The 144,179-nt window shown below is 32.5% G+C and overlaps 11 protein-coding genes and 2 pseudogenes across 18 annotated transcripts; 6 read left to right on the forward strand and 7 right to left on the reverse strand.

The window, feature by feature from the left end:
* Positions 1-3,804: 3,804 nt before the first annotated feature.
* PAA1 (P-type ATP-ase 1) lies at positions 3,805-31,923 on the forward strand. 2 transcript variants are annotated; one of them, XM_085671176.1, is made up of 17 exons: positions 3,805-4,377; positions 4,458-4,511; positions 4,896-5,043; positions 6,960-7,034; positions 7,171-7,448; positions 8,779-9,012; positions 9,416-9,514; positions 10,529-10,678; positions 13,325-13,471; positions 16,260-16,310; positions 16,400-16,572; positions 24,804-24,936; positions 25,243-25,340; positions 25,731-25,971; positions 29,450-29,653; positions 30,142-30,222; positions 31,379-31,923. In XM_085671176.1, exons 1-17 carry the CDS (start codon positions 3,958-3,960, stop codon positions 31,601-31,603), a joined length of 2,811 nt encoding a protein of 936 aa, XP_085527302.1. In that variant the 5' UTR covers positions 3,805-3,957; the 3' UTR covers positions 31,604-31,923. The 2 variants fall into 2 exon arrangements, with proteins under 2 accessions (XP_085527302.1, XP_027918994.1); XM_028063193.2 differs by having other exon boundaries at positions 3,807-4,377; positions 4,890-5,043.
* LOC146887478 (uncharacterized) lies at positions 27,898-28,991 on the reverse strand (annotated as a pseudogene).
* A 337-nt stretch (positions 31,924-32,260) lies between the features above and the next one.
* Positions 32,261-40,617, reverse strand: LOC114177717 (potassium transporter 7-like). Its single transcript, XM_028063194.2, has 10 exons — positions 40,113-40,617; positions 39,762-39,990; positions 39,401-39,649; positions 39,105-39,155; positions 38,435-38,695; positions 35,442-35,494; positions 35,221-35,335; positions 34,861-35,115; positions 33,589-34,111; positions 32,261-33,243 (listed from the first exon to the last, which is right to left on the reverse strand). The coding sequence occupies exons 1-10, from the start codon at positions 40,374-40,376 to the stop codon at positions 32,706-32,708; spliced, it is 2,538 nt and encodes an 845-aa protein (XP_027918995.1). The 5' UTR covers positions 40,377-40,617; the 3' UTR covers positions 32,261-32,705.
* A 9,475-nt stretch (positions 40,618-50,092) lies between these two features.
* Positions 50,093-54,215, forward strand: SC35 (serine/arginine-rich splicing factor-like protein, putative). Of its 6 annotated transcripts, none has more exons than XR_003603303.2 (11): positions 50,093-50,320; positions 50,407-50,485; positions 50,591-50,670; positions 50,757-50,823; positions 51,407-51,478; positions 52,192-52,398; positions 52,491-52,719; positions 52,817-52,950; positions 53,213-53,414; positions 53,529-53,696; positions 53,790-54,215. XR_003603303.2 is itself a non-coding variant. In XM_028063955.1 (8 exons), the coding sequence occupies exons 1-8, from the start codon at positions 50,245-50,247 to the stop codon at positions 52,820-52,822; spliced, it is 816 nt and encodes a 271-aa protein (XP_027919756.1). In that variant the 5' UTR covers positions 50,093-50,244; the 3' UTR covers positions 52,823-53,090. The 6 variants fall into 6 exon arrangements, 1 of the variants encoding a protein (XP_027919756.1); XR_003603304.2 differs by having other exon boundaries at positions 53,809-54,215; XR_003603302.2 differs by having other exon boundaries at positions 53,529-54,215.
* Positions 54,216-56,148: 1,933 nt separating this feature from the next.
* Positions 56,149-57,574, reverse strand: LOC114179344 (heavy metal-associated isoprenylated plant protein 45-like). Its single transcript, XM_028065664.2, has 3 exons — positions 57,262-57,574; positions 56,677-56,749; positions 56,149-56,586 (listed from the first exon to the last, which is right to left on the reverse strand). The coding sequence occupies exons 1-3, from the start codon at positions 57,265-57,267 to the stop codon at positions 56,390-56,392; spliced, it is 276 nt and encodes a 91-aa protein (XP_027921465.1). The 5' UTR covers positions 57,268-57,574; the 3' UTR covers positions 56,149-56,389.
* Positions 57,575-60,577: 3,003 nt separating this feature from the next.
* Positions 60,578-61,718, reverse strand: LOC114176114 (tropomyosin). Of its 2 annotated transcripts, XR_003602967.2 has the most exons (3): positions 61,295-61,718; positions 60,976-61,168; positions 60,578-60,865 (listed from the first exon to the last, which is right to left on the reverse strand). XR_003602967.2 is itself a non-coding variant. In XM_028061047.2 (2 exons), the coding sequence occupies exons 1-2, from the start codon at positions 61,671-61,673 to the stop codon at positions 61,035-61,037; spliced, it is 513 nt and encodes a 170-aa protein (XP_027916848.1). In that variant the 5' UTR covers positions 61,674-61,712; the 3' UTR covers positions 60,578-61,034. The 2 variants fall into 2 exon arrangements, 1 of the variants encoding a protein (XP_027916848.1); XM_028061047.2 differs by having other exon boundaries at positions 60,578-61,168; positions 61,295-61,712.
* Positions 61,719-64,990: 3,272 nt separating this feature from the next.
* Positions 64,991-68,032, reverse strand: LOC114176103 (Pentatricopeptide repeat (PPR) superfamily protein). Its single transcript, XM_028061035.2, has 2 exons — positions 66,338-68,032; positions 64,991-65,356 (listed from the first exon to the last, which is right to left on the reverse strand). Exon 1 carries the CDS (start codon positions 67,767-67,769, stop codon positions 66,423-66,425), a length of 1,347 nt encoding a protein of 448 aa, XP_027916836.2. The 5' UTR covers positions 67,770-68,032; the 3' UTR covers positions 64,991-65,356; positions 66,338-66,422.
* A 1,498-nt stretch (positions 68,033-69,530) lies between these two features.
* Positions 69,531-72,383, reverse strand: LOC114176585 (uncharacterized). The gene is made up of 4 exons (XM_028061667.2): positions 72,170-72,383; positions 71,773-71,996; positions 71,486-71,559; positions 69,531-69,979 (listed from the first exon to the last, which is right to left on the reverse strand). The coding sequence occupies exons 2-4, from the start codon at positions 71,992-71,994 to the stop codon at positions 69,886-69,888; spliced, it is 390 nt and encodes a 129-aa protein (XP_027917468.1). The 5' UTR covers positions 71,995-71,996; positions 72,170-72,383; the 3' UTR covers positions 69,531-69,885.
* A 14,915-nt stretch (positions 72,384-87,298) lies between these two features.
* Positions 87,299-88,383, forward strand: LOC114175033 (uncharacterized; annotated as a pseudogene).
* A 4,477-nt stretch (positions 88,384-92,860) lies between these two features.
* LOC114176368 (uncharacterized) lies at positions 92,861-97,532 on the forward strand. The gene is made up of 5 exons (XM_028061401.2): positions 92,861-94,869; positions 94,961-95,123; positions 95,938-96,101; positions 96,594-96,852; positions 97,083-97,532. The coding sequence occupies exons 1-5, from the start codon at positions 93,275-93,277 to the stop codon at positions 97,188-97,190; spliced, it is 2,289 nt and encodes a 762-aa protein (XP_027917202.1). The 5' UTR covers positions 92,861-93,274; the 3' UTR covers positions 97,191-97,532.
* Positions 97,533-99,555: 2,023 nt separating this feature from the next.
* On the forward strand, positions 99,556-101,033 carry LOC114175034 (uncharacterized). The gene is made up of 2 exons (XM_028059791.2): positions 99,556-100,756; positions 100,999-101,033. Exons 1-2 carry the CDS (start codon positions 99,556-99,558, stop codon positions 101,031-101,033), a joined length of 1,236 nt encoding a protein of 411 aa, XP_027915592.2.
* Positions 101,034-108,581: 7,548 nt separating this feature from the next.
* Positions 108,582-112,213, reverse strand: LOC114176395 (plant/protein). Its single transcript, XM_028061437.2, has 4 exons — positions 111,869-112,213; positions 111,634-111,766; positions 109,662-109,836; positions 108,582-109,035 (listed from the first exon to the last, which is right to left on the reverse strand). The coding sequence occupies exons 1-4, from the start codon at positions 112,082-112,084 to the stop codon at positions 108,816-108,818; spliced, it is 744 nt and encodes a 247-aa protein (XP_027917238.1). The 5' UTR covers positions 112,085-112,213; the 3' UTR covers positions 108,582-108,815.
* Positions 112,214-126,834: 14,621 nt separating this feature from the next.
* LOC114179190 (uncharacterized) lies at positions 126,835-136,665 on the forward strand. Its single transcript, XM_028065432.2, has 13 exons — positions 126,835-127,144; positions 127,889-127,962; positions 128,214-128,297; positions 128,455-128,535; positions 130,395-130,475; positions 131,895-131,987; positions 132,333-132,512; positions 132,644-132,711; positions 133,762-133,813; positions 134,119-134,172; positions 134,260-134,346; positions 135,756-135,822; positions 136,173-136,665. Exons 1-13 carry the CDS (start codon positions 127,003-127,005, stop codon positions 136,262-136,264), a joined length of 1,155 nt encoding a protein of 384 aa, XP_027921233.1. The 5' UTR covers positions 126,835-127,002; the 3' UTR covers positions 136,265-136,665.
* Positions 136,666-144,179: the final 7,514 nt, after the last annotated feature.

Below are 144,179 nucleotides of genomic sequence, written 5' to 3' on the forward strand. Positions count from 1 at the left end.
TTAGGGAGAAGATTTTGGTTTTGTTGATGAAGGGTGTTAGTCTCTCTCGTAGAGCAGGAAATGATGTTTGCTGCGAAAGGGAGTTCCATTACAGTTTCTTCAATCAGTGAGGTGAAACAGCTCCTCCATTGGGTTTGGGGTGTTCGACCATTATTTTCGAAGGTTGCAACTCTTAGAACGATGGTAGTTGTACGAGATTGGAGGTATGGCGAATTTTTTTCTATTTATTGTGTTAGAGTGTGTTTTAGTGTTTGAAAGACCCAAAGATTTTATTTTTTCCATTTGAAATAGATGATTGTTGATTCTAGGATTTTCGTTTGTTATGTTTGTGTCAATATGCTTCTGTGATGGAGTTTATTAGGTTTACTTTGGATGTGAAATTAGTCGAAGTTGAAGTTGCTTTTTAATAAACCAAATACTTTGATAGGTGCATGAATACTAGTTTTCTGAATAGGTTGATTAAAATTGTTTGATTTTTTAGTGATGACTTGTGTGCCAACAAATGATGACCTCTATTGCATATTTTGCAAGCATGTGGTATCACTCAATTTTTTGAACTTTCATGTTATAATAGTGAGAACTTGTTAATGAGATGATTAACTTTGGCGCATGTGTTTGTAAATATGTATTTCATGTGGTTGCATACCCAAGTTGATTAAACATGTCTGATTTTTTCCTTACTGTTCAAACATTGTTATACAAGTTTTTATGACATAATTTTAGTTAATTAAAATCACATAATTTCCAGCTTTAGTTGACGATGGAGACATTAAAAATATAAGGTTTAATTACTCGTATAGTACCCAATTTATAGTTGACCTGTGTGCACACAAGTGATGACCTTTGTTGCTTTTTTTTTGCAAGCATGTGGTATGACTCAATTTTTTTGGAACTTTCATGTTATAGTAGTGACAATTTGTTAATGTGGTGATTAACTTTGGATAATCTGTGTTGATTTTTAAATATGTCTTTCATGTGGTTGCATACCCAAGTTGATTAAACATATCTGATTTGTTGGTGTTGACCTGTGTGCACACAAGTGATGACCTCTACTGCATTTTTTGCAAGCATGTGGTATCACTCAATTTTTTTGAACTTTCATGTTATAGTCGTGAAAACTTGTTAATAGGGTGGTTAACTTTGGCATATGTGTGTTGATTTATAAATATGTCTTTCATGTGGTTGCATACCCAAGTTGAATAAAATTGTCTGATTTTCTGTTGATGACCTTTGTGCACACAAGTGATGACCTCTGCTGCATTTTTTGCAAGCATGTGGTATGACTCAATTTTTTGAACTTTCATTTTATAATAGTGACAACTTGTTAATGGGGTGTTTAACTTTGGTGCATCTAAACAATTTACTGTTATATGTGTTCCTTTGTAGATATGTGTTTGATGAATTTCAATGAACTTGGTCTGTTTTTTCTGTCTTTCATGTTAGATATTTTGTGCAAAAGAGGAAACCACAGTTGGTTGAGAAAATGGATACTTAAGAGGCTCTTGCTGTTGATGATTTTGTTTTGAAAGAATTTTTAGAACGGTACAATGCCAACACCATTTTCATCCCTGGCCTTGCTGGACATGGCCATGCTGTTTTACTCAACAGAAAGTTAAATAAAACACACAATACACAAGAGTTTTTGAATAACATGGTTGTTGTCAGTCATGCACGAGATTTCTATATTGATGGATGGACATGGGCAGAAAAACTCATCAAACACCACAATTAGCATTTTTTTCCTTACTGTTCAAACATTGTTATACAAGTTTTTATGACATAATTTTAGTTAATTAAAATCACATAATTTCCAGCTTTAGTTGAGGATGGAGACATTAAAAATATAAGGTTTAATTACTCGTATAGTACCCAATTTGGGACTAGTGTGTCAAATAGATATCCGGTTTTAAAAAAGTATTAATTACATCCCAACTTTTGAAAATTGCTTCAATTAGGTCCCTTTCAGACATAGTTGACTAACACCGTTAGTCAACGTGCCACGTGTCAATCTGTGGTTTTTTTATTTTTTTTTTTAAATTTTTATTTTTTTTTTAATTTTAAAAAAAATAAAAATGCCACGTGTCAAGTCCCTGTGTGTGACACATGGCATTGTTAGTGCCACGTGGCATTGTAATACCACGTGTCAGTGTCACTATCAAATGTCATTGTGTTGATTTCGATTTAGTCCTCATATATGTCTTTTTGTTTCAATTTTGTACCTAAGTATGTGTATCTGATTCAATTTTGTCTCAATTTTTGTTTAATAATTAAAATATTTTTGTAATCCATCTTTTATAAGATTAGAAATAATTAAGTATAAATATTTTTACAAAATTAAGTACTAATATTTATAATGTTTCTCTCAATTTCAGACCAAATTTATTATTTGTATAAATGTTATACTAATATTTTTTATTAAAAACGACTTTTTAACATATTACTTTATTAATTACTTTTTTATTAAGTACTCATGTTTTGTTAATTTTTCTTTTTTTTTTAAAATAGAACAATATTGTGTCTTACTAATTTTAAATCAAAATTTCTATTGGTATGAATGTTATACTAATTTTTTTTTTATATTAAAAATGACTTAATAAAATGACTTTTACCACAAAATTTTAATATAAATATCAAATACTTGATTTTTGTAAACCTTTTATACTTAATTACTTTTCATTTTATAAAAAAATATTTTAATTATTAAAAAATATTAGGTCAATATTGAATCAAATACACATAAGTAGGCACTAAATTGAAACGAAAAAACATAAATGAGGATTAAATCGAAATCAACACAATGACATCTGATAGTGATACTGACACGTGGCATTGCAATACCACGTGACACTGACAATGCCACGTGTCACACACAAGAACTTGACACGTGACATTTTTAATTTTTTTTTTAAAAAAATTTAAAAAAAATTAAAAATTAAAAAAAAAGTTAAAATTTTTTAAAAAAAATCAAAAAAACCACATATTGACACGTGGCACGTTGACTAACGGCGTTAGTCAACTCTGTCTGAAAGGGACCTAATTGAAGCAATTTTCAAAAGTTGGGATGCAATTGACATTTTTTTAAAACTGGGTACCTATTTGACACACTAGTCCCAAACTAGATACTATACGAGTAATTAAACCAAAATATAACTTCATTATCAAAGAGGAAATCAATGAATAAAATGGATTTTGTAGCTTGTGTTGTCAAAGAGTGCAAACCAAACAACTTTGGGAAAATGCTTATCACTATTAAGGTTAATTTTGATTGAGTGATTATGTTGCAGTTCATTATTTACTTATCGCTTATATGAGAAATGACTCTGTCACAACCTAACTGATACAGCCAAGGGAAGCCTACATAATAAAGTTCTGTCAAATCGTGAGTTTGGTTGTAACATTGGTGTTGACTCTGTATTACTGTTGAAAGAAGTAATTAAACTCTTAAATTATGTCTCTTTATTGTTTTTTCTCTTTTTCTACAATTACTCATACAAGTTTATGTATTTTTATTGAATAGATTGTCATATCAGGTACCTCAACATTACACTTAAAAACATTGTTAAAACAAATAATTAATCTTCACATAAATATATTTTTTCATTATTTAAAAACATCTCTTTAAATTGATAATTTATAACATGAATAAGTTTTCAAATATAACATAAGTCATCAAATCGAAGAAGTTAAGACTTCTAAGTTAAGACTTCTATTATACCTATGGTGTGATTTAACTATATTGTCACGTTCACATGCCACCTCATCATGAAATAATGAAAGTGTTCAAAATAATGAGTTTCCAGGATGTGAAAATCGTGTTGTCTATAGATAATTTTGGATTGTTTAACATTCGGATAACCAGTGAAGTCAAGACCCACCATAGCGTGGACGACTGCACTCTAAGAACTAAACTACAACGCTTGACGACGTCTTCTCTTCTCAATTTTTCTACCCAATCCAATGGATTCTGCGTTCTCCGTTACCACGACGGCGCACATGGCGCTTTTCAGAGCGCTCCACCGTCATTTTGCCGGCGCTCCTCAACGCGCCTTCGTCCGCCGCAACCTCAGATGCCTCGTTGCTTCCTACAACAACCGCTGCCGCATTCCATGTTCTTTCACTTCCGCGCCGTCGCCGTCCTCGCTCCGCTGCTTCCGCGGATTGCTCCCACGAACGCCGTGCCGACTCCGCTGCATTTCGAGCTCTGCCGCTTCCTGTGCTTCTTCCACAGGCGGTGGAAATGACGGCGGTGGAATCGGTGACAGCGGCGGTTCTGGCGGTTCTGGCGGTGAGTCTGGTGATGCTAATCTCCAATTGGTTGGTGACGCGTCACAGGAGCTTTCGGCACTTTCGCCTGACGTTATCATCCTCGATGTTTCAGTGTGAACTCTTCTCTCTGTGTAGAATTTTTCGTGTTAGTTTTATTTTTAGTATTTCACTTTTGTTTGTGCGTGTGATAGGGAATGGTGTGCGGGGGATGTGCGGCGACTGTGAAAAGGATACTGGAAAATCGAGTAAGCATTTCAAATTTGTATTTGGGATGGTTTACAACATAAAGTTTAGATGCTTCAATTATTGTATTTGTAAGATGATTGGTATACTGGTTCTGTTGTTGGGGGCTTTCTGCTAGGTTTACTATGAGCGTGCAATATTTTTTATTTCGTAAGTCTGTGGATGTCGTGGGAGATGATTGACCTTAATGCCGAAAAATCATGTTCAACAGTTTCAAAAGAACGCAGTAGTTTAGTAATTGGTGTCTAAATCCTAAAGGTGATTTTGATTGTTTGAGTGTAGAAGTTTTTGTGCCAACAGTGCATAGTTGATAAACCCTCTCTATAATTTTTTACAGTAATCTAAATACAGTTTCTTTACTTTTTATGAACATTGGGTAGCCACAGGTGTCATCAGCTAGTGTAAATTTAACAACTGAGACAGCAATCGTTTGGCCTATATCTGAAGCAAAGAATGTACCAAATTGGCAAAAGCAATTAGGGGAGGCACTTGCAGAGCATTTAACCAGCTGTGGTTACAATTCTAGCCTCCGAGGTATCATTCATTCCTACCAGTTGAGCCAGTCATTATTGAGTCAATTCAGCGTCTTTTTATCTTTTTATAGTTGGTATATGCTTATTTTTCATAAAATCACATGCATGGTTGGTTATACTACTTTTACCTCATTTAATTATACTATTTTTCACACATGCCCATCCAATCTTATTTACGTCCTTTGGCATGTCTGTTAACTTACTCAAAGTCATGTCTGTTACTTCTTTGAATTGTTAGAGTTGATTGCTTGGTTCTTGGAATCTTTGTCATAATGGAAGTGTACTAGCATAATTTCTTTGAAATATTTGGCTTGATTGGTATTAAACTGTTTCAGCTTTCTAGATATTTTCTATTGGCAATAGAAATTGCTTTTTAAAGTTACGAAAATATTATGAACTGTATGTGTGTATTTATATAATAATGTTATTAGTACAATTGGCTTGCTATTTTTTGTCTGTGTCCTTGGGATTGGGGTAAATAATAATTCATAAAGCTGCGAATATTTGTAATACCTATATTAGTTTGTCCATTCATTGTAATACAATGAGCTTGCTAGCTTTTGGTCACATGGATTTAATAGACACAACATGTAATAGTGGTCACATGACTCCTATAGTCCTCTGGCTGTCCACTTACCAGTCACTACTTCATATGAGATTAAATCTTACCGCATGTCATAGAATTTCATTTCATTTACATAAAATTGGCGGGTTAAGTGGCAGGTGAAGAAGCTAGCAACTGAAGGAGTTGTTTCACCATATAAATGCAAAAGTGGTTTTCTGGAGTCAATGGTATGCCATCAATTCATGGGGTTCTAAGTTTTAACGCATTACCTTCTGAATGAGTAAATTGTTTTCAAATATTATATCCACCCTACTACTTAGATATATAGGATATTTTAAAAACCATTATTCATGTTATACTTTCTCCCTTCAGAAGGTGAATCTCCGTGGCTTCTTGTGATGGGTATTGGAGAGCCATGTCTGTGTTCTGGAGCCCCTGCACGGTGAAGAATTTTGCTGATGTTGAATTTGAAACTAGCGATCCTTTAGTTATAATGAATTTTAGGGACTCTTATTCATGTGCAATTGGTTTATTTTGTTTTGTGCGTATGATTGATGGGAATATATATATATATATATTTGTGTACCCAATTAATGTATAATGCTGCTGTATTTTATTTTTACATGCTCCAGTATAATAAACCCCTAACACCTTTATATAATGCTGCATTATATATGTGTAGTGTATATGTTTCTTTGCTGTTCTTGCACGCAAGGATTCCATTACACATGACTCTACCATTTCTCTCTACTCTAACTAAATAGGAAACAAATCATGAGATAAGGAAACACGGTAAGTTGATGAGCAATCCTAAGAGGTATTCAGGGAATTGGAAAACTAATTGTTAAAGATAATCTAGTATAATCTAAGATACGATCAAGATAGTATTGGGCATTACATAAATTGTGACATTTTCCACTGAGTTTTGTTCCTGCACAGGCTCGATTGGAATGATTACTTATTCTGCTACTTAATTGAATAAAATATTGATTAAATTACAAAAAAGATACAGGATTTCTTGACAAATATTTCCAGTGAAGGAATAATTAACCACTAAGTGATTAATTAGGTGAGGTCAGTAGGTGGTTGCTTATTAATCACTAGCCAGATGTGTGGTTTATGTTCCCAAATTTTAAATATTTTTATCAAGAATTTTCCTAAACTCTCCCTGTGAATAGTTGTAACAATCAGATGCTAGTCATTTATAAATTTTGATCTTGGTTCAAATTATAATTGTCAGAGGGATTAATTTCTTTTTGGAGTTAAAGCTTAAGGCTTGTATGTAGTTTAAATGGAACAGATTTCTCCACTGGTGTGGTTGATTGCTGACCATTTTGATCCTGAAAGTGCAGATTCTACAAGAGACAATTTCCTCCAAATTTTTGAAAGGAAGATGGAGGAAAGACATAGACAATTAAGAGAAAGTGGTAAGCACTAACTAAATCTACACTAGTAGTGCAACAAGAGCCCACTTATGCTATTTCTGAGTGGTTCTCTGATGATTCAACTGCTTTAACTTCTGGGACTAATTGGTGATCTTTCTTTTCTATGTGCTGTTTAAAGGTCGTGAGCTAGCCGTTTCTTGGGCTCTATGTGCTGTCTGTCTTGTTGGCCATTTCTCTCATTTCTTTGCAGCGAAGGCACCGTGGATCCATGTCTTTCATTCCATTGGGTTTCATCTATCGTTATCTTTGTTTACATTGCTTGGTCCTGGCCGCCAACTTATCCTTGATGGTTTAAAAAGCCTTCTTAAAACAACACCAAACATGAACACCTTAGTTGGTCTTGGGGCTTTGTCTTCATTTACTGTCAGCTCATTTGCTGCCTTAGTTCCAAAATTGGTAAAATGTCTTTCTGAAGTTTGTTATCTCTAATCTGTAACTTTGATTCAATTAGTTGCTTGCAGCATTTAGTAAAAGCTATTTTCAAATCATTATAGAAAATAGAAAACTCAAATTTCTTTTGTTGCTGACTGTCAAGTTTATGATTGCTATATAGGTATAGTTTACAAGATGGCTAATTACTAGTAGCTCAGATTATAATATGTAAATTCTCTTCCGGTTTGTTTTTTCTGGATTCGGCTAAATACCCTCATTGATCTCTTTTATAAAACCATTGATACACGTGTGTGCACATTTTGGTCCCCACACTTTTATGCAAGCATTACTCATGCACAAGTAGGTTGGTAGAGTCAATTATATTGATCCAACAGACAGTATTTTTTTAGCTATTATTAAGAAATAGTAGCATACATGTTCCTCGACAGTCCGCGTTCATGATCATAGTTTGGTTTGATTTTTTAGCTCATGCTTATGTTCATCTACATTACAAAGCTATAGTTTTTGCTTGTCTTTTTCATTTTGGTAAATATGGTGGATGTGTTAGGCAGGGGAGTACTGAGATGGGCTGAAAAATTATATTAGAGGAAGAAGTTAAAAAAATAAGGTGGTTAGCCGTTATAAGAGGGTGAGACTTATGTTAGACAAAAGTCCATATATTCATATCATCCAGACTGTGGGAGGTAGGGAGAAAAAGATAGTTGTGAACAGGGAATGCCCTGTGTGGAAGGAATAAATTCCTTTGTATTCTTTGTACCTGTTTTTCCTTGCAGATTAATTTTGAATAATAGGAGGGTGGACTCTTTTTCTTCTAATTTATATCCTTGTTTTGTTACCTTGAACGAAGGCTCATTACAGGTTGTGACTTAGGCTGATTCTTATTTATCTAGTTTTGTTGAATAGTGCTCTATTCATCTCATCTCATCTCATATAGGAAAAATAATAACTTATACTCATCACATATATTACACCAGTCAAAACCAGCTGTTGGTTAGACTTAGATGCTCAACATGTGCTTGCTTATATTTATTAATTAGAAGGTAGAAAGTATATTTTCTTTGTGAAATAATGGAATTGGATTTGTAATTATGTGTATAGAATTGTATATGTTCTGAATGTATTGTGTGTATAATGCAGACCACACAATATATATTTATACTATTGAATAAAATCAATTACAATAAAGATATCTAATAATTAGGAATCAATCACCTTAATTTACGAGATTATGTAATAGTTGATTTTTTATAAATCTGTAACAACCGATTATATTCTAACAATGTGTAAAGATAAATTTAATTGTGCTAAATGATATTTTTTAATTTTTATGCAGGGTTGGAAGGCTTTCTTTGAGGAGCCAATTATGCTAATTGCATTTGTGTTGCTAGGAAGGAATCTCGAACAGAGAGCTAAAATTAAAGCAACCAGTGATATGGCAGGACTTCTTAGTTTGTTGCCACCAAAAGCTCGCCTTCTAGTTAACAATGGGGAAACAGATGCTGGCTCTGTTGTTGAAGTTCCTTCCGAAAGTCTTTCTGTTGGAGACCAAATTATTGTGTTGCCTGGAGTGAGTAATATCAGAATCTACATATTATCGGATACAACCCTGTAACTCCTTCACCCCTTTTATGGTACCGGAAGAAGCTTCAGTTTTGTATTCTCTCCAAATGGATGTTTTTTAGTTGTGTAATTTCAGTTCAAAATGTGTAAGTTGAACTGTTGAAAAGAAAACTGCTAATAACGATACACATGTTGTCCACTAGTTGGGAAGGAGGAGAGGAGGGTGGGCATTACGCCTATAATCACTGTTTTCAAATTCGTCATATGTGATGATGCTTGTGCTACAAAACCATTGCTAATATCATTTCGAAGTTTGAATTCTTCTGCTTAGATTTTGACTAGTAATATGCATAAATTACTTGTCAAAGCTGCTTGGTTTATGCTTTTAACCCATATATCCTTTTGTCTAGGACCGTATTCCAGCTGATGGAGTTGTGAGAGCTGGTAGAAGCACTGTAGATGAATCAAGTTTCACTGGTGAACCACTGCCTGTAACAAAATTACCGGGGGTACATTCTTCCTTGACATATTTTATGATAATTTGATATTTATTTGGCTTTTGACACAAATTGTTACTTCTATTGGTTCCTTTGAGCACCTGTGGATGTTGTGACTGATACAACACCAATTGATGAAGTAATTAAATATAATATAAAACACTTATTGTCCCAGTGGCAAATGTCTCCGTCACATACAATACAGCAATACCCCTTACTGGCCTACTGGCAAAAGTCTTCTATCAACTGTATTCTCTGTTCTCAAATTGCAAATAGCTTCTCAACGTCCAAATACACAGCCTTTTATCATATATGTTGTTAGGAGTCCCTCATCGAGTGGGCTAAACTACATATTTTCAATTTTCTAATTATAATGATTATTTTTAGAAAGGGGCTGGCTCATAAGCCTGGGACAGATTGATCGAAAAGCTCATCTGGGCCACAAGCTGAGCAAAAATTGGTTTGCTTCAATTTAGGCTAAATTTTTTCCGTCTGACCCAACCCATTTTACAAACTATTCTTGAAATCGGGCTGATTTTGCAAGCTCTACCTAGAAGTTTCTCCTATCTAATGGACTAGCCTTTTAGATTGGACCATTAGGTAGGATAAACTTCTTGATGTCGTTCTTAAGCCTTGAGTTGGACTCTCCTCTTCTGCTTAAGTACTCCTAATACATAACTACCTGCTGTTATTTTCTACAACTAACTGTCATCCTGCAGTTTCTAATATAAAACTAACTACAACAAATATAGAACTGTTTTCTAAAGCAGTGCGTTGAGTGCAAACATAACTGTCATAACTACCCTGAACTGAGTTTCCATCGTTTTATTTAATCAGCAAATTTCTATAATGTGATCATTGAGTGCAATTTATCAATAGAACAGAAAAACCATTTGGTTATGTCATAACTGATAAAAAGCAGACTTAATTTTCTGTGTATGTATGATTGACCCCTTCACGTTTCTATAGTTGTGAAGTGCTGAACAGTTGATTTTAGTGACTGATTGATGGATTTTATGTCTGTAGAGTGAGGTAGCAGCTGGTAGTATAAATCTTAACGGAACTCTTACAATGGAAGTGCAACGACCAGGTGGCGAAACTTCTATGGCAAACATTGTTCGTCTCGTTGAAGAGGCACAAAGTAGGGAAGCTCCTGTACAACGATTGGCTGACAAGGTTCTACTCAATCTGTAATAATTCTGTAGCAAGTTTTGGTTTGTTTCTACACCAAGCTGTTTTGCTAGTTGCTAACGTTATGAGGACAAGTAGTTTTGTGCAACACAATGAGATGCCATAAATGTCTGAAACTGAGTAGATAGATACTCACATGCAAAGTATGAATCAAGATACTAAATTGATTTTTGTTTTCATGCAAAAAGGATTGAAAAATAGAAAAAGGTTTTGAACGATCCATCATTGAATACAACAAAGTACAAAAGGGAAAAAAATCTTCTATGATAGTAACAAAATATCTTGACCCTAACGTAGATGAAGTAAGGCTCTGAAACATTTGGACGAACCCCAACTAATAATGTGGCTAGAAAAAAAACTACAAATATGTTTACCTAATTGACATGACTCACAAGGTGAAGATTCTAACTAATTGTTTCAACTTTTCAACATTGAGATGCCCTTACCGAGCATGGATCAGGAGTGGGGAAGTTGTCGTGGATCCAACAAGAGAAGACTTGTTTAGATGATAGAAGCCATGAAACTCACATCTCAAGCGAATTGTTTGTGGGCCCTCTAGTCCTCCAAGGAAACAAACCTTTAGGAAAGGAAATGCCACATTCAAGAGAGCTTGTAAGTTTATTGATGGACAAAAGATTTAAAGGAGCCAAAGAAACATAAGAACATTACAAATAGTAAGAGAGCAAAGAGGATGGACAATATCAACACCTCAGGTCTGTGTTAGAGAACCATTTCTCTAGTTGACATAAAGTAAGTAACCAAAAGTAGAAAGAGAGGAAATAGAGTATTTATCACCAATATTATATGATTGGGGGCCCCAAATCAAGGACCTAGGAGCCCAAAGGAGGAGAGATGCCAACTAAGGAATTACCATAATGCTCAATAAAAGCAATGGAACTATACGCTTGACAGTCCAATTACCATCAAAGAAAATCTTTAAAGATTATTGGAGGTATATTGTGAGTGGAAACAAATTCTGCAGAACTATGTAGGAGAAGAGTTTATCACAATAACTATTTTAGGGTCTGACCATGTTTTGGGCAATGGTCACACTTGAATCGTGAACGATCACCATTATTTTTGCAAGAGGAACACCAGTCACCGCCCTTTGAAGAGTCAATGGGGCTAGATGGCACATGGGCTGGACTAATTGCTGAGTCAGTGGTTGCTTTAGCAAGAATGTGAAGCAAAGAGGAGCAAGCAATAGTCATAGTGCGTGCAGAAGGATGTCCTAAAATTTGGTCCCAAACCTAAGATTACTATAAGTAAGCCATACAAAGCTAGTGACATGAAGAAGGTCGAACAATTGTCCAATTCATTGGTAGGGGTTGCAGTAGGAAGCAAAAGTTCATTAAAATCATGAAGACCTCTTATTTGACCCAAATAGGTTGACATAGTTCTATCAAGTTTTTGTGCCGCAATCACATCCATGTTTTATTTGTATGTCATTAGTGTAAACTGACTTGTCCTGTGCCAAATAGATTCACATGTGTCATAGTATGAAAGAATGAATAATAGACTTGATGACCCCACAAATTTGAGCATCAATTTTACTCCATTTTGGTCAATCAAATTCAGCCACAGTTTCTTCTTTAGTAGTGAGATGGTCAAGATAACCTTGATTCTTGAACCAAAGTTTGACATTTGTGGCCCAAAAAACATAATTATTGTCATCCATGTTGTCAATATAGCAGGGCAATTAAAGAGTCATTGGAAACAGGCACATCAAATTTTGAAGTCATAATGAATCAGTTCCAAATAAGCATGCCAGGCATCTCTGGACTATGACATCTCAGCTATGTTGACACCCCAAAGCCCAACAATATCTATTACATGAAAATTTTATTTATAAAAATAAAAATAAAAGGAAATGAGAACAAAATATGGGGGGACCACAACAAACTCATGATATAAAAATACACCTCACAAAACAGGCAAATAAGACCTATTTTGAAAAATATTCTAAAGAAATACATGAAAACCAGTTATACGGTTCCCTATGAATAAAAGCCAAGATGACTAACTTATTCGCATAATGATTTCCTTCACAAAGAATATGAGAAACTTTGAACTCTATATGTCACTCATTAGTAGCACCATAAACATGAGCAACCTGTAATTTAACACCCTTGACCACAAATATTATGTTTCATACCAAAGATTTGAACGATGAAGCTAAATTATCAAACTCAACCTTTTACAAGTATGGAGACAAGAAGGATTGAACTCTAGTAGTGGAGACTCTAATTTGATATCAGGAAGGGACACAGCCCAACTCTACTTGAAATACTAGCTCTAGGGAAGAGGATTCCCATGTCTTATAAGAAGTACATTTGTTTGTATTGGTAGTAGAAATGGAACATTTGAGCATTAGCCATGGATGTCTTTATATATGTGAAAATCTATTTGTAGGCCTGTTTCATTTGTATTACCTTCTTTGTTGAAGCATGTGTTTCCTGTGATGAAAAAATCACAAGTCTTCCAATATTGCAATAACAAGCATTGTCATTCTGATATCCTCGTGATTGAAATGGTCTTATTCCTTGGGTCTTCCTTTGTTCTACATCATTAGTAACTGAGTATTTCTCTTGCATCTTTTATTGAATTGACTGACATTTTGTTTATATCCAGGTGGCTGGACACTTCACTTATGGAGTGATGGCAGCCTCTGCTGCCACTTTCATATTCTGGAGTCTGTATGGGGCACACATTTTGCCTCCTGCTTTATATCAAGGAAGCTCAGTTTCACTGGCTTTGCAGCTTGCTTGCAGTGTTCTGGTATTTTTCAATTCAAATGCTTTCCATGAATCACACTTTCCAATGCGTATGATGATGATTGGGCTCTAGGCAGCTTGAGTGTATTTTTCCTTCATCTTAATGATTTTAGATCAGACTTATAAAGTCTGTTTTGTTACTCTTGCTTGATGGCTTGGCCATTGCTAAATATTTTTTGACACTGTATTAGAAACAATATTAATAATTCTTTAAACTTAAACTATGCAGAGATTCAAGAAATGATTTTATTGGTGATCTCACCAATTACATTCTTAGCTCCTCTGTTTGTAACAAACAATCTCTCTAAAATAAGAAAACAAAATATGGTGAAATAAAAATATTATAAAAAATATTCTATCTTAATCAATATGGATATTCTGTAGATATTTTTGTCGCTATAAAACACTATTTTATTTGAATCAATACTCGTGTCCCGATGTATGCTTCCTTTATTGTCTATGTATATACTACTATTCCATATTTTGTTTTTTGAATGTAGCATGCTAGTTTTGTTTGGGAATAATTAAAGAAAAAGTAATTGCAATTGCAATAGCTTAAGTAAATAATGAAGTTTAAGAGTTTTCCTTTCGTGCAGGTACTTTCTCCTGTCTGAGAAACACTGTTGTAAATATGTTTAACATTTGTTATGTTTTCTAATTAGGATCCGAATTAATGGGTAATGATTAGAAGGAATCCAGTTTTCCTTATTTATTCTGTTTTGCTGGGGAATTGTTTTGGCTGATTAGCAGCACTTTTATTTTTTCATCTCTGCTGTCTTCTAAATAGGGATCAATAAAGTGTACAGAAAAATATACAACAAATACAGAGCACATTATGATTTATGATATCCTAAATGATGTCAGACACCTCTAACCTTTTTCCAATACCCAACAAATGGGCCACGGATAACTTGAATAGCCCTATGTGTGGTGAGTTCGGTTCTAAAATTTCAAGCCCAGTAGTAATTTGGCCACTGACCGGCCCATAATGGGCAGAACCATATTTTCTTTATTTTTATAGTTAGATAGTTAGACATGAACCATTATATATTTGGACTAAGTTTTTTATATTGGGGTTAGATTTCCATGTTAAAAGGAATTAACAAAGAGATTAAGGGTAAAAGTTATTTCTGATAACCTTCAAGTTTTAGATAATATATAATAATTTAATAAATATAAAATTTCGAAACATAATATGTTGGAGTATGATAGAAAATTAGCGTTTTTATATAGATGTCATATACCTCTTAATTATTATATCATTGACGTGTTTATGAAGTATTTTTTATTAAAAAGTAAATAGTAGACCATTGGGATAGCCCACTTAGTGGCTGCTCAGTGTCGGGCTGCCCTAGCGAATTGTTACCCTGCAACTTAATTGGTGCAGCTCAGCCAGAAAATGTGTTTGGTCGCTGCAGTCCTGCCTGATGGATCAAACCAGCCAAAATATGTAGTACCAGTCTAAAAAGATTATTATTTTATTGCTACTAGTTGTTGAAAATGGTTTTGAATGGCCTATCACTATGGGTGCTAGTGAATTGATAAGTCATCCTCTAGGGATTCTTTACATAGTTTCTTTTCTTTAGGGATTCTTTACTTAGTCTGTGGATTTTCCAGGTTTTGTACCTCTACTCTATTTTAAATCACAAACAATATAATGCACTGAATAACATACAAGAGATATTGACTATATTCAGATTTTGCACTAGCACTTTGTTCTTTAGTTAATATAGGAACAGAATTAGCTCTTAGATCGCATTTAGGTCACCTTTTTTGGGTTTTTCTGCTCCTTAAAAGGAACAGTGGGTAAACACGATTTAAGAAGCTCTAAAAATAGGAGTTTCCACAAAAGCTGATTGGAAGAGTATATGTACCTCTATTTCAAAAGGTTCTACTCCCTCAGTGACACCCTTTATTTTCTTCAACAGTGCAAAGTGTGCGCCATAATTTACAATGATTTTGGTGCTATCAATTTTATCAAAATGTTTTAGGTGTTTTGTATACGCTCTGTGATGTTTGTTTTCTTTTTGATAGAATGCTATGATAGTTGTTGAAGCACTAAGGGTTGTAGGTGCCTAGTTAGCATTTGACCTAACTAACCGCTGTCAGTTATCCTGAGCTGTCAGTTAGTTACATTTTTAGTCTAATTAGAAAAAGGTGTAACTAACTAACTGAAGTCAGTATGCTGAGATGATAGTTTTTTAGCTCTATACTCTTGTCAGCAAAGCTTGAGCATATACTCTTCAAACAAGAAATGCTATAAATCACTTTCAGTTTATCCAAATTCTGTTCCCTTCTTTTCTCAGTACTGCATTACTTCCTTCACTTTTGTTAATGAGAGAAGGGAGGGGATAAAGAGTTGATCAACCATTTTTCGTATGCAAGCAGCTAGGATGTCGGAGATTTAGGTAGAGAGCAAATTAGTATAAGAGTGCAAGGGATGTCGGATATTTAGGTCTGTGTGCATTGGTGTATGGGTTTGTTGTGCATGCCAAGTGTTTGATGAAATTGTTTGTGGTATAGAAGTTTCAGTTAAGCTGTAAAAACATAAAATCACCAAACAATTTTAGTTTTAATTTCGAAAGTATTGTTTTTAAACTTAAATTCCGAAGTAACTTTTTAATTGAAAAAGAAAAAGAAAGGGCACGCCAAATGCTATATTATTCCATGGAATTGATTTCTTCCGTAAATTTAGGGCTTCAGAAGACATTGTTCTTCTATTTTTATTTTTCCCTTGATAGAAAACAGAAAATAAGCTTATTTTAAACCTTTAATATTGTTTATTGGTGCAGGTGGTTGCTTGTCCATGTGCACTTGGGTTAGCCACACCTACTGCAGTGCTGGTAAAGTCTTCGTGAAGACTATATCTATCATCATTAGTTATAATTATGTTTGAACTAAGCCATATTGTACAATTTTTGTGGATAAAAAGGTTGGAACGTCTTTGGGGGCTAAAAGAGGTTTACTTCTACGTGGTGGAAACATTCTAGAGAAGTTTGCAATGGTAAACACTGTTGTGTTTGACAAAACAGGGACCCTCACAGTTGGTAGACCTGTTGTGACAAACATTGTCACTTCGCCATGCATGAAAAATGCTATTTCAAGGTAGTGTAGGGATTTTTTTATGTTCATTTATTATAATCACTTCATATGGAAAAATTCTATGGTAAAGATGTGAACTTTGCCTAGTTTTTCATCTACCCAACATATCCATTTTACTACAAGTATAGAATCAACCCTAGGTTTGAAGGAACTAAATGGGTTAGAGGAAAACTCTTATGACATTACAAGACTTAAACTTTGGTACATAGGAAAGGCTTAGAGGAAAGAATGACATGGGCATTATTATGCTTAAAGATTGGAAGGAGGCTGTGGTGGATATAAAATGAACACGGAACATAATTTTATGTGTAAAATAATATTATCAATGCTTAGACATCACAAGTAGAATCGGAAGTGATCTTGAAAAAAAAAAATGGGAAGAATTGGAGGGGCTGGTGCTAGGCTTTCCAAAGAAGAAAAGACTATCATTCATTGGAGGGGATCTAAATAGACTTGCTGGTAGTGAGACAAGACAATTTATATGAACTTGTGGTCGTGCTGGTTTTGTTTTGGATATCTGAGTGAGGGAGAAATCTGCGATAACAATGTTGTCCACATATACAATGAGGTAGGTACATCCTTGAAGAAAGCAACAGTAAAATAGAAAATGATTAGCATCACCTTTTATTATTCCAAATTGAGTAATGAGAGATAGGAACCACCCAAACATTTCATAAAGTGATTGCTTGAGACCGTATAATGACATGCAAAGATGAAATACTATAACACATCTCCCCTTGAGCAATATGTCTAGGAGGTTGTTCTATGAAGACTTCCTCGTTAAAATTACTATGTAGAAATGCATTCTTGACGTTGAAATGAAACAAAGTCTAGTAATGAATAGTTGCAATTCAGAAGAGAAGAAAAAATAGGTGTTGTTTTGACAATAGAAGAGAAATTTTCAATATCGTGGATATGTGTGTTAGCTTCGGTAACCAAATGAGTTTTATAGCAATCAATTTTATCATCAAAACTTATTTTAAGAGTGAATAACCACCAATACCCAAAATTGATTTGCCATCTAGAAAAGAAATCAAATAACAAGTGCCATTACTTTGGAGGCAGACATCTCATCAATCATCATTTGTTGTCACTTACGTTGAGATAAAGCGTCGTATGAAGACTTAAGAAAAGGAATGAAAGATAACAACGACAAAGAAGTATAATATGTGGTGGAAAGTCGATCCTAGCTGAGGTTGGTATGGTAGGGAGAAGGGTTGCAAATAGAAAGTATACCTTTTCTAATAATGGAAATAGACCAGTCATTTTTAGAGAAGACTATATTCGATTGGGAGACAGTGTTGGTGAAAGATTAGGAATGACCTCCACTGGATCATTGTGCATTGGAGATCGGTCTTGCACTAGATGTTAATGGACCATGAGCATTGTTAATATACTGAAAGAGGTGTTGAGAAGCATCCAGAGTTATGACACAATTATTTGGTGGTGGTGAAAACAGTATAGAAAGAGGTTTCAACGAAGACAAAAAGGCCAAGATCGTGAGAACAACATCAATACCCATTTTGTGAATGATGATATTCCAAGGAGACACATTTGAAAGACTATGGAGAAAGTTTGTCTTGAGTAAGTGCAAGGTTATATACAAAACATAGTACCAAAAATATGAGATAGACTACGTAGAGGAGAAGGAGTAAAAAGCACAAAATGTGTTGTTGATCATTAAGGACCAATGATGACATTTGGTTAAGGAGATAACATATTGTTAGGACAACATTTCCCAAAAAATAGTAAGATAACCGTGAAGAAGTGATTGAATAGTTTCAATGAGATGTCTATTTTTGCATACTACATTTTGTTGAGGACTGTAATTGTCACTACAAAAAGCACATGGATATACCAAATTATGTTTTGATTTTGTTAGAAAAAGTTTTAAATATAGAAAACATTTATAATTAATTCTTCATAAACCAAGTCCATGTACATCTAGAAAAGTCATCAATAAAGGTAAGATAATATTAAAAACCAGAAGGAATAACATTACGATTACGAGAAGGATACCAAATATCACAGTGAGCTAAAGAAAAAGAAGACATGCTCCTTTATTATAATTATCAAAAAGAAGACTGATGAGTATGAATTCCTAGCTGAAATGACTTGCAATTTAAACTGGATTTATGAGTTAAACTTGACTCCATCTTCTACAATTTTGTCTACCCAGGATGTCCTAATTGTGTATAGTTCATCATTGGATAGACTACAAATGTATATATCAATGGTGTTGGAGATAGTAAAGGCCAAGTGATTAATATGCGATGCTAATAATCATGTTTGATATTCAATCATGCTAGATAACATTATCTTTAGTGAAACCGAAGATATACTAACATGGGATTGGGTTAATCAGGTAATAGACAATTAATGAAGGGGGTTCTTAGGGTCATAGAAAACAAAGTCAATAGTAAGAGATGAGAGGGATTAGGTAGTGCAATGTCACAAACTTGTTTTTGGAATCATGAGCAATGATAAAAAGATAATTGTCAGTAGTAGTAAAGAAAGAGAAAAGGTTGTAGTGGTAAAAGGATAATTGGCATCAACAATATAGTGAGAAAACATAACAATTACTAGATATATGATCAACTAACTAGAGTCACTGACTAGGCCAAGAGAAGAAGATTGATAGAGACAAACAAATGAGTATCCAATGTGTACTGCTAAGGCAACATTACTAGTAGATTGGCATGTCTCATGGCATTTGATAAAGTCTTCATATGTTGTCAGGGTCATAAGATAGATCAGCTTCCTACACTTATCAATGGTATGTCCAATGCGGTGGCATTGTTTGTGTAACACCCCATTTTTTTTGCTTCCTAAAATCTATAAAATTAACACGAAGTACATAATTTAAAATAAAACTTCATTCCTATTTTATTGAAAATCTCACTAAACAAAAAAAAAAACATTGTTTTACAAAAAAAAGAAAAATTTATTGAAAAGGAAAAACATAACACTAAAAGATGATTCCAAATATCTCATGATATTAACCACTCTCTCTATTGCTATGCATATTTCTCAAAACATGTACGATCGTATGCTCCTGTCTAAAATACGATCATTGAAGGAGGAAACCACAGGTGGGTGAGATAACGTGAACAATAGTCTTCATCACATTATAAGTTTAAGTATATTTTCAATAAAAAATCACAAACTCAAATAACATATCATACAAACACATGTGTTGTCTACAATGCAAAGATCTCAGTCTAGAGGTTCCCAACTGCAAATCATGCATGTAGCTTACCAGCCATTTGCTCACCACAAGAGCTAGAACTCCTCAATGTTCCCAAAGTCTTATGGATGAAGTTCACTCTCTACTACTCCCTCGAAGAGGTTAATGGGTGAAGTTCACCAACTATACCACCAAGCAGAGTTACCAAGAACCCAAGACATCACCTCTTGCTGAGAGACACACACCAAACATGTCAACAATCATCGTCTGCACATACAAGGTTTCTCACACAACATCAATACACCAACAAAACTTGTTATATATTCAAAAATTCACAAATAAGATACAAAAACAAGGTAAAACATGTTAAAATAATTAAAATAGCTAAAACAGTTAAACCGTGTACTCTTAACTTCTTCCTTCCTCCCCATAAAAACTCAACCTTTAAAACATTCTCCCTTCTTTCATGACTTATCACCGTTTCTATTAAAATTCTCCTGCTAAACCTTGTCCTCTCATATATTTATAAGTTTAATATCTTTAAGGGAAATACAATATTTTATTCTCACTTATTAATATCGAACAATATAATAATATCTCATAATATCTAAAAATATCTTGGATATCTTTTAATTTCTAACAATATCTCATATATAACAATATCCAAGAATATCTCATAAAGTCTAACAATATATAAGAATATCTTTTTAATTGAATAATTTGTTTACCATCAAGTCAATATACTTGTTTGAAGACTGTTAGATATTGTTTGATATTATTAAGATATTGTTAGATATTGATAACCACAATATCAAACAATATCTTCTATTTAATCTTTTTATTTTCAGTTACTCTTTTTACTTGTACCTCTCTCTATTATAAATAGATTACCCTATGTATGGTTTATACACAAGGGAGATTAATCTCAATCCTTATTTTCTTTATTCTCAACATGGTATCTAGAGCTTAAGGTTTTTTTTTTCGCTACCGCTTCCTCCGCCTCTGCCGCCACCGCCGCTGCTGCCACCGGAGCCGCCGGCGCCGTCGCCGGAGCCGCTACCAGAGCCGCTGCCGGAGCCGCCACCACCGTCGCCACCGAGTCGTCGTCGCCGGAGTGTTAGTTTCGACCGACAACCATACAGTTCTGATCGTCCCTCACACGCCATTCGAAGCCGCGTCTCTTCCAATTCCTCCATGGCGTCTTCCGCTGCCTCTTTCAGTTCTGAAATCTCTTGTGTTTCATCCGATATACTTGTTATGTTCAACAAATTTCTCAAATGGTATAAGGATCAACAGTTTTCTAGTTCTACTGCATCTATTGCTCACACAGGTACATCTTTTGTTGGTTTGACTCAATCTTCTTCTCCTGGTCCTTGGGTTTTTGATTAAGGAGCCACTGATCATATTACTGGTAACAAATCTTTGTTCTCTTCTTTATCCTCTACTAATCCTTTACCTTCTGTTACACTGGCTGATGGTTCTAGAGTCTCATCTCATGGTGTTGGCACTGTTAAACTTTTTCCTTCTTTAACCATTGATAATGTTCTTTATGTCCCTGGGTCTCCTTTTAACCTGTTGTCCATCAGTCGCCTAACTCGTTCTCTTGATTGTGTTGTTTCTTTTACCAACAATTCTGTCTGTTTTCAAAACCGGAGTTCGACACAAGTGATTGGCACAGGATATGAGTTTCATGGTCTTTATCATCTCCGTCCTTCTACACACGTTGGTGCAGTTATGGAGTCTCCCTCTCTTATTCATGCTCAGTTAGGTCATCCAAGCCTTGCCAAGTTACAACAGCTTGTCCCTGCCTTGTCCAAATTGTCTCGTTTTGATTGTGAGTCGTGTCAATTAGGCAAGCATACTCGTACTTCTTTTCCTCGTAGTGTCACACGTGATGCTTCGTCCCCTTTTGCCTTGGTTCACTCTGACATTTGGAGTCCTAGCCGCGTTAAGTCTACTTTAGGTTTTCAATACTTTGTTACTTTCATTGATGATTATTCCAGATACACTTGATTATTTTTAATGAAACATCGTTCGGAATTATTTCATATCTTTCAATCTTTTTTTAATGAAATTAAAACTCAATTCGGTGTTTCTATTAGAGTTTTGCGTAGTGATAATGGTCGTGAATATCTTTCTCATTCTTTCAAACAATTTATGGCTTCTCACGGTATTCTGAATCAAACTTCTTGTACTTATACCCCTCAACAAAATGGTGTAGCTGAACGTAAAAATAGACATCTTATGGAAATCACTCGCACTTTTTTAATTCATGGTGAGGTTCCTGAACATTTCTGGGGTGATGCCATTCTTACTGCCTGTTATCTTATTAATCGTATGCCTTCTTCGGTTTTAACGAATAACATACCTCATTCCATTTTATTCCCTCATGAACCTCTTCATCCCTTACCTTTAAGAGTTTTCGGATCTACATGTTTTGTTCATAATTTTAGTCCTAGTCTTGACAAGCTTTCTCCTAGATCACATAAGTGTGTTTTCTTAGGGTTTACAAGATCACAAAGAGGATACAAATGTTTTTCTCCTTTTCTTAACCGTTATTTTGTGTCTGCAGATGTCACCTTTAATGAGTTCTCCCTTTATTTTAAAAGTCAATCTTCACCTCTGACTCCATCCAATCCTGACAACTCTTCTAATACCTTTAATGTTCCTATTGTTTGTGACCCTCTTACTGTGTCTTCTTCACCCTCGGTTCCTGCTCCACAGTCACCTGCTCCTCCACCACCTCTTCCCGTAATCGATCACAACCACCACCATGTGACTCCACTCCAGTGCCAACTACTCTATCTCCTCCGGCTCTAACACTTGAGTCTGACCTTCCCATTGCCCTCCGAAAAGGTATGCGTTCTACCCATAATCTCTCTCCCCATTATATTGCTTTAAGTTATTATCGATTGTCATTACCTTTTTATACATGTCTTTCCTCTCTTTCTTCTGTGACCATTCCAAAAACTGTCCGTGATGCTTTAGCCCATCCTGGTTGGCGTCAGGCCATGGCAGATGAATTAAGTGCTCTTCATAATAGTGGAACTTGGGAACTGGTCCCGTTGCCGTCTGGAAAATCTGTTGTTGGTTGCAGGTGGGTGTTTGCTATCAAAGTTGGACCTGATGGTACTATTGATCGCCTCAAAGCTCGTCTTGTGGGCAAAGGTTATACTCAAATTTTTGGGTTGGATTATGGAGATACTTTTTCCCCCGTGGCAAAGATGACTTCTATTCGTTTATTTATCGCCATGGCTACTCTTCAACAATGGCCTATTTATCAACTAGATGTTAAAAATGCTTTCCTCAATGGTGATTTGCAAGAAGAAATCTATATGGAGCAACCTCCTGGATTTGTTGCTCAGGGGGAGTCTTCTGGGATGGTATGTCGTCTTTGCAAATCCCTATATGGCCTAAAAAAATCTCCTCGGGCTTGGTTTGGAAAGTTTAGCAATGTTGTTCAGCAATTTGGTATGACTAGGTGTGAAGCAGATCATTCTGTCTTTTATCAACACTCGAGTGCTGGATGTGTTTACTTGATAGTATATGTTAATGACATCGCTCTTACAGGGAGTAACAACCATGGCATCTCTCAATTGAAACAACATATCTGTCACCATTTTCAGACCAAAGATCTTGGCAAACTCAGATATTTCTTGGGTATTGAGGTGACACAGTCTAATGATGGTATTGTTATATCTCAGAGAAAGTATGCCATGGATATTTTGGAAGAAACTGGGTTGATGAGTTCAAAGTCTGTTGATACACCCATGGATCCCAATACTAAATTTCTACCAAATCAGGGGGAGCCTATATCTGATCCTGAGCAGTATAGACGATTGGTTGGGAATTGAATTATCTTACCGTTACTCGTCCTGACATTTCCTTTGCAGTCAGTGTAGTAAGCCAATTTCTTAATTCTCCATGTGAAGATCATTGGAATGCAGTCATTCGCATCTTGAAGTATATTAAAAAATCTCTTGGAAAAGGATTGTTATATGGTTCTAATAACCATACAAAAGTTGTTTGCTATTCAGATGCTGATTAGGCAGGATCTCCTTCTGATAGAAGGTCTACATCTGGGTATTGTGTCTCCATTGGTGGTAACTTGATCTCGTGGAAAAGTAAGAAACAGAGTGTTGTAGCAAGATCCAGTGCAGAAGTAGAACATAGAGCTGTGGCCTCAGCTGCCTGTGAACTTGTTTGGCTCAAGCAATTGCTTCAAGAGTTACAATTTGGAGATGTTACTCAAATGACACTTGTGTGTGACAATCAGGTTGCTCTTCATATTAGCTCTAATCCTGTCTTTCATGAGAGGACCAAACACATTGAGATTGATTGTCATTTCGTTCGGGAAAAGTTTATGTCTGGAGACATCAAGACTGAGTTTGTTAACTCAAGTGATCAGTTAGTAGATATTTTTACTAAGTTTTTACGGGGGCCTAGAACTAATTATATTTGTAACAAGCTTGGCACATACGATTTGTATGCTCCAGCTTGAGGGGGAGTGTTAGATATTGTTTAACCACAATATCAAACAATATCTTCTATTTAATCTTTTTATTTTCAGTTACTCTTTTTACTTGTACCTCTCTCTATTATAAATAGATTACCATATGTGTGGTTTATACACAAGGGAGATTAATCTCAATCCCTATTTTCTTTATTCTCAACAAAGACAACATAGGATACTTGAAGAATAATATTAAATGAAACACAAAGTATTAAGTATTCAAATCTTAATACAGCTCTAACATCATCTACGTGTCTTGACGAAACTTCTTTTGGGTAATGTTCAAATGACACTTGGTCTATTGTTCTCAAACATGCTTATTTGTTTTGGTAACACTAAAAATAAGGGTTTATAGGCTGCTTTGGTCCAACAACTTTAAGAACAAAGAAGAAATGTAGATTATTTTGGGAAACATAGATATAGTGAGAAATCATATCTTTAGATTTAGCGCCTATACTCTGAATTCCGATTTTTTTTTTTTTTTTGTTGCTTTATGCAACTAAGAGGTTATATAACCATATCTTTCTAATGCAGCCAAACTGAAGAAAATGTTTTGTCTGATATAGAAGTTCTAAGGCTAGCAGCTGCCGTAGAATCGAATTCCATACATCCAGTTGGGAAAGCGATTGTGGATGCTGCTGTGGCTGTTAATTGTCATAATGCTAAGGTTCCTCATCTTATTTCTTGTTAATGTTCTCTGTATTTGGGGTTATCTTATTGCCTTATTCAAGCATTTATCATTTCCCTGTTGAGATGAACATGACATGACCTGTTTAGCAACTTATCTTTGTCTACAGTTTGGTTACTATTTTACAGTCAGTATTTTAGTTGTCAGACTGACTAACAAGTATTGTAGAATTGAAACAGTGGAGTTATAAAGTATGCCTTTTATATTTCAAGTACACATTAGCTTCTTGTAGTGAAAGTTGTGAAGTTAAAACTGTCAGCTTATGCCTTACAGCAAATTTTACAGGTAATAGATGGAACATTCCTGGAAGAACCTGGGTCTGGTGCAGTGGCGACAATTGATAACAAAACGGTTTCTGTTGGTACATTGGAATGGATCACCAGGTAACTGGTTATTTGTCCAAGCATACACAATATATGATGTTCCTCAATTTCTTTAATATTTCTTATTTATTAGATTGAACACCTATCACTAATAATTGATAATTATGGTGCAATTCTTTCTACTTAATGATAACTCCAAATTTCACTATTCGATTATAACTTGATCCACCTAGTCTATTCCACGAGACAATTAAGACACCTTGCAACATTACTTTTTTTTTTATTATAGTAGATAATTCCTTCAAACAATTGCAGCATACCGGTGTTTACTTGCTTTAGACTTAGTTCTTTTCTCTAAGAGGCCAATAGCCTTCGCTGTATCTAACAAACATATTTATTATTTTTTCTTTATAAATTTCAAACCTTCAGCTGCTGATTTACTTTGTGCAGGCATGGAGTTATTGACAGTTTAGATCAAGAAGTGGAGAAATGTAATAATCAATCCTTTGTCTATGTTGGAATTGATGATACTTTAGCTGGCCTAATTTATTTTGAAGATGAGATAAGGGAAGATGCAAGAGACGTTGTTGACAGATTGACAAAGCAAAATCTAGGTGTATACATGCTATCAGGAGACAAGAGGAATGCTGCTGAGCATGTTGCTTCTCTTGTTGGAATTCCCAAAGATAAGGTGAAAGCCTTTCAACTATGATATAATTTATAATAAGATCACATGTATGGCTGAGATTTTAGTACAATATTGTTTAGATATGACTGTTGGAGTGCCAGTCTACACTTGGTCAATGCCAGATTGAAGATTACTCCATTGAAAAGAGGCTGAGAACTAAATATTGCTTTGTTTTATACAACCAAATCTCCCCACTATAAATGATCTTCAGCAGCTTTGAATCATCAATTGCTTAATAATCAGAAATTTTTACTTGTTCACTTTAGATGATAAGATACAAGGGTGGGTGGAGCTACACATGATGTATTATGCATAACCTCCCATGCTCAAACATGTGAAGTTTTATTTTCCTTCCATCGTAAGCTTACAATCATTGAAAAATCTATTTAAAAGTTATTCTACAAGGCTTGAGTTAAATGTGCCACCTATTATAGTTTGGTAGCAATAAAGCTTTAACACTGCAATTTTTCCCTCTCAATACAATGAGTAAATTCTCAATAACACTTACCTTCTCACTGTTGACTTTAACGATCCTTACATCCAAGTCAAAAAACTATTCTTGCTTGGGAGCCAAAGTGAGTTGTCTCCTTTGATAATTTTTGCAAAGAATGTGTCTTCTTCCTCTTTCCTCTCAATGTGGGTTGGAACTATCCCATCTATGGTCGCTTCATCTTGCAAAGACAGATATGGTAGACAGGAAGGAAAGGTCCTCCTCTTTAAGAGTTCTCTCCCACTGCAGAAGAATGGCTAACATAAAACGAATATGTTCATGATAAAAACATGACTCTGAGGAGGAGGATAACATTAATGCCTTTTTTGTTGGAAAGATAACCAATGAAGATTCATTTAAAAGGTCTAGGGTCTAATCTTGTACAATTAGGATTATGAGGCTGAACAAAAATAGCTCATTAGAAAACCCAATTAGGTAGACTTGACTCTAAGAGAAAAACAAAAAAAATTGACAATATGGACTAGGTAGGACTAAGGTCGTTTCAGGGAATAGACATCTTGAAAGGAAGGGCTCTAGCTACTTCTAGTAGATGATAGTTTTTTCTTTCTACAACTCTGATTTGTTGTGGAGTATTTCACATGTTCGGTTATGAACAATTATTAGGAGACAAATTTGAAGAATTCATGATTCACATATTCACTACCATTATCAAATCTCTTTCTTTTGATGCCTTTTCCAAATTGGTTCTGGATCAAGCAAAAGAAATTAATAGAGATTTGAAAGACCTCAAATTTACTTTTAATAACATGTCCATGTGACACAAGTGCAATCGTCAATAAAAATAACGAACTATTTTTCTCCAAAAATACATTATAATCAAGCCCCAAATATTGGAGTGAATTACATCAAATAAGAAATTACAAAGGGGATAGGATGCACAATGATACTTTAAAACAAATAGTTCATTTGAAAGACTCGATAGGCTCTATGGAAAACAAATGAGGAGACAAGGATTTGATAAGGTTGAATGATGGATGTCCAAGTCTTCTATCATGAAGCCATATTTGGGAACTTGCCCATGTTTATGGTGTTGCTTGTTGGCTTATGATCTTTGTTTTGTTTTGGTCCTCTGACTCAAACACATAATCCATCTTCCTCGTATCAAGGTTTTGAAATACGCAATAAGAACAAAAAGTTATTGAACTATTCAAATCTTCTATAATGTATGAACATAAGATTATTGGTCAGTCTAAAGTTATGTTCTTGGATCCATATATGGATACACTATCACCATTTGCAATTTTAATGAGTTGTTCTCCAATCCTTTTGACATATGAATTGAAGAGCATAGGAAGTGGAGTCACGTGATGAGTTGCTCCAAAATCAATAATCCAAATACTATGAGACATAGGACCAACAATTTCGAATGAACTCTTACCTTTTATGACTAAAGTAAATGGTCTAGAGAACTTGAGCATTCATATAATCGGTGCTCTCAAATGATCAATTTTCTTCTTATAGACTTTTATATCAACATCTAGTTGAGGTGAAGCAATGGGTTGATCTATTTCTTCATGTTCTAAGGTTGTATCACTTGCCCATCTCTGAGGTTCCTTTGTTGCCTCCCTTGCGCTCCAAGACTTTTTCTCTTCCGTGGAGTTTTGAAGCATGTCTCTTTAGTATGATTTGATTTTCTACAATGTAAACAATATTATCCATGATTGCCTTTTGCAAAGGATTTCCCTCCGTTGTTTGATCCCTTGAGGACTCCTTTTTTTCCTATTTTCATGGTAGAACCGGTGTTGGAGATTCCTCTATTAAGCATTACAACTCAAAGTTTCTTCCCCCCTTACAATAAAACATACTTTTGACAGAGGAGGTAATTTTTCTTTCCCTAATTAGGTCATATTCATGGTCCAAGACACGTAGGAATTTAAAGATTTTTTTTCTCTTTCCACCGCTTTAGCATGGGCAGCGGCATCTGTTTTGTGCATCTTCAAATTTTGGCACTGGTCTAGTTCAATCCACAACTCATTCAAATTTGTGATATCCTAATATAGAGAGGGAATCCTTTTTAGTATTAAACATTGTTCTCATTATCATAATAGACAGCAAAATCTTTCTTAAAAGAATGTGTTATTATGTCATCCCACATTTCTTTAGTAAAAGAATAAAACATATAGTTTTGACTTGACTCAGGAACCATGGAATATCACATTCATGTTATGATCAGTGAATCTTCATTATGCCCAATCACAAAATTAGACTATTTGATCCTGGTTATGCACCACCAATGTAATATAAGCGCGATTGTCCCTTGAGAAACCTTTGAATGTATTAGTTCCACTGCAAATAATTTTGCCCATGAAACTAGTACGAACCTACCACACTGAAGAATTTCACCTCAGATATTGAAAAAAATCACAAAACAAAGACATGACAAAGAACCTGTTTAGTAAAAGAAACGAGATAACTACTCAAATTGGAGCCAAATGGGATGTCTATACCCCTAGGAATGGGCTCAAAAGGTCCTGACAACCCTATCCATGGGGAGGCGAAGAGTGGACTTCATCAGCTCTAGCGCATGGGCTGCACATGCTGGTCTTAGAGAGAAATGAACATGAACTGAATATTTTTATTATTGTATCACACTTAGAACCATGGGTACAAGGATGCAGTTTACTACTAGCTGTTGTACAAAGGAGTAGAACAGTTTACAGGTAAACCTACAACCGTACAAAGAAAATAAGTTGTACAATACGTCTGTAAACTATACAAGTTAACTATAGCGTGTATACTAACAGCTGGTACTGGTGGCACGTGGCAACTCTACTGGGGTGCACCTTTCTAGCCCACTATTGACCTCAACAGTAGTGGCGATAGAGCAACAGCAGTAGCAGCTGTTTACTTGGCAGTGGAAATAGAGTTTCCGAGTTCAAGATCTCTAACCAACTTGAACTATACAAGGAAACGAAGAATTAATAAACGGGAAAAAAAAATTGTTTATTCAATGTCTGTTGCCATTTGCAGGTGCTATCTGAAGTGAAACCAGATGAGAAAAAGAAGTTTATAAATGAACTACAGAAAGATAAGAACATTGTGGCTATGGTTGGTGATGGAATTAACGATGCAGCTGCCCTGGCTTCTTCAAATGTTGCTATTGCATTAGGTGGAGGTGTCGGGGCTGCTAGTGAGGTGTCTTCTATTGTATTAATGCGCAACCAGCTGTCACAGGTCATTGTTATTTAATTAAGTTTTTTCTTACTTAAAACATTCTTATATTTGTAAGAAGTTATGTTCTATTCTATTCATTTGTTTTTGAAATATTTTATTATTTGACTTCATCTCTCAATCTCTTTTTATACTTGGGAAACAGCCGGTTTGATGGTCCTGTTGCCCTTGTCAATGAGCCTCTTAGCTTATAATCATTTTTGAAAGTTTAGAAGACCAACTTGTTGGAATGCTACACTAATAAAATCACTTTCGCATTTTTCTTCTAGTGCACTTAATATTCTAGGAAACATCTGGGTGTGGATTGAAAGTAGTTGATTTGCATGAAATACGTATTTTTACTTCAATTACCAAGGAATGATTAGGTTATGTTTTCAATGCCTTTATTTCTGCTAAGACACTGTATTATGCGCACCCAGAATACTTCTTGGATGTGGTTGATTTAGGCAATCGAATGTTAGTAGATAATTAATCTTTTTATTTAATTGCAGCTACTTGATGCCTTGGAGCTTAGCAGGCTAACAATGAATACTGTAAAACAGAATCTTTGGTGGGCTTTCGTCTATAACATTGTAAGTTCTTGTACCACCCAAACATAGAAATTGATCAGCGTGTATATCTAAGAATTTTCGACGTGCTTAATTCATTTTCATTACAATTTTTTTGTTCAATTTTTTTGTTTCGCATAGAAAAGTTGCTTGTTGAAATGTAGCAAATGTTCTTAGCATTTTCTATTTTGGTTACCAGCAAAAAACATTCCGGTGAAGGAATATGATTATAGATTGAAACAAGTTTAGTTATTAATGAACTATTAATTTACTACTATTAATTAAACGCGGTAAAACTTAACTTTAGGATATATATATATATACACACACACGTCAAAGTCAAAGCTTTTAGAGGTATGACATTAAAAAGTTGAGTAGTTCATGCGTGCCTACACACATATATATAACAAATAAAAGAAAATATTTTATATAAGAAAAGAAATATACTTTATATCAAGAATTCCTCTTTACATCCGTTTTATGTTTATGTACTGTGTTGTTCTCTTTATCTTCTTACTTTTGTGTCATTTTAACATTTAGAATGTCTAATAAATACTAAACTTAAAAAACACGATGAATATTGGAAACGAAACTGCCAACCTCACCGTACCGAGAAGTGTGGGATACAAATTGCATATAAGGGATATTGGTGTTATAGAAATCAATTAAGGTAATTAGGACAAAGACAAAGAAATTAAAGAAATTAGAGAAAATTATTAAAAGGGATCTCACCGAGTAATATCTCTCAAAAGTTTGGGGTTTAACCATGCGTAGTGATATATGACCCAAATAGTTTACTTCACCTAGTAGGGTAAGCTCTTGCTGGTAGTAGTTGTATGAATGAGACAAATCAAAGTCATGCTTCAAATTAAATCTAAGCTTTAAATATAGCAACTACTTATTCTGTCTGAGACAGCTTGAGTTTTAAGTGTTCGGCTTCGTTCATTTACAGTTAAGTACAACACTCCACATAAAAATCAAAATGCAAATACAATCGGGGTTTGAATTAATTTTGTTAACATGCAGTATCACTATAGATAATCTCCACCTGCTTCATGTACCAATTCAACTGAATATAGGACTGATACTTTTGTTGTTTTGATGTTTCTGTTGTTTGCGATTTTAAAATATCTGAAAAAATATTGTTCTATATTGTTATTGAACCTCTATCTTTATACAGGTAGGAATTCCAATTGCAGCTGGAGCGTTATTTCCCATAAATGGAACTATTCTGACTCCATCAATTGCAGGGGCTCTCATGGGGCTGAGTTCCATTGGTGTAATGACCAACTCGTTACTTTTGAGATTCAAATTTTCCTCAAAGCAGTCACAAATATATAGTACATCGCCAAATACCAAAATCCATGTGCCACAACAAAACCAGAAAACACGCCGACCTTACTAGATGTTGGATACACGCAGTACAACAACAGAATCTCCTCACGTCAGCTCGGTGTGTATACTGCCAACCTTTGATTTATGGTGTGGATGAAAGGAAACGGTGCAGATGAGAATTCAGATGTACAGAATTGAAAGATTCACGCCTTCGGGAAACAGCAAAAACTAATAAAGGAAAGAACAAATTGCACCAATTATTTTACTGGGTGGTACTTCTATTTATGAGCTCTCTAGCTCTAATGACAGGTTCATTATTCCGTGGTCTTTTGTTGTTTATAATAAGATCTTAAGTCTTCATCTCAAGAAAATGTGTTTTTAATCCACGAATCTTGGAGTTTGAAATCCATTTAAAATCCACGAACTGCAGTAAAATCCATTTATATTTCTGCATCTTAAAATATCTGCCAAGTGTAGTCAGAAAGCCTTTTAGAAAACAACTATAATTTCAAATAACACTTCAAAACGCGTAGTTGGGGTGAAAGTATTGGTTCCTCAGTTTTTTCAGTGTCCAACTATTAACTAGCGTCAATATCCAGAGCGTAATGGTCATGTACTTTATGTAAAAGAAATAAAAATCAATGACTTTTAAAATAGTTATTATCAGTTTTTTTTTTATCATAAGCTATTTTCTCATCAAAAACTAAGAAATCCACAACATAAAATCTTCCAGGGCAATAATCTCTTGTTCAATCAATTACTTGTAAGATGACATCAGGTAAACAGCTAACGCAAACTACAGAAATTTGTCTTTAAATAGTACAAAACTCGTGTTCGAGTGGAATTTGGCACATCCACAATATGTGTACATAACAGCCTACAGTTTCTTTTTGTAATGACAATTCTACATTTATCTTCTTTTTCTTTTCCTTTTTTTTTTTTCTCAAAGCTATGTCATTTCCATATATCTACAACCCAAGCTCACAACCATAAAAAAACATTGGAACAGGATCCAGATTATGAGCTAGAAAGATATATAGCAATTTGAGGACCCAAAAAAGTGACGATCATGCAAATAGAACTGCAAAATGAGACCTTTCCAAGACCAACTCACTGCTACCAAATTATAATTTGAAAATACCTGTCAAATGTTGGGGTCGGAAAATTGATGGTTAAACCATGTAAGTCATGCCAACCTGCATCAAATGTGAATGGGGTACACTTAAATTTGTGATCCCCCTTCGGCAGTTCTTTCTCAGAAAAGAATAAAAATAATTTATAATTAGCTTCTTGATAAACCATGAGTCTTTCCTAGCCCTTATATCCCCATGACCAAGAAGGTAAACCACTCCAGATTCTTTAGCCTTGCGTATAAAAGATAACTCTCTCTCAAGACTCTGCTCAGCATCAAGCACTGGGGGCTTAGGAGACTCAGGTGCATCCTCAGATGTGCTTGCTTCAAATTTGGGTATGGGTATGTTTGTATCAATAAAATCAGCCAGAAGAGGTACGCCAAGTGAATAAACACTCCCATTGGGAGCAATGAGAACCCTAGCACCAGAGTACTCATCCTCAGAATCAGAATCATCATCCCCATCACTCTCGAGTGACCTCTCCTGAGCTTCACGACGTATAAACTTCTCTAGGCTTTCCATCAACAGTTGCTCAAAAGTCTGGTGATTTTCTTTTCGAACATCTTTGTAACCATACCTGTTCAAAATGTAAAAAGTTCTGGTCCGGCTTATAGAATTGAGAAAAATGAAACTTTAATTAAAGTATATATTCCTGTTTATGACTGCTGAAAAGTGGCTAAAGAGCAACCATTGATTAACTCAAGTTAGCCACTTATCAATTGTTCCTGAACTAAATACTTTACCAAAAATCACATCTTGGTGACTTTTCCTTGTATTATTGACTATTTTCCTTGAGATTTCGAGTAAAGCTATAGCACAATTCCAAAAGTAACATGTAGACTTCTTTTTCACAACCCATTCCGCTTTTCAGAAAATGAAAAATGCGCAAATATCCCAAAATGTAAAATATTTAGCTTATTACCTGGCAATGCATCGAAATATATGATAGCTTCTCTGGCAAACTCGCCGAAAAAGGAACCTTTCACTTTGAGCCACCATAGGAACTGGAACATACTTAATACTCACTAATATAATCATAGAGTGTATAGCTGGAAGCGTGGTTAGAAAATGGCCAAAAATGCCTGGAATTCCTTTCACCAACTCATTATAGAGCAAACCAATTCCAGGAGCTCGTATTGTCCCAAGATTACAGCCTAATTCTCGCATCAAATCCATTGACAGTTTTTGCTTTACTTCAGTTTCATATTTGAGCTTGCTCCCATAATTCCATACAAACATTATAAAAAACATTAATCCAGCAAAGACCAATATGATCCAACTTCCATCAGTTACACTCCACAAAACTGATGAAAAGAAAGTCAACTCCAATCCCAGGAAGACTACTCCAAAACACAGCACTACAATGATGTGAATCTGCCATATAAGAAGCATAACAAGAGTTACTAAAATAGTGGTCATCATCATCACTCCCAGCTCAGCAATGCCTGAAAGAAGACAAAGAAACAAGCTGAAAACAAATTTGTATTTTATATAATTTTATGTAGTATATAGTAAAATAATAATAAAGGTAAATTCAGTGTATAAAAACCAATGAAAGATTAACTCCCTCCTCCCATCTAAGCAGTAAGAATCAAATTTTTATTTATGTATTCATTTTACACGTTTACACGTAAGGTGAAAGCTTGTCCTGAAGTAGACTGCCGGTTTTTAATGAGGATTAGTTCGACCACTAGGGCCAAACACCACATAAAGTTTTTGTTTGTTTCCAATCAGTGGGTTTTGGTAAATCCTTTTTTGAAGCTTTTGACACGACCTAATCTTGAAAACTAGTGACCTGCCAATTTGACCATATTCATTTGGAATAAAATGATAACCGCTACCTATTAAAAATGCTGTGAATGCAAGATAAAATATCTACATTTGTACAGAATGTCATTTTTCTGAAAATAAAGTCAGTATTTGTAAAACTGCACAAATGATGCTTTTATTTTATACACTTTATAGGTTTCTTAAAGAAAATTTGGTCAAGGCTCGAGCTCCAATATTATTATTCATCCAAATGTGATTATAAGACAGAAACTCAATGTCTTTCCAAGCAGTTGCAGTATCAACATGCATTGATCCCATAAAAAATGCAACATTATTTAAAATTTGACATGCCATGTGAATAGGCTGACAAAAATGACAAAATTATCTTTGAAATAAAAATTGAGAAACTGAAACAAAATCATACCATATGCATTTCCAATCTCATCAAGGCTGGATATAGTACACACAAACACCAAAGAAACAGCCAAGAGAAACCAGTTTATGACAGGGATATAGATCTGTCCCATAAATTTCCGAGAGGTATGAACTATCTTAAGACGAGGGAAACAACCAAGTGCAGCAGACTGTTTTATACAAGAAAATGTGGCTGTTGTCATAGCCCGACTTGCAATTAATGCAGCAATGTTAGCAATGAGGAAAGTTGGCCAGAATGCCCCACCTGCAGACACAAAATAGTCTTACATGAAAGTTCTGCAAAGTGCAAAGAAATGTCACTGGAAATGTTGACAAGCACTAGTATAGAAACCAAGTAGACTAAACTTACTTGGAACAGAAGAATAGAAGGCATCGCCAGCATCAGCATGGTTTTCCATAAGGTAAGCAGCTTGACCCAAATAACCCAACAGTAGGCACGGTAAAACAAGAAATACAAATGTAAGCTACAAAAAAAAACACCATCGGTTTCATCAGATATTAGCTTAGAAGACACAGAAAGTATAATAATGGAAACATAAGCTGTCAGTTACAACAGTCAGCATTCATTACCTGAACTGACCGTACAGGGAAATAGCAAAGATCTGCAAACATTGCCTCGGAGCCTATAACAAGATCCAGTAACAATGTTAATCAGCAGTTCAAAAAAATATGTACCATAGCAATTCCAAGACGCAAATTGCTTATTCACCACATTACAATACCAAGAGATTAGTTTCGAAAGGTGGGGATAATGTTGTGGATAGCATATTATTCGGATAAAAATAATCCCAATATTTCCACAATATTAGGAAAAAATATCTTCAAAATCTTCCGATTCTTAAGCATATTTATTTCCTTATTTTAAAGGATTTGAATATTACAAAAATAGAGATGATGAGAATGTAATTGGTATGATTAATATTGTTGGAGATCCTACATTGGCTAGAAATATAGCCAAATTATAGTATATAGGTATGTGCAAACCTCACCTTGCAAGTCAGTTTTGTACTTAAGTTACGCTTAAATTTCACTTTCTTAAGAAGGTATCAAAGTCATTCAGAGTCTACCCTAATCAAGTTTGTGCCTTCTATTGGGTTCCCCTCTAGTCTCACACTCTAGATGTCTAGTCCTTAGTGTGGGGTGGTGTGCTAGAGATCCAACATTGACTATAGATACGATCAATTTATAATATATATATATATATATATATATATATATTTATATATGTATGTGTGTGTGTGTGTAAGAAAAAACCAACAGAAAATTCAAATTCACGTTGGACATCCCACATCGACTAGAGATATGGTCAAATTAAAACATGTAAGTAGATGCAAACATTACATTCCAAAGCAATTTTCTGAAGTTGGGTTAAGGTTAAATTCCACCGAGTTATCAATAAAATAATTCTTTTCTTTTGTACATAGCTCAAGTGATATTGTAATAGAGCAAGCAATTTTGTTTGGAGAAAAATAGAGCTAGTGATGTTTTTGTGGTTGAAGTTTTGTTTCAGTATGCATTTTGGATTCTAACAGTTCCAATGCATCTTAGCTTTCAATTCATTCTACCATTGGAAGTCTTATCAAATGAGGGGATAGACCTTTTATAGGTGTGGGACCCTTCCGCTATCACATTTCCAATTGACATTCTAAAATCTCCACCTTCAGTATAGCTTCCAAGTTCACTAAGCAAGTACTCCATATCTAAAATAAAGAAGTCTAAAGCAAAGATACTACTTTTACATTTTAGAAATTAGAGATCTCATATCCACCAGTGGTATAGCTAAAATAAAATATAAAAGAGGGGCACAGATGTCACCTCACAAACCAATATTGAGGGTTTGATTTAGGTCTAAACCCAAAGTCTAAGATAGTACCAAAATCTATCCTTCATTCATTGAAAGGGTCACTTACCACCATATTATACACACATCAAGGCTAATAGTGTGAGACCTGAGAGATGTATTGAGAAAAACTCAAGTCCTACAATGAGTGCGTGGGGTTAACCAAAGAGCAACCCTTGCCTCACAAACCTGTTTTATAAGTTTAAATTAAGCTTAAACCCAAATTCTAAGAACAACATACATATATCCTACTCAAGGGAGATTAATCTCAATCCCTATCTTCTTCATTCTCAACAATATGAAAGACCTAGAAATACTCAAGTATTTCCTTGAGATAGAGGCTGCTTATTCCAAAAAGGAGATTTTCATCTCCTAAAGAAAATATGTTTGGTGATCTCCTCCTAGAAACAATTAAGTTGGGATGCAAACCCTCAAAAGTTCCCATTGAACAGAATCAAAAAATTAGAAGTGAAAAGAGCACTCTTATAGAAAAAACACAATAGCGGATACTATATGTTTCTGGGAAAAATTCTGGTCATCTAGAGAAGCAATAAACAACATAGAGTATCTTGTTCAAGTGCAAAAGCTAAATTTTGAGCCCCTACTCAAGGTGTGTGTGAAGGACTTTAGATGAAGATCATATTAGATTACCTTAAAATAAAAGTTGTCATCCATGTGCAATTGTACTATGATAATAAGTCAACCAACAACATTGCTCATAACACGATAGGACTTCATCATAACCAATGTGGTCATGTGGTCACAACCAATGTCGCTATCGGAAGTTGGGAATGATCGATATTCATTTACCAACTTCAGGGGAAGTGTTGTAAATAAGGGATTCCTGGAATAAAAATATCCTAATATCTCTATAGTTATCAATAAAAATATCCCTTGAATCTACACATTCATTTTAACTGATCTTATTTCCTCTTTTAAAAGTGTGTGGTTTACAAATGCAGGGGTTGAGAATGTAATAGTTATACTTGTAATCAATAAAAAAATTATTTTCTCTCTGTTTGCCAAGTCTTGTCATAAAATAATTACCGAACTGATGACTATTTGTACAAGTAACAATTGCATATCAGACTTCATGAAGTTGAATTGAAATCATCAAATATGAATATTTCACTTATTTAATTTTGGTCTTCCTAGACGTATACCCTCACAAATAAATTAATCGACCAAATTCAAACAGTGCTTGTGTATAATGAATCCATTCCCAACTTCTTGGATTTAAACAAAAGCTTGTTTGAATTTGTTCATTACTAATCTATTCATCCTATCAATAATAATTTTATCCCACACCACAGCTAGGAAGATCTAATACTTCAATGAACCTCGCATTCTAATAAAAGTCAGTAGGCATGTTATTCCATCTAAGATAGATAGCGAGCAGAAACTTAAGGCCTACTTTCTTTATATCAATAACCAATTTCCCCATACTGTGCCCATGTCCCAATGTTAAATTTTTAGTCAAGATGAATATTGGCACACATCCCAATAACATTCAAAAGATCTAAATCATTTCTATCAAAATCAACTCTACTCAACTTTAGAACAAATGAGAACTTGGAGATTAACCATTGCAATTTCTGGCAAACAATTGGTTTATAGATACAGAAAAACAAACACAGATTGAATTGAATCCACAAATATACATGAGAAGCAGAACATATATACTGAATAGACCATATCCATTATCCTACATATATGTGCTTACCAGTTGCACACAGAAGACAGCCCCCAAGAGAATACCACGCTTTAGTTGAATTCCTTGCAAAGAAATAATATATGTGAATAGGATTAAATGCCCTCAAGACACTGCTGTCATATTTAACAAGGTTGTATATACCAATGCCCGCCAGAGAACAAAACCATATAAACAAAGCAGGTCCTACAACAAGCCCCACTTTACTTGTTCCATATTTCTGTACACTGAACAAAACGATAAGGCATGCAACAGAAATCATCACCACTTCATCTGCATAATAGAGGGAAAAGAAGAAAAGATTAATTTAACTACACAAATTATGCTAAAATAAGAATATTTAGCCAAATTCATCTATAGTCTCCACCAGGATACCTAAACTATAAGAACCTCTTCCCATACCATTACACTTTGGTTGGAATAACATGCACAGCAAAAGAATTCTACCAATACATGACTCAATCTGTTCAATGCTAGGACCAAAGAATAGTTCAGACAATATTGTAAACAAAAAGGCAGCCTCAAACACTGTTACTGTTTTATAGGAAAAGCCCCAAAAATTTATTCCATAGAAGAAAGACAGAAATCAAAGTTCTCTAGTTGTGTTTGTGCATAACAACCTCAAATGCAAGGTTAATTAACAACTATCGAATAAACATTTGTTAATAGGTTAGCATAATACCTTGTTTAATTGCATCTACCCCCACCTTCAAACCATTAACAGATGATAGTACTGCAGAATGAAAAAGATATAAACCAAGAATTAATATGAAGAAATAAATAAAAGAAGTGGTTACTGAAGAACAACAGTGATCAGGTACAAAAGCAACAGGATGTCATTACATTACAAGTATATGACATTAGCATCAGTCAAACACAATATGACAAAATATAATTGTAAAAGAAGTTATAGAAGATATGACAAAATATAATTGTAAAAGAAGTTATAGAAGATATGACACAACAGCAGTAAGCAACCTGACATTGCCGGTGTAACCACCCCATTAGCTATCACCATGGAAATACCAGCAAGAACTAATAATAGTAGAATCCTCTTAAGAGTCAGCGAAGTCTCTAGTCTTTCCTTGATTTTTAAAGACCTTTCAAGCTCAGGAGATGGCACCTTCAGTCTAAAGCCCGATATTCGGGCATCCGATCGCAACTGATTGGGAAGAAGACTCACCTTAGCATTTCGACAAATCAACGAGTACAATGCAAACGTACCACCTGCGGTGGTTTTAAAATAAGCAAAAACTTGAGTGCAGAACCACATGTGAAATAGAAAAAAAACAGAAAATAATACCGAATATTTATCATTAAAACACCCAAGTTAACATACCTTCGCCGTCATCATTGGCCCAAAGAACAACAAGCACATACTTCAGTAAAGGAATCAAGATTAAAGTGTACAAAACAAGTGATAAAGCTCCAAGAATATCTTCATTTCCATTAATAGGAGCCTTCCTGAACATAACACTGAACGTATACAAAGGACTCGTTCCAACATCACCAAAAACAACACCGAGAGTTTGAAAAGCCAACAGAATCCCCTTCCCCACACTAATATCCTGCAACAACACACAAATCAACGACGACAACCAATAAGAGAGTGCAAACAACACAAGACAATGCGCATCACTAATACATCACAATTGAACGCTTCATAAGCGGAAATCAAACTCGGAATCACCTCGTAGTCGTTTCTCTGGGCGCCAGGAACCTCGAGAGCTTCGACATCAAATGAATCGATTCGAGGACCGGTGCGAACGAGTCTATGTTCGCCATTGTCCTCGTCCTCAGAATCAAATATAGGCTGGTGGCGCAAATCGGCGGCGTCGAAGTCCTCGATCTCGGAGGGATCGTCGTCCTCCTGGAAAACCCATCGCGATTCGTATGATTCGGGATCGCCCTCGCCACCCAGCGAATGAGAACTCTTGGTTTTAGGGTTCGCCATGGGAAATGAGAATGATGATGATTACTGATTAGTGATTAGTGATTGGGGTGAATTGGAACGAAATCCGGTGCTTAGTCGTAACTGAAATTCTGTGTTTGGGATACTGAATCCACAACCGCAACATGCGCTGGCTGTGTAGTGTCTTCGTCTCTGTGTGTATTAGTGTGCGTGGTGCAATGCACGAATTGAAATTTTTCGTGTCAAGAATCTCATCTATCTCTATTCATTATGAATATTTTCGAAATGCTCGGTGTAAGAATTATCAGTTAAAGAAAGAGGTGACTTTTTTCTTTTTTGGTTAAATAAAAACGAGAGAGAGGTCGGTGATAGTTCCGAATAGGGATGGTAACGGGGCGGGGACGGGTTTCGCTATTCTATACCCATTCCCGCATAAAAATTTCATCCTCATCTCCATATCTAAACCCAACGGATATCAAACTTTTTTCACATCCCCATTCCCACCGGGTTACGGGTATAATCTCGTACCCATACCCGTAACCGTGTTCTAACTACTTCAATATTAATTTTTATAAAAGAAACAAAATTACCGTAAAGAAAACATAATATTATGAAATATTCAATATTAGGAGGATTTTCTTCGATGCCAAATACCTTAAAATAAATTATAATTGTTTATATTTTATATTAAAATACCAAATAAAATTTCATGTGAACCAAAACATTTATTAAATTTGCAAACTACAACATTGATGAACTTAGTTGATAAAATTAAAAAATATTTCAAAAAAATATAAAAGGAAAACAAATATTCAAATTAAAATATATTTTAAATGTTTGTTTACTTCAATTTTTTAAATTCTGAATCTCTTTTTTATACACTAATAAAAGTTATAATATATCACTTGATCAAAATGACACAAAGAACAAATAATAAACATAATAATAAAAGGAAAACAAATATTCAAATTAAAATATACTTTAAATGTTTGTTTACTTCAATTTTTTAAATTATAATGAATCTCTTTTTTATACACTAATAAAAGTTATAATACATGACTTGATCAAAATGACACAAAGAACAAATAATAAACATAATAATAAAAATTTGACATAGATTTTGTATTTTTTGAACTTCAATATATGTTGGATAGTGACAAAAAAAATATTCATAGCAATTACATTAAATTTTTATATTGTAGTAAATAAAAGTTATTTATACAATTAAAGTGAAAAAAATTACAATATGATTAATAGTGAGTTATAAAATAACAAATAATTAGATAGAATATATAGAAATATTATTCTACATGATGAAAATAAACAATAAATAAAAATATTAAAAAACTAACAAATGTGTGTTTTAGAAATAATTTGAGAGACTATCGAAAGAAATCGCACAAAGAAAATTAAATGTATGATTAAGGTATGATAAAATGAAAAATACCTTAGAAAACTAATTATTAAATTATGTTTGAAGTGGTTAAAATTAAATAGAAATATCATTAGTGACCAAAAAATTTGTCATTAATTTACAAATAAATTAGTAATTAAATTGGTCACTAAATCAAGTACCAATTCGATCATTGAATCGATCACTAATTTAGTCATTGATTCAGACAATAAATCAACTACTACCACCAATGACGAAAAATAGTGACTGATATGGGTTACTGACTAAATCAGTCACCATTTCATGTTTTTCTTGTAGTGAATTATCATATACTATTCCTAAATATCATTATATATATATATATAATTTTAACCACTTCAAACAGAATTTAAAGTGAAAAAATTACATTATGATTAATAATGAGTTATAAAATAAAAAATAATTAGATAGAATATATCGAAATATTATTCTACATGATGACAATAAAAACAATAAATAAAAATATTAAAAAACTAACAAATGTGTGTTTTATAAATAATTTGAGAGACTATCGAAAAAAATCACACAAAGGAAATCAAATGTATAACTAAGGTATGATAAGACGAAAAATATCTTAGAGAATTAAGAAAACTTTTTAAATATCAACATATATACTTATTGGTTGAAAAATAACGAAAATTATTTTGAAACAAAAGAGTTCTTCAAATTAAATAAAAAATAATAATAATAATAATAAGTAAAGAATTTTTTTTATATTACCTTAAATTGAGAGTATAAACATTTTCATGTGAAAGGAAAATTTATAATAAATAAAAATATTAAAAAATAATATAAATATTCAAATGTGAGGCATAATTTTTTTTTTAATTAACATACATCATTTTAACATAATTACATAAAGGTTATGGCGGGGACGGGTATTATGGCGGGTATATGTACATCCCCATACCCATCCCCATACCCAACTGAAAAAGTCGGGGATTCCCCATACCCATACCCATACCCAGTCAATGCGGGAATTCCCCGTCAAAACGGGGACGGATTCGAGTAATACCCACGGGGATGAGTTTATTTGCCATCTCTAGTTCCGAATGCAGAAGGGAAAAGAAGTAATAATTTTTTACAGTTGGTGTTCATTATTAATATTCAATCAATCGATATTATTAATTATTATAGCATGTAATCCAAATTAATTAAGTTTATATTAGTCGGCATCAATTTATTTTTAGTTTTAAAATAAAATAGAATCATGATCAGAGAGATATATAAGTCACTGCTACGGTCTGATTGATTTTAGAACTTAATTATAAAGTTAAAGTATTTATTTAATTTAAAATGATTATATTTTATATTATAGAATTTAAAGTTATCTTTTAGCTTTTTTTCTGGTTTTTTTTTCTTCTCTTTGATTTTATTACTAGCTTGTCAATGTGTTTATTTTGTGATTTTAATATAACTGAAATAAATTATATAATAGAATTTCTAGATGTAAAAAATATTTGTAAGTCATACTGTGTCAACGGGACGGGACGGATTTCACTATCACATATTTATCTTTGTAGAAAAAATTCATCCACATTTCATTGAGTAACTGGTATAATCTCGTACTCATACTCGTACCTGTTTTTTTATTCTTTAATATTAATTTTAATTAATTTTTATAAAATAATAAAAAATTACCTAAAAGAAACATAATATTACAAATATTCAATATTAGGAGGATGATTATTTCTTCAATATCAAATACTTTGAAATAAATTATAATTGTTTACATTTTATATTAGAATACTAAATAAAATTTTATGAGAACCAAAAAATTTATTAAATTTGCAAATATTAATGAAACCTAGTTGATAAAATTTAAAAATATTTTAAAAAATATATAAAAGGAAAACAAATATTCAAATTAAAATATATTTTAAATGTATGTTTACTTCCATTTTTTTAACTCTAATAAATCTACATCACTTGATCAAAATGACACAAATAATAAATAATAAACATAATAATAAAATTTTGATATAGATCTTGTATCTTTTGAACTCTAATATATGTTGGAGGGTGATAAAAAAATATTCATGACAATTACATTAAATTTTTATATTATAGTAAATAAAAGTTATTTATACAGTTATAGTGAAAAAATAAATTATAGTATGATTGATAATGAGTTAGAAAATAAAAATAATCATATAAAATATATCGAAATAGTATTCTATATATTATGAAAATAAACAACAAGTAAAAATATATAAAAAATTAACAAATAGATGTCTTAAAAAAAATTGAAAGACTATTGAAAGAAATCGCACAAAGAAAAACAAATGGTTGAAAAAACTTTTCAAATATCAACATATAATATATACTCAATGGTTGAGAAATAACGAAAATTGTTTTAGTGAAACAAACGAATTATTCAAATGAAACAAAAATGAATAAAAATAAGTAAATAATGTTTTTTTTTCCTGATATTACTAGTAAATGAAAGGTTTATGCTATTAAACACTTAAATTGAGAGTATTCAACATTCTCATGTTAAAGAAAAATATATAATAAATAAAAATATTAAAAAATAATAGAAATATTCAAATGTGAGACATAAAAAAATTTAATTAACATACATCATTTTAACATAATTACATAAAGGTTATGATAAGATGAAAAATATATTGAAGATGCGAATGAATTTCATGACAAACCAAATAATTAGAAGAAATAAAAAAAAGAAGTATATATATATAGGGTTACTTAATAATTTGTGAAAATTTTAATAATTTAAATGGGGAGGGAGATGTCATAGGGACATGTACTATGGTGGGGATATGTACATCCCATACTCAATTGAAAAAGTCTGGGATTTTCCATACCCAGTCAACGTAGGGATTCCTCGTCAAAACAGGAACATGTTCAGACAATACCCACAGGGGCGGGTTTATTTGTCATCTCTAGTTATATCTATGAATATGACTCTTCTTATCAGTGATAAGAACACAAAAAGTTACTCCCTATTTTCTCGTTTTCTATACTTCCTTCTGTTATTCTTTTTTATATTAGCTTTATTCATAATACGTTATCAGCATGATGCTCCAACCAACTGAGGGCTAGTTGGAGCGTTTCTCTCTAAGGACAATGTTTTGCATGTCTTCATTCAGACTCTTCCTAATCCTTTCTTCATTCACAATTTTATCTTACATTGTTATTTTTGTCATACGAATGATTTGACTTTATCAATCTTCATCTTTGTCTTATTATTTTTTTTTTATAATGATAATTATTATTATGATGATGATTATTTCTATTTTTTTATATGTTAATTCTAATTATGTCAAATCTAAATTTTGAATTTGTGACGAGGAAGAATTACTTATATTCGATATTAAATGTTGAAATACATTTAGATGCAATGGGTCTTAGTGATACCATTAAAGAAAGAAAGCATATGATCAACTAATTTGCTCTTACGACAACAATATTGTGAAAAGAGATTTCACAAATATTTTGAAATTATTTTATGCATTTGTATGACTGAACAAAGCAATGAGTTTTTGATAGAAAATCATGAAACATGTTTAGTAGGTTATGTTCCATTCCCATAAGTGAATGCAACAATATTTATATTTTCATGATCGTGATATTGATTATGGACATAGTTATAAAGTAAATTTCAAAGACACATTTTGTCACTCGAAGAGACACAATAATGTGAAAAAGAGGGGAAATTTAAAAATATTGGCAAAAAGATGAAAGTATATATTATCATTACGGTGGTAAAGGTCATTCGAATTGTACTTGTCGTACACCAAAGCATTTTACAAATAATGAGAATAACATATAAACACACTTTGCTTATGAAGATGATGATTCTGATTATGGCCACATGGATGTTACTCATCTTGGTATTATTATTTTCTTTATTAAACCAAATGGAAGCATTCATCACCTCATTGATTATAAGAGTGTTAAAAAAAACCTCATATTGATATTTATGTTTATATGAAGAATGAATGTTGACATTAGCACCAATGATGAGGATATGTGTCTTATTAATAGTGCAACAACTTATACAATTCTCAAGAGTAATAAATTTTTCTCTTGCTTAGTAATGTGAGACATCAATGTTAGTCTTATTTAGTACTACAAATATATTTGAAGGTTCCAGAAGAGCTATTATACTTCTACCAAGAAGTTGAATAGAAACATCTTAAGTTTCAAGGATATTTGTCTAAATGGATATCATATTGAGACAAACAATGAAAAAGATATAAATATTTCTATATCTTTATGATTTAGTTGAAAAAAATGTGTATTGGAAAAATTATCAATATTCTCTTATGGTTTGTACTACACATATATTAATACAATTGAAATGCATGTCATGATAAACCAAAAGTTTAAAAATCAAAATGAATGCCTTGTTTGGCATGATTAGTTAGATGATTTATACTATGCATATATTAGTACAATTAATATGCATGTCATGGTAAACCAGAAATTTACGAATCAAAATGAATTCCTTGTTTAGTATGATTAGTTAGGTCATTTTGGATCTTTTATGATGCGGAAAAAAAAGTTGAAAAAATTATGTGGACACCCACTTAAGAGTAAAAAAACTTCTTCTAACCAATGAGTTCTCATGTACTTTATGTTCACAAAAGTTGATAATAAGACCATCACTAGAAAAATTAGAAATGAGTCAATCTCATGTTCATAACGAATAAGGGTGATATTTGTGGTCCAATACACCCACCATGTGGATTATGTATATATTTCATGGTTTTAACTGGTACATCAACTAGATGGTCAAATATTTCACAATGAAGTATTTTCAAAGTTATTAGTACAGTTAAGAGATCAATTCCTAAATTATCCGATTAAGAAATTTTGTTTTGATAATAGTGGTGAAATAACATCTCATGATTTTCATGAGTGTTGTATATAAATTGGAATTGAAGTTGAGCATCTAGTAGCACATGTTCATACTCAAAATCGACTTGTGGAATCATTACTAAAACGTCTAAAATTGGTTGCAAAATCATTACTTATGAGAGCTAATCTACTAATGGCTACTTCGGGATATGAAATTTTGCATATTGAATTATTAATTCACATCAAACCACCAAGTTATCATAAATACTGTATTATGTAGTTGGTTTTTGGTCAATGACCTAAAATTCTCATGTAAAATTTTTGGGTGTGGTGTATATGATTTCCCCACCAAAAGGGACTATGATTGGTCCTCAGAGACAATTGAGAATATATGTTAGATATGATACCCCCTTAGTAATAAAATATCTTGGGCTACCAATAGGAAACTTATTTACAATTTAACTTTTTAACTGTCACTTTGATAAATAAGTTTTTCCTGTATTAGGGAGAGAAAGAAAATAATTGGAAAAAGATATTGGTTGAAATGAATTATCATTATCTCGTATTGATCTTCATACAAAAGAATGTGAATTAAAAGTTCAAACGATAACTCATTTACAAAATTAGTCAATCTTACCTTATGTTTTACTAACACAAAAAGGGTAACTAATACCAATTGCTAATGCTCCGAAGATAATCGATATTAATTCATAACACGCTTGAAGTGTGGTAGGCCTGTTAGTTCCAAAGAGATGCTTGAAGCGTGGTAGGCTTATTGGTTCCAAAGATAAAAATTCTTGAAGGAGAAAGGAAGCTAAAATGCAAGATAACCTAATCGAAAAGGTGGAAATTCCAAAAGATTCATTTGACATAATTAATGTTTTGGTTCCAGAAGAACCCCAGGTACCTGAAATTCTTCAAAATGATGAGATTTCAATAAATTATGTTATGAATTATATAATATGGAACCAAAATGAAGTAAACATTAATGAAACTTTTACATATAGCGATGAATGTTATGAATGACAATGAGGATCAATAACCAATGATCATTGAAGATTGTCGACAAAGAAATGATTGACCAAAAGGAAAATATGCAAAGAAGCATAATTATATTTGCTTGCTAAAAGAAATGTTTTTGGACCTATATTTGATGCGCCTAAGGGTGTGAAACTCGTTGGGTACATATGAATTTTTGCGCAAAAACAAATTAAAAATGATGAAATTGTTACAAAACACCATTGGTTGCTCAAGGTTTTTCACAAAAACCTTATATTGATTTATGAAAAGACATATTCAATGATATTGGATGCAACAACATAACAATATTTGATTATTTTTGTTGCACACCAAGGTATGCGTTTACATCTAATGGATGATGTTACAACCTATTTGTATTATTCTCTTGAGAATGATATTTATATGAAAATCCCTGGAGGATTTAATTTTCCCAACAGGGACAATTTTAAAGAGGGTTATTCAATAAAATTGAACAAGACCTTTTATTGATTAAAGTAATCAGGATTTGTGTGGTATAACTGTCTTATTGAGTACTTGTTAAAAAAATATAAAAGTGATCCTTGTTGTCCTTGTATTTATATGAAAATATTAGAAAATGAATTTGTTATAATTATTGTTTATGTAGATGACATAAATATCGTTGAAACTTCTGATTAACTCATAAGACAATTGATTACTCAAAAAGAAAAAATTTGAGATAACAAATCTTTGAAGGGCAAAGTCTTGTTAGAAATTAGAAATTGAGTATTTAAATAAAGGTGTTTTTATACATCAAGAGCCTTATATAATTAAGGTGCTTAAAATGTTCTAAATGGACAAGTCACTTACATTATGCACTCCAATAGTTGTGAGATTGTTAGATATTGATAAAGGCTTTTCTTAAACCTTAAGAAATCGATGAAGATCTTCTTAGTCCAGAAGTACCATATCTTAGTGTCATAAGAACATTAATGTATCTTGCTAATTATACTCGATCTGATATTTCATTTGCTGATTTTTTTAAGCAAGATATAGTTCTTAAACTACAAGAAGAAAATGGATTGGTGTAAAACATATACTTCATTACCGTAAGGGTACTACGAATATGAGCTTATTTTATCCAAATGATTAAGAATCATACCTAAGGGGTTATGCAAATACATGTTATTTATTATATTCTCACAATGTCACAATGGTTGATCACAAAAAAAATATTTGTTAACATGTAGTAGCACAATGATTTCATGACGATATGTGAAAGAGACTATAACAACATAGTCAAAATTCTGCATAATTTTTAGCATTACATGAGGCAAGTCGTTAATATGTTTAGTTAAGGTCTATAATTCATGTGCGATAAACTTGTGCTCTATCCTAAAAGAGAATGGAATTAACAACCATATATGAAGACAATAGTGCATTGCTCAATTGAAATGATGATGTAGAGATTCGAAAGATTTGTTTATGCAAAAATCTAGCAGATTTATTTACAAAGTCTTTGCCAAAGAGAATTTTTGAGCAATTGGTTCATAATATTAGACTTCATCATCTATCTTAATGGTGTAAGTTTACATGAAGGGAAAAAAATAAGAGATGTAAAAAATGATATTATATAGATGATGTACTAAAAAGCTCAACACGGTTTGTCCTAATAAGGTTTTAACGAGACACATTCTCTTATCAATGGACACCCAAGGGGGGGAAGGGGGAGTGTTATAAATTAATGATGGTCCATTGACCATTGAGTTGATACAATTACTCATACGATTGATAAATTGATATGATTGATACTCATATCATTTATTACTCACTATCATTTATTACTCACTATTTAAGTAAACATTTGTATTAACTATATTTGATTTGATACAAAAGGGTTTGGTTTGTCCTAATAAGGTTTTAACGAGACACATCCTCTTATCAATGGATACCTAAAGGGGAGTGTTATAAATTAACGATAGTCCATTGAATTGATACAATTATTCATATGATTGATAATCATATGATTTATTACACAATATTTAAGTAAACATTTGTGTTAACTATTTGATTTGTATACTTTAAAACTATTCTTTTATATATATATATATATATATATATATATAAAAGGAATAATTATCTTTGTGAAATAATTCAAAATAAAATGTTGAAGTAAATATTAAAAATACAAGTATAATTCATGAAGAGCAATACAGACTAAAATTGGAAAACAAGTAAATGACAATCAAATAAATATATTGATAATTAAAACATATACCAGTTATTTAATTAATTTAGTATAATATTTAAAAGTTATCAAATAAATTTTTATTTTCAATTAAAAAAAAATGAAAAATCAGGTGAAGATTATGTTTTCAAAAAGTCGAAATTCGAGCGTCGATGGATATGGTGAATAGTAATAGTTTATTTAATTTTGGCACAACGCTGGTAAGAAGAAGAAATAAAAAAAAAAATGTTAGAAAGAGTTGCACGTGAAGATATAAATAGAGGCTTTGGCAAAACGAATGTTCAGGAAGGTTTGGTTTCAGCGGCCAACGCTTCACAAACCCAAACCCTAGCCCTTCTTCTTCTTAATCCCTAATCTCTCTATCTTTTCTTTTCCTCTCTTATCTTTATCATCTTCTTGGGCTCTGTCTCTCTGTGCTAACGAACATGTCTCACTTCGGACGCTCGGGTCCCCCTGACATTTCCGACACTTACTCTCTTCTCGTTCTCAACATCACCTTCCGTAGCTTCTCTCTCTTTTCTCCCTTTCTCTTTTCTTCAATTCTTCTGCTAAACTCTTAATTTAACGTTTAATCTTGTTGCGTTCAGGTACCACTGCCGATGACCTATTTCCTCTATTCGACAAGTATGGAAAGGTCGTCGACATCTTCATCCCCAAGGATCGAAGGTGCTTTTCAAATTTCATTTTCGATTTTTTTGACACCGTTTATTCATAATCTTTTTCTTTCTTTCTTTATTGATTTGTTCTGCATTTGTTAATTTTGTCGTAAAGGACCGGTGAGTCGAGGGGATTTGCCTTTGTGCGTTACAAGTATGCCGACGAGGCTCAAAAGGCCGTTGATAGGCTCGACGGTATGCTTTGTTGTTTTGAATTGGTTCTTTGAGTCTTTGTTTTGTTTGATTGTGTTTTGAATGGGCGAGTCTTGTAACCCTTTCAGGAAGAATGGTTGATGGTCGTGAAATAACGGTCCAGTTTGCGAAATATGGGCCTAATGCGGAGAGGATGTAAGTGCTTCCTTCTTCTTTTATTTTTCGTTATTTATTTATTGTTATTTTTCTTGTTAATTATCGGTTGTAAATTGTAATTGTTGTTGCCCTTTGTTGAATCAACTTTCACTTTGTTTTCACTGTGTTCTTTCTGCTTTGGGTGGTTTTTTGTTTTTGTTATCTTTGAAAATGAAAATTAGTTGGTGGGATTATTTCACAAATCCTCTTTTTCCCTTGTGAAATTGTTGCCATTTTCTCTTTCTCTACAAGAGATTCATCATGGTTTTAGCTTAATTTGCAAACTTACACAGTTGTGTTTGGGGTGTGAGCATTCCATGTGGCAGTGGTGATGTTGGTAGGTTTTGAGATTCAGAGCTGCGAAGAATTGAAGAAAATGACATAATCTAATTTGTGTTCCCAATTTTTTCTCTATAAATTTGGTCCACAGGGTTTGGAAATTATCAGTTTCAAACGTTAACTTTTTTATTAACAGAGTTTTGAAAAAAACAGTAATCAGACTGGCCTTGCTCCAATTTAATGATTTTGCATGAAGATGACATGTGAGTTTGTCCATTGCTTAGTTAATTTTTTCAATTTGCAGTCACAAAGGAAGGATTATTGAAACGGCCCAGAGATCAAGGTACCGGTCAAGAAGCCGTAGTCCCAGGAAAAGGTTTGCTGTTGTTAAATTTACTTGCTTCTTTAAAGTGTTGTGCTGACTTTATTGCAATGAGAAGTGTTGAACTGTTGAACTACAATTTTAGAATTATTTATCTTGTTGATAAAAGTTGTGCTAGCATGCTTTGATTGCCTGCTTTTAGTTCAATTTGATGATCAATTTCATATTTTTTCTTAGCTTTTGTTTATATGTTATGAGAAGTCCATGTTACAGCTAAAACAATATTTTGGAATCTTCATTGGTACACGGTAAGCTGGCTTTTGTGGCAATCAGACTGTACATTATGCAATCTAATTTTGTACTTATGTTGTTTTTCATAAGTAAACGCATATTTCTTTTTATTGTTTTGCCCTGGATTCTTTATGCTGTTACCTGAAGTCCAGGGTTGAAAGGGAAAGTTAAAACAAACCTGTGCTCAGCATATACTAGCCTTCCCTTATCTAGTGAATGCTGAATGCTTTCCCCCTTTCAACTGTCATTTATTGGACAGAGTTTAGTTAACATACAGTTATGTTGTCAAATGTTTTTAAAAGAATTACGTGTTAGGATTAACATTGTCTGGGAAACATTTTTTTCAGTTTTATCTTTTGAAGAAAAAGCTATTATTCCCCCAAAATATTACTTCCAAACATTCCAAATGCCATTTATCCAGTCATTTTGAAAATCATATTTGGCAATTGAAATGAATTTATTAATGTCATCTGCAGGTATCGTGATGACAAAGACAGGGATTACAGGAAGCGAAGTCGCAGTAGAAGCTATGATAGGTATGAACGTGACAGGTACCGTGGGAAAGACAGAGATTATCGTCACAGAAGCAGGAGCCGTAGTACCAGTCTTGATTACAAGGGTCGTGGGAGGGCACGCTATGATGATGAGCATCACAGTAGAAGCCGGAGCAGATCAGTTGACAGGTCTTCATTTGTTGATATATAGTTCTTGCAATTGTTTTTACCCCATTCCTTATTGTAATTATGTTTCACTCTTTCCTTGATATTTGTTATAGTCGCTCACCTGTACGACGCAGTCCTAGTCCTAGAAAGAGTCCTTCCCCACAGCGGAGCACTTCTCCCCAAAGGAGTACTTCCCCTAGGAAAAGTCCACGGGGTGAAAGTCCAGCAAATCGTAGCCGTAGCCGTAGCCGTGATGGACGATCTCCTTCCCCGCGCAGTGTATCACCACGCGGTCGCCCTGAAGCTTCACGAAGCCCTTCCCCTCGAAATTCGAATGGTGATGTAAGTAACTTGTCTTAATGCAGTAATGGAATTTACCAACCTTTTAGTCAACAAGTTATTTATTTATTGTGACTTTTCCATATTTGTTGTCTTGCAGGAATAAGATATGCTTCACATGAAAAATTCTAGAGATGCTGGACCTGTAGCTGTTTTGCTGTTGTTGGATCTTTTAGTCTGTGTGAATGGTCTTATCAGAGTCATTGAAGGATTTTATGATCTAAGTGCTGTTTGGTAGGGTCAGACTTCCTCGATGTTTGGATGTTTTTATATTTGGACTTGCTATGTCATCTTCAGTGTTTGGTAACTATTAGACCTTGTAGTTGATAGGATGATTCTACCTCAGTTTAAGGGATTTTTCCATTTTACTTTCATTCTGCTGTTTACAATTTTCTCTCTCCACATCTCCATTTTCATTTCCCACTTTATAGGAAGGAGTGACTAATCTAGTGAAAGCTCAGTTAATTTATATTGAAAAACTTATTGGGTTTTATAGTTATGATCCGGAAAAGTGATGGGGGCCTGATAGGCGCATGTTGGCTTTGTTGCTGTTGATGCTGTTTCTATGTCATTGATGATTGGTCGTGAATTTGATGCTGGTTGCAAGAATATGCTGATTTAGGACTGATTTTTTACCAATGTGCTGATTAAACAGACAATTAGTTGACTTGGTTTTTTCCTGAATGATCTGATCATTGGTAAGCTTTTTTTGGTTTATTTTTTTTTTCTTCTGAGATCCGTCATACCATTGAGAATATTCTGATTTTTGATCTGGTAATCGTGTTTGGCCTTGGCTAAAATTGTCCTAAAAGGGATTCTTGATGCTGTGACGAACAAGTTGGGCATATTTTGACATGTAGCCGATGCCTCATAGGAGTTGGACCTGTCATTTGTTGATTCAGATGCGGATTCTAAACATAAAACTGTGGGTCGTAAATATGAACTTTAATGTGCTGGTGTTTATTTGGAAGTGGACAATGGTAACACACTCATGGTTACTTTTTTTAGGGTATTTTAATGGATAATTTTTAACATTGACCTTTCGAGATTATAACATCTGTCACTTAATGTAGTGAGATACGTTTGTTGTAGCACACTGCTCCATGACACTGTAGCTGTGAGGTGGTAGCTGATGCATCTTTAGTACTAAGATATGCATGTGTTCGTGAATAGTTTGAAGCACTAACCAGTTACTGTAGCTGACTGTTGCTGCCCTCTTTTGCTGAGATCGGGTTTGCAATGGTATTAGCAGTTGGTACACTGATGATGGCTGTCTAGCTGTGCTGCTGGTTTCTGTTGATTCCAAAGCCGCATGACAGAATTGTTTTTCACTATTGAACTGGTGATTTGTTTTTGTAGCCTCAGTTCAGTTATTCATTCGTTCTTATGGCATTAAAAAATTTGTTGCTTATACAATTGTGATCGTGGTTAACATTTTGTCTGGTTTTATTGTTTTACAACTGAAATGACCAATGTGTTGGCAACAAGTTTCTCTTCAACGAATGAATTTCTCTAGGTTGTAGGTTTGCATTCAATTTATTACAGTTCTTGGCCATTTCCTTGAATAACTGTATTATTACTAACAATGAGTATTAAAGAGGTGCCATGCTGGCTGCCAAAGCACGAAGAACCAATAAACAGTCTTAAATAGGTACAATAAAGATATATAGTGGGTTAGTTTGGAGCATATTAAGATCTTGTATTAGTAATTTTTTTATTCGAGTGGTGTTATAGGTATATCTAGGGTGTTAAGTGTGTTTCGATTCCATTTGTATTTGTTAAGGTGAGCAATTCCCAGTTTAGCAGACTAAGTCATTGGTGGGAATTGTTATCTTTTTGCTTTAAAGAGAACAGTGGATGATTGGGAAATATGCGAATTGTTTTCGTGTACTCAAAAAGTTGAATTGGAGAAATTTTGATGATGAAATTGGGGTTGGCTATTATTAGCTCTGCATAATGATTGAGTTTTTTCTTTCTCAATTTGGTTTTTTAGGAAACTGGTTCAATTAATTGTTATTACAAAGCCAAAATTTAAAGTATTGTGGAATGTCATTCTTATTTGACTGAATTGTATGTTGGAGATGTGGCATTTAGAAGTGCTATTTAATCAAAATTTAATGTTGTATGCTTTGCTTAATTTTATTTATATTCGAGGTAATTCACCTGATGGTTGTATTTTTCGGAATAAAAATTTGATGTTTTAATTTTCAATATTTATATTTTAATTAAATATAGCTTGGAAAACGTTTAATGTTTATTTAGTTTCTTATTTCTTTTATGTGTCTGGTTAATACACAACGAAGCGTAAATAATGGAAAATGATTGATTTTAAAATGATTTTTCTAGTTAATGAATTTTCACTTTATTTGATAAAATAATTATGTATTTTTATAAATTAAGCTTTTTTGAGGAAACATGGAAGAATAGGATAAATGATTACAGTTATGTTATAAGTGAGTACCAATGCATAATGGATGTTTGGAAAATTAATTTTCCCATGCTTTGATAAGTTTCTGAATTTAATATGACCTTTTTTTTTTAAATTTGGTAAATTAGGGCCTAAGCACAAGAAAGTTCAATTTAAAAAAACTAATATTTTAGATGATTGGGTCCTTCTATAATTGCATCTTTATGTATATTGGAGATTTACTTGAAGTTATTTACTTTTATATTTATTGAATTTGAAAAGTTAAATCTTAATAAAAGTCACAACTGTTGAATAACTTTGTTCTGAAACCCAAACTGTTTTCTCAGGTAGAGAATAAAAATGTTCAGGAATATCGCAGAGCGATAATTGGAACGAGTTATTGGTCAGAAAGAGGAAGAAGAAGAAGATACATGGAGAACTTGTGATTCTAAATGTAGTACTTACCATCGCAATGAAATTTGACCAAGCGGTCACTGCAATCATGAAGTTTTACAGACACGTGTATGAGTATCATAACAGTAAGGCATCAAATGCCGAAAAGTAAAATCTGTTTGAGAAAAAAGAAAAAATACTTTAAAAAACGAAGATAATGATTTCACCAATGAATAACGAAAAAACTATAGAGATAAAAGATATAAAATATTAGAAGAGAAGGATATTGTGTTTCTTGAACAATTTGATATAATCAAAGAATATAACTGAGCAAGAAATATGAATGGAATTTGTCAGAAGTGTTTCATTTCAAAAGTGAGAAATTTACTCGTAGTCGAGTGAGTTGGTGTACCATTATTTATGTTGGCTTAAACCTTCCTTCATAGAAGAAACTTTAATTTTCATATTTGTTTTTTTATGACACTGTAGGCAGATTCTTAAATCAACTTGCATTAAACTTAACTACAAGTAAAGAGGAACATATTTGAAATGAGATTTTAAAAAATACATCTATATATTTTAGTTTATGATCTTTGAATAATTAATTGGAGTTGCATGCAGACAAAGAAAGCTTGAGTATGAAATTGGTAAAAACATCAAAAGCCTCAAAATTAGTTGGATATGTCTCTACTACACCCTATATTCCTTGGACATTGTGATTGGTCATGATTTCTATGGAAATGAGAAGCAAAATGAATACAAACTTGTGTATGTATCTACCATCTCACACTGGACAGAAGGTACTCAAGTCCAAAAAGAAACCCTCAAAAGAAAAGAATATATGAAATCTGGTGTAATTGGGGATGATAAAAACTAGAAGAAGCTGAAGGGGTTGAATCTCATGTTGGTGTAATTGGCACTGACATAAGCATTGAGTAACTCATTTTGAGCAGACCAGAAATCAGCCTTGAGACCCCCTCTCCTAATTGCCTTTAGAATTTTGTTCTTGTGTGTGTATCCAGTGACTACTACTTTTTGGCAGTTAGTGTCTACCTCCACTTTCTCTATCCCTGCATGTAGTGTGATTCATATGTTAGCTCAACAACCAACTCAGAACTATGGTGACACTGATTACCAAACTCTCTTTCAATTAAACAAACCTTTCAATTTTGAGAGACATTTCCTTAGTCTTTTCTCATGTATGCAAACCATCTCCACCTTTAACTCAACAACCTGCAAAACAAAACAAGTGATTGAATATTATTGAAAAGAATTGGCTCCAATGTTAAGAGACTAGCCTGTTAACTGATATTATTCCTTTGATATAGTTTACAAACTGATATTATCTGCTTAACCCATGGTAATAACCTTTCAGTTTATAAACAAAACATTGATGCAATTCTTTAAGATGTTGTTCTCCATCAAAATTAGAAGTCACCGAAAAAACTTATACTGATATTTAATAACTAATACAAAACTTTGTTATGTAGATTATTCAAAAAAAAAGTCCATCTGTAAATTGAAAACAACATAAAAAAAACACCAAAGAATGTCCACAATTTGTTTCCAGTTTATTTGGTAATCATTTTGTTGATAGACCACCATGCACGCTTTCATTTATTAATTTAATGAGTAGCATACTATTTCTGCATAATTATTAAAGGCCAAGTATGCAAGAATGAGAAATAATGTCTGAACAAACCACATAACAGTGTATAAGAGATTAAAGGTTAGAAGAATAATACCTCCATAGAAACAGCCGAGAAGAGATGATGCTACAGAATGATGATTTGGAGAGGGAAGACAGGAGAGGAGTGAAGGATAAAGTGAGACAGAATGATTTGAAAACAATTGGAATGAGAGTTAATCAATGGGACTGAGACATTCAAGGTTATTTATATATGTTAGACGGAAGACAAGATCAAAAGTTGGAAGAAACATTAAGTGGGGTGTCTCTTGGATTTTTAGTCTGATGGCTGTTTAAACTAGTAATATAAGGCAAAACCATAAGCTTTTTCAGACAGAAGCACATTAAGCTTTAGAATATGCGACACGGGCCTCGAGGTTTTGGATCCAAGCAAAGCAATGAGTGTATGAGAATTTGAAATGATTGGCTTTGACAGGTCCAACGTGACCTTTTTTTTTTCCTTTTGACTGAAGTTTACTCACATAGAGATAGGAAACGAAGAATGAAAGAAATCAGACAAGGACTTCTTGGATTTGATGACAAGTGCATCACCATGATTAACATCTGGCACATACCTTGTAGCTCTAAGTTATCAGATGTACCACTTAAACTCTATTTATGTCATCACATAAAAAAGAAACTCTTTCAATATTATGTTTTGTCATGCTTCAGATGAATTTAAATATCATATTACTTTTCCTTAGTGATATTTAACTATGTACTACTATATGGTTATATTGTTTATATCTTTTTGATTGATATATGTGATAGAAGATTATATTTGCCATTTTTTGCATAAACAAAAAGTGGACTGTAAACTGCAATATGTACAGTCATTGTATACGTATGAATAAAGTAGATTAATTCTTTTCTTGTTATCTGACATATGGTATTTGATTTGGATCAATGTGGAGCACATTTAGCAAGGAAAAGGAAGTACAGATCAGAAAAGAAAAAGAGAATAGAAACGTCTAAACAATGAGAATGACAACAGGAAACAGACCAAGCAGCAAGTTTGGTATAATTTAGTTGGATGATCTACTTTTTTGCTTAGATTGATGTCCATCCTCGGTACACGAGGTTTCTCTCACACCACCTTGGATTCAGCTCCTGTATCCTATCGTCACAGAAAATTTCTCATGAAACAAGAAATTAACAACCAATAAATAAAGTTGTTAAATGTTTAATGATAACTTCATGTAGTTAATTTCCTACTCCAGAGGTTTCTGGTCCCACAAACTTCATTGGAATCTGTAGTGCTTCCAGTGTCCATTCCAACATTTCTTTTTGTTAACTATTATTGCTACCTGCTAGTCCCAGGTAAGGAAGATCATTTAGCAAAGTTGTAAGCGCCAAGTTAAAGTTAATTTTAATTAAACAAATTCTAAAATGTTTCAAATTCTATATAAAAAATATATAAAAAAATTATGTTTTAAAAACTCTCTTTGCAAATAAATTGCTTTCACATATTATTTATTAACTAAAATTAATTACAACTTGCAAAATTACGAGTAAAATTCAATTAAAAAAGAGTGAAATGTCAGTGAAAGAATGTGGTAAAAATGCGTTTTTGAAATGATTATATTTAATAATAATAAGAGTTGAACTATGATAACAATTATTTAGGAATTTACGACTTTAATACAATATAATAATATACTAAATAACAGTTTAAAATTAAATTCCGTATTAACCCATGTGTTTTTTTATAAGGTTGTCTTAACAGAAAGAAACTATTAAGAAATCATGTGTTAATCTCCAAATGACAAAGAATTAGTCTTACTACTGATTTTCAATCAAATTAAAAAAATGAAGCTGAGAGTATATGTAACATTAATATTTAACTGGGACCATAGTCATGGTAGTATTGGACTAATTTCTTCCCAATAGAGAATCCGGTTAGCTTCTTGTAGGGCTAATAATCTCACAGGATCTCATACCACGACTATAAAAGGGCAATTGCTTTCTGCACCCCCATCAATTTCCTCTCCCACCCATCAAATACCTTCCGGAAAATGTTTTCTGTAAAAGGAGTGTACATAGGGATGGCAAAAATACCCGTGCCCGCAGATATCCGCGGATAAAATCCGCGACGGATAGTTACTATCCGCAGGTATTTATTACCCGCGGGTAGCGGGTAACGGGTATTTTAATACCCGGTTATAAACGGGTCGGGTACGGGTATCATACTATCCATACCCGCGGGTATCCGTTACCCGCAAAAAATTAAAATTAATATTTAATTTATATTTTATTAAGTTAAATTTAATTAAAATTAGAAGTAACAGTATATTTTATTATGTCAAATTTAATTATAATTATAATTATAATTTAATTTAATTTATATTTTATTTTTATAATTTTATATTAAAAAATTTATAAAATTCATATTTTTTTAAATATTTGCGGGTATCGGGTATCCACGGGTACCCGCGGGTTTTAAAAATATCCGCGGGTATTTTTTAAGCGGATACCCGGCGGGTAAACGGGCGGATTTTTTTTTAGCGGGTCGGGTACGGGTATCATACTATCCGTGCCCGACCCGACCCGTTGCCATCCCTAAGTGTACATTTACTTTCTGGGGAAAAATTCCAGATGATTTTCTGTTCCAGAAAATAAATTCCGGAATTGAGAAAAAAAATGATGGGGTGGAGAAAGTAATAGCTAGTGTTTCTGGGAGAGTGAACAAAGAAACTGGGAGTTGAGGATAGAAAATGTATAGCCTGCACTCAGAGTTCAAAGAACAAAGAGATCACTGATTTTTTTAATTGCAACGGGCCAAAGCCACAGATACCCGTGATTAAAGGTAATATAGGGAGTGTTTTAGCTTACCTTGGAATTTAGCAAGTGTTCATCTTACCTGCATGCTTATATTCATTCAGTTTTCACTGAATTGTTAATTAGGCCCCAAATACATCAAACATCCATACATACCTCAGAAAACATTACTAAACCCTGCACACAGGGCTTGCACTTAAATCCAAGGAAGTGTTTTGAGACATGCATGCTCCATTCCATTCATTATTACATTTTCCAATAAGCATAGACAATTTACTTTCAGTCTTGTCCCAACTAAAAAAAGATTGAGAAAGGTAGACCAACTAGTTAAGGCATCAAAGAAAAATATAAATGAAAGTTTGGCGAAAATTTTGAATTTATACTGAAGCCATGACAAATGACGTGAACTTTCACAAGAGTAAAGTATTTAATGCCCATTTAAAAGAACCTATTCACATGTCATTTAGATTTATCTTTATAACACTATCACTAGTACAAATATTTGGAAAAACTCATAACTGATTATATATCCACAATCTAATTTCAACTTATTTTCATAAACTCCAACACAAGTTATAACAGATTACAAAGTAAAGTAAATGAAAACAGTTTAATCATTTGTATTATTTGATTACACAAACAACTTGTAAACAAGTAGTTACATAATAACAATTACTCAACAAGGACACAACTGAACTGTTTACTCAAACACACACTCCAATTGTGATGAAACTATACACCCAAATCAGAAGCAATACAATGTATCGTAACTTGTGTCAACTGCATGCTATGCAACCCAAGTTAAAACAAAGTTCAACACCTGCAAGTTGCAGTCTACCTCGCACTTCCTCCATTCGTTATCCTCATTTGGCGCAGGAAAATCACTAGAGCAATCATGCACAAAGAATTATCAATATTCATTCATACAGAAACATTATTTATTACAATCATAAGGATGAGAATCCTTCACTTTCAAGTGTAAAATTGAATTTACAAAGTAATGAAAGGGGATACTGCCACTGGTTAGGGTTGACCAGCCTAGCGCGAATGCTTTTACTGAGACGTAGAGAGCGATTCCTTTCCTCCAAGTGTTCGAATTATAGCTTCGAGAAGCTTGATGTCCTCGTCGCGCTTCTCGATTTCTTCTTGCTTCGCGCGCAGCTCTTCCATGTGCAACTCAAACACCTCTGTAAAAGAAAATAAGAAACGATTAGGTCGCCGATCACAGACCAGAACCATTCCAAAGTTCAATTGAAAGATGAAATGCAATGATTATGAAGAGTAAAAACAGAGTATGATATAGATGATGATACTTGTGGTGTTTTCAAGTTCGGCGGTGAGCTGTTGAGCGCGCGATTCGGCGGCTTTTTGAGCGGCCTCGGCCTGTCGTTTCTCGGAGCGAGCGCGAGCGGCAGCGGTGATGGCGGCGTCGACCTCTCTCTCCAAGGTCTCGACTCGTTGCTGGAGCAGTTTGATGGAGCGAGCTTGGTCGGCGGTGAGGGAGGCTTTGGAGAAGGTGTCGTCGTCGACGAAGACGGCTTTGGTGAGAAGAAGCTTCTGGAGAGATTCGAGATTCGATGACATCTCCGTCAGATTCGTCATCGCTCCGCTCCATCGCTCTCCTTTCTCGTTCTCTCCCGTCATCGTCATCATCTCACTACCAAGCACCAACCCTGCCCTCTCACTACTCATTAATTTCCTGCTACTGTTCTTGTTTATTACATCCTGCAGGGTTTTATTAAAAATCCCATATCCTCTGCATTTTCCTTATTGAAAAGGAAAAAAAGAAAGAAAAATTAATAAGTGATTTTATATAAAAAAGAAAAAAGAAATTATGAATTGTCTGTCATTATTAAATACCGGTTCTATTTTTGCAACTTTAACATTTTAATAGTTGTGTTAATTGTTTCTATTTGCCTGGATGAGATAAAATGGGTCTTGACAGGCTGTTAGAACAACATAAAAGAATATACTATATTATATATTATATTATTGTGAAATACTTCAAAGATATTTATAGTTAATATTTTAAAAATATTTTAATATTATAATTGATTATCATATATAATTTATTTAAGTCGAAAAATGAAAAGCTTGATGGAGACTTATTTCAAATATAAATTTATGGATTATTAAGAGTTATTTAATAAATTTAATATTTATTGAAAAATAATTTATTTCATTTAAAAAGATACGAAATGTAAAGATCAAAATTTATATCTAAATGATTTTTAGTGTTTAGAAATTATTATTTTGTTGGATTTTAATACGTATTTGCAGGTGTAGTAAAATATACAAATATGATCGAGAGAAGTTGAACGTCTTTAGAAAAGGTTCATTTGGTATGTTATATCTTATTATTATGTGTCTTATAAAAGTTCTTATTTTTTAGTGTTGAAGACAAGTTTTTATTATTCAATACTAAGGGAAAAAAGAAGTTATGGAATTTTTATTGAGTTGCGAAGGATAAAAATCTAGACATAGTTAAGTACGAAGTGGGTTTTAAATTTTTATTTATTTGTGAAATGTTAATGCTAAATGAAGATAAATAAAATATTAATATAATTTTTTTTTAAAGTTTGTTAATTTTATTAGTTTATATAATATAAAAAAACATATATTTGAAAAATATTACTTTATTTTATTAAATATTTTATTATTTATTTTATAATAATAAATATAAATACTTTTCATAATATTCATGTTGATATTAGATTATGATGCGAAATGCATAATTGATTATATTTATATTTCTTCATTTAGTTATGGAAAATATCACATAAAAAATTTACTTTATTTTGTTTTTGTATTTTATAGATAAAATGTATCAAAACATGTGTAACTAATATTTCACAATTATAATGGGAAAAATTTCTTTAATCAATTAATAAGGTAGATGAACAATGCACAAAGACCTGATCAATCATAAAAAAATAGACTTTGATATGAAAAAGAAGCACAAGACACAATTTTTATACTCATTCGATTCTAATAAATCTATATCTAGTTTTCAGCAACCATAGATAGAATTTCCACTAAAATGTTAAGAATTAGGATTTTAAAATTCACCTATATAAAACCTACACTTTAGATATACAAAAACTTGAAATACACTTCAAGATTTACAAACAAAGATAATGCTACACACAATTATGCTATCCTATGACCTACAATGTGAGAACAATACAAATGGATGATTATACAGAAAATACAAATGAAAGAATTCACCTTATTTGTAAAGATATTACAATTTCACTTATAGCCAAGAGAAAAATCCTTTAATCTTTTATTTTCTTGAATAAAATTGTTTTTTGAAAAAATAGAATGCTCAAAACTCTCTTATACACTTTATGTTGATCTTGGGATATCAAAGTATTGTTATGAAAGGAGAGAAGATGCAAAATTTAAAGGAAAAGTAACTGTGAATATTAATCGATCATATTAGTAACTTAATCGATTAATATGCCTTAGCCACATTATTTTAAAATTTACCAGATAATCAATTATGTAAGTGATTTAATTGATTAAAACTATCAAAATTTACATTTGTCTTTTGAATTTGATAAAGAGCACACCTAGATTAGAAGTAATCAATTATTATGTGATTAAGATTAATTAAGTGGGTTTTTCTTGGCTTTACAAACATCACACACTAATACTAATATTGATCTATCTAAACAAACACCTCTCATAGCACTTTTGGAGATCACAAAAAAAATTAATGGAATTTTCTTCTTAAAAAGTGCAATGATGCTTAACAAGTTTTTCTTATTCAATGAGAAGGGAGTAAAAAATGTCTAGAGTTATTATCAGGATGTGAAGGAATTGTTCAGTGTTATTTTTACAAATACATTGTTGAGAGAGGTTGTTTAACTTACAACCTTTACATGAAGTATGTCAATCATGGTTTTCTAGGTGGTTTAATAAAAACAGAGTTATCACCCGACAACGAAGTGATAGTCACACTCACATGCTTCTCTTGAATGCACGAAAAGGAAATTGTTCATTATGATCTTAAACCAGATAACATTCTCCTTTTTTATGATTGTGCAAAATATCAACTAAAAATTGCTGATTTTTGATTCTCCAAGACTAGAGAAGAGGCAAATATTGGTTTAATAGAGATCAAGTTCAGAAGAACACCTTATTAGATGTCGTTGGAACCATTTAGAGGATTTAAGGAAACACCTTTAGATATATAGTCTCTCAAATGCATTGTTATTGAGACGAGCACTAGATTAAAGAAAGAGAGAAATAATTTGCATGTAAACAATGAATTATTATTGCTACTGGAAAATAATGGAATGTGTTACTGAGTTTTAGTGGATAAGATTAGGAAAAAGTTAGTAATTGTAATTTGATATAAGACTATAAATAATGTGTTTCAAACTAGTAAACAAAAACATGGATTAAAGACCAAAGACCAAAAACTTTATTGAGTCTTGATACTTCTTTTTATGCTCCCATTTCAGTAACCACTTTCATGCTACGTGATACGGTAATCTTAACATCCAGGCCACCATCATTACTCTTCCAATAGATTTTGTTTTTCTTCAATTTTTGTGTGTGCCCTCCATACAAGTTGAGACCCCAAAATTGACAAACAATAGTAACTTGAATATGCCACCATTATATGTAACCGCACACTTAGGAGTGCAGCCTGTAAATATACTTATGGGGCGTGTGTTAAAGTTGCTCTAACAATTTACACTAGAATAGTATGCATGAGTTAGTCTACTGGACAGAGGGAACGAATTTGAAACAACTTCAACATTACTGATTCAATCATAATACATTAACAATGAGAGGTGGAATTTGAAAATAGCATGCTTAATTGTGTAAATTAGGAACAAAATTTCTCTTTCATTTAGAAACACTATAAAGAGAAACTGAGCAACATTATGATTTTCGTACTAGTCTACAACCCGAACCCGCTTTATTTTCTGAAGAACTGGCCACAGAAAAAATAAAAACAGATAGGACAAATTCAATCTGTACGATAAAAGGGATGTAACAAAAATATATTTTCTATTGACAGACATTTTAAATTTTGGTGGAACAGGTTATTCCTAGATGGAGTCAAAGATTAATCTCTCAAGGTATGAGATCCATTTAAGGGGCTGACATCTTCCAATAGAAGGGTTTTCATACGAACAGATAAGAGATCAAACCATTCAACACATGTTCAAGGAAGAAAATCATCTATCAACCACGTTGATTTTAATTGACACGCATAGGTATACCTAGCACAAGCTGTGGTTTCCGAAGACATGCAAAACTGGCAATCCAGGCAAGATTTTCCATCAGAGTACTCCCAGGATAAAACAGCCATCTATGAATTTTGGAATTGTGTACTTCAGGCTCCCTCCAGGCATCTGTGGATTAGAATTATATGAAAACATTAGTAGACTAAAACGGAGACGTGCTGAAGAAACTAGGTATGTTAAAGAATATATAAATGAAAGTTATCGATATATATGATTTTTTTTTTCTGCAACAAAAATTTCAGGGGTAGGCCTTTCAGGAGTACCAGTTTTACGAACTTAACTATTTTTCCCCTTTAATTCCATATCCATGGCATGACTTTATGACATGTAATTTCCTTTACTTAAATTTGATACCCACAACATAACTGTACTCATGATTTCGTAAAAAAATACAGCAGCTAAGCAGGTTCAAATGCAAGTGCAGAAAATGTTTATCCTCCTTATGCGACAGAGGAACATATGTACGACTTTCCATAAAAAAAGCTTCCTTCCCCTGATCAAAAACCTCATGAAAGTGAACAGCAGTTTTACAATAGCTCATTTTTTACTATTGTAATTTCATCTTCAACAAGTGAAATCATTTCTAACACGAAGATGCTGGTGAAAATCATTTCAATGCACATAGTACTAATCCCAAAAACATGACTCACCAGATGGTATTGTAACTAGAGAAAAAAATGGTTATGCATCCGAGATAAAGAATGGCTTTCTCTAGTTTGCTACATCCTGAGATATTCCCAGGACACACATGTGCTAAATGATAGTAATATATATTTATAATGAAAACGTTCTCTTTGCTCCGTCTGTCTGTCTCGTCTTACACGTCACAAATGTCGTTTGCTCAGGTTTTCAAAGGTCATTCATTTACAATGTGCTATGTAATGTACGTTATTCTGCTAAACAACAATAAAGGTTTTCAACTTTTCAGAAAGACACAAGAGAAAGCAATGCAACCAATAAGTTTCTCAAAGGATGAATGCATGATAGAAAGAAAAAAAAAATCATCAAGTTTATGAACACAATTGACCGAAATAAACTAAGAACTTCAGCCGAACACAGATGTAATAGAGAGAGTAAAGGATTTGAAACCTATATTCCAATGTGTAGAGAAGTTTTGAGCTTGAGAGAGGAGGCAGGGCATGGGCAATAATGGTAGAGGCAAAGACATGATGCATCAAACACCACGGCTAGAAACTTCAAGCTGTTGCACTCTACTAGCCAAATCATGTTTGCCAGAATTCTTCAACCCATCAGTAACCATGTCAAAACATCGAGAGATGGGGACCAACCCCATCTCAGTCATTTCAAAGAGGTAGTTAGCTGCCTCCACAAACTTCCCGGCACGGCCGCACATGGTAATCAACATGGTATAAAGAGGGCGGTTAGGGGGATGTGCCTTGGCCTTCATATCCCCAAAGAAACAAAAAGCATCATCAAATTGCCCTCTCCTACACAGAGCCTTAATAACAGGCGCATACAAGCTAGGAAAGGGACGGTTACCATCCTCAACGAAATTGTTGAGCAACCTAAATGCCTCATCAATGAAGCCACTTTTAGAAACAGCGGGAATGAGAATCTTGTAAGTGTTGACATCAGGAACCATCCCTAAAGCACAAACCTCGTGATAAAGATCAACGCAAAACTGAACGTCTTCTTTGCACACTGTCTCCACCACGGCATTGAAAGTTCCAACGTCGGGAACGATCCCTTCCTTGATCATCTTCCTGACCATTCCCTTGGCGGATTCAACGTAACCGGCGTTGAGCAGGCCTTCGACGAGAAGGTCGCGGCCGCGAAGGGGAGGGTTGAAGCCCTTTTCGCTCATTTCCCTGAGGAAGAGCTTGGCCTCGCGGAGTTTGCCGGAGGAGCACCAGGCGTTGACGAGGACAGCGTAGGTGGTCTTGTCGGGGTGGACGCCCTTGCGGAGCATGCGGCGGAGGAGGGCGTAGGCGCCGTGGAAGAGGCGGTTGTGGCAGAGGGATTTGAGGAGGGCGTTGTAGAGCGGGAGGGTTTGGGGGCAGTTGAGGATGGCGGCCTTGTTGAAGACCTCGACGGCCTGGTCGATGTGGCGGTGGTGGCCGTAGGCGTCGATGAGGGTGGCGACGGCGGCAGGGGAGAGGGAGAGACGGTGGTGGAGGGTGACTTGACGGATGAGGGACCACATGGTTTGGTAGTTGTTGGCGTGGGCGAGGGTGGTGACGATTTGTTCGAACTCGAGGGAGGTGGGGGTGTAGGTGGGGTGTGATCGGGCCCAGTTGAAGAAACGGAGGGAGGGCGTGGGGGCGGTGGAGCACGCGCGGAGAACACGGAAGACTAGCTCCGGGGTGACGTGGATGCGGAGCTTGTTGAGGGTGCGTTCCAGGTAGAAGTCGCGGCGCACGATGTTGGAGACGTGGTGAATCACCGCGAAGTACTCGTCCCGGGCTGAGGCCGCTGTGGTTAGGGTTTTAGGGAATGAATAGAAATTGAGGAGAAGTGTTTTGGTGGGGGAGAGGATCAGTTTTGCGTAGGTCTGCAGCATTGCGTTTGCAGTGCCTAGAAGCACCGTTCGTTTCCTTTCTTCTGCTACTCGATTAGGTTACCAAATACTAGCCGTTAGTAGCATTTCTCAGGGGCCTGTTCATGTCTGACTAGCCTCCAGGTAGGTCGAGGATTCAATTTTAAGGTCACGGCTTTTGAAATGATTAACCAACTTGACATTTCTTTCTTTCTTTCATATGTGAGGGCGCTCGATGAATACCACTCAATAAAACTTGATGATTGAAGTTCCATGAATTTACATTTTGTCCACGGCGCAGTTTTTTTTGTGCCAAGGAAACACTCAACAGATAATTAGTTATTACTGAAAGGGTGAAAGGGGAAAATGGGTCATTTAGCATAATGGTGCAATTTTGCACTCTTATTACCAAAATGGACAGTAATTTAAAATATTATGTTTATGGCCAAGAGTGAGGGTGACTTTGAATTTCAGTTAAAAAAAATAAACTGGTTGAATCAATCAGAAAATCTTTTTAATGAAAAAGTTTTTGGGTGTTACTTTAAAAACAATGCATGTTTGGTATTCAATAAAACAATTTTTTTTGCTAAATATTTGCAAAATAAACTTGAGTTTAAACTCTGAAAGGATTAATGGACTAAAAAATTTGCATAATCATGAGTTATGGAGGGGTAAAAAATTTCCCTCAAAACTGGTTAAGACAGAAAACACGTATATTACAGAGACTAGGGTAGGGAGAAAGGAGCAGAGCAAAACCAAAAACGAATACTCAAGTGCTAGTACAGAGATGGTTCCAACACTTGAGTACCAGCTTTTTCTCGAATAATGTGAAAGTAGATACGGAGGAGGTGTGTATGACAGGATGTTTTAGGTTTCTCCCATGATAGAGGCATACCTGCATGAGAAGTCGAACATATATAGATAACTATTTTCTTTAATAAAAAATTCCGCTATTATTTTTAGATCCTTTGGAATGTAGAGCTCACACTTGTAACCAGTGAGTTTTTAAGGGGTATTTCTTTAGCCACCAGAAAAATAACTCACCTGCGTTCCATTTTTACATTTCTCGACACCCATCCTGAACTATAAACACTGGTTGCCAGGTGAATTTTTTGAACTACAAAATGGTATACCCAATTTTGAATTGACAATCTTATGTCTCCTTTATTATTTTGCCAGCGATATTGCTTTCCAGGTAGAAGCTGATTAGTCAACTGAATAAAATCATAGGTTGTTTTCGAGATGTTGTGTCTCGTCAGGTAAACGGGTTAATAAAGAAAGTAAAACGCTGAATTTCGCAAATGCATTTGCACAAAATAGTTTGTGCATAAAGAGAAAAAAAAAATACACAAATTTCATAGATTTAACAGTTTTCAATTCATTTTTAAAGCTTGCATATCAAATAAAACTATTGATAAAAAAAAAAAGAGACTACGCTTCTAGTATCCAAGACGGTTTTTTTCTTTCACCACCCCTGTAAAATTCTTGAAAGCTCATTCCGGTACAAATGCAAGTGTATAGGAATTTTATGCGATACAGAAAAAAGATCATCAAATAACTGCATATTAAAAATCGGAAAGCTGGGCTTAATTGCGCGTTTTTTCAGATTAACGAACTTGTGTTAAGCGTTTGGTGTTCCACTTATGCATTAAAAGGTAAATAAAGACACCGGTTGTCACTGCTTGCTGGAGTGGACTCGACAGAAAACAGGCCATTCGGCTTATTCTTGTAAAGGTTCCGTCGCTGGTCTAGTAAATTCAGATTCGGGGACCTCTTACCATCTAATTGATGATAGTGTAAATCTGAATCATTAGCATTATTTAGCAGGTTTAGATATGAGCAATCACCCCTACTTATCTTTCAAAAGAACGATGTTTGCTTATAGGTGAAAGATAAATGTCTTTAGATCAACACTAAAGCACTAAAGCAGCTTACTCTAAAATGGATGTGGAATATCATCTTCAAAATCCATAAATTTTATCCACCAACCACTCTATTTATCTTTTAAAGCAAAAAACCTCGGATCCAATAATGGCATTGCTTAGGAAACAAGAAGAAATTAAAGCATGACTACCAAACGGACCTACTTATGGGTGGCTCTGAACGTCAACCAACATCTGGTGCTACGCAAACAGCTTGATTAGCTTGGACTATCTTTCTGTTCACCAGCATTACCTTGATTAGGTTTCCCGCCACAACAGAAAAAATGTGGAAGCCTTACTCGACCACAACCCCTGCAGAAAAAAGTGTGGTTAATTACTAATCTAAATTGGAGAAATACAAAAAAAGTTTAATATTTTAATCTTTTGGCAAAAGTACGGAAGGGAATACTAAGCAAACCTACCTATGCATGCTTTTAGACAATAGAAAATCAGTTGAATTTTATCAGTGCAAGCATGCTTCACAGGCAGTTGATGATGGAATCCACACATCAGATAAATAGGAAATAAATTTTAAGTTTACCTTTCCCTGCCTCTCTTTCATCCCTCTTTTTCACAGAAATGAGTTAACTTCGATAATGCTGAATCGGCTAAAAGGAGTGCCTAAGAAATCATGATTCATGCATCAGGCTATTCAAGAACTAGGTTGAAAGCGAGGTTCCTAAATAATTTTCTAATTTTCAAAAAATTGGAAATCAATTGTCCTACAATACATGGTGAAAAAGAAAAAACCAATCGTGATTAAATATTTTAAATATATGTAAAGTCTACCAATTCTTGGGTGTGATGATTCTCAATTACTTGTTCTCCTTCAACTTATGTATCAAGAATAATTTGGAACAGAGTGATATTGTGAGCAACTTTCTAACTTCTGTTAACAGTTTGAGTAGCACTAGAAACAGAAACAAATTTAGTTATTTGATTGCTCAATACAGTTTCTAAGCATAACTAGAGCATATCAGTGACTTTATTGATTACTTCCTGTTGAACTGGTAGCACAGTAATGGGTTAGAGGAGTAATGTCTAGTAACTCTCTCCTAGGGATCTTACCATAATTACTGTATTTTAGCAGGTTTTGACTCATAGTGGAATAACATGCAAGCAAGAAGGAGAATCACATCTATGGCATTCAATGAAATAAAAAGTTCCATTGCTCTCCAAACTTTAGAGTAGTTTCGCTTTTGCTCATGCGTAAGAATGAAGTGTCTTTTAGACCGCAACATATAAAGAAATTCCCCCCTCCCTTCTAACATTTCCCTTCTATTTCCAACATTGGTTCTTGGTTCATTAAAGAAATATTTTAACCAATTGAACATGAACTCTTCATAATATTAAATTATTGTAAACTTTCTAAAAGATTATGGGATCTCATATTACCAGCAATTATTTAGAAAAATGTATTTTCTTTGTAGTGATCCTTAGCCTTTCTTTGGCTTAACAGATTGATTTACTATTCAACATCTTTAAATACAGAAACTCAAATTATTTCTGTTGCATGATATATCTTTAAAAGGTACAAAGAAGAAAGGATACCGTTCGCAAGTTGAGGGAAATTATAAAACTATCACACTATAGACCGAAAGATATGACCAGGTAGGACTGAACTGTTCATTGGAAGTTTATTTCACGCTTAAATTGCACTGTCTTACACTGCTGTGTGTGTGTGTGTATATATATATATATTTCATTTAAGAACCCATCCTTCTAAGGCTCTAATTTAGCTTATAACAAAGAAATTACCCGATATTTGCAAAGCATAGCAAATAATAGCAAACAATAAGGAAGCAGACTAAGTCTTACTTGCATAGGACAATCACAGGGATAGGTTTCAGAGCTTTTGGTCCATTTCTTATTCCTCTTTTATGGGGAGAAACCTGCATGATATCCAGAACCATTAAAAATACGTCAAAACACAAAGCTGAAATGATAACAGCGCACAAATAATGACACTCACAGCAATCCTGCTTAAAACACTACATCACATCACTATACTATATCAATTGATATTCCAAGCAGTAAAATTCAAAACCTCTAGAGTGCCAAGCAAGAACAGAAAATCCAAAACGGCAGAGAAGTGAACAATGTACCTTGCGTTTTGGGACAGCCATGAGCTCCATAGAGCCACCAAAAGAGAAACTCGGAGAACTGAACTCGGGCAAAACGGGTTGGGGTGATTGAACACCAAAATCAATGCTTCCAGATAAAGGAGGAGATTGGGGCACCGTTTGAATCAACCTATTAAACCCTAAAACACTTCCTAATTTCCCTTTCCCTACGCTGCCTCTCACAATTGCGAGTCTCGCAGCCATTGCTGTGATTGAACAACAACAACAACAACATCAGGAAAAAACTTTGAAGGTAAAAATATCCACAAAAATGGTGGAGATTCAGAGGAAATAGAGCGAACGCATAATTTGAATAAAAAAAAAAATAGACCATTCGACCAAAACAATAGAAGAAGAAATCATTGAATTTGGGAGTTACCTGAAAGAGATTTTGTAGGAACTTCGATGTTTGAAATGGCTAATTTATTTAAGCGAAGTTAATTATTGGTGGAAAGAAACGGAGTGAGTATCGAGAAGGTGCATTAGTTTGAGAAAGTGTTCATGGTTGCTGGAAATGAAGTGCCACTCCTCCAAACCCTAACATAACAGAGGACAAAGATAATAGGGTAAATGCAAAACCCCATATTCAGGAATTTTACTAAAGTATCGTAAAAAAAGTATGTGTAAGAAGTGTATACAACTATTATTTGACCATAATCTAAAACATTTTTACATTATTAAAAAGAATAATATTTTGAGTATAATTTTTATTTAAAAAATACATATTTCTAAGAAATATAAAATATAAAATACAAAACACAAATTGCAACAACATAGTTCAATAAAACTAAGTAGTTTATTAAGTAAAACAACATATTAACTTAAAATGTGACATGTGGTTTCTCGTATGTGTTTAACACGTGTATAATTTTAAAATCTTTATTTTCTTTCCCCAAAAACATCTCCTTACTTAGTCTAAAACCCTAGTCATAACCCAAAATTAAAATAAGGGTTAATTATGTTTTTCATCTTTAAAGTATTGGTGATTTTTTGTTTTCGTCATCCACATACGTTTGCTATATTTTAGTCCTCCACGTTTTGAATCTCATGAAATTCGTACTCAATTTTAAACGTGGTTAGTTTTACTTGACACCTGGTTAACGGATGGCTATGTCAAGATCCCGTTTTCAGCTGAGTTGATTTTTTACTTTTGAATGTTTTTATTAAACATCAATAAATGTTTTCAATTGCGTGGTTATTAACATTAGCAAACGCAGTAAACAATTTTACTTTCCCATTACAGAGGCCATTGTCAAAATTAGAAAGGGGATTTGGTTTGAACCCTATACAATACGAAGGCATCGCTAAATCAGTGAAGAAAGCTACAACGTGAACCAGTGAAGGACGAAGAAGGTGGAAGATCGTGGATTGAATTTGTGGACAAAATCACCGTTTCTGAAGTGAGGTTAGTTCGCTTGCGTTTTAAATTTTTGTGTTTTTTATTGTTTGCTTTGCTTTCGTTTTGTCATTTCTAAAGATGGATTATAGTTGGTTTTGCTTGGTTTTTGTGTTTATTTAAAATGTAGGACTTGAAATGGGGTTCACCGTTGCGTTTCATCATATGGGTAGGTTTGAAAGGAATAGGAGATTGAAATACATAGGGGTGAAATCCATGTTGTAAAAGGGATTGATCCATATTTTTGGTCATACTTTGAAGCTTTATGCATCGTGAAGGAGTTTAAATACGCTGGAGATGTTAAAATTTGGTGGAAGGGTTTGAAAAAGAAGCTACTAAACAATCTTCGACTATTGACTGGTGATAATGAAGCATTAGCGTTGGCTAAATATGCAGAGGACAGGAAAGAAGAGGTTGATATATATATATATATATATATATATATATATATATATATATATATATATATATATATATATATATATGTTCAACATGTTCCTAGTCAGCCAAAAGTTGTTCATTTTATTTGTGGTGGTCGATTGGAGGAAGAAGTGGATCAGGCTGATGCAGTAGGTGAGGCAAAAATGGTGGCTGATAAGGATGTATTGGATGAGGCAGAAGTGGTGGCTGATGAGGATGTGTTGGGTGAGGCAAAAGTGCAGGTGAGGAAGATGTCATGGGTGAGGCACAAGTGGGTGGTGAGGAAGATGTGGCAGATGAGGATGAAGTGATGGGTGAGGCAGAAGTGGCAGTTGAGGATGAAGTGGTTGAGGATGACAATGATGAAGGTTCTTATGCAGATAAATTAGATGATAGTGAGGAAGAAAGGGTGGCAGATGATGATGATGGATTTGGGATGGACATTCAACAACGTGTTAGAAATATTGGGCCTGTTTTGGAAAGGTGGAAAGCGATGAGACAAAATTCAAGCATAGTGAGGAATAAAAGAGATGTTGGAGAAGGGTTATTTGTGACTAATGTTGATATTGGAGTACATGATATAAGTGAGGAATATGATACTGATGAGTTAGATTTTGATGTTAATAGTGATGAGGGTGTTGGTCGTGATGGGCCTAAATTTTCCAAGTATAGAGCTGAAGATATGACAAAGGACTTCAAGTTCAAATTGGGAATGGAATTTTCTTCTTTGAAGGAGTTTAAGCAAGCTATAATGGAGCATAATGTTTTAAATGGTAAAGAAGTTCAATTTGTGAAAAATGATCATAAGAGAGTTAGGGCGGTCTGTAAAAAATGTGGTTTCTTAATTATGGTGAGCAAGGTTGGAGGCAGGTAAACCTTTCAGGTTAAGACACTAGTTGGGCGTCATAAGTGTGGAAGGGTTTTTGGGAATAAAAATGCTAATAAGGACTGGATAACACATGTGTTAATAGACATATTTATGAATGTGGGTATAATGATAGTGAGTCAAATTATTGACGAGATCAAGAAAACATATAGTGTTGGTATAATCTAATGCAAATTACTCTGAGATAACCCAATTAACAATACATATACACTAGAGATCAATTTAACTAAGTTATGCAATCAACTCATTATAACAACATCAATGACTTAAACTAGACCTTAATGACCCATTCATTTATATCTCAGTAAAATGATATATTTATACTAAAATGACCTCTGGTTGAATCAATTTGACTCATTGGCAACTCAATTCAATACATAAATAAACATCTCAAGTTACTATACTCAAACTCAATTTAATCACTATATAGACAATCATTCAACAACAAAGATCAACATTTCATCAATTTATCACATTCTTGTCATCAACATCATTATCATCATCATCATCATCGTCATATTACATAAGTGGCAATATAACTACTACTAGTATTCCTTACCTGAAATAGTTTTCCTCAAAGTTAAAGTTCCATAACTCAAGAAATAAGATCATCCTGAACTAGAGACCTAATGCAAGGTATTCAAATATGACAAAAATTCAATATATGGTAAAACAAGTTGAGAAAGTCTCTTTTCTCAACTGACCCCACTAAGATTGATGAGAAAAGCCACATAAAAGTAAGAGAGGAAATAATCCATAAAGTAAATAGAAACATACTCTGTTTAGAAATCTAATCAGGCCAAAATGCTCCCTAACTCCTCAACTATATTAAGGTATGATCAAACTCTGAAAGAGATGAGGTATGAGGAGAAAAAGTTAGAGATAAAGGAGAGGGAGATTTTTCTTCTTGATAAAGAGAGAGAAGGCAAACATGGCTTGTGATGACTATTTCTCAACAACCATTTTACATCAAATGTACTGGTACGTAGTAGTATCAACAAGTACCGTATCCACAAGGATTTAGCAAGTATATTGGTAGTTTGATTTTTGGGTTTTTGGTTTTGATAAAGAGTGCAAGTAAAAATAAATAGTATTTGTTAGATAGATTGAGTAAAGTAAGGGCTATGAATTGATTTGATCTCATGTTCTACTACTATACCACTACCATATTGTTTACTTATTATGCAAATCATTCAATGTCTTGGGAGTACTCTTTCTATGTAGATCTAGGTACATCCCTAGTACACTAGAACCTAAGGACTTCAAACTTAGTGTGATTCCTTAAATCCTGGTAGAATGAATCCTTGCTTTAATGTGTAAGACTTGTTGAATGAATTTGTGCCATGTGCAGGACCCTTTCATCCAGCATCCCCTCTGGCTACTTAAATAAGCATAAATAAAGTCATCATTAAGTATAAATCAAACCACAAACAATTGAATAAAACAAAGATAAATACCAAGAAGTAGAAATGATAGAGGACTATTTCAAGATTCTATACAAGAAGAACTTGAAGATGAACCTTTAGAATTTAAAGGACCTATGACAAGGGCAATGAGCAAGAGATTGGAAGATCAAATCTATTCAAGGCTCCTGATGCTACAAGCAATCTGAAATTCAAAGAATATGAAGATCATGGCTTGAAGCACATTTGAAGGATAGTTTTTAGGAAAATTAGTTTATGTTTTTAGACTTTGGGTTTCCTCTTAGAAATTAGTCATGTTCTATGTTTTTGGGCTTTAGGCTTTCTTTTATAAATTAGTTTATGTTTCTTTGTTTTGGGCTTGAGCCTTCTTGTAGGGTTCTCATGTTTTCTTAAACTTATGTGACTATACATAGAGGTACCAAAAACAATGTAGACACTTTTAGTCACATATTGAATTTGATTTTATTAAAGAGAGGATTCTCTTTGTTTTTGGCTTAGGCCTCCGGTTCTTATCAAAGATTAACATCTTTGTGGCGAATTTTCACTTGACTTATCAATATGCTAGATTGTGGCGTCCTCCATCTTTGTCTTATTTTCGCGTTCTTCTTTGATTTATTCGTGTCGTGCCTCTTGAGGATTCAAATTCAGAAACGATCATACTCTTTCCTGGATAGGATCGTATCAAGAAATGAATAGAATTAGAATTGATTACATCAAACATGGACACAGGGAGTTCAGCTACTCATAAAATATCACAATGCAATTCCAACAGCATCTACACATAAGATCTACATTAAGAGCATCTCCCTCGTGGCTCACAAATGCTATCCTATCCTTGTACTACATTTTTTTAGCCTTCACTTAATGCTTTTACTGAGAACCCAAGGTCTTTATTTATATAAATTTTTTGGGCGGTGCTCAACCCAAATTTTGACGCTCAGTCATGCACCGCCTTAAGTGCTAAGGACATTTTCTTGTGGCTCAACTATGCACCGCCTTAAGTGTTGAGCACATTCTCTCTTGGCTCAACCATGCATTGCCTTAAGTGTTGAGCACCATTTTGTTGTGGTTCAGCTTCAAAAGTCATATTCTAGATCCTTCCTTTACCGCCTTACTAGAGCTTAACCGTGAATTTTGGGGTTCAGCTGCATCATTTTTAATTCTTCGAGAAATTACTGTAAATTTATAAAAAATTCATCAATTTCTTATTTTCTTCCTTTTAGTACCTCATTTTGTAATTATAAGCTAAAATATGTGTTTACTTACAAAATATGATCAATTAAAGCATGATAAGTGTCAAGTTTATGTGAAAATTTTACGTATTTTAGACCGTTATCAAGTTTTATAGTTATAACAATTTTAGTAAGTAAAAACACTTTTTAACTAGTTAAAACGATATTTTAGTAAGCTAAAATTACTTAAAAGATGATTTTTGTTCAGTAGTTTTAGTAAATTAAAAATGCATTTTAATAAACTAAAAAAATAGGATTAATTGATCTAAAAATTGTTCTACTTTATTTCTTGTACATAAAATTGAGTAACTCATTTTCTCAATATGAACATTAAACCAACTTAGCTTACTTGCAACATTCTACATTTTAACTACTAAACATACAATATATCACACTCAGAATTTCACCTACACAACCTATACCATTTATCATATCCATAACTTTCAACCATTCAACATCTCATTCTTACAATACATACTAACTAGTAATGCCTATAAGCAACATTAGCTATATTGCAAATATAAAATTACTATAACAAATATCTAAAATTCATCATCAAATATAGTATTCATATTAAAATCCAAAGCACGTTGACTATTCTCAAACAAAACACATTTCATGCACAAAATCTCAATATTATAACCAAGTCACATCTATAATATAAATTATCTACCTTAAGGTATTGTCAAAATTACAACTAGCTTATTTCATTTTATAACTTGTTTAATAATTTTTCCAAATAAAGCATCAAATTCACTTTATATCCTAAACTAGCAGAAAAGATAGAAGCAATTTTTTTTTGCCTTATTTAATCATTTAAAGTGAGATAAACAAGCCCTTGGAATTTTTATTTTAAAATTTGGATAAATGCCAACAATTACTTTAATAAAATTACTTAATACTGTTCTCATTTAACTTAATACCATTGATAATGGTTTAATAACAAAAGTTTTTAGTGAGGTAAAAACAAACATAAAAGTAATATACACAACACAATTATCATAAATTACTCCAATTACAAAACAATCCGAAAATTAATAAAATTTGGTGTACAGATAATCTCAATATTGGTACTATTATCATAAATAAAGAGACACTTACATTAATCAAAAAGCAGCATTGACTTTGACTACATAAAATTTAAATGCAAAGAAGATCTATATGATTAGACCTCGGAAAAATGAAATCTCATAACATAACCTATGCAGAAAGTTTGTCGCTTTCGGTCGGTACATTCGATATTCTCACAGTTGATAATATATTAGTAGGAGAATATCTTAACCTAGTGGATCAATTAAACGAAGCCAAAGTGGAAGAACAATAGAAATACAAATTATTTGATTGAAAAATAATACATGAAATATATAGTAAAAAATATTCAATTTATTAATATTATTATTTTTGTTGATAGAGTAAAAATATAATTGAAGTGAAAATGTCAAACATCACTTTGTATATGAAGAACATGATTCATATGTCTTCCTATTACCTTCAGGGATTTTCTCCATTGTCAGTAAACTAAAAATAAAACCACAGATTCACCTTTTTTTTTTCTTTTTAACTTTCATCAATCTTCTACTCTACTCCTCCATCCTTTATTATAATAATATTTTTATTTTATTTATACATAAAATTAAGAAAAGGAGATTATTCTTTTTAACAATTTTTTTCTGTATAAAGTTTTTATAATTTGATTTTTCAAGTAAATAATTTTTTTTTAATTTAAATCATTATAAATAATAAAAAATTATTTACAAAATTAAAAATTTATTTATTTACTATTATTTTTATAAAATTTATTTTATAATTTAATAATATCATTTTCTTTCAAATAATTAAAATAATAATAATAATGATAATAATATTTTTTTATCATGCACCATGTCATTAGTTATATTATTATATAATTAGTTATATTATTATATAAGTATAAATACTTTATTATAATCGGTTATATACATAATGGATTGGTAGCTTTATTTATATATATATATATATATATATATATATATATATATATATATATATATATATATATATATATATATATATTTATATATTTATATTGATGGATCTTCAACAAAAAGTTTAGAAATTTAGGGGTGTCAAATTACATCTTTTTAAATTCATTATATCTAACTATAAGAATTTTAAAAAGTTGTTCTTCGTCGTCTTTAATTATTGGATTTACATGAATTTAAGGTTTAATTGTAAATGCATTTTTTTTTTCATCTTTATCACAAGTCTCCCTCTTAAAAAGAAAGAATCAATTCTTTTACTCTTTATAATAAATTTTCTAATATAAATTTATTATTATTCACCTATCTAGCAAAAGATAAATTTATCACTTTCAAGTGATACATATAATGATACACAATAGACAAATTTATCACATATAAAAAGAAAACATATTACTTTAAAAAAGTATAAAATGAATTTATTCAAAAGAAAAAATTGATCGATCCAAAATGTTTTTTAATTTCTCAATTCCACCCTAATTCAATTTTAGTTTGAAAATGATACGAGATTAAAGATAAAAATTAAAATAAAAAGGGAAAGAGAAGAAAGAAGTTGGAAATACATAATAAAGAAACGAAAAAAAAAGAAAAACAATGAAATTTAAAAAAAAATAAAAGTTAATATAAATAATATAATAATGTATAAAAATCATTTTAAAATAAATATAAAAAATTGAATAAAGAAAATATGTGTCAAAGATCCGTCGTTTTATATATATATATATATATATATATATATATATATATATATATATATATATAATATGAATACATCTTATGTATAATATAATATGTATTATTATCCTTATATGCTAGTTACTTTTATAAAGTTAAAAATTATAACAAGCTACTTTTTTTCATAATTTAGAACATAATTCAATTTCTTAATATATTTAAATAATATTTAAATTTTATAATTAAAGTGTGAATTTAACATGTATTAAAATATTTATATGTCACTATTAATCAGGAAAAGACACGTGGAAGTGAAGTACATTGTAAATTAGCGGACTTTTTAATTCCAAATTAGAGGAATTAGTGCACCATTCCTTCTACAAATAATTCAGACGCCTTTCTATTACATAAAAAAAACATATAAAATTATCATTAAATGCATACAAATAAATATAAATTTATCAAAATTATGTTAACTACAATTATTAGTTCATATTTTATTCGGATAATTATAACCAATCATTTGTTAAATCATGCAAGTTCACATCCTCTACCAAGCATGATATAGATATGAAACATTTTCCAACCACTTACCATAACTCTTCACTTTAAATTTGAATTTTGTTTCATATGATAGTTGTGTTTCAATTTAAAATTGTAAACACAATATTTACTATATGTTGATGTGCATGCCTTCAATTTTTTCACTAAATGGCACATGTGGGCCAGTGCAATTTCTAACTTCCCTTGTAAGGGAGATTATAAAGGAAAGAATAAAACTACTTTTCACACCTTCTCTCCGTATTAAAATGAAATAAATCACCAATATATTTGTCCATGATTTATGCTTTGGTAATCCCATGTTGAAGTTACCTTTTCTACTTTGATAGCTTCTCACTATAATAGTTTTCTATAGGAATGACAAAGCGGGTCAGTTCGGCCCGTTTTAGTCTGTTCCGTGTTTTGGCTCGTCCCACAGTTTGATATTAAGTTTACTTTTCTAACTCGTCCTGTCTCGTGGGTTAGTCCGTAGGCCTACGAGTTGGCCCACAGACCTGAGAGTTGGGTCGCAGGCCTTCGAGTTGACCGTATTTATGATGAGCAAAATAATTTTTATTTTGTAATGAGCAAAATAAAACATTTTTATTTTTTCACAATAATTGATATTCATTTTCTATCGAAATAATTTCAATTAGTTTACTTAATCAACGACAAGAAACAATAACAACAAAGATTATAGTTAAAGTAGAAACATGTCACCTTCCGGACAGTACCTAAAAATGCATAAAAAGATATTTCATATTCAAAAACTAAAATCATTATCTTATATACAATGATTATACATAAACATAATAATAATAATAATAATAATAATAATAATAATAAAGAATTTATAAAAACAATGTGATGAATAATATGAGACCTAAAAAAATGTGAATATTTAATTTTGTAAGCGGGGCAGCGGATGTCCCGCTTTTTTTATGCGAGTCTACAACCTGATCCATCCCGAATTGTCGTTCCTAATTTTCTACACCATAGTTAGTTGGCAAGTTTTATAAGATGTGCTTCCTTTTAAATGTCTTGAACATTACAATTATTAATTATTTCTTATATAGAGGTTTGACTTGTGTGATTAAGCCATATAGATATTGTTAAAAATATGTTTTAGAATATGTACAAATGATAACATACGGTAGTAATATGGTTTGTCAAATCATGACCCTCTACATGGTAATGGTCACTGAATCTTTTGGATATAGACCCTCTCCTCGGAATTGGTCTAATCTTTTCTAAAAAAAATATATAAAAAAAAATTCAAATTGAGGCCCTCTACATGGTAATGGTCACCGAATCTTTTGAATAAACCCTCTCAACAGGATTGGTCTAATTTGGTTTTTTTAAAAAGTAAAAAAAAAAAACAAAAAGAATTAGTGTGTCAAATCGAGACCCTATACTTGGTATGGTCAAATTTGTCTCCAAATTTGTCTTCTTTTGAAACCCGAACGAAATTAGTATTTTTATCTTTACTTATCTTTTATTACGATAATATGAAAAAGTCAAAATTTCAAATTATCTAATACAATCTAAGTAAAGAGGGGCAGCTGTCAACACCCAATTTCGTCCGGGTGAATAAATTTATTTTCGAAAAAAAAGGGTTTTTTAGTTAATGGAAAATAAAAAAAAAAGGTTTTTATTATTCTTTTTAAATCATTAATTTTTTTTCCTATTTTTTTGGTGTCTGTTCGACCGCTTGCGTTGCATGACACCTATTTTAGACTTTCGTTCTTTTTTTTTTCTAAAAAATATATATCAATCTAAGAATAAAATATAATTTTCTTTGTTTACTCTTTTATATCTATTTGGTTACTCACGTCGCAATGACATCCACAACTACTCTAAAATAACTTTAAAAAAATATTAAAAATTTATAAATGATTAAAAAATAAAAAATAAAAGATTAGAAAAAAAAAATTTGAAGTGTCTATCCGGCCCTCGCGTCGCATGACACCAATTTTAAAATAATACTAAAATTTAAATGAAAAGATTTTAAAAATTATAAAACAAATTAAATCATTTTCAAATAATTTTCCAAATAGATTTTTTTTAAAAGAACTACGTAACCCTGATTCTCCATTCACATGGAGATACGTTGGAGCGATGATTAATCTTCGTCGGACCCAAAAAATTAAAAAAATAGTTTTGTTTTTTGTACATCCTTTTATTACTAATTTTGGGAAAACTTAAATATTTTGAAAAACCACAAAACTTTTGCACATTTAATTAAAGGTACCATCTTAGGACGAACGTTGTGGGGTGTTAATACCTTCCCCACGCGTAACCGACTCCCGGACCAAAATTTTGGTTTTTCGCAGACCTTGCTTCTTTTTTATGGTTTTCCATAGTTTCCTATAATAACTATGGTGGCGACTCCAAACTCTGTTTTTACAAATTCTATTTTTTTGGTTCGTCGTCCCGTCCCGATTTTGGTTGCGACACGTGGGATACAGGTAACATAAGTCTAGCCTATGCGGGTTTGTAGGCCTGAAATTTCAGTCTGTCCCACAAATTTTTAGTGCAGGACCGCTCATGTGATCCGTCAGATTTTGTCATCCTACTCTATTAATATATTTTTATTATTAATAAAAACCATTTTTATTTTGCTTAGATAAATTTGGGAAATTTGTAATTCTGGGTCAGTTTCACCGAGAAATTGTAAAAAGGGGTCGGTTGAAAGTTTAATTGGAAAAGTGGGTTGTGTCGTGAAGTCGTCCTCCCAAAGGCCGGTTTCCCCTTTTTTTTATTTTTTTTAAATGAAGTCGTCCGACCTCCTGCCGATTTCTTCTTTTGCGCTAATGAAGTCGTCTTTGCAGATGACGACTTCGTTTTAGTTTTTTTTTAACAGTAAATGATAATAAATTGAAATAAAAAAAACATTAATATATTTTTAAAATGATTAAAAATTAAAATACAATAATTTAGTAACTTGAAAATAATGAAACAGTCATCTATGTCCTCCGGTTCCACATGTTGTGGGGTGCTAATACCTTCCCCACGCGTAACTGACTCCCGGACCAAAATTTTGGTTTTTCGCAGACCTTGCTTTTTTTTTTTATGATTTTCCATAGTTTCTTATAATAACTATGGTGGCGACTCCAAACTCTGTTTTTACAAATTTTATTTTTTTGGTTCGTCGTCCCGTCCCGATTTTGGTTGCGACACGCAGGATACAGGTAACATAAGTCCAGCCTATGCAGGTTTGTAGGCCTGAAATTTCAGTCTGTCCCACAAATTTTTAGTGCGGGACCGCTCATGTGATCCGTCAGATTTTGTCATCCTACTCTATTAATATATTTTTATTATTAATAAAAACCATTTTTATTTTGCTTAGATAAATTTGGGAAATTTGTAATTCTGAGTCAGTTTCACCGAGAAATTGTAAAAAGGGGTCGGTTGAAAGTTTAATTGGAAAAGTGGGTTGTGTCGTGAAGTCGTCCTCCCAGAGGCCGGTTTCCCCCTTTTTTTTTTAAATGAAGTCGTCCGGCCTCCTGCCGATTTCTTCTTTTGCGCTAATGAAGTCGTCTTTGCAGATGACGACTTCGTTTTAGTTTTTTTTTAACAGTAAATGATAATAAATTGAAATAAAAAAAACATTAATATATTTTTAAAATGATTAAAAATTAAAATACAATAATTTAGTAACTTGAAAATAATGAAACAGTCATCTATGTCCTCCGGTTCCACATGTTGGTCTTCTTCTGGGTCTGTTGGGACGTCTTAGTAGTTGTTGTTGTGGTGGTTCATCATCATCATCATCATCTTCATCTTGATGACTTTGGACATTTTGTGGAATTTATGGTGATTGGAAAGGCATTGGCGGAGGATAGAATACATTGATGATGAAGATCCTGGATAATAGGCAGATGGTGGTGTCATGATTGTGGTTCCAAACATATGTGATGGACCAGCACCATAACTTGACTGATGCGGGAAGAAACCGTATGAGGAAGGGGCGTGTTGGAATGAAGTGTTTGATGGGTTGCCAAATTGAGGATGTGAATGTCCAAACATTTGACCTTGACCCATAGGGGACTGTCCGAAAAAGGGTTGGTGATGATGCATGGAATCTGGAGAAGACCCAACATGGGCAGTGTATGGTTGTGAAGCAGGCTGGGAAGGTTCTTGTGATATGTCGTACTGTAAAATAAATAACATGGTTATTGCCATGAATAAGTATGTATGATAAATAGATGTACAACATTGTAGTATAAATAACCTCATCGTTGGAAGATTCTGATGGAGATATATAGCGGATAGTGTGGTTTATGTACCACTGCATATACGGTGTTTCATCATGCAAATGACCGTTTCCGCTGAATGGTGTACCTTGAATGATCCGATTTTGTCGATCATTCCAAATTGCAATCCATTGGTGATGATGTGCTACCCAATTTCTGTCGTTTCTTCCCCTTAAGTCATCCCTGTGAACTTGATCCAGGTTAACTGACTCAGGCGAAATGTTTTGTCTTAAACCAAATTGACGCATCACCCTATCCGTCTGATGGATTTCTACTGTCGCGAAGCAAATTATTGGTATTGTTGCTCTGGACATGGGAGGGATGTCAACCACAATCAATCGACTAACTTCGGGTTGAATGTAAGGCCTCCACAAGAACTGAAACCAAATTGTAGACATTAGTTTTAAATTTTTAAAAACAAAAATTTTTCAATCACCTTAAGTATTACCTGTCTTGTACGTATTTGGTCAAATCTCAACCGAAATTGAGTAACTGAAATTGAAGCTGGATTTATCCGATGCATTACGTTCATCCACCTAAATAAAAATATTGCAATTTCAAGTTAGTTAATTGACAAGAAAAAAATAATTTAAAAGTTAGCTTTTTACCTTCTACAGACTGGGAAACCATCCCCATCAGCCACCTCCTGATCACTTAAAGGTTGAAGTTGTGGGGCTATAGAAGTAATCCTCTCCCAAGCCCAACATTGTAACAAAATCATGCATCCACCAATATTTTCTTGGTGAAGGTGAATGCCATGATCTAGGCAACGATATAGGTAGGCCAAAACTGCAGAGCCCCAACTATAATTTCTGATGACATCCAAGTCAGCTAGCCTAAGTAGATACATGACATGTACCCTAGCTGCAGAAGTGTCTGGCATTAAAATGCTTCCAATCAATGTGAGAATGTACACTCTCACATATTGAGCAATAACCTCATTGTTTGCATTGGGTGGAAGCTGTTGGAAAGTGGTGTTTAACCAAGATACTCGAATTGAGTTCCCCCTTATCACCGTCGGTGGTGGAATGACACCTAGATGTTCATGGAAGGTGGAGAATATGTCGTCAACCGTAGTGGGACCAATTACCACATCTCCGTCTATCAGTAGGCCAAGGAGGATGGCTACATCTTCTAGTGTCACATGGTTTCTCCAGGGGGGAAGTGAAATGTGTGAGTTTCTGATCTTCATCTTTCTAATAAAGAACTGATGAGGAAGTGGTTGACATCCATGTTTGGGATGTACAAGGCGTGTCCGAATCCAGCTTGATGCATTAAATTTATGACACGGGGATCAAGTATGTCTTGGTTGTTTAGTATCCAAACTTCATCTCTTCTCGGTCTAAGAACTCGTTCTCGTCCTTCCCATAAGTCGTGAGTGATATGCTCATGCTGAAGCCGGAGTAGTGACATATCTTGAGGTAGGCGTCCATTTCGTGCCATGCTAAATTAGAAATGGTAAATAAAAATTAGAATCTAAGTGTGCAAATTAATTAAAAAAAATATTAAATCATACTTGAACCTTGAAAATAGAAGCTATCAAAGAAGTGATGAAGTATTCAACACTCTCCCACTGTGCGCAAACTTCAAATAATTCTCTCCCAATCTAAGCACAATACATAAACCGAAACTGATGCATATGGATGCAAGTTGAAGGTATTTAAACCAATGTCTTGATTCCTCACGTGAATGCACAACAGCTGTCCATCAATCCTTCAATATTTTCGTGCAATGTGGTTGAGAGCATGCATTCAGAAAAGGCATTTAAAGCTGCCAACACTTTAGACCAGTGCATGTAAAAATTGGACTGTGCATGGCATAGGGAGTAGGAGGAATCTCTGAATTCCACTATTTCCCTGAATTCATGGCTTCGAAGTGGTGCAGCAAGGGGATCCATACATCACAGGCACGATCAACCACGAAATAAATGCGCGCAGATTCGCGCGCGTGCACAATGAAGTCGTCATCAGTGCGGATGACAACCAAAGTGAAGTCGTCATTGGTGCGGACGACTTTCAATTAATGTCGTCATTGGTGCGGACGACTTTCAATTAATGTCGCCAGGCCGCCTGACGGTTTCTGTACTGTTCATTTAATGAAATCGCGTGATGTTAAATGAAGTCGTTGGAAGTTTAATGAAGTCGTTGGCTTCTCTGCACACGATTTAAACACCACATTATTGCCGAAGTCTTATATTTTCACTCTTCACCAAATTTGCACGGAATGGTAGGACAAAGTCAATATCCAGATATTTTGTCTGATTTTAGTGAAGATGAGTTGGTTACCAACCAATATACAATCCATACAACAGATCATATTGGCTCATCAAGTCACACCTCAGTTGAAGCTTCAAATCCAGTGACCAAAAATTCATTATGTATTGGGATGCCTTTTGACATAAAAGAGTCCACAGTGTCATATATCAAGCAATACCACATCGACAATGGTTATAGATTTGTGGTTGTTGAGAGAAAATCTGAAAAATTCATATGTCGATGTGTCGACCACAAAAAAGGCTACCCGTGGCGTTTACGGGCTGCTTATAGCAAGCAGAGTCTGAATTGGGAGATTAGAAAGATTGACGGAATTCACACTTGTTTGTCAACCATGCAACCTGCAGATCATGTCAATCTTGATTCCAACCAAATTGGTTCTATTGTGATGAACTCTGTAAAGGAAAATCCTTCCATACCTATCAAAAGTTTGGTAGCTGAAATCAAGAATCGTTTCGGATATTCAGTTTCATATGACAAAGCTTGGAATGGTAAGCAAAAAGCGCTTACTAAGGAGTTTGGAGATTGGGAAGAGTCTTACAATGAACTTCCGAGGTGGTATCAAGCTGTACAAGAAAGCAATCCCGACACAATAATTCAATACACTGGATCTCCTAGACTTGTTAGTGGCCAACCTGACCCTTCTTGCTATATTATGGAACGTGTATTTTGGTCTTTTGGACCATGCATTCAAGGGTTTAATTATTGCAAGCCAATTGTCCAAGTAGATGGCCCATTTCTCACAGGAAGATATCAAGGGACATTGCTAACAACACTAGCTCAAGATGGGTCACGCAATATATTCCCTTTGGCCTTCACGATAATGGAAGGAGAAACAAATGAGGCCTTGATATGATTTTTTCAACTCTTAAGGGAGCACGTTACACCACAATCAAACCTCTGCTTGATAACAGACAGGGGGAAGGCATATTGACAGCCCTACAATCTGAAGAAGTACAATGGGAAGCAGATAGATTGCAATCAGTATACTGAATACGTCATTTTGCTTCCAATTTCAACAAGAAATTCAAGAATCACGAATTGAAAAACCGATTAAAGAATATGGGTAATAAAAATTTTCTTTCATTCACCATATTCGGTAATTAAATTAACTAATATAATTGCATTTTTACAGCTTACGAGGTGAAACAACCCATATTTGATGCTAAATTGGCAGCTTTGAGATCACATTCACCAGAAGTGGCATCTTGGATCGATAGGATACCACTACAAAAATGGACTCAGGCCTACGATGGGGGTAGTAGATTCGGACACATGACAACAAACCTGGCAGAATGTATGAATTTTGTTTTGAAAAGAGCTCATTCATTACCAATTTGTGCTATAATTAAGGCAACATTTGAAAGGAATGCAACATGGTTTCTTAAGAGAGGGGTTAAGGCAGACTCTATGTTACGAGCAGGCCACCAGTATCCCGAGGAAATTAATACTATTATTAGAAAAAATCAATAACAAGCGGGAATGTGTCAAGTGCGTCAATACTCACGAGACAATAATGAATTTCAAGTTCAAGAGATGTTTTCTCCACATAATCACCGCCTACCAATGTCTTTTACAGTTAAATTAAATGATTGGTGGTGTGATTGTGGTCATTTTCAAGCTCTTCGACTGCCTTGTCATCACGTAATAGTTGTTTGCTCTTTCTCGCATATATACCTAACCTCATACATCCATCCGGTTTATAGCCTCTACAACATCAACAAAGCATATGAAATGCAGTTTCATCTTGTTAGGAATAAAGAGTATTGGTCCATATACACCGAACTAAATTTCATTCCAGACCCAAACATGCGTCGTAGGGTAAGGGGAAGACCACCAACTAATAGAATCCATAATGAGATGGATGAACCAAATCCAAACAGACGAAGCAAATGTTCATATTGTAGAAATGAAGGACATCATAGGGGCAACTATCCCTACCGTCAGTAATTTATTCCTTTATCCAATTTTTTAGTTATTTTTATTAGGGTTAAATATGTTTTTGGTCCCTCAAGTTTTAGCAAAATTTGGAATTAGTCATTCATCAAAACTTTTGACCAATTTAGTCATTCATCTTTCAAAATGCATGAATTTAGTCCTTTTAACCAAATTTTGTTAAGTTTATCTGACGTTTCAAGCGCATTTCATGATAGTATTTAAATTATTTACACTGTTTGACACATTTTTGCTTCAATGTTAACTTAAATACTATCATGAAATGTGCTTGAAACATCAGATAAACTTAACAAAATTTGGTTAAAAGGACTAAATTCATGCATTTTGAAAGATGAAGGACTAAATTGGTATAAAGTTTTGATGAGAGACTAATTCCAAAATTCACTGAAACTTGAGGGACCAAAACATATTTAACCCTTTTTATTATGTAACTTTTATTATATTATTTTCATTATGTAATTTTCATTATGTATTTTTCATTATGTCATTTTTATTATGTCATTTTTATTTTTATTATGTATTGGTTGCGAATTTTTATTATGTTATTTTTATTATGTAATATATTTTTTAAAATTAATTTATTATACCAATAAAAGAATTAATTCCCAACAAATTAAATATACTAACTACTCTTAACAAAATTGTGTACAAAAAATTTATGAATAACTACTCTTAATAAAATTGTGTACAAAAAATTTATGAAATCTAAATGGATTAAAAAACTGAAATCTGAAAATTTATAAAACATAAAATAAAACTGCAACAAAAAAAAAATCAAAAACTGAAACCGGCCTCCTACCGGACGACTTCAGTTTGGTATATACAAAAATCGGCCTCCAGCCGGACGACTTCATTTAAAAAAAAAAAAAAAGGGAAACCGGCATTTGGGAGGACGACTTCACCTTTAAAGTCGTCCTCCCCTGACGACACAACCCCTTTTACAAATAAAAATTCAAATGATCCTTTTTTACACATTCTTGGTCAAAATGATCCAAAATTACAAATTTCCCGATAAATTTCAAACCTATCATCCTTTAACTGATATATTAATATAATTTTTTAAGGTGTTATACATATGTTAACGAAATCTAAATATTTATAAGTTGTTTAACCATATTAATTTTATCTCTAATTTTTTTTTTATAAACATTAAAAAGTTATATATGACAATTAGCATGTCAATCAACTTATAGAAAGTCCATTTTCTTTCTCCAATTTTTAACATTATTTTCTTTCCTGATTATTAGAAATGGAAGATATTATAAAATGTTTTTATTTTTTAAAAAGTATATATTGTATCTGTATAGTGTTTATTACCATGTTAAGAAGACCTAACATTGCATTAAGGAGCATGTGAAGAGTTATTTTTTTTAATTTCTGAAAACTTAATTTTATTCTAAAATTTAAAAAAAATTAAAAAATATAAAAAAGTTAACCAAAGACATTTTTAAACACGTGTGGCAATATGATACATTTCGGTTACAATTTCCCGAGGATTGTAATTCCCAAGAATAGAACGTGCACCTTCAAACAAAAACAAAAACTTCCCTGACATCCGCTTCATCTCTTGACAAATTCTCCCTTCTCTTCGGAGAGCTGCGATCAACTTGGGCAACCATATAAAAGGCGTTATTCATATAAAAAAAAAGAAAAAAAAATATTGTGTAACTGTATATATAAATCATTGATTTAATCCGAATTAAACCCAAATATTTATGTAAAGAGTATATAAGCTTTAATTTCATATGTTTAATTTAAAAAACAATCATTAAAATATTTCAATTTAAAGTTAATTACCTTACTTCAACTATTTCGTATAAATTATCCTTTTAATTATTACACTTTTGTGCGTTAAAATTAAAATTGAAGATATTATTAATTTAAATGAAAATTATTTACAATTATTATTTGATTTTAAAACTTAAATTATTAAAATATTTATTTATGTTTTGTATAAAACAAATTTATGCAAGATTATTAAATATTTAATTTAAGTAAGTTTTATGCTATTATATATATAAAATTTAATAAATAATATAATATGGTATAGTGTAAAATATGTGATTGATTTAGCTATCTAAGTTCTTAATGTACCATGTGTATAGTTAAGTAATAAAACTATCTCTATGGTAGAAATATTTCTCTTATTTTTTCACACTAATAAAACATTATAACTTGCTATTTCTGGTTCATACATATGTTAATTTTCAAGTTTACACACTTAAAAAAAATGAAAAATAAACCAAATTATTCTACTAAAAAATAGATAAAAAATCCAAATGCAAATTGATTTTAATCAATTTACTGTTATTATTATTTTATATTAGTTTGTGGTTAAAGTATAAAAAATCCTTCTACAAAACACTATTACTTAGGCTAATTAGACCTTTTAGGAAATAAAAACAATACTCTTAAATCTATTCTTATTAGTTAGACATCATGAAATAATTTTATATTCAGAAAAAAAATGAATTCTTTATAGATGAGAAGCCAATGGAGCCAATGGCTTCAAGCCATATGCATGATTGAAAATTGAAGGATCAAATTCATTTATATAAAAAACTATGATTACGCTTGATTATCTGAACTGTAAGTTTTTTTTTTTCAAAAATAAAATAATCCAAGATTTCTTACTTGAAATTATTCGATTGTAAATGTTAAATATAAACTCATTGGAAAAATATTTTCAGGCATGAAATATGGATTATTTAAATAAATATAAATATTATTTTTACTTGTTATAATTATATATTTTTACAATATATTGAAAGTAACAGTTATTCATTCCCAATAATTAGTGTTTTACTACAGACAGTTGGAGAGATATTATGAATAAAAGTAAAAAATTATCTCTGTAAATATTATTCATGCTAAGATCAATAAAGTTTCATATTTATTAAATTTCCTAAATGATAAAAGTATGTGTTATCGTATAATATAAATAAGTTAAACTCCACTATTATAATATATTTAAATTTTTTCATAATCTAAATTTTGCTTTACATTTTTTATTATATTATTAGTTTCTTAGTCTGTTTAGGAATACTGAGTACTGTTTAATGTGAAAGTAGAATTTTAAGAACAATGTTGTAAAATTGGTTTGAACTCATAAATCAAATCGGTTTTAAAAAACAGAAAGTGTATTTAGACGGAGTAATTTAATCGATTAAATATACTATGGTTATATCTTGAATTGAACAAAATAGTGTAACTTGAGAAAATTAAACTAAACTTTGAATTCCATAGGTGCCAAAAAAGATGTTAATAGAAGTCATTAAGTTAAAATAAACAACCTACACTAATATACTTTTCTTTTATAAATTAAAATATTGTTAGTTATCACAAGGCCTTTTTAAAATAAAGCATTAATTTTCTTTTTTAAAAAATAAAATCTTTAACATATTTAAATTTTCAATTCTAAAATATTATCACACAAAAAATTATTTATTATTTTTAACCCATATTATTATTATTATTATTATACTCATTATTATAATAATAATAATAATATTATTATTATTATACTCATTATTATAATAGTTATGATATTCATGTATTCAGAATAATAATACTCAAAACAGAAATATGATTGGTTGAAAACAAATTATGATAATTCAGGTTTTTTTAACATATGTTATATACTATTTTAATTTAAAACAATTTGATATTAACATAAAAAATATTTATTCCCTTATCTATCTATTGATAAAAAAAAATTACGTCTTGTATAGCTTTGTATTACCAACAAATGTAAATTAAAAAAACTTAAAGATGTATTATCTTTATTTATATAATACATGAAAATTATGAGTTTTTTTTGTCAAAGAATATGTTTGAAATGTCATCTCTCAAATGAATTAATCATCTGGAATATAACTTTTTAAATTTGGTAAAAATAATCGATAAATTGTGATTTTTATTCTATAAATAAATATATTCCAATTAAATATTCCCTCTATATAAATATAGAAAGCCCGTAGCGTCTGTTCTTGCTTCAGCTTTAATGGCCTGTGAGACTACGCTGAGTGTGTACGCCTACGGTTCCCAGTGACCGCATGTAAATCTTCAATATTTGCATGCTTCACCAACTCCCCTCAGACAATACCCATTACCCAAATAATATGATTTCCTCGAAATGCAAATGCAAATGCAATCCCAATTCTCTTCGTAATAATAAAGGACCTAACTTTTTCAGTTTTTCCAACCACTGAGCGCAACCCAGATGACCCAAGGCTTGTAATTTCTGATGGGATTGTGTTATTTACTCTCTTTTAATCGATGTCTGAAATGGGTTTTCTGATTCATGTAGTCTTTTGATTGTTGTGTGTGAGTTTGGTCTGTTGTTGTTTTTTGTTTTGTTTTTTTTGTTGTGTTCTGTCACTGGTTGTTGGTGTGTGAAAGCATTGAGATGGGGAAAGAGATGTTGGAGAATGTGAAGGACGATGGGGGCCTTGAGGAGCTTGAGATGTTGCTGAATGAGATCCCTCAGGCAACATCAAACAATCTTTACCACGGGAAATCATATGATGTTCATGATGGTGATGATCATCATAATCATGGTTTTTTTGTGTCTAATGGAATGTGTGATGATGACCCATTTAGTCAGATTCAGTATCCATGTGTCTCGTCTCCTGCGAGTGGTTTTTCTCTGCAATCTGATGGTTCTTCCTCAAGCTTGTTCTCTTCTGGACATGCTTTGTCTGACACTGGATCACCAACCCCTCCTCCATTGGAGGATCTTAAATCCGCCATGCCTTCTGGAGGTTCTTCTTCTTACCCTAATAACCGTTTCATCACACCTGATTCAACTGTTTTTAATAATGCCAATGGAGGTTTGGTTGATGAATTTGGCCTGTGTGCCAATTTGAGTCGAATGCACATCAGCAACCAACAAGAGAGGCCTTGTGATTTCAAGGAACATTCGATGGCTATGAATAGGCCACTGTTTCCAGAATGTTCCTTCACTGGAAATGGTCCAAGCAATGTTCACACAAACGGGGCACATTGCAGTTTCCGGAGAGGTTCTTTGGATTGTGTTGGGGTTCAAGCCCCTGTACCCTGGAGCCCTGTAAATCATGATGGTGAAATGAATTTGGCCTTGTCCGGGTTCACCCGGGACTATAGAATGCCTAATTTATTTGGATCAAGACAGTGTTCTGAAAGGACTGAGACAATGCTTTCTCAATTAAATGACTTCAGTGGTTCATTGAAGTCTCCATGCCATCAGACAAGGCAGCTGATGAATAACTACTACAGTGGAGGAAGTCGAAGCCAGCCACCGGAGTACACTCCTTTGAGTAGAAATCCAGTGGTTGATGCGTTACTTTATGTTCAGAATAATGGAATGCATCTAACTGAAGAAACAGGCATGCAAAGATGGCCTACCTCTCCCCGGTGTGTTAATTTAAGACCTTATTTGGGTGTTCAAGATTTACTGCAGTATAGCCGTTCTGTGCCTCTGTCAAATGCTAGAATCCCACAAGGAAATATAGATGCAATTGCAAGTGAGGGAAGCTTCATCATACAAGGTGAAGGTGTAAATTATGTTTCTGGCAGAGGATCGGATTCTTCCATGTATCATAGTAAGTCTGCACTACGGGGCACTGGCTTTGATAAGCATTGTAAGAGATCAGAGCTAGGCATGCCTTACCAGGTTGTAGGAAATTTTGACAATCCTAGGGGTGCCAGGATAGGTTGTTCCTTACCTTTGGTTCCCAAATACAATTCTCTAGCTGAAGCTCAAGGTTATATATATTTAATGGCTAAAGATCAGCATGGCTGTAGGTTCTTGCAAAAGATGTTTGATGAGGGTACACCGGATGATGTTCAAGTGATATTTAACGAGATCATTGATCATGTAGTGGAACTTATGGTGAACCCTTTTGGAAATTACCTTATGCAGAAGTTATTAGATGTATGCAATGAAGAACAGAGGATGCAAATCCTTCTAATCCTTACTGAAGAACCTGGTCAGCTTGTCAGAATCTCTTTAAACACTCACGGGTAATGGCACAACTTGTGCAACTACTTAGATATTATATGGTTGTGTTATATTATTGTATTGGACTTGACTTCTTTGCCTTTCTTTTATCAGCACTCGTGTGGTACAGAAGCTTATTGAGTCTCTCAAAACTAGGCAGCAAATTTCATTAGCTGTTTCAGCTCTTGAACCAGGATTCTTGGCTCTCATTAAAGATCTAAACGGAAACCATGTGGTTCAGCGCTGTTTGCTGTGTTTGAGCAATGAAGATAACAAGGCACGATTTCTATCTTTCTCAATAAAGTATACATATTGGATAATGATATTGTTATCAGTGAGCAGAAATCTGTGTGCTCATCTCACTCTTGTTTCTGTTTTATAAACATTTTAGTCGGTGATAATTGATCATCTATCTGAATTAGAATTTCATTGTTTTCTTACACATTCATTTGATTCTTAAAGTTTTTCTTCCTTAACATGCAACCATTTTTAATATGGTAACAACAATGGTACTTTGAAAAATGGCACATATAAATGTTTGAGCTTTTTTGTATCGTGGACTAGACTTGTTAAATGTGCTAAAAGTTTCATCTCAAGACTAATAATGAGTACAAATTTATATACATGTCATGTGTTGCTCTGAGATTCCAGTTATGTTTCAAAGAAAAAAATTTGTATTGATCCATGATGAATGAACAAACGCCACTCTAATAGCGACTAATGGCTTGGTCAGATGAAAATTGCTTGTGAAGGGTTTTGAATTTAACGCCTAGAGAAAATCCTATTACAAAATTTTTAAAAATTAGAAAACTAGAGTTTTGAGGACATTTGCTTCGATTGTGAAATTAATACCTACACGGTTGTTAAAGCAGATCAATATTGGAATAGGATCAAAAGAAACAAGCGTGTAATATTCTGGATTCTGGGATAAAGGGCTTGTGAACTATGATTGAAATGCTGTCCATTTTGGTGTTGCAAATTTGTTTTTTGTTCTTGACCTGAACCATCACTGATGAAATGCAAAATAAATTTGCAAACTGATATCTGGTTGCATAAGTTAAACATTTACCCTGTTATTTTGCATTCTGCAGTTTATATTTGTTGCTGCTGCAAAGTATTGTGTTGACATTGCAACTCACCAACATGGATGTTGTGTTCTGCAAAGATGCATTGGCCATTCCAACGGGGAGTACCGAGAAAAACTGATTGAAGAAATATGCGCTAATGCACTTCTGCTAGCTCAAGATCAATACGGGTAACTATTGGAAGCATTATAGTTTATAAAGCACGAAATTCCTTTGACTGGTTGGTTCATCTTCTTGTTACTTTCCATCCCCTAAACATGCCTTTTTTTCTTCCCAAAGTGAAAACCTTAGTTGTAGTCAAGTGTCATTGACAATTTGTATAAAAAGTTTTAATCCATTTTCATGAGGCCAAGACTAATGGGGACTGGAAAATGTGGCAGCCAGACACAGTACCTGTTGTTCTACACTTTCTTCTTTAACATATGACCATTCCTTGCGCTACGCTGGTGAAGAAATATGTACTGTGAAAAAGTGAATAGTACACTAGAAAAGAAGATTGTTATAAACTGAAATTCATATGTTGCTATCAGTTTTAACATCTCAGGAATTTGTTAAATCAGATGGTAGTACAAAGCACTCAAACAACTGTGAGCCTTTTTCTCTATTGATTCTGAATTCATTTTTCTACCCTTTCATCACTCTGTTCTTTTTTCCTGCTGCAGAAATTATGTTGTTCAGTTTATCCTGGACTTGAAGATTCCATCTGCCACCGCATATATAAGGTCACAATTTGAAGGCAACTATGTTCACCTTTCAAGGCAGAAGTTTGGTAGCCACGTGGTTGAAAAATGTCTTGCTGTATTCATTGACGAAATTCGATCAAGAGTGATTCTGGAGCTGCTGTCAACTCCTCACTTTGAACACTTGCTTCAAGACCCACATGCAAACTATGTTGTTCAATCAGCTCTTCGACATTCTGAGGTTTGTAACATGACCACCTTATTTTCATTCATTCAATCCTCTTTGAAAAGCCAATGACAGAAAAATAGTAAGTGCAAAATCCTGTCAAATATGTTGTACTAGTACTACTACTGTTTATACTCATATTGTAGCTGTTTAAGAGGTTAATTTCTTCATCACTGAGTTTTGATCCTGATCTAGATGAAATGTTTGTTTGTTTTTCTCTCTTTGCCTTTTTCCTTGTAAACTAGGGCCGTGTGCACAATGTACTAGTTGAAGCAATTGAGTCCCACAAAGCCATTTCTCGAAACAGCCCTTATTCGAAGAAGATTTTCTCGCAGAAGTTTCTGAAGAAATGATGTACATTCTCCCCTCGTGCAAGAAGGGTTCTTGTTGTTTAGGTCTGCCACAAAAGTTTATGTATGTTTTGGATGGTTATTTAACTGTAAGTTGAAATGCTGATAACCATACAAAGGAGTTAAGGTCTGTTTATAAGTGCTTGTCCATCTGCTCAGCTAATTATGGAAAAAAATGAGAAGAGAAAAACAGAATAGCAGAAATTTTGCTCACGTTTTAGATCTTTTGCATGTACTATTTTCTTGTATTTCAACTTATTGGTTAATATTATCATGTTAATTATGCTACTCTCACTCTGTGGGAATGTATGGTGTATATATATATAACTAGATGTTTGTTTGCTTTTGTTGTGTAATGAAGAATGCTATCATCAAACCACTCTTTAAGATACTGTTGGCTGAAATTGATAGAAAATTATAAACACTGGTGGATCAGAAAGAGTATATAAAAAAAGCATAGTTTTCAATAAATACCAACTAATAATGGTGTGTATTAAAATTAAGCTTAGGTTTCCAATAATCATAATCTTATATGTTTGCTCCTTCATTGTGTGTAAATTTATTAGCGTTTCCTATTTTGTTCATGATTCTGAAATTTCGTGTGTTGGTTCTTCCACATGGAGGCTGAATTTGGGATTTTGGCCCTTCTAAAGTGCATTCAGCACGTTAAAAGCAAAGTAGTATAAAACAATAATAGGTCAGTAATAAATAAAGGATTAAAATTGTTATTATGTACGTAATCACTTAAGAATTTAGTAGATTCTCAACCGTTTTCTAAATCAATCTTTTTTAAAGGACGGAGTAGGGTGGCTTTTCGGCTAAAATTTAAGGAACGTACCTAAACCTTTTAATGAAACAACATTACGAGGAATGTAAAAGTTTTAATTTATTATTAAAATTAGTGGAGTAATAGTTCTACCATAACGTGATGGGACATGAAAATAGATATAGTATGAGAAATATTTCTTCAGTTAGGCTTTCTAAATTTCAAGGTCGGTCTACCCGTTAACCGAACAACATTATAAAAACCACATTTCAAATAAGAAAAAATATGCATTTATTTGCAGAATTTACTTCTCTCATTTTTCATCACTAATAATGAATACTTTTATAATTTTTCTCTTAGAAGATAGAAAGTCATTGAACAAGCTGTACAAGGAGTAAAATATTTTTGTTGAGTTAGACAAGCGTATAAACTCTTGATATAAAGTAGTTTTAAATACTATTGGTCTCTTTTTTTTTAGTTTGTTCAATTTGATCCATTTTTTTTTGCGTTTAATTTGATTCTTGATTTGATAATTTATGTTCAATTTTGTTTTTTTAGTTGACGCCATTTAGATTGATAACAATAAGAATATACAAACTGACATTGTTCACATAATGTGACACTGTTCACATTATAACCATTATGATTGATTGTGTTGTATTCAAATAAGTCCCTATTGTGGTTAAATTTGTTCAATTTAGTCTATAATTTAGTTAAATTGGTTCAATTTAGTTCCATCCTCCATTTCATGAACTACCACCACCACCATCACCACGTTCGTTGCTGCCACCACAACCACCACTACAATGTTTCACTCTCAGTGATTTTGGTACTTCATAACTTGTGCATCTTGCAATTTTTTTAGTAAAAATTAAATGTTAATTAAATATAACCATAAATAGTTTTCTAATCGAGTATCTTGCATTCATCTCACAATTACTAAGTGTTGAAATTAAGGACAAACTACAAAATTTCACGTGTTTTAATTATTAACTTTTTAAATAACTGTGTTTTTACCTTAATGTTTTCGTTTCAGTCATTTGAGGATATACGGGGGTAGTGGTGGTAGTAGGGTGGTAGTGGTGGTGATGGTGGTGGCAGTGACAATGGTGGTGGTGGTGATGATGGCAGTGACAGTGGTGGTGGTGGTGATGATGGCAATGGTGAAAGTTTATGAAATGAAGGGTGAAACTAAATTAAACTAATTTAACTCAAATATGGGCTAAATTGAATAAATTTAACTAAAATATGGACTTATTTGAACAAAACACAATCAATTATAATGAACAGTACTACGTGTTAAAGATATTACTGAAACAAGATAAATAGTTTCCTATTTCATAGCCTTCTGTTATAGCATATATTTGATTGCCTTCTGTTATGGCAGATGTTTAGTATATTGTTTCCTTGTTTGTAGCCTAACGTGAAGGCATTTACATTGTATATATTCTGACCAAATGTATGAGGAAAAGGGGGAGAGGAAAACATTCCTATATGGTATCAGATTAGGGTTCTTCATCCTCTTCCTTCCGCAGGCCCTAGCTCTTTTTTTGTTTTTTCCTTGCCCACATTATTCCCTCCTTCTCTATTTTCTCTATCTTCATGGCTTCCAACAAATCCTCCTTTCTTCCTGCTCTTGCTGTATCAAACATCAAGAATCATGTTTCCATTATTCTTGAAATGGAAAATGTTCAATATTCCACGTGGGCTGAACTCTTCAAAATTCACGCACGATCAACCAAGGTGCTTGATCATATCCTTCCTCCGGCCAACAGCACGACGACGGCTCCTTCTACTGCCGAAGAGAAGGAGCTTTGGTCCACTTTGGACGCCACGGTTCTTTCGTGGATTTATGCTACCATTTCTAGTGACTTACTGCACACCATTATCGAACCCGATTCAACGGCTATGGAAGCTTGGGATAGATTGCGTGATATATTCCAGGATAATCAACATTCTCGTGCTGTTGCCTTGGAGCAAGAATTCTCTGCCACTTCTATGGAGAAATTCTCAAATGTCTCCTCTTATTGTCAACGTCTCAAATCAATAGCAGATCAGCTGAAGAACGTTGGGGCTCCGGTGTCTGAAAGTCGTTTGGTATTACAACTGGTTGGGGGTCTTGCCCCTCCGTACCGTGGTGTGGGAACGTTGATCCGCCAAAGCAACCCTCTACCTCCTTTTTACAAGGCTCGGTCCATGCTCACTCTTGAGGAGGCTGGTTTGGCAAAGGAAGCAGCCACTGAGTCTGCTATGCTCACCACTTCGACTGATGATGGGTCCCCACACACTGCAAAATCTGGACAGTCGAAAAACCACTATGGTTCGCACCATTCAAGCGGTGGACGGCGCAATCATGGGGGTGGTCGCAAGAATAGAGGAGGAAGGTCCTCCACTGGCGGTAAAGGCGGTGGTCGGGGGCCGTTTTCCGGTGGCCAAGGACGCTTCATTTCTCCGCATTGGCAGCAGCATGACCAAAGTGGCAACCGTCCTCCGCAATGGCAGCAACAACAACCTGTTCCATGGGGCTGGTATAATCCTACCCGGCCTATTCCTCCCTGTCCCTTTCCAACTCAAGGCTGGGCTCGCCCCAATACTCCTCCCCCTCGCCAAGTCGGTGTTCTTGGTCCAAGACCACCTCAACAGGCTTATGTGCATCCTGCCGCATCCCCTGCACCTCTTGAGCAGTCTACTTTGTCTGCTCCCACCGATATTGAGACAGCAATGCACACTATGTCCCTTCAACAACCAGATCAGTCTTGGTACATGGACACCGGTGCTACATCTCACATGACTTCTTCTATCGGTAATCTCTCGTCTTATTTTAATTTGAGCAATCATCCACACAATCACATTATTGTTGGTAATGGTCACACAATTTCAATTCATGGCTATGGTCACACGAACTTGTCTTCTCCATGTCAATCCCTCTTTCTTAAAAATGTTCTTCATGCTCCTAAACTGATTAAAAATCTTGTTTCTGTTCGAAAGTTTACAAAAGATAATTCAGTGTTTGTGGAGTTTGATCCATTTGGTTTTTTTGTGAAGGATTATCAGACTGGGATGTCAATAATGAGATGTAATAGCAGCGGCGATCTGTATCCTATGTCCTCTTCTCCCAACATTCAAGCTTCCTCCTCTACCTTTGCAGCCATCACCCCTAAGCTTTGGCATGATCGTTTGGGTCACCCAGGCTCTCCTATCTTGGATGTGCTGCGAAAGAATAAAAGCATTGATTGTAATAAACTTTCTCGTTCTAGCCTTTGTGGGTCATGTGTTCTTGGGAAACATATTAAGGTGCCTTTTGTTCATTCCTCTTCCAATACTACTATGCCATTTGATATTTTACACAGTGATCTTTGGACCTCTCCCATTTTGAGTTCTTTGGGACATAAATATTACATTTTATTTCTTGATGATTTTTCAAAATATTTATGGACTTTTCCTTTGGGTCGGAAATCTGATGTGTATGAAATTTTTTTGGCGTTCAAAACTCATATTTCTACTCAATTTGAGTGTAATATAAAAAATGTGCAATGTGATAATGGTGGGAAATTTGCTAACAAGTCTTTTGGGCAGTTTTGTCAAAAACATGGCATGTCTTTCCGGATGTCGTGTCCACACACTTCTTCTCAAAATGGGAAAGCCGAACGCAAGATTCAGACTATAAACAATATGTCTCGTACTCTTCTTGCTCATGCATCTCTTCCTCCATCCTTTTGGCATCATGCTCTCCAAATGGCAACCTATCTTCTTAATGTCCTCCCCAGTAAATTGTTGGGTAATAAGTCTCCACTAGAGGTTCTTTACCAAAAGGTTCCGTCTTATGATCATATCCGGGTTTTTGGGTGTTTGTGTTACCCTCTCATTCCATCCACCACTATAAATAAGTTACAACCACGGTCTACCCCTTGCGTCTTCCTCGGGTATCCAACCCATCATCGTGGCTACAAGTGTTATGATTTCTCCTCTGGAAAAATAATTCTTTGTCGCCATGTATTGTTTGACGAACATACTTTTCCTTTTCGTAGTATTCATTCCCTCAAACCCCATACATATGATTTCCTTGACACAGGTTACTCTCCTTATGTCATTCACCATCTTCAACAATGTACTCCCACTCCTACGTCTCCGCCCAACGTGCCACGTGAGCCTGTTTCCCCCATCATGCTAGGTGACTCTCATTCACCTTCCGAGTCCAATTCATCACCTCCTACCCCAACACATATTAATCCATCTCCTCCTAATAGTCCTATCCAACCGCATCGAGTTGTGACCCGTAGCCAGCATGGGATCTATAAACCCAATCACAAATATTCCCTGCATACTACGTTTAAGAGGTCTCCGTTGCCTCGCAATCCGATTGAGGCACTTCGTGATCATAACTGGAAAATGGCCATGGATGATGAATATGATGCTCTTATTAAAAATAAGACGTGGGAGTTGGTGCCCCGTCCTCCACATGTTAATGTCATTCGTTCCTTGTGGATTTTCACTCATAAAGTCAAATCTAATGGTGTTTTTGAGAGGCATAAAGCCCGTCTTGTAGGTAATGGAAAAACACAACAGGTTGGCTTTGATTGTGGTGAGACTTTTAGTCCCGTGGTGAAGCCTGCTACGATCCGAACTGTTCTTAGCCTTTCACTTTCGAAGGCATGGCCTATTCACCAATTGGATGTCAAAAATGCTTTCCTTCATGGGGAGTTAAAGGAAACAGTGTATATGCATCAACCATTAGGTTACAGGGACCGTCATCATCCAGATTATGTTTGTCTCTTACGTAAGTCATTGTATGGTCTCAAACAGGCACCCCGCGCTTGGTATAAGCGTTTTGCTGATTATGTTTTCTCTATTGGGTTCGTTAATAGCAAATGTGATACTTCTTTATTCATCTACCACAAAGGGTCGGCTGTGGCTTATATTTTATTATATGTTGATGACATTATTCTAACTGCTTCTTCTGATGCACTGCGCTGCTCTATCATGGATCTTCTTAGTTCTGAATTTGCTATGAAGGATCTTGGCCCTCTAAATTACTTTCTTGGCATTACGGTCACTCGCAATACAAGTGGTATGTTCCTTTCCCAGCACAAGTATGCCAAAGAAATCGTCTCACGGGCAGGGATGACTTCGTGTAAGCCATCTAAAACACCAGTTGACACAAAATCCAAGGTTAGTGCTACATCTGGGTCTCCTTTTGATGATCCTACTCTCTATCGGAGTCTCGCCGGGGCTCTACAATATCTCACTTTTACACGGCCCGATATCTCTTATGCCGTGCAACAGGTGTGTCTCCATATGCATGATTCACGGATTGATCATATGTCAGCTCTCAAAAGGATTATTCGCTATGTTCAAGGTACATTGGATTACGGTCTTCATTTATATTCATCACCTACTTCTACTTTGGTCTCTTACACTGATGCAGATTGGGGTGGGTGCCCTGACACGAGACGCTCTACGTCCGGTTACTGTGTATTTTTGGGTGATAACTTGATTTCTTGGTCGTCAAAACGACAACCTACATTATCTCGTTCTAGTGCTGAGGCCGAGTATCGTGGTGTGGCGAATGTGGTCTCCGAATCATGTTGGATTCGGAACTTACTCTTGGAGTTACAGTGCCCAGTTCACAAAGCCACTCTTGTGTATTGCGATAATGTGAGTGCTATTTATTTATCCCGGAATCCGGTTCAACATCAACGTACCAAGCATATCGAAATGGATATCCATTTTGTTCGTGAGAAGGTTGCCCGCGGACAAGTACGCGTTCTTCATGTGCCATCACGCTATCAGATCGCGGACATTTTCACTAAAGGTCTTCCGCTACTTTTATTTGAAGATTTTCGGGCCAGTCTCAGCGTCCAAAAGCCTCCCGCTTCGACTGTGGGGGTGTGTTAAAGATATTACTGAAACAAGATAAATAGTTTCCTATTTCATAGCCTTCTGTTATAGCATATATTTGATTGCCTTCTGTTATGGCAGATGTTTAGTATATTGTTTCCTTGTTTGTAGCCTAACGTGAAGGCATTTACATTGTATATATTCTGACCAAATGTATGAGGAAAAGGGGGAGAGGAAAACATTCCTATACTACATCATGTGAACAGTATCAACCTGTATACTCTACCGTTATCAATTTAAAATTTAAACGATGTCAATGAATAGGACAAATTTAAACATAATTTAACAAATAAGGGATCAAATTGAACACGCAAAAAAAATGATCAAATTGAACAAACTTGATCAAAACAATGACCAAAACAATATTTAAACCTATAAAGTATTTGAATATAGATGACAAATGAACTTGTGCTTGTCTTTGTCCTCGTCCCGTTTTAAATTACTAAAACACTTTTAATTGATTACGTATAGGAAAAAACTTTGTTGACTTTTGTTTATTTCTTAATTTTGTAACTTATTTCTAAGAGATATATTTGATTATTTTTATTTTTTTATAATTATTTGACTTTTATCTATGTAATATTTTTATTTGATATTTGATATTTGTATAATTATAACTTATTTATTGATATTTGACATTGGATAAAAGAAATGTATATCCTTTTAATATTAAATACTTTGTAATACTATGTTTTCACATAATTTGGATGATTTTTTATTTAAAGAATAGGATGAGATAGTGAAACTCAAACTTACACCCATTCAATAAAATATATCCCTTTAAAAATATCTAAATTAAGTTTTTGAAAATAAATTGATCAAAGAAAAATGTCAATAAAATCGCATTGATGCACTAAGTGAAGATGCCTCAATTTCTCATTTATTGGGGAAGGCTAAACCAATTCAAATATAGGATCATATGTGTTGCCGGTCAATAAAATTGATAGATGTGAGAAAATAAAATAGTTTTCACCTTCAATTAGTAGCTAACAACTCCTTACCATACCATGTGTCAAGAACTCAATATTTTAATTTTTTGAGTAAATTAACTTTTGTTCAGTGCTTTTATTTATTTTTTCTATATATATTTTGGATGAAATGAGACTAAAAGGTTATTAAAAATGTCCAGTCACTAAAATATAGGAATAAAAGATCTTCTTATGAAAGATATGTACTTTTTATTAAAAAATAAAATAAAATACAACGATGTTACTAATTCGGTATGGTCGATGTCTTTAATATCATATTAAGGCAAAAAAATGTTCACTTCTTTTAGCTCCTAGTCTAATAAGGTGACCAAGAAATTAATGTTGATGTCAATATATATGTAATGTCATTTAACTAATATATTATCAACATCTTAAATTGTATTTTTTTTTTTTGAAATTGCATATATTAAAAACAATATTTCATTATAATCGATCATATTCCAAATATCAAGCATAATTAAGACTTAGTTTTCCGATATTGATAAAGGATGATATCTTAGATTCACAAAATTTATAAAAATCAAATATTCAATTTACTTTCACCATTTTTTTAAAATATGTTTTTTGTCCTTTAACTTTTAATCAAAATTAGAATTAATTTATTTTCAAAATTTAGGCTCAATTCATTCCTCCAACTTTAGAAATGTGTAGATTTAGCCATTTTAATTCAATTTTGTTAAGCTTATTTAATGTTTCAAACGTGTTTTTCACTAAAATTGAAGTAAAAATGTGTTAAACGGTGTAAACAACTCAAATGTTATCATAAGCAAGTTTAAAAAGTCAAATAAATTAACAAAATCTAATTAAAATGATTAAATTCATACATTTCTAAAGTTGGAAGACTAAATTGGATCAAAGTTTCGAAGAATAACTAATTCTAATTTTCAGTAAAGTTAAAGGACCAATAATATATTTAACCTTTCTTTTTATATGCTACATCAATTAACTACAAGAAAATCATTAAATAAAAATAAATTACAAAAAACAATGAGTTAATTAAAATACCATTTTATAAATGAAAAAAATATTAATATTTAAAATAGTCTTTAGTATGAATACAAAATTATAATTAATTTGTGTATTATAATTTAAATTAGTCTCTAACTCTAATATTAACTACCAATGTTTTATCTACCAAGGAATTATTATTTAAATCGGTCTCTAATATAATTTAGAGATAAATTTAGACATTAATTTTCTATTGGCAAATGTTAGAGACTAATTTAAACTTTAACTTATAAAAAAATTATGATTTTTATTTATTACCAATAATTTTTAGTTGTATATTAGTATTTGAATTGATCACTATAATAAATAATTATTTTTAATCTTTATAATTGATTGTTATTTAATAATTTTCTTATAGTGGTTTTTTATGAAAACTATCGAATAAATTTAAATAATATTTGAAAATTGATTAATGATCATATTCATATAACCAGGATGAATATGCTTCCATAATTTTACGAAAATAAAATGTTATTTCTTCATTAAAAAGTTGGCTCACATTATATACGAATTTCTATCAAATAAAATATTATTAATAAGTCGATAAGAAACATGTTTCCAAGGTTAGCTGATAGGTTAATACATTTCCATCAAGGTTAGGATGGATAACAACGTCACACAACTCATAACACCTTCAACAATTGCTTACAAAATATGCAAAACATTAGAAAATTAATTATATTCCTTTTTAGATGTTTATTATCAACTCTGGAATGAAATAAAATAAAAATTTAAGATAAATTTTCAAAAAGATAATAAAAGCATTTAAACCTTTATTTTGTCTTGAACTACCAAGATGAATAGTAATAACTTCCACTTCATAGGTACATAAATGAGAGTATAGTTAAGGAATATGATTTTAGAACGAAGAAATCATAATTCAAAATTTAAGTTGCATTGAACCTTTTCTTTTCATTAAGATTATCATATTTTTATTTTATTTTATTAAAATCGTGAGCACAATTTTTGTTTAATAATTTTCTTTTAAAATTGTGTTTTGAAAAGCGAAATATTATTTTTAAATAGTACAAGGAAGCGTGTTTTTAGAACTATTATTAGAAAATGGATCGGCCAAACTCTAATAATATATAAACTCTTATTTGTGACATTCTGAATTCTTCATTCATTTGTGACATTCGAGAACCTAATTGGTAATGCACTTGGATTCTCTTATTTTTGTTATAAATAGGAGAATTATAATATATAAACTCTAATAATATGTTATGTTTATTATTAAATCTACCGTGAAACCAATTAAAACAATAAAATATAATAAAAAAACATAAATATATATAATTTAGTGGGATACCGAATTGGTTGATTTTTATTCAATAAGGTATATCAAATAAATAAAAAGAACACAATAAATATGTAAAATTTAGTTAGCAATAAACAATAATATATGGTTAAGATTTATTAAACTATGTTTATTATGAACAGAGGATCTAAATCCGTTATTAATAAGACACTGTCATATTTGCTATTTCTTTTATTTTCATCAAAGAAAAATATGCACTCTATGTTTCTACATTTTAAAAATAAGTAAATATATAATAATAGTAAAGATTAAAAATAAATCATAAATCATTTGTGGCATAAATGATTTCAATAATGTAGAAAAGAAATATTAATTCATTGCGCTAGTTACTAATGTAAAACAAGATGCAATATATGCATACCAAAATAACATATTATTTCTATTTTGTGGTCATATATAATAATACAACACATTTCATGAGAAAAAAATAAAGAAAGAAAAAAGAGAAAAAAAATAGAAAACTGAATTACATTTTAAGAAAAATAACCGAAGAAGAATTATATATATAACATGGATATTTTGAAAGAAAATAAATATAATAGGCTAAATTAAAACTTTGATCTCTCTTTAATTTTTATTGGATTTTGGTATTTGAAAACAGTAATAATTAATTTCTTATACTAAAAATATAATACTCAAAAAATAACGATCTAAAACTTACCCAATGAAATTTACATGATTTTATTTCAATAAAATTGATAAGTTCATAATATTAAATTTAGTATTTCTTTAATGAAACTCTAAATTTGTTTTCGACATTCATCACTCCTTAAATCCTTCTCAAATCCTATATTTTCTCATGTGGAATTTGTCATTGCAAATAAATAACAACACATAAAAGCAAATAGAATAAGTTAAAGATAATTTAAAACTTATAAATTTTAAATAAAAAGAGAATATATTAAAAATTCAGTTCAGAAAATATCCACATAACTTTCCCAATTCATACAATCAACATCTAAATATAAATATTCTCATAGCTCATTCGTATATCCAATAACTATAGACACAACTTCAAGATTGGTGTATTAACTGGTTCTCATTACTCAATCACTTTTGTCTCTCTAAAGCTATAGTCATGACATGTTCAGACTTATAAGAACCTATAAAGCATAATGGAGTAAATTCTATATCTAACCCTTTTAGTTTTAATCAAATCAACCTAAACTTACCCCTTAAATTATAACTCTTCCTCGTATCGTATACAACATGACCAAACATGCAAGAATCAACACTAAACATGCTCCATAATTTTACTCTATTCTAAACAAAGTAAGAATTTGAATATTTGATGAAGAATAAAAGACCATTGGTCTGTCTTCCATATATTTTAAAAGACTATTTTAACATCTCTTAACTACTAAAAAATTATCTCAAATATGTTTTAACGGCTTTTTCTTTAAACTCTTTGAACATGCCCTAAAATTTATATTTCCGAAGAATAATTCTTGGTTGCAATACACTGACTTGGTTCTATTCAACAGAGCCAGAAGAGATCTCTCTCTTACCGAACAAAAATCTGACTTAAGCTACAAACGTTGGCGTTGTTAACATCGAAATTTGTGAACTTAAAAATCATAGTCCTAACCACATAAAATTATATATACCAGGTAACTGGTAACCTAACTTACAATGAAACAAAGATAAGGCTAATCAAACTGTTGCCGAAGTTGCATCTCTGTTTCACTTTTCCAGGTCGCATGGGATGATTGGCCCTTCATTCTTTTAGATTTTTCTTTATCTTTGACAGTTGATCCTTTCTTCTTGGACTCTGTGCTGCTATCATTTGGAGGGCGATCACCACATACAGGGCACACCATTCCACGAGCACTGGAGAAGGTCTTGGGAATCCCACACTGCAAGCACATTCTACACACAATATTTCCAAGTTATTACTATTATCTATTTGAAACATCATGGCATTTACTTGTTTTCCAAGATAATACTCATGCACCTGTTGAATTCAGAGGAAGATAGAACTGCATAATATTTTACAGAAACGGCAATGCTTCATTCTGCACATCATCCATATATATATATATATATATATATATATATATATATATATATATATATATATATATATATATATATATATATATATATATATATATATATATATATATATATATATATACACACACACTACTTGAATGTTGATAGACATAATGAGGATACTTTTACCGCTCTGAGTTAATTTGCTTTTGAAATTACATACCTGTATCGCTAGCGTTGGCACAACGATATAAAATTTCAAAAGCAAATTAACCCAGGTTAATAAAAAACCTTAGTGGAGACTATTTCCTAGGACATAGACTAATATTAAAAGGGTGCAATGAAACTAAACTATACACCATCAAGTGATATACATGAACGCTATATCCAAAATGCATTCAGTGTTATTATTTTTAACAACTAACTTAACTTATAAAGGGGCTTTATGAACAGACTACGGACAGAACTACTTACTTACTAACGAATAGTGCAAAGCATACCTTAAAAGCTCTGCAGCATCTTCAGCATTAGGATTTGTTGCAGTTGGCACCCGCTTGACTCCTTCTGATGTGGCAGAGGTAGCTGATGTTGGTGGTTGTTGGCTACCACCATCGATGTCACTTCTTACTCGCTCATGAATTCCAATTAGTTGAGGTTTTGCCTCTACTACCGCACCTATATGAAATATATTATAAATATTATACTCAACAAGTTTCAAATGAATGGGAATGTACTCGCAAAAGGCAAAGAATTAAGAGAGGATTCTTCACATTATTTTACAAACTACCAGCTGAGTTAACACACCCCAGCACCGTAACAATCCTTAAGACAAACTATTTTAACTGACCATTATATGTTTTTCCTGGTAAAAGTGCACGCAACTGAAGCAACAAAACCCAGAAGCATTTAAATAGGGATAGAGCCTTTTAAACTTGATTGACAGTCAAGAAATCTATTTATTCAGCTTTCTTTTAAAAATAAAGCAGAATCAGAAGCATTTCTATCTTCGTGAGTGCTTCTCAAAGAACAATTTATCCATGAAAAGGTCTTACAAGATATTTTCTTAAAAAACAAATCACGAAGGAACAGAGGGAAAAAAACTTGGCGAACCAAATTCCTAAGCAGTTGGCGCTAGTTTTAATTTTTTAGTCTCAAGCAAACTATTGGTAGAAGGCTCAACACTCAATTTTTTGCAGGGGGGTCGGCACATTATAAGAAGTTGAAAATACAAAGTTTTTAGTACAAGAGAAAGTACATATCACTGTATATAAATAAAAAAAAAAAAAAAGAAGAAACGTAACAGTCATGCAATGTTTAATTTTTAAGCATTTTGCAGGATAAACATCAAGCTTTCGCACACTCTCCATGAGCACAAAACAGAAAGCCCTATTTTACATCTGTTAAGTTGATGTTCTGATAATCATTACCTATCTTATACAATAACTCCATGAGTAACATACATAAAACTTTTAGTATCAAAAATGATTTATTCATTTTTATTCCAGTACCATTCATGATGAAAATCTCACAAGAGGACACCAATCAATTATGTTAAAAATCAACAGCTTTTACGTTACTGACTTGACTTGTATTGTTGTGTGACTTCCGGGGTGATCAATCGTAGTGCCAGTCAACAAAGTTAAATCCACATGATAAACTATGGTACACAGGAAAGCCATATCAACAATTGACATGCATGACCACAATAAACCGGAGGACACCCCTTCTTATTGTTAATCCAATCCAAAAACAGGCCAAGCAACTGAACTTAAACAAGTAACAAAATAATAACATGACAAACCAGGAAAAATGTCTGCAATCAAATTTAAATAGTCACGTCAATTTCATTGAATACTCTTTCTAGTTGTACAGTATAAATTGCAAAGTCTAAATTATATGTAAGAAAACAACCCAAAAAATCAGTGTTAGCACCCCCCGAATACCAATTTTATAACATTGACAAAGGAAAGATTTAGACCTGTAGCTATCTCAAATTCAAAGGGAATCCTCAGTTTGCTTAACCACAACATAGCATGCCCTTTTACAGCATAGGAGGCCACAAGCTTAGCTTAAATATCTTGTCTTGGTCTAAAAATTATAAGTCCCAACAGGAAGCTTTTATTTACATTTTTATTTCTTATTTTCAGTTTCTGTTTTCAGTTTTTAATCATCAAAATGCCACCAGTTTTCAGTTTTCAAACTGTTTTCTGTACAAAAGTTCAATAACAGAACACATGGAAAACAAAGCAACATTTTGATAATTAAAAACAAGAAGTAATAGTACAAGTAAACCCCCTTATTTTCTTCTACTTAAAATATTTTCAATACTAAAGGAAAAATAACAAAAGGACAAAGGTTCTACTTCTAGCCTGTTAAATCTCCTCTACTCCACCATTAACTAAACAAAATAAAACAAATAATTAAATAAAAGTGCCAAGAAAAAGAAAAAGAAAATTGTGAAGAAAATAATACCAGTGGGTAAATCTTTCTTGTCATTGCGGCGCCTCCGATTGCCTTGCCTCCCTTGTTGCTCATCACCGTCTCTCGAAGGGTTGCTGTTATACTCGTCCACGCTGTTGTTCAGAAATTGGGGCGGTCCTGCAATCTCCGTTACGAAGCAGCAACAACAACAACAAAATCAGATTCAACAACGGAGGGAAAATTTTGAGAATTGAAAAGGGGATAAGAGCCACGGAAAGTTAGTTACTTCAGAGAAAGCGTCGAACGCAGAAGGAAGACCGGAGGCAGAAGGAGGGTTAGGAAGGTGGTCGAATATGGATCTGTCGCCGAGAGAAGGGTGGCCGACGGCAGCGGCGGGGGCGGGGGCATCGTCGTCGGAATGTTCGAGGTCGGAATTGTTGGTTTGGTCTTGGTCTGGTTCGTCTTCGGCAGAAGAATAACCTTGAATAAGGGACAAGCTCATTGTGTATGTGGGTGTGTTTGACTTAACCCTACTCTGTTACTTCTTAGTTTGTTCTCACTGGGTCCAATCCAAAGCATAGATCATGGACATGGCTATATTCGGAGTCTGGGATTTGCCATTTGTGATTTATTTATTTTTCAAGCATGAATGCAGGGTCCCTATGCTCATACGAAACAAAAGGATTTTTTTTTTTAAATAAAAATTGTGTGTTGGATAAAAAATTATAGGTTTAATTAGTCGAATGTACCACTTCTTATTTCATGTTCAGTTTGGTCTCTATTTTTTAAAAAATTTTAATTATGTTCTAACTCTCCAAAAAAACTCATCAATTAGGATATTTTCAAAAAAGAAATTATTAAAATCATGAGTTAGTCTCTCAACTTTTTCATTTTTCTAAATTTTTAAAATTTTTCTTTTCATTTTTTTACTTATTTTTTTAATTTTGTTGTCACGTCGCAGGTTTCTGGTGACACATAACACTGATAATGTCACGTGACAAGGTATTGACACATTTGAGTATCATTATCAAAAGTTATTGTTTTAATTTCAATTTAGTCCTTAAATATATCTATTTGTTTCAATTTAGCTCTCATATATATCTATTTGTTTCAATTTAGTCTCCACATACGTCTTTTTGATTCAATTTAGTTTCATTTCTTTTTTCAAATAGAGAAATATTGTCTCTCTCTCTTATGAGTATAACATCAATATAAGTAATAAATTCAGTCTCAAATTTAAGAAAGAGACAATATTGCATTATTTTAAAGAAAAAAAAAATGAGTATAACATTTATATAAATAATAAGTTTGGTTTCAAATTTTAAATTTAAAAAAGAGACAATATTGTTCTATGTTGAAAATGACGTTATAACATTATATATATTTTAATTGTTAACCCATATTTTATTATTTATGACTTTTACAACTAAATTTTAATATAAATATCAATACTTAATTTTGTAAGTCATTTTTAATAACAAATATCAATATAACATTTATATAAATAATAAATTTCTTATTTAGAGAAACAATATTTCTCTATTTTGAAAAAAAAAACAACTAAATTAAATCAAAAGAATATATGTGAGGACTAAATTGAAACAAATAGACATTCGTAAGTACTAAATTGAAATCAAGACAATGACACTCTTAGTAGTGACACTAACATGTGGTAGTACCTTGCTACCTGCCACGTGACACCGAAAGTGTCACGTGTTACATTAAGATGACAAAAAAATAAAATAAAAAATTGGAAAAAAATTTTATAAAAATTTTATGAAAATAAAAGAAAAATGAAAAAATTTAAAGACTAACACGTGGGACACGATATGTTAATCAATTTTTTCTAAAATGACTTATTTGAGACATTTTTTTAAAAATTGGAACATAATTGAATTTTTTTTAAAAACGGAGACCATACTGAAATATCTGATCGAAAGTGTGTGCCATCGATTAATTAAGTAAAATTATATAAGGAAAAGATATTAAATTGAAAGACGAGAAATAATTTTGTCAAATACACATTAATTCTTTTGTTAGTTATACATATTTGTTTAATGACTTGTATTTTCTTTTATGAAAACTAACTATTATCATAATAGATCAGTGAAAACATAGCGTAACTTTTATGTATGATAATACAAAATAATAATATATAATTTTATTTGTAATTTTATTGTAAATAATTTTTATTTATTTTGCAAATAATTTTTTTATTTAAAATAATTATTTTAATTTAAAAAATAGATAAATAGAAAAATGTTAAAAAACAGTTAAATTTAAAAAAGAAATCACTTAAACAATAAAATTGATAAAACAAATTAAAAAAAAAACATTACTTAAAAGATAAAATATAAAATAAAATATGGACACTAAATAAAAAATCTTTTAATAATGAAAGGGCTGTTGGTTTTCTATATTTTGAAAGTTGATATATATATATATATATATATATATATATATATATATATATATATATATATATATATATATATATATATATATATAATTTTTTTAAAATTGATATTAAAAAAATTAAGTACTCGTTATTTTTGTTAAGTTGTTTAATTATTTTTGTATAAGAAGAAGTTATTCAATTATTTATTTTATTAAATAAATAAATAATATTCTTATTTATTAAACATGAAATTATCAAACCAAAAGATTATATACAACGGAATAGATATCGAAGATAGTTATTAAAAATGCAAGCAAAGGATGAGACTTGACTTTGGACCGCGAAAGAATTTGACTATGAAAGGGCGTGTTAGTGAATTTTTGTTAAGATCATTATTTTTTTTATTACGTTTCTAATTTTTTAAAAGAAGTATTGTAAGGTCCATTTTTTGTTATGTCCCCTTTTCTTAGGGCTGCCTCTAACTATTGGGCATTAAGGCTGACTTAAAAAGGGAAAACAGACCTAATCTGCCACAAACCCTAACCTATGCTTACTTTCGTAAAAACAGAAACCACACCTCCTTGAATTGTTGCGGCCGTCCTCTGCTAGGGTTCCAAAGTTCCCTTAGATTCACGTTTGGCTTGACTTTGGTTCTGCTCACGTAAGTATCTTTTAATCCCTCCCGCCATTTCTAGTATAGTTTTTGTGGTCACAGTTGGAAGCCTTGTGATAACTCGTTTCTGTCCGCTGTTTCCAGTTTGCGAGTCTGGTTCTAGAGCTGTTGTGCCCTGTGGTTCAGTGTTGAAGTCCCGTACGAATCCCATTCCAGGTAAGGGAAGCTAGAACCCTCCTAATTGTTTGGGGTAATCGTGATTGTTTGGTGTTGGTTTCGTGATTGATTGAGTTTTGCCTGCTGTTATGGATGTATGATATGGTGGGATCATTGTTTGGGTATGCCTATGTGTCTGCTGTGGGTGAAAACAGTGGCGAGCACTGATAAACTCGCCCAAGCGAGCTGGTCTCGCCTAGGCGAGATTAACAGAGGCTCGCCTAAGTTATTTTCCACGAGTGGTCGCCCAGGCGACCCGCTGCATTTAATTGAGCGAGCGAACGTCTCGCTTAGGCGAGAAGAGTCTCGCTTGAGCGAGAACGCGTGCAAGGCCACTATACTGGAAGTCGAGCTCTCGCCTAAGCGAAGGGAGCTCGCCTGAGCGAGGGTCCTCCTCGCCTGAGCGAGGGTCTTCTGTCTGAGGAGAAGCTGGGCGAGAAGGTGGCTGGCCTTGATGTTTTCCTTGATCTCAAATGTTGATAATATGCTTGTATGGGTATTATCTTTAAGATTATGAACTGAATGACCTTTATGAATGGGATGGTGTATGAGTTGTGATTTGTGAGTTTTAACATGGTGTGAGTATGATAATTGTATGAGATGATTCATGGAATTGAAATGATGAGTTTGGTATGAGTTAGACATGAGACATGAAAGGGTTGGTATCAATATGGCATGGTAATGATATGAGATGGAGTTCCATATTCAGGGTTCGAGAATAATGAGTTGGTATGGTTCGATTGGGAATACGAAAGAGGTGAATTATGAGAAACTGAATGTGATGTATATATATATATATATATGTGTGTGTGTGTGTGTGTGTATGCATGCTGAATCCGTTTGATTGATTAAGAATGTTTGGTCCGTGTCAGTGCGTAATTCCTTGGGATCTCTAGGTGAGATTCTCAGGGTCGTGCTTCAGTGGTCGGTACGTAATCCCATGGCCCCTGTTAGTGGGTGTCCATGCTGGTGCCCCATCTGTATAACTAGGTAAGGATTCAAGGTAAGGTTGCATCCTAACACTCTAAGGAGTCAGTTAGTCTCACCTAGAGCGGACTAATTCCTGTGGTGAGAGTAGCAGGAGGCATGAAATTCATTAAGGGCTAACCTTGTGGTGAGGGAAAATTGATTCATTGTAACATTTGTAACACATAGCTCGGGGGTGAGCAGAGGTATCAACCACAAGTGCAAACATCCACTGAATCCGACCAGGTTATATGTAACCGGATGAGTCGAGTCGAGTCTTAGTGTATTGTTTGAAAGGTCGTAACATGCTTGTATGATGTATGTATAAAGGACTGTGAATATGTATCTGTTTTCATTGATGAAATGGTTTTTGGCTCTAGCTTACCCTTTGCTTGTTTGATTGTCTTGTGTGTGGTACTTCTTTTTTGCGATGATCATCAATTTATTGATGTGAGCAGAAGCGAGAGGTTCTCGCAGTCAACAGGAGAACGGTGACTCCGCTGCGTAGCCCACTTGGGCTAGATCCTGATTTATGATCTTTCAAAAGGGCCACGACCCATGTAGCTTTGTCTTTTAAATTTGCATTTGGATTACTGTAAAATATTTGTAACTGTTTCTCTTGACACCGTTTTGCGTTCTGGTTGGTTGTATGGAGTTGCTTTTAAACTCTGGGACTGCGTTAAGATATTATCCAAAGGTGATGCTTCTTTTAATTACACTATTAATTAAATGGAATGTTACAAGTATCGATTGGTTTAGGTTAATATATGGTTTTTGTTAGTTAGATTGACAATGTACCTTTTTATTAAATTTACAACTCGTTTTATAAAACATAAAATAAATCGTAAAATGCATACTTTTAAGACATATTTTACTTTTTAGTAAGTATATTTAGTATTTAGTGTAAGATATTGATAAAAAGTTTATACAACAACACATGTTAGTGTTACTAAACAATTAAATATTATTTATATTATCTAATAATAATTAAATAAATGTATCTTCACTAGCTAAAATTTTAAAGTTTATGTAAAAGAAATATAATAAAAGAATAATAAAAATATTTATGTTACTTTTATAATTATGAAGTAAAAGAACAAAGATATATACATAGTTATAGGGGAAAAAAAACTAGCCGGTAATTTGGAGTGTAAAAGATATAATTAAATTAAAGTGACATTAATAATAGAAATTATCACAAGATAATTTATTTGTCACCATTCCTAACATTGCAAATTAGATCCTAACATTACAAACTAGATTGTTAGATGCTAATTAGACATGAAAGTATGATTAATGTATTTTATTATTTGATTTTCCTCAGTTTCAACTTATTTATTAATTTGATCATGTGATATCTTATAAAATTTCTACATCACCTTTTGTAGTAATAAAGTAAGTCAATAAATTATATTTCTTTAGACTTTGCTTAAAGTTTAAAATTTTTAGAACCGTCAAAATGGGTTATAACCCGCGAGTCAATCCGGCTCATCATGGATTCGGGTCGGATTAGGTTGAAAAAGAATTACAAATTTCAGTATGGATTAAAATTGAATCTAACTCGTTAAGAACCCGACTCATTCGGTTGAACCCATGATGAGTCGGGTTGGTGAGTCAACTCGCCAATAAATTTTAAATATTAAAATAATATATATATATATTTTATATTATATATATATAGATATAGATATATGTGTATATTATATATATATATATATATATATATTATATTATATGTATATATTATATATTATATATATTATATATATTATATATGTATATTATATATATATATATATATTATATATATTATATATTATATATTATATATATTATATATATATATATATATATATAATATGTATATGTATGTATATATTATATATTATATATTATATATTATATGTATGTATATATTATATATTATATATGTGTATATATTACATATTATATATTATATATGTGTATATATTACATATTATATATTATATATATATATATATATATATATATATTATAATATATATATATATAATATTGAAAAAGTAAAATTTAAATTTAAATTGTTATTTTCTTAATTTATTATTGTATCTTTTAGTTTGTTGCTATCTTCTTGAATTTGTTGTTTTTGGACTTTATATTATTTGATTGTTTATCATTTTCACGGTTCTAATTCTTATCTTTATCTTTTTCTTTCACTTTTACTTCATATTTTATTTTGTTTTAAAGTTATGCTACGTGACATTTTTGGTTGTTTGTTTATATAGTTAATGTTTGTGGTGATTACAGAACAAAATGAATTCTGAAATAGTAGATGATCAACGTGTTAATGATAATTTGAATGGTCCGGCACTCATTTTAACACAAAATTGGTTGCATGGTTTTGAATTAACATGTAACAGTAACATTATTGTTAGTACTGTAAAATTAATTTAATTATTTAATACTTAATCTTTTAATATTATTAGTTAACATTATTTTTTTCTTGTTTTATTGTAGATGGGGATAAAGAAGATGCTTCAAGAGATGAAAAAGTTGTGGATTTATCCATTGAAGACTCTAATACTATAGTTTGATAAGTGACAAGAATGATTTGATGTTAGATAGTAATTTATGTTTTTGTGATTTTTGTTTGTATTTAGAGTTTAACATAATTTGGGATTTTATTTGGATTGTATTGAAGTTTATTTAGATTTTAATCGAAATTATAATTTAATTTTATTGGGATTGAAGAAAAAAAATTGTGTGTTTTTTTTTTAATTAAGTGAGACAGTGAGCCAACCCGTTTAACCCGCCAACCCGTGGTGGGTTGGGTCAGGTTCTAATTTTGTTGGCTCGCTAATAAGTAAGCCGGGTTGAGTTGACCCACTAAGTGGCCATCCCGTCGCGGGCCGAACTGGGTTGGGTCGGGTGACCCGTTTTGACAGTTCTAATTTTTACACTATAATCATGTCATTCAACTCAATGAGCGCATCTTCATCTTGCACATGACAATGAAAATCCCTACCAAAGATGAAACTATCGTCACTGTCAAAGGCAACCCTAAAGTGTCAGGAGATTGTTATGGTTAAAGCTTCAAAATTTTCCTATACACTTTAAACAACCAAGGAACTAAAATCAAAATAGTATCATTTATTGTCAATTCCACGCAAAAAAGAAACAATTAAGTTAACCTAAAGATAAAAACAATTTATTAAACCCATTGATAATGTTGAGTTCAAATTTCTCAAATACAAAGTTGATTTAGATCCTCAAGGTAAATTTAGAGATAATTAATCTTCATTCATTGAGTAGATGATCATTATTCAACTAAATTCAAAATCAATTCAATGCACTTTCAACTAAATACTAGTTGATACATCCAAAGACAGTTAGAGGAGATTTTCACTCATAATTATGACCTTTTATGTAGAGCATAATTGACATCCTAATAGTCAATCTTGATTTCATTTGTCACATGTTAGCCATTTTTCCTAAAGTCAAGCTTATATAAAAAATGTGAAAGCTTGAAGAAAGATGATAAGTAGTTGACCAAGAGATAAAAAATATTTTAAAAATGAAGTTTTATCACAATAGTCAATTGTACATATGGCTCGTAAAGGTAGTCATGATTAAGAAATCAAATGGAAAGTGGTAGATGTGTACACACTACAGTGATTTCAACTAAAGCATGTCCAAAATGTTAGACCAAGATGATATTGTCATTAGATTATCCAATGGAAACATATAGTCTCAATAGTTTTGATCATAATAGATAATACAAAGCCTTGATGAAATAATATATTTTCATTAAGTAATCAAAGAATTACAAAACCATTAAGTGAAAGGAATTAAAAGAACAATTACAAGAAAAGAAGCTAAACTTTTTCTAAGTCATTAGATTGTTTTCTAAAAGACATTCATCATAAAACCATCTAAGACAAGACTCAATCTCAGTTAGAATATGTCTAATTATCTTAAAAAGTGATGAACACACTAATTAACACATCTTGGTCCGTTTGGGATAGGAAATCTCGATCTTTAGATGAGTACTAGAAGTTGATAGTATTTGGGTTTAGATATTGGGCTTGGAGTCCATTTAGAATAAGAAAACCTAATGATCATACCACTACCTCACTACCGCTAAGCAATAAAGTGGATAATAAATAACCACCTTTGTCTTTGTAGATAAACCTTTATATTATCATAAAATGGGAGATGCACAATTAATGTTTCTGACCTAAGTCTCATTCTAGATTTAGCAGGAACACAACCTAGTAAAGTCTCTAACACAACAAACCAATTTTATGCATTTGTATGCTAAAGTTGGAATTGTTAGTACGAGAAAGTGATGTTTATTATGAAAAGTACTTTGAAGCATAACAAGTTGAGTGCAAGAAATATCTACGACATCTAAAAGACTACCAACAAGGGTTTGTAAAGTTGTAATATAAAATAATAGTGAACCATTTGTTTTATACTAGTTCACCCTAATCTAGGTTATGCCTAGTTCTCTACTATCAATTTCAAAGACTTTCACTGATCAAATATGATTATAAGTATCATCCATAATCAATTTTACCTACAAATAAGTACATAAAACACACTCATGACTATCCCTTCATCTTATCTTGAGATAAAGCACGATACACTCTATCATTGTTGAATGAGTACACAATGCTACACTTGGAAATACAATAAAAGTTATTTTGGTTTTTACAAGAAAATCTCTCAAAGAAAAGATACATGGATTAAACATTCATTGCACTAAAGTCCAACTTTACAAAAGTGAAGCATTTATAAAGAAAGTTTTCACTTCAAGGTCATGTAGTGGATGAGATTTTACCACAAATGCTCAGAAGCTTCCAAAATATTTTTGCATACAAATCTTGCTTAAATAACTTATATTTCATTGGGTTGTTTTTTGTGTGGTTTCAATTCTCTTTATAGATATCTTAAAAGTATTTGTTGAAAATTGTGTGTTTTTTCGTTGTCCTATGTTAGTACTTTTTTCAAATATGTTTAACTCTTTGTTAATATATTTCACTATTACACTTAGCGTGTATGTAAAGGATAACTTTTATTTTGCATCTTCTCTATGCTTTTGTTGATGATTCAATGCAATCAATTTTTCCAGCAAATATATTGGGTAGTTTGTAATACAATAAGTGTTGTATCCATATAGATTTGGTAAAATACACACTGTTCAAACAAGTTTGACTTGTGTAAAACAATATTTGGCTTATATTGAATGTAAGAAACATATTTGATGTATTGAAATGTTAGTTTAATACAATAAAGATATTAAATCAGTTTGGAGTAAAAGATTAACTTCAATATGATAATGACGTGTTGGAGCTAGATTTCACCATTTGTTCCTCTCTTGTAATGATTATATCATTATTCATAAAGATACAATTATTCATATCTTGTGAGTTTTCTTCAAATGTAACTCTAGGTCCATTCTTGACACCTAGAGCTTAAGATCATCAAACTTTAGTATGATTCCTCAATGTATGCTTCAATGAACCACTTGCATTAAGATTATGATTTTATAACCAGCTAGAGCCTTAAATCTATTCCTAGCATCTAAAAGCAGGAGGAGAATTAGTTGGATCACAACTTGGAACTATTTTTTCACTCAAACCAAAGCTAATGAAATAAGACAAGTGATAAGTTCATCTAATAACAAGTATAAACTAATTCATAAATATGTAATGAAAGCATACTTTGATGAATAAAATAGTACCAATACAAAAGAGTTTTGAAGGGTTACATCTTTACTTCAACACAAGAGAGACTTAACTCTTTATAATTGATGCAAAAAAATACAAAACTTTAAGTAGCCATATGTCTCCTATACTAATGAGAAAGTACATGGAAAAGTGTTTACAAAAAGTCTATCAAAAGTGCTTAAGCTTTCGCTCCTCCAAATCTGTCTAAAATACGAGTGCAACTCTATTTTTGTAAATTGTTCAGGAAAATACTCAACAATGCACTTGTGGCTCTAGCTACATAGGTTTACTTCCTAGTTGGGTTTGCTTTTATAACATAAGTCTTATACTCTAGTGCTTCAACTGTTGGTGTTGGAAACCGTAAAACAAGCTAAATTAGGATGATTTCAATATAAATTTAACATGATCAAAGCAAGATAAATGTTAACTTTATCTCAAAATTAAGTCATATTGGAAACTTATCAACTTCTAACATCACTATATTAAGCATACAAACGAGGGTTTTATGTTTTTTTTTTCATAATCATCTTTAGGAAGGATGATTTGACTTCTTTCAAAAGTAGACATAATCACATTTATAAATGTCTTGTGATTTTTATGAACAAAATTTGTTTACTGTTGAATATATAATTTGTTTACTTTAGACATGTGCCTAATCTTTATGTGTATGCATTCGATGCTTCATGCATCTAGTCTTGGTAGAGTTATAACTAAGATTCCTTTGAACTTTGGTTTTCTCATATTTATGTCTAGTGCTTGTTAGGACTTTGTTTGATGTCTATTGATTTTTTTAGACTTTATTTACTATTTACATACTTGTGTCTAACCCTCAGACTCCATCTAACTTCTTATTTGTTTATTATATCAGTAGACTATGCCTATGTCTAATTGTTCAGTCTCATGTAAAATGTTATTAGATATACTAAAAATATTATGATTTGTTATCATATAAATCATGGGTATCTTTGTCAAAAATCTCATTCATATATATATATATATATATATATATATATATATATATATATATATATATATATATATATATATATATTAAAGCTTCTTTTTAATCATATAAATTTTGATATGTCTTGACAAGTGTATTGTTTTTGTTAAACCTTCATTAAATTTATTATTGTACCTAAAAGAACTTCTGTTGATCTTGCAACTTTAGAATACACAAAAGAGAATTAATGTAAGTAATTGAAATATGCTATCAAATTCATCATTGGTCGACACCCATTTGAAAAGTATTTATAAACTACTTTATACTTTCAAGTATCTATAAATATTCATATATAATTTTATATATATTTATTTTAAATTTTAAATAACATTATTCATTAAAAATATAAACTCAAATATTTTTTTATCTTAAAGTATTATATCAAATAAATTTGCATAATAAAATATTAGTACAAATAAAATTAGTTTTTCTAAGTTACACTGCCAAGTCTAAATGAAAAACATAAACATGTAAGTTATATTCTAAATAAGTTTTCAGTTATTAATGTTTTCCTTATGTTTATTGAAGATGTGAGTATCGAATGAATATATGTTTAGAAAAGATTTTGGATATCCAAGTTAGTAACAACACAAAATGTAATATCTTAGAAAATGACGTTTTAAAAGTGATATTGGTTTAAAATAGTGAGACTCAATTATTTTAATATTAAAATGTTTTAGTATAAATAAAATTATTATAAGTGAGTTTCATTATTTTAAAACATACCATCTCTTTATAAACCACTATTCTAGAGTTATCATACTTCTCTCTAGGAGTTCTGTTTCTCTGGACATTTGATTGAAGAATCAAGACTGTAGGATTGATCCTCACGGCAAGCTCTTAAAATTGGACCGATCACTTTCTTCATTCGCGTAAGTTGAGTTTTCACTCTCTTTTTTAGTCTAATTCTTTTTTCTGTTGCATGTGAGCTATCTTCTACTTGCATGCGTATTTTTAATCACTAGTATGAGTCTCTACTGAACAATGATCATAACAGTATGTTCTGATCATTCTTGTGATGTTTCTTTGTGTAGATAGAGTATCATGTGAAGTTAGAGGTATTTTGGCGTTTATAGAGTTGTTTAAGTAGGATAATAGGTAAGGGAAGCTAATTATGTTGTGTATGACCTGGTCTCATTGGTGTTGTTCTCCCCGGTGAAACCCCCTCTGTAAAACCTGACAAGTGGTATCAGAGCCGATGGTTAATACCGGCTCAGACGAGTGCAGTACCAGTATGGTCCTAGTATCGAAAGTCTTCCTAGCAAAGGTCCCAGGTTAGGGTTCCAGGTAAGCGTGTCCCGTTAAGAAAAAACGGCGGTACAGAAAAGGGCAGAAAAGGAGTACTCGTGGTTGGGCAACTTCCGCTGGAGGGGGGTGTACCAATGTGATTGAAGGGACTCACCCTTGAGGGGGAGATTGTTAGGAATACAAGTGTGAGTCTAAGTCCCACATTGACCAGAATTGAGAAAGTAGAGCACCATATAAGGATCAAGGCCCATAAACCCATTGCCTTAAGGTTTTGGGTTGAGAGTGGTGTCAGTGTCTTATGTGGTTAGGCTCAGATCTCATTGGTGTTGTTCTCCCTAGTGAAACCCCCTCTGTAAAACCTAACAAGTGGTATCAGAGCCGATGGTTAATACCGGCTCAGACGAGTGTAGTACCAGTATGGTCCTAGTATCGAAAGTCTTCCTGGCAAGAGTCCCAGATAAGGGTTCCAGGTAAAGCGTGTCCCGTTAAGAATAACGGCGGTACAGAAAAAGGGCAGAAAAGGAGTACTCGTGGTTGGGCAGCTTCGGCTGGAGGGGGGTGTACCAATGTGATTGAAGGGACTCACCCTTGAGGGGGAGATTGTTAGGAATACAAGTGTGAGTCTAAGTCCCACATTGACCAGAAATGAGAAAGTAGAGCACTATATAAGAATAAAGACCCATAAACCCATTGCCTTAAGGTTTTGGGTTGAAAGTGGTGTCAGTGTCTTATGGGTTGGGCTCAGGTCTCATTGGTGTTGTTCTCCCCGGTGAAACCCCCTCTGTAAAACCTGACAACCTGTGAGATTATTAAAGTCACTGATTCCTTGACTTGCTTGATTTTATCTAGTGAAATTGGATTGTTGTATGTGATTTGATGTGTGTAAATTGAGATGCTAATAGTCATGTGGTTTGCTTAGGAGTGTTGGTACGGTAATATGTTTAGTTAATTCAAGTCATGCTGATATTGTGTATGAAATTGAGTGAAGCATGTAATTGATATTTGTGAAGTTCTCTGATGGTCTAAAAAATGAATGGAAATGCATATGCAGAATTTATATTTTGCATAATTATGCAGACTCATTGGACGAGTAATTCTTACTAGGTGAATAATGAGTCAGGGATGTAACTTATTTGGAAGTCGTTGGCGAGTAAATACTCGCTGGGCGGATTTCAGACTTAGGGCTTTCCAGACTTGAAGCTCACTAGGCGAACCCCCAGTCGCTGGTCGAAAAATGTCTTTTTGCCCAATGAGAGGATGTATTTGTTGGGCAAGTGGGTTAGATTTTGCACAGATATTTGTTAACTAAAATTAGAATTTCTATGTGTTTTCTTTTATGTATATATCTGATTTGTAATGATTATTGAATATTATAGATATTGTTTGTGAGCATGGAATGTGATGTGTTGATAAGAATTTTAAGGAGAGATTCAATGTGGAGGTTTTAGTGTATGCATTGACACAATGATTCATTATTGGTTGGTATCCTGAAATTCTAATAATCATTGACACTCAAATAAAGTAGAATGAGTTATGTCGTGAAGAGTAGCAAAAGGTCCTAGTCACTGAACTTGATCTGGTCCTAAGCGTGAAAGGGATTTACCTTGTTGATGGTTGGGTGATAACCCCTTGAGGCAGCCAAACTTTGTAGAGTTTGGGAACCATCCGTAGGTGCAGGCCACTAGAAAATCTAATGTCAGATGCATGTATCCGGATAATTGAGTTTAATGTCAACTGCTTGTGTAATTAGAGATATGTTTTATACCATGTTTGTAAGTATTTTGAATGTTTGAAATATTATATATATATATATATATATATATATATATATATATATATGAATATCTCTTTTGCACATTAACTTACCATTCTTTTATGTTTCTATGTTGTTTTGTTTGTCTTTCTTTTGCGATGGTCACCTATTCAGTGGGAGTAGATGATGTTGCAATTTTAGAGGTACCTCTGGAGGATGAGGAGCCACCTATTAGGTTAGGGGAAGGTCTGAGTGGGAAGCTCTTATAAGTGGTTAGTTTGTGTTTAGAATTATAGTTGCTGGTTTTTAGTTGGTTTGTATAATTGATATATTTATATAATCCTATTTTTTGTAAGACTGTATTAATATACTTTATACATTAATTTATATGTTTTGAACATTAAAGTGAAACATTATATTTTATTAGTTTTAAGATGCTAAAATTGAGATGTTACACAAAATAATAATATATGAAGATAATAAAACAAGTATTTTCTTCAATAAATGTTTGTATTGATAAATCTTTGACATATTTATAAATGAGGTTAAGAGAAGATATTTTTCTTTTATGTTCTGCTGACTTGATCATCATTCAAGTGTATCAAAATTAAGTGAATAAATTCAAAAATAACATTATCTAAATCACTTAATTCTAAGAATGAGATATCTCTACTAATATGGTTATTAGATACTTATATTCCTCTTTTAATAATTATATATTTAAAGTGATTATATTTATTAATAGTAGACATCCATTTGAAATATCCATCATTTATATTATTAATTTTAAATATTTTTTAATAACCTAATCTTTTAAAACCTAAAATTAAGATTTTAAAATGTTTATATAGAATTAGTAGACTCGGATTTTATTTTAAAATGTTTATAAAAGCAAGTTTTTAAACACAATCACCTTTCTCTCCTATAATTAGCAAAACTACTATAAAACTAAGTGCTTTTAAATGAAAAATAAATTAAATATGTGCCTATAATATAAAATTTTACCTCAAATTGTGGGTATATAAAAGTAACAAGTAATGTGAAATTTGTACCTTGAAACAACAACCAATATTCAGAGATTCGTTTTTCACCAATGAAGCAAACATATTTTAAGAAACGAAAAATCAGTTAATACGCTATTTGTGGTTGTTAAACGTAAATTCAAAAAGTTCTTTTTATCCACTTTGAGACAGCCGTAATAAGTTAAATGTAATTTTGAGAATTAATTTCCAAATTTAAAATGTTCAATTTATAGTAATCAGTTAAAATTTTTTACCAATCGTTCAAATTTTTTTATGGAAAATAAAAGGGGTTTTAGACGGCATGTTTGACTAAATTGACCTTGAATAGGAGGTCATATGATCCCGTGTTTGTTTCGGTCTTTCCTCATTCTTCAACAACCCATTCCTTCCCCACGCGCCATTCTCCGGCCACCGTTGGTGACGGAGCGCCGTTCATAGTATAATATTCTCTGAAAGGTGGGTGCTTGTGAGGTTTCGGCGACCATCCATGGATAAAGTCTTCAACAGGCTCCGCAATTTGGACGCTTACCCAAAGGTCAATGAAGATTTTTATAGCCGCACGCTCGCCGGCGGCGTCGTCACCGTCGTTTCCGCGGCTGTCATGCTCTTTCTCTTCTTTTCCGAGCTAAGTATGTGACCTGCATCTCCTATTTTTGTATTTCTTTTCCTTCAAATTTTTGTTGATTGTTGGAGTTTTGACTTGTTTTTGTTGGGTGGTTCGGAAAGGTGGGAAATTTTAAAGTGGGGGATTTTATTTTCGGGTGTTAAGAAAATTGTGTTAATTTGTTTGTCCTGCGCTCGGCAATTTTGTTGCATTGAGCTGAATTTGTAATGTATTTTCATTGAGTGGTGAGGGAACTTAGGAATTAGGAAAGGGAAGATTTCTGTCTAGGTGGAACGATAGTTTTTTTTTTTTTTTTTTTCATCTTCTTCCTCTTCCGACCATTTTCCATATTTATAAAAGATTGATGGTTGATAGTTGAGAGTTCCAAGGCAATAAGGACCTAGATCCATTGATTCATTAATGTAATTGATGATATGTTTAGGATTTCCGTAAAGGAGGGTTTGTTTGGGCTTTCATTTGGGTGCACTGATTCATGTCGCAGAAAATATTCTGATAATATAATCCAGATATGTATGACAGGAGTAATGTTCTAAATTATTGGCACAAATCAGTGATGATTGCTATTTAACTATTGCTAGTTTTATTAGGGATAAAAGGAATAGACCCAGTCATAGAAAAAAATTGAGTGATATTAAATGAGCTAGCTTGGCTTTTCTCTGAATGATTACTTTGTTGCCTGGATATGTGCATGTGACCGTTATCTTTCCCATTAAAGTTCAATAATATTATCTATTACCTTTGATTGCAGATTTATATCTCTACACAGTTACAGAGAGTACGCTTTTGGTGGATACTTCAAGAGGAGATACCTTGCACATCAATGTAATTATTGTTGTTATTTGCTGTATAACTTTTTTCAGTTTTATTCAGATCTTCATATTCCAAGTCCAATCTATGAATCATTTATTTGTTTGGTGATTTTCTGTCGATACAACTTGTATAGGTGCCATATTTCTTGTTTGATTGGCCTTGTACCTTCATATATCCTCTAAGTCTTCAAGCATTAGCCATCTTAATATTAACTTTACCTTTTAATACTAAAAATTTAACTCATTTTTCCCATTGAAATGCAGTTTGATGTCACTTTTCCTGCTGTTCGATGTTCAATACTCAGTTTAGATGCAATGGATATTAGTGGGGAGCAGCACCTTGACATAGTATGTTCTGCTTACATTAGCATCTTATCAATTAATTTTCAGTTCCTGTAATTCTAACTGCATATTTACACTTCTTTATCTATCATTTCCCTAGTCTCATGTTTATACCATTGTTAGTTATTAAACATTATTCACACTGTACTATTTCTATTTGCAGCGACATAATATAGTGAAGAAAAGAATTGATGGTAATGGTAGTGTGATAGAAGAGAGGAAGGATGGAATTGGTGCACCAAAGGTTAGCTGAAATACCCTGGCTCTTTTTTACTTCACATTTGTTGATTGCTTTGTGTTTGTCATAGAATTTGATCTATTTGACTCTTAACTTGCCGTTACACTATTTGTCATTTACTTTTAAAGGTGGCAACATACATCTTGTGTGTTTTTAAGCTTGAACTCAATATCTATGTTCAAATGAGTGCAGCATCTAACTAAAGAGTTTTTCAAATACACGAATTGTTAGTTCACTATAACAGTAGTGATTATTGGTGTGATTGCAAGGTACCTACACAGCTCAGAGACAGGTTTTTTTCCACAACTACATGTCTAGCTATACTATATGGTGGTGAATGCTGTTAAAAGGACAGCATGAGAAAAAGGGTGGGAAAAGCAGAAATGAGAATGTTAAGATGGATGTGTGGTCATACAAGAAAGGACATAATAAGAAATGACTATATACAAGGAAAGATTGGTGTAACACCCATTGAGGGACCAAAATAGACATCGGAGGAAATCATTAAGGGATCTTTGGCTAAATAATGTTCTTGAAGCTTTAGTTTAACTGAATTGAGTAGTAGTAGTGTGGTCTGATATATGTAGCTGACCTCATCTAGTGGGTTAAGGCTTTGTTGTTGTTTTATAGCATTGAATATTGGGGTTTTAAGAGAAAAGTGTTGTTGAGATCAGAATGTTGAGGTAAATGAGTGGATATACAAGAAAGGAGAAAATTGGGAGAAAGTTTTAGTAGCAAGCACCTATTGAGAAGATGACTAAACCTAGCCGAAGGTGGTATGAAAATATAGGAAAAGTTAATCAAATGGAAGATAGTCCAGCTAAAAGTTATAAAGGATGATTGATGATAACTTTAGGAGACACCATGATAAAAGATTGTACATTAAATGATTTTATTGAAAATTTAGTTTTTGGTAGATCCTGAGGCTCAGTTCATAGATTGTGCTGTGAGATAAGGCCACCTTATTTATAATTGTGTTGTCTTCTAATACAAATTAAGAGGAATTATTGTTAATAGAAATGCTAGCCTGAAACATTTCATACTTTTGTAGTATTAGAGAACCATGTTAGCTATGTCTTAATATTGCACTGAGCTGCTTGGAAATGAAAGGCCTTGCACTTGTGTTTCTTATATTTATAGGGATGACTAGTAGAATAAAGGTTCTGACCTGTTAAATCCTTCATGCTAGCTATCAACTTTGTAAAGTTCAGACATTTAATGTGAAAGTACTTTAAAATGAATACAAGCTTCGTTACTCAAGGCAGGAATAGAATATGGATGATAGCATGATTGTTGCATATTAATGAATGAAGCTCTTACAGACTTTTATGTGGGATCTTGAGTTTCTGTTGGAAAAAGTACCTTTAGACTGGATGGTTGTAATGTAACTGGTAATTCATTGTTCAAAAAAGACTACTTGGGTTGGATTTGGTTTGGCATTGTTCTTCTGCGTCTCTGTGATCATTTTTCTTGTAGATTGCTTTTCCAGCATTACGTTTGTTCTCCCAAGTCAATAATGTCATTTTTAATGCTTAGTGGTTATAGGAAGTAGAAGGTTCTCTGGTTTGAATTGTTTTATAATTTGATTTTGATCTGGGTATTATACACAGTAATGACTTGTATATATTTATATTTGGTCGCCTGTTGTGTTTGCCTTGATGAGATTTTATTTTTGGATCTTGGTTCCTACCTCTTGAATTCATTACCAATGATGGCTGGCATAAAAAATTAAAGTCAACTGTTGTAAATGTCTATATACCCCTTGTTTCTACTAAGTTTTTATGTTTTTCATTTCGAAGACAAAGGTCACTGTTCATGTATAAAGAGTTTTCATTCCTGTTTCCTGTATATCTTTTTTGTTCCAGATTGAGAGACCCTTACAAAAACATGGTGGCAGACTTGGACATGATGAGAAGTATTGTGGTTCATGTTTTGGTGCGGAAGAGGTACCTTTGACCATTTACTATACTTAAATTAGCTCATGTTTCTTATAGTTTTTGTAACTTTAACATGTTTTGGTTTCAATGTGGTGACTGTCAAAGTGTTAATGTTCAGTAGTTTTTTTTTTTTTTTAAATTGTGTTAAAGTCTTAAAGATTTTATGAAAAAAGAAGGGAGAAATTAGCTATCAAGGGTTGTGGTGACATAATTGGGTGAGATTTGACTATAAAAAATGTTTTGGATCTAAACTAGGTAATCTAGGGTGAAGAGTGTCCTCAAGGTTCTAGGTAGTTTTTGATGCCCTATCATATGAGGTTCGAAAAGGCTCATGCCTCATCACAAGAAAGACATTAAAAGACCATAAGTGTTTTAACCTCACTTTATCCCAGTTTTTGTATGGGAGTATCCAACTAATACTCATAACTTATAAAATATCTAACTATTACCTGTGTGATAATTTTTGTGCATTGGTCTACTTTTTGTATAAAGTATTGTCAACCTTAGATAACAGTGTTCAAGCCCTGGTCTAATATATATGGGAAAATACAGTTTATGACTTTACATGATTAGATAATATAGTGGGGAAAAGGCTTAACTATGTTTTTGGCATCTGAAGGGTGAATTCAGTTTTGGTCTTCAAAATTTTAAAACAAATAATTTTAGTCCCTCAAATTTAGTGCTAAGGGTCTAAAACACACACACATATATTATTATTTTTTTTCAAATTTAAGTGAATAAAGTGATATATATGTTTTTTTTTTTAATTTGGGAGATAAAAACTTGTTTGACCATAAGTTCTAGGGTTTAAAAATTTAGTTAAACTTATTTTATACATTAATTGTGTTTTTTGTGTTGTAGTTTTCTCATCAGTAACAGTTTTTCCTTTATTCAATTTCTGTTCCATGCCTTTTATTGTATGTCATCAAAGTTCTTATGTTTGTTAAGTTGAAAAAAATAGAAAGATATACTATTTCTGTGCTTATTCTTAAACACCAAAATTATCTTCACTGTTCGTTTTCAGTAACAATGTCTATAACAATGATAAATCCTAATAATACTCTTTTGTTAAATGTATTTATATTGTAGAAAATGGTAAGCTGGTCCTACTGTTTATGGTGTTACATTGTTGGGATGATGCTGGTTAAATATTTTTGGTTTGACTAACACAGTAGTATTTTTATGGAATGATCCCAGAATCTATGGGTAACTGAAGTTTGAGTATGTAATATGCTGTCTAAACTCATACTATTTTTAAGTGAAATTTAATATCATCATTGATGCTTTCATTTGAGTAGATTAATATGGTGTCTAAACTTATATTTTACTGTGTATTTGTACACTTTAATTTCAGTGCAACTTGTACTCTCCAATGGTTTAGTGATTTCTTTTATGTCTATGGTTTCTCTCTTGTTCATTCTCATGCAGTCAGATGAACACTGTTGTAATTCTTGTGAAGAAGTGCGTGAAGCATATAGGAAAAAGGGGTGGGCTCTGACAAATATGGATTTGATTGATCAGGTTGGCTTGATACTCTCTTTCTATTACACAATAAGTACTAGCATTTTCTGTGGATTCAAATGCCACACTTGTGAGGTTTTACTTGTTTTATGTATGTTGTTGCTTGAAGCACATTTATTATAATTTATGAAAACTTCCAGATGCAATGAGGAGGCTAACAACAGGAATGAGAAGGCTTCGCTGTACCTTATTCTATAGATCCTTGATCCATTATATAGCATGTATCGGAGTTCTTGGCTGATGAAATCCGACATTTATGTTAATTATACTGGATTTGTGTACTTTGTTCTCATGTTTGAATTTGTAGGAGGTATACTACATTCTGATGCTTTGGTTTTGTTTTAGTGTCAAAGAGAAGGTTATGTGCAAAGGGTAAGGGATGAAGAAGGTGAAGGATGCAATATTCAAGGATCTCTTGAAGTTAATAAAGTGGCTGGAAATTTTCATTTTGCAACCGGGAAAAGCTTTCTTCAGTCTGCTGTATTTCTTGCTGATCTTCTTGCTTTACAGGATAATCATTATAATGTAAGACTGAACTGTTTTTAGTTATCCTTTGCCTGAATTATTTATCATATTTTGAAAACTTTGATATATTTTTTATGATTTTCCTTTCCTTGTAATCTCGTGGTTGATTTTCAAAATATGATGCGATGCAGATAAGCCATCGGATCAACAAATTAAGTTTTGGTCACCATTTCCCTGGATTGGTAAATCCTCTTGACGGGTAATTTTCTTCTCCAGCAGATACCTTTATTTTCTGGTGTCAAGGATGGACATGGGCATGAGTTTTAACATACTGAGATTTGTAAAAATTTGAATCTAATGCTATAGAATGAGATTCTAAAGTAAATTACTTTTCCCCTCTATTATTAAAACTTAATCAAGTTTCCATTTAAAAGACTATAACTTGTAAAAGCACAATAATTTGTTTTCAGTCACTGTGAAGCATGTTTCCTCACATTGCAATTTGCAAGGCACTAAAATGAAATGTATGAGTTTTTTTATTCTCCCAAATGGCCTTTTGAAATCTTCAAAAATAATAAACAACCAGATTGTTTTCCAGATTTGATGACTAAGCCATAACTTCATGTATAGGGTAGGCCAAATGTCATTTGTTTGTTACCCTTATTCAACCCTATTGTTGAGAACAAGTAGCATTCAAATGTTTGGAGATTAGCCTTTTACTCGGCTATTGAATAAATGTGTTTTTCCCATTCTCTCAACATATAGAGCTGAAACCAGGGTACCAGACTTTTGATTGTAAAATATCCATTGTCTTAGAAGTTATAACTGCACTACAATACATCTATTATGCTTTGTCTTGAAATTGTAAACTCTGACTTTTGTATTAGTAGGTTTGTATTGAAAATACAAAATACAATGGAAGGGGTGAGAACTCTTAACTATGATATACCTGAAATTTGAAGTAACTATTGGCCACTCACATGCAATACATTTTAAGGACCAACTCTACCTAAAATTTAAGCTGTTTAAGATTGGTTTTACATCTACAATACACATACAGACAAACTTCAATTTTCATATTTTGTTACAATGAAGCCTTGCGATGAGCTTTTTTTGCAGAAGCAGCAAATTGTTAATTTATTTTTCATCTTTTCTTTACTCTCTGAGCATTTAAGTTGACCATGATTGCAAAATTTTGTGATGTATTATTCTCATCAAATGATAGTCATTTGAAAAAACCGTGCCTAAATTTTTCTTCCTTTAATCGTTTGAAGTCTCCTAAATTTGTTCTCCTTCCAATCCTTTGCAGGGTAAAGTGGGTGCAAGGACCAACTCATGGCATGTACCAGTATTTTATAAAGGTTAGTTATGTATCTGTAATTATGTTATTATCCGAAACTCTCTAATACGTGCACTTCTTATGAGATGAAATTGCATTTTCTCCTTTTTTTTTTTTCTTTTTCTTTTAGTATACTGCATTTACAAACTCTAGTCTATTCTAGTATTTGTCTTGCCAAAACTACGAGAAAACCAGCAAAAACATTTAGAATATTTGCTTCAAAATTGTTGCATCATTTATGCTTTCTTCTAACTGCTTGAATATTGTGCATGCAATTATGCTCTGGCTTGATACCTGTTTGGGCATCTATGTGTGTACACATTGCAGGTGGTCCCTACAATATACACAGACATTAGAGGTCGTGTTATCCATTCAAATCAGGTATTTTTAATATTATGAACATACTGTCATTTCACGATTCATTGGATAGTGCCTACGTAGCATAACATAATAAATGTTATTGCACAGTATTCCGTGACTGAGCATTTCAAGAGTTCAGAGCTGGGTGTTGCAGTTCCTGGAGTTTTCTTCTTTTATGACATATCTCCAATCAAGGTAAAATTGCCTAATTTTTCTAGCAAATTGCATATAATGTTGATGTCTTTTCTGCTTCCCTTGACTGGACTCGAAGTTGTGTTTTTCTGCTTTAGTTTGATACAGCCAGGCATGCATAAGTCTCTGTTTTTCCTGTATTGTAAGATAACCTTTTAAGCATTTCCTCATATAGTGAATGGGTGTATTGTGCCCTGTTTTGCATTTTTGCTGCTTGTCTCTATCTAAAATTGTTACTATAGATTCAAAAGGACACAAGAGTAGTCCCCCCTTCAGATCCAGCATAGAGTTTATTTTCTTCCATAATTATTGTAGTCACGAAGGAGTTTGGAACTGTTAAGCCTTATCCATCTCCATTGTAATCAAATTCAAAATCAACACTTAAACTTAAAAACTTTGGACCAATACTTGATCTCTAAAACTTCACATACCGAATATAATTTTTTCAAAATCTTGTCACTATGTAAAACAACTTAAAAACACCGCTAGGGTCTAAGTGTAGGGAAACAGGAAGAAAATGCAAGATTTTGTATTTAGCTAGTTTTCTTTTCTTCGTTTTTTTATCAGCTTGTATTTAACTATTGATTGTTCTGATTTGTTTCTCTGGAGGTGCGAAGTTGTTACATTGATAGGATGACCTGGAAGAAAATGTAAATGGGAATATTTTGATAGGATGAAAACAATGTGCAGTGTCTTTGTGTAGACACACAATTAGACGCTGCGAAATAAAAGCACCTGCACAAGTCAAAACTTCATTTGTTCATTGTACATAATTTGCAAACAGTATCGATTTCTTGAACCTAAGATACTGATTTACATGTTTTTCTGGTTGAGTTATCAATGAGCGCAAGATATTCAGAGTCAATTTGTGGCCCTAACTGAATTCAGATATCTTGAGGATTTTGATCCCTTTCCTACATTAGTGATAATTTATTAGGGTTGCAAAGAGTTGTTGTTAGAGGTGTCATTAGGTCAAGTTATGGTATTATTAATACAAGTTCTTGTCAGGTAATTCTAAGACTAATAATAATCCGAATATTCTTGGCACTAACAGCTATTGAAAGTGAAGCCTTCTTCTACCTTAAACACATAATGTGAGTTACTTGGAAACAAGTATACAAGTCAAAGCTTACAGGGCGTGACTAATCCTAAAAATATCTACATGAGTTGATATAAATATAATGCTTTTGCAAGTTACAATCGGGTTGATATGATTGATATTGGTATTTTATTTATAATTGTCCCATAATTATGATACATTCTGCTGATTCAACATAAATATGTATCCATTATCTTTTAGTTGCGTGGAGGATATCCAAGAACCCAACTTCATAGTTCTGTTGAAGCATATTGTAGTGCAAGTTAAAAGAAGAAGCGTATTGGATCTTAAATTGATTTGTTTTATGTTGCAGGTCAACTTTAAAGAGGAGCATATTCCATTCTTACATTTCCTAACCAATATTTGTGCAATTATTGGAGGTAATTCCTTGTTCTTGCTATCCTCTCATTACAGGGAAAGATAACGGTGATAAATTAATTTCTTATCAACTTTCATCATATGGTTAACAATCATGAACTTTTCTACTAATCATTTCAAAGCTATATCTAAAGTGATTTCTGATTAGTTGACGGCATATAATTATCTTTACACTAACACAATGTATCAAAGTTAAGCTCTGAATGAAAAATACTGTAATTCATAGCCAGTATGAGCTAGGTACTACTTGAACTTAATGCTTTTTCTATTCAGAATCCACTTGTCTACATCAGGGACATCTATGTTTTTATGACGCAACTGATTAAAAATTCATTTCAACCTTTCTGCACAGGTGTATTTACCGTTGCAGGGATCATAGATTCATCAATATATTATGGTCAGAGAACAATCAAGAAGAAGATGGAGCTTGGAAAATATAGATGATTTGGTCACATTCTGCATGAAGAATCTTCTTTTGATGTATACTTGGTTTGGTGGTGCATTGAGTATAGTTTGTAACGTGGTAGCGTATGCACATGATGCCAAGGGTTAAGCAGAGCCGTAGATTCAGTTGATGCATGAAGTGTATTTTTGGATCATGATTTTTCATTCGGGTGTAGCAATTTAATTTCAGTTGCTACTTTGGTGGCTTTTTAATAGTACAGGATGAAGATGAGGAATGCAGAGAGTTTATTGGGAACTTTATAGTATTTTTGCTCCATGGTGCATGAAATGGTTGATTATGCATAACATACGGTTCTTGTATTGCTATCACAGCTATATTGTAATCTTTGGCAATATTTTCATTAACTGAAGAATTTGAAACTGTTAAGTTAGGATTTGAATCTTTTGTCACGTTTCGTATCTACTTATTTAATGTTCAGGATTCAAGGGAAGCAATGCTATTTTATATGAATGAGAAATGTTTCAAATGCTTCTAATAGCTAGCAACCCTCTCATATAAAATTTGACTTAGTTATATTCATGGTCTATTTAGTTTAGATTGTGAATGCTTGTTTCTTCAGTTTTCTGGGTTAATTTAAGTTTCTTCATTCTTTAAAATTGAACAACTTCCATGTAGCCATTTCTCATTATTTAAAACCTCCATTTTTAATTTAGATAATTGCAAATTAAATTAATTAAAAAATTCAATCTTGTTCAAAGTTTATCGATTAAAACCACAGATTTTATTTGAATTGAAAAACCTAAAAAGATTCTTTAAACCTCACGTTTATATTTTATACTAATTTTAGTTTTTCATCAATTTATTAATAAAATATTTTACTTCTAAACGCTTAAAAGTTATTCCATGCTTTAGAATTAGTGTAAACTTCTAAACATTTAAATGAAAAATAACAGAGAATATTTAGGCTGGTAGAAATAGATAATAGGATGAAAATTAACATAATTTTAAAGTAAGAGATCTTTCATAAGTTTAATTATGTTTTAGTTTGTGTAAAATTAAAAGTTTTACTTTTTAATTTCTATAACTTTCTTTTTGTTTTCCATTCATGTAAAATTTAAAATTACTGTTTCTAATCTTTATAAAATAGGGGAACCTTAATTTTAGTCTTGTAAACTATTTTTTCTTTTTTTATGTTTACCACTAAAAAATTCGAAATCATTAGTTTTTTTTTTTACTTAATATTTAATTTAAAATAAACAAATAGTATTCACTTTATGTATTTTAAAGAAATTTTAGAATATTCACGTATTCACATTATATCATAGATATTGTGGGTGCCACTTATAGCTTGATCTATTGTTCAATACATAAATAATTAAATAGTGTAACAAAATTTCTAATTTACGAGGGGTGAAAAATGATTTTTTTTTCTTTTACAAATATCTAAATCAAACTCACTGCTAAACCTATTTAAGTCATTTAAAAAATTTTAAGTATTTAAGAATTTAAAAATAAGTGAAAAAAATGTAAATTGCAGCAAATATATTTAGGATTTTCCAATAAAGTTACCTTGATTTCATTTCTCACTTTCATATTGCACTGCAACTTTGATTATCATTCATTAAAATATTGAAATACTTCCAATAATCTTTATTAGGAAAACTAGATTCCATGTTTTAGACGTGATAATGTTAGATTTTTGTTTGGATTTGTATTCAATGCAATGAGATTATTTTTATTTTATTCTAAATTTAAGTTTATGTTTATTTGGTTGTAAGTAGTTTAAAATGTCCCTGTTTATGAAGGATTTAACACATGACTCTGTTTGTGTGTACATATCAATCTCAGTACACATAATTAATAAATATCTCACACTTCTAAATGAGAATTTGGAACACAAAAGTCACATTTCATTTCCCCCCAAAGGTAACATAAAATAAAACTATATAAATCACACAACTCTTGAATACATTCTTGATAATGATTCTCACAAAAGTATATATTTTATAGGGTTAAATATGTTTTTCTCCTTCAAGTTTCAGTAAATTTTGGAATTAGTCCCTTTTCGAAACTTTATACCAATTTAGTCTTTTCTTTTTAGAAATATGTGGATTTAGTCCTTCTTACAAAATTTTGTTAAGTTTATTTGATATTTTAAACACATTTTATGATAATATTTGAGTTAACATTGAAGTGGAAATGTATCAAATGGTGTAAACAGTTCAAATATTATTATGAAATGCGCTTCAAACGTCAGGTAAACTTAACAAAATTTTGTTAAAATAACTAAATTCATGCATTTGTAAAGATGAATGACTAAATTGGTCAAAAGTTTTGAAGATGAACTAATTCTAAATTTTACCGAAAGTTGAGGGACCAAAAACATATTTAATCCTATTTTATATTAATCATTTTTTTTTTCTTTTACACATTCACCATTGAATTAAATTATAGTTCATAAGAGAACATGAGTTAAAAAAAAATTATCCTTCTTTAAAATAGAAAGATAGCTAACGTTCAATCACCATTCTAATACACATCAACATGTCTCTAATTATTTAGATACTAAATTTTTTGGTGATTAAAACATTGATAACTAATATTAAAAATCAATTTAGACTTTAATTTATAAATCAATTAAATTTTTTATTTGTAATATAAATTAATTTATATATTAATGATTTTTAGTTTATAAATTAATATCTAAATTAATTATTGTAGTGATTAATTATTTTTCTTTCTAAAATTAATTAGTTGTTATTTAATAATTTTCTAAAAGAAAAATAACATTCAACAATAATCCAAAAGATAAAAGCAATAATCTAAAATTGTTTGTTATTTAATGTTTGTATCTATGGATATTTTCTAAAAAAAACAAAAAGAATCTAAGAGATGAAATATGTTTCTTACATAAACATTATTCCACAACAGATACAAACATCTATAGACAATTTCAATTCTACATTGAATAACAATATTTACAAATCATATAGTGAATGTAAAAGAAATATCACATCTAGTGAAATCATGAACATACATTAGGTTAAAAACATTTTCATTGATCTTTCAATGTCGAACCTTTCAAAACTCTATCAAATAAACCTTTTGGGATAGGTCTGAAAGTCTATGAGGTATGTCTCTATGAATAAAAAACGCTTCTTCAAGGTCTTTCATGATAAATAACAGTGGCGGATCTTGCCCAATAATATTGGGGAGCCAAAAACTGTACTCAATTTATATTTTTAATTATTATCACTATACAATAAAAATTAATACATAATTTAATATAACCGTAACTACAAAACAAATCACACATATCTAAAGTATTACTTTTTCATATTTTTAAACTCATCAATAATTAAATAAAAACTAAAAATTTCAGCTATTTCTTTTAATATAAATATGAAAACCTTTCTAAATAATTAATAGGAAATTTCTCATGTAACTCGTTGAACTTTAAGAAAAGAATCTTCTAATTGAACAATATAATTATTAGTATTATGTTTCAGAATATGTAAAAAATTGAATTAGTTTTGTTTTCATCTTCACATGTAGCTTTCCTTTTATCACTTTAAAATAATGAATCTATTATCTTATTCTTCATTAATATTTATCACAACCTAATAAAAGATTGAGAGTTCCTAAAAATGATTAAAATCAAAAAATAATTTATTACAATCTAATAAAAAAATGAGAATTCCTAAAAAAATCTATGATAATAAAGTCATAAGTCAAAATCGGTTATGAAAAAACACATCATACATTATTTTTACTTCTATATTCATAAAAAATAAATATAAGACTCATGAGATAAAAGATAATGCTAACTATTAAATAAATATTTCAGGATAAAGTAAGATATGAGAATTTCCTTTTTTTCTTTAATATTAAAAGAGAAAAAATGAAATTAAAAGAAAAAAATAATAAGTTTGTATCCAACTTCTTTTTTAAAAGCGAAAAAAAAAAATGTGAGAATAAGAGATAAATCTAATATGTAAAAAAACTCAAAAAGATAATAAAAAAAGAAGTATCTTAATAAATATTTTTAATTTTTATTATATTTGATTTTATGTTTTATCATTTATTATTATTAAATGTTATACTTTATAAAAAATTAAAAAAATACCTAATTTAAAAATCATATTTTTTTAATATAAACTACATATAATTTAAATTTTTTAAAAAACATTAGAATTTTCTAAATTACATATAATATAAAATAATTAAAAAAATTTGGGAGGGGGCCCTTCCTGCTCCTTAAAACATCCGCCACTGATAAATAACATATTGATCTTAGTATATATCTTCTACATAAAAGGGCAAACATTGACTTTGAGATGTATTATTGTTCAACTTTATTTTCAACAAAAACATGAATGTCACGAATTCATGAAATTTAATATATTCATTCAAAAAATATTTTTAAGATCTATATGATACAAGTGTAAATCATAATCAATTGCGGACTTTAGTTAGGAATGAGGGGTCTTGGATCCCCAACTTTTTTAAATATAAATTAGTATACAATTTAAAGTATTTTTCTTTTTTTAATTTTATACATATTATATAGGAAAAAATATAAAACATTAATCAATGATTCACACTAAATCACGTCAAAGAATAAAAGATAGAAATCATAATATCATTATCTTCTTATATATAACAATAGAAAATGCACAAAAGAAAGACTCAAAGAAGAATCACTTCTTATTTATATTGAATAAGATATTACAATATTTATTATTTATGCACCAATATGTTAGAGTTGGTTTAAAAATAAAATTTTTATAAATTTAAATATAAAATTTTAAAACAATTTTGTAAAAAGTTAAAATAAATATATTTAAAATTTTAAAATAAATGGACTGAAATGTAATTAAAATAACAAATATATGGATCAAATGGAGATTCAGACAATAACTTGACATGTGTCATCTTACTGACTTGACACGTGACACACTATTAACGTGACATGTGACATGAATAATTTTCAAAAAATAAAAAATAAAATTAAAATTAAAAAAAATTAAAAAAAAATTAAAAAATGAGGAGCTGACACGTGACACATCCTTAACACCGTTATCACCATACTAACGAAATGAACCTAATTGTTACGCATTTTGAAGAATATGGACTTAATTGACACTAAAAAAAAATCTTAGGACCTAATTGAAGTTTTTAAACAAAAACGTGGACCAATGAAGTATTTTAACTTATATAATATCCACCCTTACCACATCATCACATTTTTACATCACATTTTCCTGCACCTAACAACCCAATGCTCTTATTTTCTCACCCCTCAATCTATATTTTCTTTCTTTTAAAAAAAATAAATAAAAAAGAAAAAGAAAAAAAATGTTTTACTGTTTAATTGTATTAGTCCCAACCTACTTTTGATATTTTCAATCTCGCATTTATATTTTGTTTTTACACATTGGTTTTTATCTTTTTAGCACAATATATAATATCTACTCACACCACATCATCTCATTTTTACATCACCTTTCCCTACACCTAACAATCTAATGCTCTTATATTCTCACCCCACAATCTGTTTTCCTATCATCTTTGTATCTCATTCTCAGTTTTTCTATATAGAGAAATTATTAATTTAATTATAATAATTAGAAGTATTATTTATGATAATAATTAAAATCAATATCTATGATATTATTCTTGTTTTGATTTCCATAATATGCTGCTATCATGACTAGGAATGTCAAAAATATCAGTATCCGCGAGTATCTACGGATAAAACTCGCAATGGGTAAGAAACAGATATTAAAAATAGATATCCGCTACCCACGAGTACGGGTATTTTTGATACCCGCATGTTAACGAGGCGGGTACGGGCACTGGCGGAACTAGTATGTGACAGGGGGGAGCCACGGCTCCCCCATTTTTTTTTGAATTTTTTTTATATATATTTATATATTTTTTAAAATTATATTATATATTATTTATATTAAAATTATATTATGGAAAATTATAATAAAAGATAAAATAAAAAATTTTAATAGAGACATTAATTTATAAAATAGATTAGGGTTTTTTTCTGACTATAAGATCTTTCCATCATGTAAATTATCATGAAAGTCTGTGAAGAGAGATAAATACAAAGGTTGGGAAATAGAGGTTGGAAACACATAGATTGAGATTCATGTACACATTCTTGCATGATCTATCACAAATCAAGGTTAGTATCTTATTATGATTTATGTATGTTAGTTTATGATTCTTTGTAGGATGTTTCTTCCAAATTAAGTTTATCTCAAATTAATATAACCCCTAATTATGATTTTAGGGATTCTTTTATGAAATTTGTATGAACCCTAATTATATTTTTTCCTAAATTATTATAATCCTTAATTATGAAATTTAGGGATTTTGTGTTTTTCGCTACCTATGGTATTTTTTTTTTAAGTTTTGAATTTATACAATATTGCTTATTTAATTAAAGTAGTATGAGTTTTGTTATATTTTGCATTGTGATAATTGTGATTTGTGAATATAAATTTTATTTTTTCTAAATAGGTAAGAGGTAATAAATTTATATTAGGAAGATTATGATAAAAAGTAAAAAAATTGATTCCTTTTTTTCAAAGAGAAAGGTTTGTGATGAAGATGAAAAAGAAATGCATTTACGTTAACTAAGCTTGAGAAATTTAATAAGAACCAAGAATTTAAGACAATATAAAACAAATCTCTAAAGTTATCAGAGTTACATATAATAAATTTAACAATTCAATAGAACGTGATCTGGAAAAAACGACATCAAATTTGACAATACCACCAAATCAAATTGATGAGATACGAATGCCTTATCTAAAATGGTGTTCATGAATTGGTATCATGATATAATAGCGACTGATAGTAATATTTTTTGGAATTTTACTATTATATGTGTTTGTTATAAGGAGAGGAAATGAAGAGAAAAAAATGAATAGTTTTTCTTCTAAAAAAAATTATATATAACAAATCTAATTTGGCCCCCCTACAATTTTAGTCCAAGTTCCGCCACTGGGTACGGGTATCATAGTATTCGTACCCGTGGATACCCGTACCCGCTAAACTTTAATTCACAAAAATACCCTTATATATATATATATATATATATATATATATATATTAGTAAAAAACATTCTGATCTAATTTTTTCTAAGCTACACATCTTATCTTCTTCTGTCTTCATTCTTCCAGCTTCAAGTATTGGTACGTTGTCTTCTTCCATGTACAACCCTTGACATTCTTCTCTTTCCCTTTTTTGAAATTGGGCATATACATCAAATCCTATATAGACAGTGACATTTATGGTATGTTTGTTGTCAAATGATGGAATCAAAATAAGAATACTTGGCACGTGACAGTTGGGGTTGGGGTTGGGGTTTATTATTTGATTATTTTTCAGGAATCAATGGGAGAAAATGGGCTTGTTGATCAAAACACTAATTAAAGAATTTTCATTGTGTTGACTGTCATTTTATATTTATTTTTATAATTATTTGGACTTGTATGGACTTGAGTTTATTTGAACTTTATTTAAAATTTATGATAATGATATATTTTATTTTATTTTATTTGAATTTATGATTAAATATTTATTTTTTAAATAATTTTGTAAATACCCGCGAGTACCCGTGGATACCCACAGATATAAAAAAAATAAACGGGTACCTGCATAACGGATACCCGACGGATATAGATACGTGGCGAATATTTATTCAGCGGGTAGGGTATGGGGGAGCTACTACCCGTACCCTACCCGCCCGTTGACATCCCTAATCATGACCAATTTATACCAATTTATTCCTTATATTGTTCATTATAAGTAAAGGGTTTAAATATGTTTTTAGTTCCTTAACTTTTAGTGAAAATGGAATTAGTTTCTTTTCATAACTTCAGCTCAATTTAGCTCCTCAACTTCATACCCTTAATTAAATTTTGTTAAGT

Source organism: Vigna unguiculata, chromosome 3 (assembly GCF_037176805.1).
Source record: "Vigna unguiculata cultivar grain cowpea cultivar isolate G323 ecotype 2 chromosome 3, ASM3717680v1, whole genome shotgun sequence".
NCBI lineage: Eukaryota > Viridiplantae > Streptophyta > Magnoliopsida > Fabales > Fabaceae > Vigna > Vigna unguiculata.

What these genes read in the sequence shown, in the direction of transcription:
- LOC114177717 (XM_028063194.2), bottom strand. Translation starts at nt 40,376, where the DNA reads ATGGCGAACCCTAAAACCAAGAGTTCTCATTCGCTGGGTGGCGAGGGC. An exon ending in CTTCTATTCTTCTGTTCCAA is followed by an intron (nt 35,116 to 35,220) that starts GTAAGTTTAGTC and finishes TTGTGTCTGCAG; the next exon opens with GTGGGGCATTCTGGCCAACT. An exon ending in ATATTTCGATGCATTGCCAG is followed by an intron (nt 33,244 to 33,588) that starts GTAATAAGCTAA and finishes CATTTTGAACAG; the next exon opens with GTATGGTTACAAAGATGTTC.
- LOC114179344 (XM_028065664.2), bottom strand. An exon ending in ATGTCTCTCAAAATTGAAAG is followed by an intron (nt 56,587 to 56,676) that starts GTTTGTTTAATT and finishes CACTACATGCAG; the next exon opens with GGATAGAGAAAGTGGAGGTA.
- PAA1 (XM_028063193.2), top strand. Translation starts at nt 3,958, where the DNA reads ATGGATTCTGCGTTCTCCGTTACCACGACGGCGCACATGGCGCTTTTC. An exon ending in CCACACCTACTGCAGTGCTG is followed by an intron (nt 16,311 to 16,399) that starts GTAAAGTCTTCG and finishes GTGGATAAAAAG; the next exon opens with GTTGGAACGTCTTTGGGGGC. An exon ending in ATGAAAAATGCTATTTCAAG is followed by an intron (nt 16,573 to 24,803) that starts GTAGTGTAGGGA and finishes TTTCTAATGCAG; the next exon opens with CCAAACTGAAGAAAATGTTT.
- LOC114175034 (XM_028059791.2), top strand. Translation starts at nt 99,556, where the DNA reads ATGGCTTCCAACAAATCCTCCTTTCTTCCTGCTCTTGCTGTATCAAAC. An exon ending in TCACATGACTTCTTCTATCG is followed by an intron (nt 100,757 to 100,998) that starts GTAATCTCTCGT and finishes TTTTTTGTGAAG; the next exon opens with GATTATCAGACTGGGATGTC.
- LOC114176585 (XM_028061667.2), bottom strand. Translation starts at nt 71,994, where the DNA reads ATGGCTGCGAGACTCGCAATTGTGAGAGGCAGCGTAGGGAAAGGGAAA. An exon ending in TGGCTGTCCCAAAACGCAAG is followed by an intron (nt 71,560 to 71,772) that starts GTACATTGTTCA and finishes GATATCATGCAG; the next exon opens with GTTTCTCCCCATAAAAGAGG. An exon ending in CCTGTGATTGTCCTATGCAA is followed by an intron (nt 69,980 to 71,485) that starts GTAAGACTTAGT and finishes TTTTTTCTGCAG; the next exon opens with GGGTTGTGGTCGAGTAAGGC.
- SC35 (XM_028063955.1), top strand. Translation starts at nt 50,245, where the DNA reads ATGTCTCACTTCGGACGCTCGGGTCCCCCTGACATTTCCGACACTTAC. An exon ending in CGTTCTCAACATCACCTTCC is followed by an intron (nt 50,321 to 50,406) that starts GTAGCTTCTCTC and finishes TGTTGCGTTCAG; the next exon opens with GTACCACTGCCGATGACCTA. An exon ending in GGCCGTTGATAGGCTCGACG is followed by an intron (nt 50,671 to 50,756) that starts GTATGCTTTGTT and finishes TAACCCTTTCAG; the next exon opens with GAAGAATGGTTGATGGTCGT.
- LOC114176114 (XM_028061047.2), bottom strand. Translation starts at nt 61,673, where the DNA reads ATGAGTAGTGAGAGGGCAGGGTTGGTGCTTGGTAGTGAGATGATGACG. An exon ending in CGAACTTGAAAACACCACAA is followed by an intron (nt 61,169 to 61,294) that starts GTATCATCATCT and finishes TTTCTTTTACAG; the next exon opens with AGGTGTTTGAGTTGCACATG.
- LOC114179190 (XM_028065432.2), top strand. Translation starts at nt 127,003, where the DNA reads ATGGATAAAGTCTTCAACAGGCTCCGCAATTTGGACGCTTACCCAAAG. An exon ending in TTGGTAAATCCTCTTGACGG is followed by an intron (nt 132,712 to 133,761) that starts GTAATTTTCTTC and finishes AATCCTTTGCAG; the next exon opens with GGTAAAGTGGGTGCAAGGAC. An exon ending in TATTTGTGCAATTATTGGAG is followed by an intron (nt 135,823 to 136,172) that starts GTAATTCCTTGT and finishes CTTTCTGCACAG; the next exon opens with GTGTATTTACCGTTGCAGGG.
- LOC114176368 (XM_028061401.2), top strand. Translation starts at nt 93,275, where the DNA reads ATGGGGAAAGAGATGTTGGAGAATGTGAAGGACGATGGGGGCCTTGAG. An exon ending in ATCTCTTTAAACACTCACGG is followed by an intron (nt 94,870 to 94,960) that starts GTAATGGCACAA and finishes TTCTTTTATCAG; the next exon opens with CACTCGTGTGGTACAGAAGC. An exon ending in TGAGCAATGAAGATAACAAG is followed by an intron (nt 95,124 to 95,937) that starts GCACGATTTCTA and finishes TGCATTCTGCAG; the next exon opens with TTTATATTTGTTGCTGCTGC.
- LOC114176103 (XM_028061035.2), bottom strand. Translation starts at nt 67,769, where the DNA reads ATGCTGCAGACCTACGCAAAACTGATCCTCTCCCCCACCAAAACACTT.
- LOC114176395 (XM_028061437.2), bottom strand. Translation starts at nt 112,084, where the DNA reads ATGAGCTTGTCCCTTATTCAAGGTTATTCTTCTGCCGAAGACGAACCA. An exon ending in CGTTCGACGCTTTCTCTGAA is followed by an intron (nt 111,767 to 111,868) that starts GTAACTAACTTT and finishes TTCGTAACGGAG; the next exon opens with ATTGCAGGACCGCCCCAATT. An exon ending in CAAGAAAGATTTACCCACTG is followed by an intron (nt 109,837 to 111,633) that starts GTATTATTTTCT and finishes TATTTCATATAG; the next exon opens with GTGCGGTAGTAGAGGCAAAA.